Source organism: Scyliorhinus canicula, chromosome 19 (genome assembly GCF_902713615.1).
Source record: "Scyliorhinus canicula chromosome 19, sScyCan1.1, whole genome shotgun sequence".
Lineage (NCBI taxonomy): Eukaryota > Metazoa > Chordata > Chondrichthyes > Carcharhiniformes > Scyliorhinidae > Scyliorhinus > Scyliorhinus canicula.
The window spans coordinates 22,580,933-22,725,111 of record NC_052164.1 but is presented as its reverse complement, the minus strand read 5'-3'; the positions used below and the strand labels follow the sequence as shown (position 1 = coordinate 22,725,111).

Here is a 144,179-nt window from a genome sequence, read left to right as displayed (position 1 = left end):
GCAGCAGATGCAAGGGAACAACACCACCAGTAAGTTCCCCTCCAAGCCATATACCATCCTGACTTACAGATGAACAAATTAGGAGCAGGAGTAGGTCATTCGGCCCTTTGAACTTGCTCCGCCATTCAATAAGATCATGGCTGGTCTGATTGAGACCTCAATTCCACTTTCCCTCCTACCCCCATACCTTTTGACACCCTTGTCAATCAAGAATCTATTTAACTCGGCCTTAAAAATGTTCAATGATCGTACCTCCACCACTGTCTGGGGAAGATAATTCTACAGATTTATTTCTCCTCATCTCTGTTTTAAATGAGAGATTCCTTATTTTAAAATTATGTCCCCTATAGTTCTAGGGCAGAATTCTCCTTCCCACTCGCCCCGTTTTCTGGCGCGATGCTCTCCCACCGGCAGCTTGATTCTCTGTTAACCACAGTTGTCAATGGGGTCTCCCATTGTGGCCACCCCTACGCCATCGGGAAACCCGCGGGCATGGATGTGTTGCCGGAGAAGCGGAGAATCCCGCCGATGGAGAATCCCGCAGCTAGTTCAACTGTAAGAGGCAGCATCTTGTCAGCATCCACGCTGTCAAGTCCCCTCGATAAGATCACCACTCATTCGTCTAAATTCCAGTGGATACAGATCCAACCTGTCCTCATAAGATACCCCAGTCCAAGAATCAGTCACATGAATCTTCTATGACTGCTTCTAATGCAATTAAGTCCTTTCTTAAGTAAGAAGACCAAAACTGCACATAGAACTATGTAATCTCACTAATATCCTACACAATTGTACAAAATCATGTTCCATTCCTCTTGGGATAAATTACAACATTTAATTTGCCTTTCTAATCACTTGGAACTGTATCACTGTTCCTCTTCTGTCATTGGATCAAAATCCTGGAGCTCTTCCTGAAAGCACTGTGGGTGTATCTATACCATATGGACTGCAGCTGTTCTTGAAGGCTGCTCACACCACCATCCCAAGGGCAATTAGGGATGGGCAACAAATACTGGCCGAGCCAGCAAATCCAGTGAAATAATTTTAAAAGAACAATTTCTCGCCCTGTGTTTGCCTGCATGTCCCAGAATCTTGAAATTCAATCTATAAGCGTCCACAGGGTTGTCACTACTCTTTTCTTTCAGCTTAGCTCGGGAAGAAAAAAAACACTGCGCCAGTCCTCAAAGGCAAAGTTCCCAAGTATGTTGGCACTCATTAAGTAGAAGCTGGCTCTGGCAAGTTTGCAGTATGGAAGATGGACGAATACCGAAGCAGTTTTTGTATGGCAGTGAAAGCCAGAGTTAGAAGACCAACAGGCTGCCGAGACCTCCTGACATGAAGGCCCAAAACGTTGGCTCTTTCACCTGAGAGACACCACCCGATGACAGAGCGGGAAATGGTGCCATCACTTGTTAGGTGGCATGTGCTACCGTGATGATCATTGGCTGCAGCAGCTTGGCAACAGGTGCCAACAGCCAACAACAACACCTGATAACCAATTCATATGCAGCACTTATGACAGAACCACGGTATGGTATCTTCCCCCATCAGCAAAAGCACACCATATGAAGCAACTCCCTCCCCAACAGCTTTTCTGTCTGTGTAACATCTTTCTGAATGGATGGAAGGATGGTGATATAGAAAACCCTATCCAAAAATCACTTCATCCAAAGAAAACCTTAAAGCTGACATTTTAAAGCTGCAATATTCCTTTTCTTCAAACATCAGTTGTAGTAAAGCCGGTGTTGACTCACTACCAAATGCACCTCAAACTGGGGATAAAAAGTGGAAGCTTAGTTCCTCACGAGGTAGTCCATTCATGAATTGAACCACCAAGGTTGCCCCTCAATCTTTTTAATCTCTGTTTGTCAGCAAGATGTCAAAAGGAACCATTAAAAAAATATATATATTTTATTCCAAACTTATTCAAATAGTTACAAAACGTAAACAGTCCAGGGAACATATTCTCCACCACACAATTACACAGTTTATCCACATTTTTCCCCATTTTCACCCCGCCCCGCGACGAACAACTCATCAAACATTGCCATGAACATCCCCCAACTTGTTTCAAGAACTCCCCAATCCGTATTTAATCTTTTCCAAACGGAGAAAGTCATATAAGTCTCCCAGTCAGGCCGCCATGCCCGGCAGCATTGCCGACCGCCATTCAGCAAAATCCTTTGTTGGGCGACCAGAGAGGCGAAGGCCACGACATTGGCCTTCCTCCCCTCCATTGGCTCCGGCTTCTCCGATATCCCAAATATCGCCACCAAAGGGTACAGCCTAATCTGCTCCCCCATGACCATCGTTAGTACCGTGAACACGCCCTCCCAGTATCAAAAGCGACAAATTTACATGTTACTGGTGTGCAAGGACCCCAACAACAGAGGCCTTAAGTGTTCCAGTACCTATCACTTGACAAAAGATCTTCCAACTTTAGAATTCTTTGAAATGCTTACACTTCCAATAATAGCATCGAATTGGCGCTCACAAAAACAAATCCTACAACAAAAATGACTGAAATATTAAGCATACAGTTTGGATCTTTGGTTCTCCAACAGAAATGGCAGCAATGAAGAAATGCTGTCAGCTAAAATTAAGTTTGATTAAAAAAAAACACAATAGACAAGCGTGCATATATCGACAACAACAACTTTCATTGATATAGCACCTCTGACATGACAAAATGTCCCATGGTGCGTCACAGGACGGTTATAAAAGAAAACCACATTTGGCTGATTTTCAATCTAATATCCAGGTGCCTGATCAAAGGGAGATTTTAAGCAAGCAGCTTGGGAGAATTGACTTAAGGCAAAAGCAGCGTAGTAGCTACCAGTAAAGCAGTCACACAACTTCATGATTCACCGTGCTGGTCACGCATTCAATGTACATTAATGGATTTGGAGGTCTTTACAATTCGTGGGAGGCAGAGCGATCAAGTAAAAGGAGCCCTCAGGATCAGGTGAGTGCAGGCAAAGGGCATTAAAAATCTGAAGTACTCTCCGCAAAATGGCTGTGGACACTCGGTCAATTAAAATTTTCAGGACGTGAGATTGACAGATCTGTATGTGCGACAAGGGACTGGATTAAAAATAGAGAATACAGCAAATACTCAACAGCATCCGTGGAGAGAGTTAACCTTTCCGATGCCTTTTTGTCAGAGCCCGTCAAGAGGTAAATAGAGTTGAGGTACAAATACCCATTATCTAATTAAATGCTGAAAGGGGGAGGGTTTCAGGTGGGGGGATTGCAGAGTGGTGCAGAATAACCCAATATTTCCATTGTTGTGATTCCCAACGTGTCTTTGGTCTACGTGGATGGTAATGTTACACAGATACAAGATAAAATGACTGATTAAGTAAAAGATTAGAGTTCTAAAACACAGCATGCATCGACAGAACGCATTATTGTGATTTATCACATCTAACTTATCAAATCTCTCAGCAGCTGTACTCCAGTAGCTGGAATGGCACATTGGATTTAATCAAAAGTCCTCAGGTGACACATTGAATGTTAACAGTGTAGTCTCCCATAACAATTGGTAATGGAATGTTGACCTCAGCCTTAACCCTCAGGTAGGGAGCTTCATGTGAAATATGTGAGACTCGTACTGAGCAGGGCACAAAATCCAACTAAATAGCCGACATACTGGCCCCACGTTTATCCAGGGAAGCAGGCATATTTTAATGGTATTGCCGAACTAAACACAATAGAGTAATATCCATAGCTTTACAACAGTCACTTTCACACATACACACGGGGGCATCACAACACCCATCAATTAAATTCAAATGAGATCTCATTGAACCTATTTGGTAAAACCTGGCTGACATTATAGAATAATGAAATTTATATGAGGAAGCACCTGATGCTGAATGGAATAAACGGGGTCAATTTACAGAGCCTTGATCAGCGAACATTCAAAAAATACATATGCTCTTGTATTTCAGCTTCGCACATTAAGCTGCTTTAATACTAAGAACGATCCACACCTCCAGCACAATGGGTTTCCAGTGAACAACTCTTTCAGACTTCAATGCAACCAGTGCTGGAACTGTCAGAAATGTCCAGACAAACAAACAGGAAAACCCTTTTTGACTAATCAGGTTGTACGCCAATTTATCTTCAGTTTGCAGCAGAGTTTGTGATTCCCATTTGTTGAAAGCTTGGGATATCTTATAAGGTGCTTTATAAATGCAACTTGTTGAGGAACAGCTAGTGCCAGCAGAAGTTGCATATAGTACGCAATCGGTCAGTAAGCCAATCGGGCAGTAGCGAGGCCAGCGGTGGGCCTTCCCCTGGAATCAAGACCCAAGACCTGGATGGGGTTTACTCACTGGGGGCTGCAAGTCTCTGATTGGCCAACAGCTCTTGTGTTGAGCCATGGCTGCTGCCGGAAGGACAGGTACTGGAGTCCCAGGATTGCAGAGAATCATAGGCCACAGGCAAGTTATGGTAAGGTAATGGCATTAATCTCAGACTGTTTTCTCGGCTCTCTTGGAGAACGTGTAGAAAGTACGTTCTCCATATTCTTCAGTTAAACCGGTTTGCTGTGGAAAGTTGGGCAATGGATGTTCTCTTCTTCTTGCTTTTCTTTGTGCAACCCCTTTTTGACCTTGAGGTATTATCTGCTCCCCACTAAAGGAATACGACTCTGTCAGTTTATCCAGATATTAGTCCAGCTGTAGCAGATCTGATATGTTCCAATTCAGAAAGATCCTTATCTGGCAAAAGTATCTGTTACTTAAGCACACTTAAGTGATTCCTGTACCTGGGATGGGGTGTTGTGCTATTCCAGTGTCATATTTCTGAATGGGTCAGATGGAGTAACAGAAACATGAAGATTATTTGTTGCCACAAAGTGAAAAGGTATGGAGGTGCCCACAATCTGGATCCTTGTAAAACACAATGAGAATGTTATTAAGAAATGTTGCTCGCACAATCAAACATTGTGACCTGCTCAAAGCCCACAAAACACTCTGCTGACATCACTACACACCACATGACACTAAAACCACCAGGAATGTATGACTAGATTCAAAACATCCCTCCCCCTTTACTTCAGTAGTGCAACAATTTGATGCACTATCAATTGTACTAAAGACTCGAATGGGTACAAAAGAGGCTTTATTACAGTTAGATGTTTGTCCTCCGACTGCAGTTGGTAGAATGGCTGATCAGAACTCATGCATATTTATATGGCTCCTAGTGGGCGGAGTTAGTCGGCAGGGGCTACCAGCGAACCTGTAGTACAGGAACTACTGTACATCCCCTAATACAGGCACACACACAATTGCACAGTGGATCACCACATTCACCCCCTGTTAAAAATGAGTCCGGCGGGGGTGGCGTGGAACTATATACAGAATTGTGAATTATTTACAGAGGGGAGGGAAAAAAATGTGCCCACCTTGTAATCCGGTGCCCGTCAGAGGTTAAGTCTGTCTGGTGGTCTGACGGTTCGCTGGGAGCGACATAACAGTGGTGGCAATGTCTGTACAGGTGATGGCGGTGTCAACGGCGTCGGTGCTGGCGGTGTTGGTGCTGGCGGTGTTGGTGCTGGCCAGTAGCTGGATGACTCCAGGAGCGTGCCGAAATCTTCCTCGTCCTCTAGCGTGGGCAGGGGAAGGAGGGATGGACCTGGTGGGGCTGGTGCTGGGAGCGTGGGTGGCGCGTGGGTGTGGAGGTGAGTGGGAGTGGCACCCGAGGGAGCCAGGTCCCTGAGCGAGACCGTATCCTGGCGGCCGTCGGGGAACTCCACGTATGCATACTGGGGGTTCGCGTGGAGCAGGCATACCCTGTCCACCAAGGGGTCCGTCCGCCTTGTAGAGTCGGACATGCCTACGCAGTAGAACCGGTCCTGGAGCTACGAGCCAAGTCGGGAGCAACACCCCGGATGTGGACTTCCTAGGGAAGGTAAAGACACGTTCATGGGGTGTGTTATTCGTGGCAGTGCACAGCAGCGACCGGATGGAGTGCAGTGCATCCGGGGACCTGCTGCCAGCGAGCGGCTGGGAGGTTTCTGGACCGTAGGGCCAGCTGGACAGTCCTCCATACCGTCCCGTTCTCCCTCTCTACCTGCCCATTTCCCCGGGGATTGTAACTGGTCGTCCTGCTGGAGGCGATACCCCTGCTGAGCAGGAAATGACGCAGCTCATCGCTCATGAATGAGGATCCCCTGTCACTGTGGATGTAGTCCCGGAAACCGAACAGAGTGAATATGGAGTCGAGGGCCTTGATGACGGTGGCAGACGTCATTTCCGGACATGGGATGGCGAATGGGAACCTGGAGAATTCATCAACCACACTAAGGATATATGTGTTGCGGTCGGTGGAGGGGAGGGGCCCTTTGAAATCCACACTGAGGCGTTCAAAGGGGTGGGACGCTTTCACCAGGCGCGCACGGTCTGGCTGGTAGAAGTGCGGCTTGCACTCCGCACAGACCTGGCAGTCTACATTTTTAAAAAATCATTTTATTCTCCTCATTTTCATCAATAAACAACCAAAGAAAAGACAAACAAAAACAAATACAATAACAATCCCCCCCCCCCCCCCGCCACACACACACACAAACCGCACCACGCTCAATATACAGACCAAAACATCCACCCGTACATTCCAGGTAAAAAACACAAATTAACAATCAATCTGTAAACCGTGTAATCAAATACAACAATACCGCCGACCACCCCCCCCCCCACTTACTACCCTCCCCCCTAATGTTCAATGGCAACCAATTCCCAGAAGTGCATAATAAACAGGCCCCATGAATTGTGAAACCCTCCCTTCATCACCTTTAGCCAAAACTTCACCTTCCTGAGAGTCAAAGAAATTCAAGTAGTCCCCCCCGCCCCCCCAGCCAAGCAGTGTCACAGGGTGGAGAAGCTAACCTCTACCTAACAGGACCCGCCTCTGGGCAATCAGCGAGGCAAAGGTTAACAGCATCTGCCTCGTACCTGCCTTTCCGTCCGAGCCGGTCCAACCCTCCCCCGGAAAAGGCTTCGAGCGGTCCTGGTTCCAAGTTCACGAGCACTACCCCCGAGATGACCGTGAAAAACCTCCCTCCAACAAACCCCTCACATTCTACATAATTATCCTAATCGGGGGTCTCTCACCCCCCTCGCACCTCCTTTTCCTCCTTTCCCCCCTTCTTCCCCCCTTCTCCTTTCTCTCCCTCCGTCCCCTTCCCCTCCCTTCATCCATCCCCCTTCTCCCCCCCCCATCTTCTCCCATTCCCCCTCCCCCCCTCTCCCTCCTTCCCCTGTCTCTCTCCCCCGACCCTCTCCCACTCTCACTTCCCGCCCCCCTCCACCCAATCGCATCTCTTACCATGTCCAAATAGGCAACTTCAACTCATTTAACGCATATAACATGCAGTGAAAGATAGAGCTACATACACTCCTCCACCCGCCGCCCCCCGACTCTCAGTCCAAAACCAATCCTCAGTCCCATTTCTCACTTCTGCCCCAGTCCTTCACAAACGTCTCCGCTGCTTCCACCACCTCGAAATAAACTTTGGAGTTGTAGGTCACCCTCAACTTAGCTGGATACAGGGCAGCATGGTGGCACAGTGGGTTAACTCTGCTGCCTCACGGAGCCGAGGTCCCAGGTTCGATCCCAGCTCTGGGTCACTTTCCGTGTGGAGTTTGCACATTCTCCCCGTGTTTGCATGGGTTTCACCCCCACAACCCAAAGATGTGCAGGGTAGGTGGATTGACCACGCTAAATTGCCCCTTAATTGGTAAAAGTGAATTGGGTACTCTAAATTTATTTTTAAAAACTTAGCTGGATACACTATGTCAAACCGCACCCTACTGTTATACAGTGCCTTCTTCACTCGGCCAAATGCCACCCGCTTCCTCGTCCACTCCACAGTAAAGTCCTGGTATGTACGTATATCAGCTCCAGCCCACTGCACCTCCCGCTTCTGCTTTGCCCAACACAGGACCTTCTCCTTCACGCGGTACCTATGGAAACAAATAATCACTGCTCTTGGCTCATTCACCTTTGGTTTAGGCCTCCACGCCCCAAGAGCCTGGTCCAGTTTGCACCGAGAGGGATTTTCCCCCTGCCCCAACAGCTACGTCAACATCTTGGCAAAATACTCCGTCAGCCTTGGTCCCTCCACCCCTTCGGGCAGGTCCACGATCCTCAGATTTTGCCGCCTAGATCTGTTTTCCAGATCCTCCACTTTAGCTCGCAGACCCTTGTTGGCCTCCACCACCCTCTGCAGCTCCTCACATATCGAGGCGAGTTGGCCACTGTGTTGCGACAAGGCCTCTTCCACTCCCTTCAGTTTCTCACCCTGCTCCCTCCCCTCGGCCTGCGTCCTCAACGCCGCTGCCTTCACTGAGGCAATCTCCTCCTCCGCCAGCACCTTCAATGCTACCATCATCTCCTTCCTCATCACTTCCATGTGCTTTGCGAACTGTCTTTCAAGTTCCACAACCATCACCTCGGTCATCTTTTCTCCCGTGAACAGTGCGGCCCCACCCAACGACCCAGCCTCCGCCATCCTTCTAGTTGCCGAGCCGACCCTTCCACTCGACGGTGAACCTTCATTCGCCCCCTTCTTCATGGGAGCTTTCCTTTTGGGTTTTGGACATCTTTCTCCCTTACAAAACAAAAGATTGCCCCTGGGACCGGGCGTTAAATTAAGCCTCGAGCAGGAGCCATCCAATGTGCGACCTCCTCCTATATGCTGCCACCGGACATCCCGCAACAATAATCATTTATACAACAAATCCACTATATATTATTTCTATAAATATATACAGCTCAATAAGACAGTCTCTATGGTGAATGTCTATTCCATTTTGGTGGAATTACACATTCTTGAACTTGGCTACTTGAGACCTCGGAAGTGTCCTCATTCCTTTCTGTGATTCCTTCAGGGGCTTGGTCAGCACAGTGGGCTAATCAGCTGGCTTGTAATGCAGAACAATGCCAGCAGCGCGGGTTCAATTCCCATACTGGCCTCCCCGAACAGGTAACGAAATGTGGCGACTAGGGGCTTTTCACAGTAACTTCTTTGAAGCCTCCGTGTGACAATAAGCAATTATTATTATTATTGATGGTACTTCTTGGGACGTTATTTCAGTCTCTTCAGGCATTAAAAGGTCCTCAGAAACCGAATCTAAATTCATATGTACTAGAACATAGAACATACAGTGCAGAAGGAGGCCATTCGGCCCATCGAGTCTGCACCGACCCACTTAAGCCCTCACTTCCACCCTGTTCCCATAACCCAATAACCCCTCATAACCTTTTTGGTCACTAAGGGCAATTTATCTTGGCCAATCCACCTAACCTGCAAATCTTTCGGCTGTGGGAGGAAACCGGAGCACCCGGAGGAAACCCACGCAGACACGGAGAGAATGTGCAGACTCCGCACAACAGTGACCCAGCGGGGAATCGAACCTGGGACACTGGTACGGTGAAGCCACAGTGCTATCCACTTGTGCTACCGTGCTGCCCTACCATCGAAGAGTAGCAGTCCCTGGACCACGGGGTCAAATAATAAATGGCTGGAGAAACTCCAGGTTTAGCCGTCGTGCTGTTTCAGAAAGAATTGACACTCTTGCTTACATGTCTGATCTAAAATTAATCCTGTGGCCATTAACCATAATATCTGTGCCCCAAAAGTTCTAATTGGGGCTCGATGTAACTAAAAGAAAATAGAGTCTGTTCTGGGCAGGATTGGTGGGGTTGTTCCCGGCACTCGTCGCACTGGGAAGGACCCCGCTATCTAATGGCATTCTGTTTGTTTTTAGTGCCCATGCGGGGAACGCCCCCCCTGAGGCTGCACTTAGCATCATTTCCTGCACTGAGGAGCTCCGTGCAGGAAGAGATCGAGTGCCATTTATAAATGGTGCCCTGATCCCTCGGCCCCCTCCCCCCAATGCAACCCTCGAACCCCCAACTCACCTATAAGGGGTGATCGAGACCGCGCACCCCACCTCACACAAGCAAGTTTCCGCCTGTGGAGGCAAAATGCCAGTCTGGCATCTTGGCACTGCCAGCCTGGCACCCTGTAGGTGCCCCTAATAGCCTGGCAGTGCCATCTAGGCACCCTGGCAATGCCAAGGAGCCCAGGTGGCACCAGCAGTACCAGGGTGCCACCTTACTCGGAGCCCAACCAACTGGGACTTCTGATTGCCTGGGACCTCCCCCCGCCCTCACCCCCACCCCCAGGTGCCGTTTCGCCTGGTCCCCATTTGTGGCGACCAGTCCTGAGCACCAGTGGGCTGGGGTCTCCTCAGCAAGGCCGATAGATGCCAGGTGGCCATTAGATCCGGTGCGAGCATGGCTAAGGGGATTCTTAAACTCACTTAGCCATGCGAGGTGGGGTCCTGCCTATTGTGGGCGGGACCCAGATCGCGATGTCTCACGAGGTCTGGTTAGATCTTGTGAGGCAACATGGCCATCGGTAATCCTGGGGCGAGGCCTTTCCCGGGATCTACCAGCCATGTTGCGCCCCATTTCCAGAGGGATGCGGCTGGTAGATCGCGGCCTTGGACTGTGAACCTTCCCCTAGAAAGATATTAATGTTCATAGAATCAAAGAATTTATAGTGCAGAAGGAGTACCATTCGACCCATCGGCCTTTGGAAAGAGCACCCCACCCAAGCCCACACCTCCATCCTATCGCCATAACCAAGTAACCAACCTAACTTTTTTGGACACTAGGGGCAGTTTAGCATGGCCAATTCACCTAACCTGCACATCTTCGGACTGTGGGAGGAAACTGGAGCACCCGGAGGAAACCCACGCAGACACAGGGAGAACGTGCAGACTCTGCACAGACAGTGACCCATTCCGGGAATTGAACCTGGAACCCTGGAGCTGTGAAGCAACTGTGCTAACTGTGCCCATGGGGACAGTATAGACACCTATCTATTTGGTAGGTTTAGTGCTGCCCCAATCATCATCATGGATAGTCCCAGGCCATGTTTAACATATATACTGCTGTAAAGAAGGTGTCCAGGAAGTTTTAAACATTTATTGACTATATAAAGCCATGTATAGGGAAAGATAAGCTCAACGTTCCTTCCTGAACCATCTCTCTCTGAGCTGTGATCACATGTGATCTGACATCACTGATGGCGTGTTAGTTATTAACACAATAGCTGTTAAACATTTATACTACACACTGCAGCCTCCCGGCGGCCAGGTCCCAAGTTCAATCCCGGCTCTGGGTCACTGTCCCGTGTAGAGTTTGCACATTCTCACCATGTTTGCGTGGGTTTCACCCCCCACAACCCAAAGATGTGCAGGCTAGGTGGATTGGCCACGCTAAATTGCCCCTTAATTGGAAAAATGAATTGGGTACTCTAATTTTAAAAATAGTGGGCAGTAAGGTTAGGGGTGGTTTCACCACCATTTCTGATCTCCAGCCCTTCAATCAGGCACTGACTGCCTTTGATCGAAGGGACCCCGCCATCGTGCACGTTAGCCGTCGTGACGCTTGGCGCGCGGACTTAGCGACGGTCGCTAAGGCCGCGATGCCGTGCTTCACAGGGCCCCGCTGCTAGCCCCGCCCGGGGGGGAGAATCGGGTCCCGGGAGGGGGCGCAGAGGCTGCCGTGAAACACGGCCAGTTTCACGGCAGCCTTTACGACTCGCCGCATTTGCGGAGAATCGCGCCCATAGAATTTACAGTGCAGAAGGAGGCCATTCGGCCCATCGAGTCTGCACCAGCTCTTGGAAAGAGCACCCTACCCACACCTCCACCCTATCCCTATAACCCAGTAACCCCACCCAACACTAAGGGCAATTTAGGACACTGAGGGCAATTTAGCATGGCCAATCCACCTAACCTGCACTCCTTTGGACTGTGGGAGGAAACCGGAGTACCCAGAGGAAGCACACGCACACACGGGACTGTGACCCAAGCCGGGAATTGAACCTGGGACCCTGGAACTGTGAAGTAATTGTGCTAACCGCTATGCTACCGTGCTGCTCATTCCTGTTGCCGTTCCATCTTATATATTATTTCTCAATCATTTTTTCATTATTGACCATCTGGCTAGTTTGCTGTCTCATATTGGAAAAACCTCCACCTATTTTCCATCATAAAGTTAATGTGAAGAATCTTGGCTGCAATCTATACATCCCAGAGTAAATTGTAAAAATAATTCAGCCACGGATGGTGAATTTTATTTGGATAGACACTGACACAAAGCATAATTCCTCATGCCATAGCAGAAAAAATAAAAATGCTAATTTGCTCACAAGCATTAAAGGAAGGATACGTGCACTGATTTGTCTTCAGGCATTCAATTTACGTTCATTTTCTCGTCAGTGTATTTCTTCTGCAAGTATTGGTTGAGGAGAAATCAAGGGACTCTGATAGTCTTTGAACTTTGTGATGTGGTTCAAATGCGATTAAACTGTGGCACGATGAGTTGAATTGAGCCCACTGAGCAGTTTTATCTGCACTAGTGGACGTGCGTAAGTCTTAGCAGCATTTTGACATGCTTGTTGTTGGTTTAAATGTCATCATTTATTGAATTAATTGATGCAACAGGGTATTTGGACTTGCAATTATTAACACCAAGAACTGACACAGGGGCAAGATTGTAATAATAATGATTTCTGTCAGTGTCGCAAGTAGTCTTACATTAACACTGCATTGGTTACTGTGAAAGTTCCCCAGTCGCCACACTATGGCGCCTGTTCGGGTACACTGAGGGAGAATTCAGAATGTCCAATTCACCTAACAAACACGTCTTTCGGGACTGTGGGAAGAAACTGGAGCACCCGGAGGAAGCCCACGCAGACACTGGGAGAATGTGCAGACTCTGCACAGACAGTGACGCAAGCCAGAAATCGAACCCGGGTCACTGGTGTGCTGTGAAGCAACAGTGCTAACCACTGTGCTACCAAGCCTCTCCATTGAGTCCATTGTTCCATGTTGCAAGGCCATCTGATGATGCTGTCTGTCTTAATATTACATACAAATAGCTGAAGTCCAACGGTACATGTGCTGTTGAGTACTCAGTTCCTGGGCAGAAAGTTGGACGAGATTCTGCGTCCGTTCACACTGCAGCCGATGCGGGGTGGATGTACAATGGAGAATCCTGGCCAATGTGTTTGAGCCACACAAATATCTCTAATTTGAATCTTCTTGCCTTTTGTGAGAGGATCTGTGTTTGATTACCAATGCAGCCATTTGGGGAGGGATAAGCTGAAATACAAGTTTATTAGCCCACAGTCCACCCCATCTGTGATCAAACACAGTGCCGGAAAATAATTACCTGATACTTGAAGATACAGCCCAAAGAAGAACACGAGTGATGGGTTTTGAGATCTTGAGCTCCTGTGTTCTCTATACTCTTTGTGCTGAAAGGCAAGCCCAAGGTAGGAAACTTGTCAACTGGATTGTCATTCCGGTGAACTCATGTCATTTCATCAAGGAGTACGGGGAGAGCTTGAGAAGATGGTATTTAGGTAGATGATCAGCCTTGAATAATGGAGCACGCTTGAAGGGTCGAATGGCCTAATCCTACTCCTATTTTTTTAATGTTTCTATTTCAGCACTGATTAAGCACACGTTTACTTTGCTGAGCTGCCTATACTTTCACTCTTAAAATGTTCTTCAAACGAAAAACATTTATTTTTAAGAACTGTAGTTTGTCTGAAGAAATGTCCAAGTGGTGTGTGATTTTCCCGTTGATCGAGGAGCGTAATGTCAGTGATGTGACTGGAAAATATTGGGCGGGATTCTCCGTTGGCTGACGGCGAAATTGTGAAACGCGATTGGGCAGAGAATAGGATCCGATGCCAAAATCGCGGCAGGCGCTGATTTAGACACCAAATTGCAATTCACCATCACCTCGACAGCGGCGTCAATGCAGTCCGGAAGGCATGTACAGTAAATGCCGTTGGCCTATTATTAGTGGGACTGACCCAGTATTCTCCGGGGCCTCCGTGATTCTCCGTCTCCAATGGCCCGAGTTCCCCTTGGCACGGTTCATTTGTGCTTTTAAAAATCGTGAAACCAGCGTTATGGCTGCTGAGGAAGAAAGCAGGTACGGAAAGTATCCAACATCGCCACAGTTTGCAGATAGTTGTGCCGCTGGCCGGGGGAGGGTCTTCTGCCAGGGCCCAGGGAAGTAGTGGGGGTGGTGTGGTGAATTATAAACCTAGTAATTCACACTGTGTTCTATTATATGTATTGTGTCCTTGTGGGCTCTGTATACGAGCTGTTGCGCGGCTCTGCCCATAGGGGGAGATGAGGAGTTTGTACTGAGATCCACCCTTGGCTCCGCCCATGGCACCTCCCACTAACCGGAAGTATAAAGCTCTGCAATCGTGAGCCTGCTGCCAGTTCATCTCATCGCAGGCAGGCTCTGTTGTAAAATTATTAAAACCACTGCTCACTTCCAATCAGGTGTCTTGTGAATTGATGGTCACATCAGGTGGGGTGAGTGGCCAGGAGGTGGGCTGTTGGGTCAGGGTGGACGGGCACGGAACATCGTTGCCACAGCTGGCATGGTAGCCATGCAGCTGTGCATGCCGCTGACAGCCCATTGTGAAATTAGGGCCACAGGTCGTATGGGTGTTACCCCAGGCCACCCCCACCTAGGTGTCCTCTGGTCCCAGCCAACCCATCAGCTATATGAGTGCGCTCCTGCACAACCAGTGCCATCTTGTTAGTTGGGATGATTGTGTATGGAGATTGTAATGTGTATGTGTGGCTGCAGCTTGTCTGGTGCCCGAATATCAATCACAGACCCCGTGAAACCCGCACCATTTTTGATTTGGATTTGTTTATTGTCATGTGTACCGAGGTACTGTGAAAACTATTTTTATGCGAGCAGATCAACAGATCATTAAGTACACGGAAAGAAAAGGAAATTAAAAAAAATACATAATAGAGCAACACAAGGTACACAATGAAACTAGATAACACAGGCATCGGGTGAAGCATACAGGGGTGTAGTGTTAATGAGGTCAGTCCATAAGAGGGTCATTTAGGAGTCTGGTAACAGTGGGAAAGAAGCTTTTTTTGAGTCTGTTTGCGTGTATTCTCAGACTTTTGTATCTCCTGCCTGATGGACGTTTTTCATCGGAAATCGATTGTGTGCCACATGGTGCTAGTGCTAGCCCCTCCACAGTTGCTGAATCAGTCCAGGTTCGTCGCCAGTCCACGTTCGACACCAGTTTTTCTGTCGTGAATGTCCATGAATTCTGCCCCGGCATCAACACTTAGTTTCAGAAACGGGGAATCTCGCCCCTTTTCTCCAATATGGCCTGATATTCCTGGACTGGCTATTCATTATTAACAATCTCTGAGGAGCAAAGTTTTAAAATAAATATCTAACATTTGGTGCGTGACAATGATTCCCAGACCTTTTCCAAATGTAACCCCAGTTTAATGTCCCAGACTTCATCTGACCCCCTCCGATTAAAATTAGTGGGGGAGGGGGTTGGTTTGTGGTAGTTGATTGGCTGAGGGAGAGATGGGTGTGGGTGGGTAGGTGTTTACAGAGTTCTTGAGCTGAGGGGAGGATTTGTTGAGTCAGTTGGCAGGGAGGGGTAGAGTTTTTGAGGGGGTGGGGCACAGAGGGGGTGGGGGTTAAGAGTTGTTCAGCTGGGGTGGGAGTGGAATATTTGTTGACTGGGTGGGTTTAAAACTTTTTTTAAACGAAGATCTATCTTTAACTAGGCTTGTTGCTGCAATCGGGCATCAGGGAACACACGATGAAGCCACGCCCACCAACAGAAAGAAAGCACACACATTTAAAGGGGCCTCACAGTTGTCACAATGTGATCTGGACTCCACAGCCGCCATTATAAATCTGTATAAATCTGAGCTAGTTACAGTGCAGACTTTGTTTGCACTGAGTGCTGAATTTGGGTGCATTTGAGTGCTATAGTGAGAGTTTGGTGACTGAGGGATATTAAGGGTATATTTTTAATTTTTATCTAAAGTCTAGTCTTTTCTTTTATTTAGTTAATTAACTTTAAAGTTGCTGTTTGGTTGAGAAGAAGGTGTATTTTCAATCAGCTTTAAACAAAGGTTCAACTTGTAACTACTTGCAGCTGGAGCTTGTTAATTAGTTAATTGGATTAGGCCGGTTTTCAGAGGCTAGAGTCACAGTATAAATCTGAGCTAGTCACAGTGCAGACTTTGTTTGCACTGAGTGCTGAATTTGGGTGCATTTGAGTGCTATAGTGAGTGTTTGGTGACTGAGGGAGTGTGGTGAGGAGGGAGGAAGGTGCTCCTTTTCATTTCATTTCCTACATTTCCTCAAAGAGGGTGAAGGGAGCCGGGAGTTTACAGAGAGTGCAGCTGACTGGGAGCAGAGTCAGAGGGCGGAGTTCCAGTTAGTCCACAGTGCAGCTGTATTCTGTAAAGTAAGATGTGGGTGGTGAGGGATACCACCGGTGTCTCCGCTGACTATACCTGCGGGAAGTGCACCCAACTCCAGCTCCTCAGAGACCGTGTTAGGGCGTTGGTGGAAACCACGTTCCTATGTTTTGGTCCTCTCCAAAGCTGGAGGATTACTGGAAGGAGGTGTTTGGAGTAATCTCCAAAGTGGTGGACGTGAAACTGGTCCCGGGCCCTTGGGAGGCCATATTCGGGATTTCGGACCAGCTGGGGTTGGAAACGGGCGCAGAGGCAAATGTTGTAGCCTTCGCCTTGTTAATCGCCCGAAAGCAGATCCTGTTAGGGTGGAGATGAACCTGTGCCCTGGTGTGGCGGGGGGGGACCTGCTGGAATTCTTGACCCTTGAAAACGTCAAATTTGAACTGCGAGGAAGGATGGACGGGTTCTACAATGCATGGGCATTATTCATTATGCACATTGAATATTAGGGGGGGGGGGGGGTGCTGGGAGGATTGGGGGGAGAGGGTCTGTCGGTGTTAATGGTGACAATGGGTGATTCCTGATTCCTTTTTGTCATTTGTTTATGTCTTTTTTTATAATAATTTTTCAAAAACATATCAAAAACATAAAATAACAACACGAAAACCATATTAACAACAACAACAAGAAAAAACACAATAACCCCCAAAGCCAAACCCCCCCCCAGTAACTACAAAAAGAAGAAATAGATAAGCACCCGGCATATTCAATAACAACATATACACATTTCTCCCTTCCCCCGCACCAACCCCCCCCCCCCCCCCCCCCCCACCTCTCCCTCCCTCCCTCCCCCACAGAGGTTGGGCAAACGCCAGCCCCCCCCCCCCCCCCCCATCCCTGCCCCGCTCCAAAACACCCTTCTCACCCTCGGAGTCCCATGCGCCCATACAAATCCTGTAATACTCCTGTTGACCCTCCTAAAAAAGGCCTTTGGGATAAGGATGGGGAGGCAGTGGAACAGGAACAAAAACCTCGGGAGCACCCTCAACTTGACGGGCTGCACCCTGCCCGCCAGCGACAGTGGCAACATGTCCCATCTTTTAAACTCCTCCTCCATTTTCTCCACCAGCCTAGTGAGGTTAAGTTTGTGAAGGCCCCCCCCCCCCTCCCCCGCTCCTAGCCACCTGGACTCCCAGGTACCGAAACTCCTCCCTGCCCTTTTCAGCAGGAGCCTACCAATCCTCTCCTCTTGATCCCCCGGGTGCACGACGAAGAGCTCACTCTTACCCAGGTTGAGCTTGTACCCAGAAAAGCCCCCAAATTCCCTAAGGATCTCCAACACCTCCGGAATTCCCCCCACTGGGTCCGCCACATATAGCAACAAGTCATCTGCGTATAATGACACTCTGTGCTCCTCCCCACCCCGCACCAGGCCGCTCCAATTCCTCGACTCCCTCAACGCCATGGGCAGGGGCTCAATTGCCAACGCAAAGAGCAAGGGGTACAGGGGACACCCCTGTCTCATCCCCTGGTACAAACAAAAGTACTCCGATCTCCTCCTATTCGTGGCTACGCTCGCCATCGGGGCCTCATATAACAGCCTCACCCAACTGACAAACCCCTCCCCAAACCCAAATCTTTCCAGCACCTCCCACAAGTACCCCCACTCAACCCTATCAAAGGCCTTCTCCGCGTCTATTTCTACCACTATCTCCGCCTCCCCTTCTACTGCCAGCATCATGATAACATTCAGAAGCCTACGTATATTGGTGTTCAGCTGCCTCCCCTTCACAAACCCCGTCTGGTCCTCATGAATAACCCCCGGCACACAGTCCTCTATCCTTGTGGCCAAGATCTTCGCCAACAGCTTGGCATCCACATTTAACAACGAGATCGGCCTATATGATCCACATTGCAGGGGGTCCATGTCCCGTTTAAGGATCAAGGAAATCAGCGCCCGTGACATAGTCGGGAGCAAAGCCCCTCCCTCCCTTGCCTCGTTAAAGGTCCTAACCAACAGGGGGCCCAACAGGTCTAAATACATTTTGTAAAATTCGACCGGAAACCCATCCGGCCCCAGTGCCTTCCCCGACTGCATGCTGCCTATCCCTTTGACCAGCTCCTCCAGCTCAATCGGCGCCCCCAGCCCCTCCACCTGTCCCTCCTCCAGCTTCAGAAATCTCAGCCTGTCCAAAAAGCGCCCCATCCCCCCCCCCCCCCCCCCCCCCCCCCACCGGGGGCTCGGACCGGTACAATTCCCCATAAAAGTCCCTGAAGACCCCATTAATGTCCACCCCCCTTCGCACCACATTGCCTCCCCTATCCGTCACTCCACCAATCTCCCTGGCTGCGTCGCACTTACAAAGCTGATGCGCTAGCATCCTACTCGCCTTCTCCCCATATTCGTACACCGCTCCCTGTGCCTTCCTCCACTGAGCTTCCGCCTTTCCGGTGGTCAGCAAGTCGAACTTGGCCTGAAGGTTAAATCGCTCCCTCAACAGTCCCTCCTCCGGAGCCGCCACGTATCTCTTGTCCATCCTCACCATCTCCCCCACCAACCTCTCCCTCTCTCTTTGATCTCCCCTCTCAATATGGGCTCGGATGGAAATCAACTCACCTCTAATCACCGCCTTCAATGCCCCCCAAACCGTCCCCACCCGGACCTCCCCATTAACATTGGCCTCTAAGTACCTCTTGATACACCCCCGAACCCGCCCGCCCACCTTCTCATCCGCCAGCAGCCCCACCTCCAGGCGCCAGAGCGGGCGCTGGTCCCTCTCCTCCCCCAGCTGAAGGTCTACCCAGTGCAGGGCATGGTCCGAAATGACTATGGCCAAATACTCGACATCCTCCACCCTCGAAATCAGCCCCCTGCTCAGGACAAAAAATTCGATCCGGGAATAGGCTTGATGCACGTGGGAAAAAAATGAATACTCCCTGGCCCTCGGCCTCCCAAACCTCCAAGGATCCACCACTCCCATCTGGTCCATAAACCCCCTCAACACCTTAGCCGCCGCGGGCCTCCTGCCCGTCCTGGACATGGATCGATCCAATGGGGGATCCAGCACCGTGTTAAAGACCCCCCCCCCATTCCAAGCCCCCCGTCTCTAGATCCGGAATGCGGCCCAACATGCGCCGCATAAAACCCGCATCGTCCCAATTTGGGGCATAGACATTCACCAGCACCACCCGCTCCCCTTGCAACTTGCCGCTCACCATCACATACCTCCCTCCACTGTCAGCCACCACCTTTGACGCCTCAAACGACACCCTTTTTCCCACCAGAATCGCCACCCCCCTGATTTTTTGCATCCAGCCCCGAATGAAACACCTGGACTACCCAGCCTTTCCTCAGTCTAACCTGGTCCGCCACCTTCAGGTGAGTCTCCTGGAGCATAGCCACGTCCGCCTTCAGCCCCTTCAGGTGCATAAACACCCGGGCCCGTTTGGCCGGCCCATTCAGCCCCCTCACATTCCAAGTTATCAGCCGGATCAGAGGGCTCCCTGCCCCCCTCCCCTGCCAACTAGCCATAACCCGTCCCCTGCCCGCCCCAGGCCAGCGCCCCCCGCTCGGCCCGTTCCCCACGACGGCAAACCCCCACCCCGGCCCCCCCTGCATACTCCAGCTCCTTCCTGGCCATTTCAGCAGCAATCCGGTACCCCCGCCCCCCCCCCCCCCCCCCAGGCTAGGACCCTTCCCAGCCGCGTTACTCCCTCCGTAGCACTCCCGTGAGCAAGCTAACTTCTGCTGACCCCGGCAGCTCCCGCCACACCTCTGACCCCTCCCAACGTGGGGCTACTCCTCCTCCCCCAGACCCATCAGCAGACCCTCCTCCTCCCCCTCCCGCTCTTGCGCGGGGAAAAAAGCCCGCGCTTCTCAGCTCCGACCCCGCCCCCATCCACCCTCAGCGCGGGAAACAGAAGAAAAGCCCGCGCTTTCCCTCTGCCCGACCCCGCCCCCACAAAAAAGACAGCACCCCACCCGCCCCAAAAACAACACACAACCAGCTTAAAACAGCATGAAACAGCATAAAACAGAGACCCTTCCCATCAAAAGTTAGCTCAGTTATTTACAAACCTCCGACCCTCAGTCAGAGTCCAACTTCTCGGCCCGCACAAAGGCCCACGCCTCCTCCGGGGACTCAAAATAAAAGTGCCGGTCCTTGTAGGTGACCCACAGACGCGCCGGCTGTAACATGCCAAACTTCACACTCTTTCTGTGGAGCACTGCCTTCATCTGGTTGTACCCGGCCCTCCGCTTGGCCACCTCCGCACTCCAGTCCTGGTAGATCCACACTACCGGGTTCTCCCACTTGCTGCTCCGCTCCTTCTTGGCCCACCTAAGCACGCACTCTCGGTCAACGAACCGGTGGAACCGCACCAGCACCGCCCGTGGCGGCTCATTCGGCTTGGGCCTCCTGGCCAGTATTCTGGGGGCCCCCTCCAGCTCCAGGGGCCCCTGGAAGGACCCAGCTCCCATCAGCGAGTTCAACAAAACAACCACATAAGCCCCCAGGTCTGACCCCTCCAGCCCCTCCGTGAGGCCCAGGATCCGCAAATCTTTCCGCCAAGACCGGTTCTCCATCTCCTCGAACCGTTCCTGCCACTTCTTGTGGAGCGCCTCGTGCATCTCCACCTTTACCGCGAGGGCCGCGGCCTCATCCTCTCTTTCGGAGGCTTGTTGTCGGAGCTCCCGGATCTCCACCCCCTGGGCTGTCTGCGTCGCCAGCAGCTTGTCCGTATTCGCCTTCAGCGAGTCCAGCAGCTCCACTTTTAGCTCCTGAAAACAGCGCTGGAGAGTCTCCTGCTGCACCTGCGCCCACTGCCTCCATTCCTCGAGGCCTCAGCCGGCCGCCATCTTGATTCTCTTCCCCCGGCTTTTTCTTAGGCGCTGCCACCGCTATTCTGCTGGCCCCGCTCCTGGTCAAGACCATAGACCACTGGGGATCCGCTGCAGACACCTTCCCACGTCGGGAACCGTCGAGCAAGTACCGCTGGGGGCCCATAAAGAGCCCAAAAGTCCGTTTCTGGCGGGAGCTGCCGAACGTGCGGCTTAGCTCCACATAGCCGCAACCGGAAGTCCGTCATTTGTTTATGTTAACACGCAGGCTAATGTCTGTGGTTTGGTGGGAGGATGGGATCTTCGTTATTGATATGGTGATTGACATTACATTCGTTATTGATTATTGTTTGTTGTTGGGTGTAAGTTTGGGAGAAAATGTGAAAAAGGAGGAGAAAAAAAATTAAAAAAAAAAGAAATAGCAAGTAGAGGAATTCATCACAAACTCAGTAAATGAAGGCAAAGATCATCATCATAATGTTGAGGCTAATGTGCACTAACTCTTGCTTCAGAAAAGCATTGGGCCAGATATTGCTGCTGGAGAGGGGGGAGGAGGAGGGTCCACCCTTCATTCCAATGCATTTCGAAATACTCCATTTTATGTGAAGCGCTGATTGAAGTACCTGTGGGATGTGATAATATTTTTCCCTACAAAGTGCATGGCGCCAGATTTTGATGGGAGCGGAAAATCTGTGGCAATGCCCTGGTGTTGTCAATCCACCTGGCGTGGCCAGGAGTCTCCTGCAATCGCATCAATCTCCCGGTTTCCAAAGAAAGCCTTCAGGGAGATTTTGAAACAATATTTCAGTGACGCCAAGGTGAGTTGGGTCAGTTTGGTCTGCAAGCACCAATCACCCTCTAAACCAGGAAGGAAGTTCCCACCACGGCAGTTAGGAAATGCAGTCTCTCTGTCCCTACATGGCAGAGAGCAGGGAACTGGGTGGAGAGCAGAATACAGCTCCCACAGCACACTGCTGCGGCCTGGGGGGAGGATGGTGGTGGTGGTGGTGGGGAGGGGGGTGGCGGCACAGGTGACACGCCAGAGGTTGAGGTAGAGGGTGAAAGTAGCGGCTGAATACAGCTGCGGGATAGGGTAAATAGAAGCTCAGTTGAGATTGAGGTTTTCTTATATTCTATCATAATGTACACCAGTATATCATGGTGCAGACACATACTGAGGGACATACACTAGGACCAATCAACATGCACAAACACCGCAGCCAATCACCAGTTAGAACACACACACTATAAAGGCAGAGGGCATCACTTTTCCCATTCATTCTGGATGCTGCCTCTCAGAAGCACAAGAGCTCATCAAGTTTAGTACAGACTCACACCGCGTGCTGAGAGATTCAACTGGTTCGGACAGGCACAGGTCTCTAGTTAAACTAGCATCGTTTAAACCCACAGTTCTCGTATGTCTATTATTTTATAAGTAGTTAATAAAATAGAGTTGAACCTTCTTCAGTGTTGGCGGCATATGTTGGCTTCACAAGTCTACACTGCCCAACACTTCATATTCATTAACTCTTTCCACACTTATTTCAGATTGACAGGAGATCTCTCAGGGTATCAGAGGCCCCCAGGTGCTTGCCCTCTGAGCAGTGTGGCACCCTGGCACTGCTGGTGCCACCCTGGAACCTTGGAACTGCCACACTAATAGTGCCACCTGTAAGCCAGCCTGATATTGCCAAGGTGGTACTGCCAGTTGGCAGGGGTACTGCCAGGCTGGCAGGACCAAGATGCCAAGCTGGCATTTTCCCTGTGATGTGGATCAGGCCTGGGGATGTTCTGCGCAGGTGAGTTGGGGCTTTGGGAGAGATCGAGGGTCACGTCGGGGGATTGAGAGATCTCCTTCTGCACTGACTAGTTCCGGCAAGCGGAGCTCCTCAGTGCAGAATGGGACTAAATGAGGCCTCTTTGTGACATTCTCCGTTGAGGCCCTGCATCTACCCTATTGGGCGTTCAATAACGTGGTGTTTCCCGGTGCTCCATGCTCTGGGAAACACTCGGCTAATCGTGCTCGCTACGGGACTCTGTCCCCATTCGGGTAGATCGTGCCCTTAATTGTTCCCTCTATGAGCCAGAGAGATTAATTGGCAGTGCTTTAGTTTTCATGTTGATAAAAGATTGCTTTGTTATTATTTTTACTGGTTGTGCCTTGCTAGTGAGAATGATTGCCTTCCATGAATCTAAACATGGCTGCGAAGGCTGATTCGCGCTCTGCAGTCCTTATGGCACGTCGGGCATATGTTGGTATGTGGGATGTCTGGTCTTGTGTGGACACGATTACTTGTACTCCTGGTTGCCAGACTTACATTTCTGACATGAGCTTAATGGGCAATTAATCTGCAAATTTTGCAAGCTCTTAAAAATAATGTTGAGGCTAAGAGTGTGATACAGTGTGCAAAGTGATTGTGAGACATGCCTGCTTTGGGAGATAGCAAGTACTGTTCCTCTTCCGACCACTGAAAATAGCAACGGACAAATTCATAGAGCAGGCTCACCTAAGGGAATTAATTCCTTACCCTTTTCTAATGTTTGCTGCCAACACAATGCAGCAGAATTGCTAGCTGATTCCCAGAGCATTTCCCAAGTTTTTGAAGCGGGTGCCTGGATAGTAAGCATCGTTGTGCTTTTCAACTGCAAGGGCATCACTGCCAAACCTAATCCTGTCCTTTCCCACACTTCAGCAGGCACCGGATAGCAGTCGCGAACAGGAACCTTGGTCACTTTTTTTTCTCTCTCTCTCTCTTTACTCTCCAGCTAAATTTAGTGCCTGTTCTGCCACCTGGCAGATATCAGGTAACTTAGTGCAGGCCAAGATCAAATGCCTTTTATGTATCTCCATTCCCGAATAGGGGCTGACCAAGCGAGGCATATGGTAGAGTTCATTAGTAACACTCAATCACTGGGTTACGAACCTTGATTCCAAGGGATGATTCCAAAACCAGACGGTACATCAGTGCTCTGGGGTTTTAGACAGCAAACGCAGTGTAAGGTGGAGTGAATCTAATTCTCCTGTAGCCATCTTGAGTGAAAACCTTCTTCTTGCAGGCCCATGCCGTGATGTTGCGGTAATAAGGGAGGCCCTGCAGTTGTACACTTACCCTACCTGATGTTGTGGAGTGTGGCAGAAGACTGAAGAAATGCAGAATGGATTACCAGCTTCTCACACTGTGGAGTTCGTATTTTTTTTTCCTTTTAACGTTTTTCAATGTTAGGAGCGAATTCAAAAACCCATTTGGAGATATCAAGCGAATAAAACTAACGATTGTATTTTTTTTAAAATCCAAAATATTGAATTAGAATGCTACCATATTAATGCATGACATTGTGGTGATTTATATATGCACTGAATGGCAACAAGACATTACTGTTGCGTTATTGCCATATAAATTCTAATCCCATGGCCCTGCTGCAGCTGTTCAGAGCTGACTGCTTGCATTTGGCCAACGTTAAACTATTTCAGTTGCTCAAATAGGTACACGTGTAATCAGTCGTGACAGAGTTTAGGTCTCATTTGCCTCCAGTGGTAAATGCAGCAAACAGCAATGCTTTCCACAATTATCACATTCTCAGCAACGTATGTTTACGCAGCACCTTTTCGTGAATAGCATATACCAAAGTGCATCGCAGAAGCAAGATTGGCTCTAAGACACACAGGAGATAGGAGGACAGGTGGGACATAAGCTTGGCCAAAGAAGTAGGTTAACAGTGATTGAAACAGATTCAACCGAGGCCTTTGAAGAGCATTGAATAATTACCTGAAGGGAGGAAATGTCCAAGCGTACAGGACAAAGGCAGGCAAGTGGCCCCAGCTAAGTTGTACACACAGGAAGTCGCCATGGGCAGGACAAGCTGAATGACCTCCTCTGTGCTGTAACCTTTCTTATGTTTCTCTGAGCTTCTTAAATGAAGAGAGGAAGGTGGAGAGAGAAGTATAGGGTGCGAATTTTCCAGAGCTTGGGGCTTAGTCAGCTAAAAGCATAGCCACCAGTATTGGAATGATTAAAATCATGGATGTGCAAAAGGCCACCGTTTCAAGAGTGCAAGAAACAACTGTGTTCAGCACACAAAAATAAAACTGGTGCTTTTATTTTGTGCAGAGGGAGCTGGTGCAAGTCTCATTCAGAACTTACTAGGCTACTTGTTGGACAGAATTAATGCCCTCCCTGTGACATGACGGGTGGCATCGATTGGGCAGGGCGGTGGCGAGTGGGGAATCTGCTGCCTTCCTGCTCCATTACCAATTAAGGCCCTTAAATGGGAAATCAATGCCCACTTAAGGCCCTCATCTCACCGCTGCTGGTATCACCCAACGGCAGGCAGGGGAGTCGCTTTGATGGAATCTTGAAAAGTAAAGCCCAGCCAGGTTGCTTACGAACCTCTGGGGGGGGGGGGGTGGGGGGGGGGGGGGGGCTGGGGACTTCATTCAAAGGCACTCATGGAGCCTGTGGAGGGACCTGGTGTTGGGAAGGAGGAGGCCTGCTGGGATCCATCGCCCTGCCCTTGCTGCCAACTCCCTACACCCACGACCCTTACCCCTCAACCTCCATCCCGCCTTTGCTCACGTGGTGGGTCCTGCGGAAACCTGGGCCTGGAGGTAGTGTAGTACTGTAGCAACCACCACCTCCCTGATGGCAATGACTGAGCAATGAGGAGTTGCCAGGCTCTACCCCGCCAGTGCTTGATTTTGTGAGGGCGTGCCACATTAAATGAGGCAGTAGTGGACATGGCAATAGGGCAGCCCAGCAGCCTGGATAGTTCCCTTTTCACACAGCAACATATTTGTTCAGAGTCATTAAGAACTGGGAGGTTCTGAAGAAAATTAACTTTATTCGTATTGAAAGTTCCACATCATAAATTCATTGTGTTGGAAGATACTCTTGATTTATATTCCAGAAAAGAACAGGCCGACCTCAGTATGTCAAACCGCATTATCTATTTTGTTATTTCATCCCTCCCAGCCTCCACACTAGCACAGAGTGTCCCCTTTGTTCTTTTTTCCACCCTCACACTCCACTCTTTTTCTTCTTTCTTTTTTAAAATAATTATAATTGAAAAATGTTGTATTTATATAACAACAACGAACAGCAATAAATACCAACAATAACAATAACAGTCATAAACATTCGCCCAATCATATTAACAACAAATTAAATTAACACAATATTAAGTTAAATAACCATAGAAAAAATAAAGAACGACCCCCCCCCCTCCCCCGGGTTGCTGCTGCTATTGACCAAGATACCTATCTTTGAGTCAGAAAGTCCAGAAAAGGCTGCCACCCTTTATCAGACCCTTGCACTGATCCTCTCAGGGCAAATTTGACCCTCTCCAATTTTATAAATCCCAACCATGTCACTGATCCAGGTTCCACACTTGGGGGCCTCGCATCCTTCCACTGCAGCAAGATCCTCCGCCGGGCTACTAGGGACGCAAAGGCCAAAACACCGGCCCTCTTTTGCCTCCTGCACTCCCGGCTCCACCGCAACTCCAAAAATTGCGAGTCCCCAACCTGGTTTGACCCTGGATCCAACCACCCTTGACACCGTCCTCGCCACCCCCTTCCAGAATTCTTCCAGTGCCGGGCATGCCCAGAACATATGGGCATTGATTCGCTGGACTCCCGAACACCTGGTGCACCTGTCCTCACCCCCAAAGAACCTACTCATCCGAGTCACAGACATATGGGCCCGATGCAGCACCTTAAATTGGATGAGACTAAGCCTCGCACATGACGAGGAAGAGTTAACCCTCTCCAAGGCATCCGCCCAAGTCCCATCCTCTATCTGCTCCCCTAGTTCCCCCCTCCATTTAGCCTAAGCTCCTCCCTGACGACTCCTCCACCTCCTGCATTACCTTATGTCAGACACCTTCCCCTCTCTGACCCACACCCCCGAAAGCACTCTGTCCATCGTCCCCCGCCGAGGGCAGCAAAGGAAAATTCCTCCACCTGTCGCCTAGCCAAACGCCTTTACCTGCAAGTATCTGAACATGTCCCTTGGGGGAGCCCAATTTATCTTCCAATTCCCCCAGGCCCGCAAAACCTCCCGCAATAAACAGATCCCTCAATTTACTGATGCCCACCCTATACACCCCCCTAAATCCCCCCATCAGTGTTCCCCAGGATGAACCGATGATTTCCACCTAATGGAGCCTCCATCGAGCCCCCTGTTTCCCCCCCCGTGCCATCTCCACTGTCCCCAGATTCTTAGGGTCGCCGTCACCGCCGGGCTCGTGGTATGCCTCTTGGGAGAGAGCGGCATTACCAAGGACACCCAGGCTCGTACCTCTACAAGACGCCATCTCCATTCTTTTCCGCCCCCCCCCCCCCCATCACCCATTTACGCACCATTGACACATTGGCCGCCCAATAGTACCCCAAAAGGTTGGGCAGCGCCAGCCCGCCTCTATTCCTCCCTCGCTCCAGGAAAACCCTCTTCACTCTCGGAGTCCCGTGCGCCCACACAAAGCTCAAAATACTGCTAGTCACCCTCCTAAAGAAGGCCCTGGGGACGAAGATGGGCAAGCCACTGAAAGAGGAACAAAAACCTCGGAAGCACCCGTCATTTTGACGGACTGCACCCTCCCCACCAACGACAATGGCAAACATGTCCCACCTTTTGAACTCCTCCTCATCTGATCCACAAGCCTGGTGAAATTACGTTTGTGAAGAGTCCCCCAGTCCCTGGCCACCTGCACCCCCAGGTACCTAAAACTCTCCCCTGCCCTCTTAAGCGGGAGCCTACCAATTCCCTCCTCCTGGTCCCAGGGTGCACCACAAACACCTCACTCTTGCCTAGATTTAGTTTATAGCCTGAAAAGGTCCCAAACTCAACTAGCAGCTCCATCACCCCCGGCATCCCTCCCACTGGGTCCGCAACATACAGTAGCAGGTCATCGGCATACAACGACACCCTATATTCCTCCCCACCCCGCACCAACCCCTCCACCTTGCTGAATCCCTCAACACCATCGCAACGGTTCGATTGCCAATGCAAACAACAAGGGGGACAGGGGGCAACCCTGCCTCGTCCCTCGGTAAAGCCGGAAGTATCTCCGACCTCTCCCATTCGTGGCCACACACGCCATCGGGGCCTCATACAGTAGCCTCACCCATCTAATAAACCCTTCACCAAATCCAAACCTCCCAACACCTCCCATAAGTACCCCCACTCCACTCTATCGAAGGCCTTCTCCGCATCCAGCGCCACCACTATCTCAGCCTCCCCCTCAATCGCCGGCACCATGATGACATTCAACAACCTCCGCACATTCGTGTTCAGCTGCCTTCCCTTAACAAAACCTGTCTGGTCTTCGTGTACAATCCCTGGCACACAGTCCTCTATCCTGGTGGCCAGGATCTTTGCCAGCACCTTGGCATCCACATTAAGGAGAGACATGGGCCTGTACGAACCACACTGCTGGGGTCCTTGTCCCTCTTTAAGATTAAAGAAATCAGCGCCCGCGACATCACTATTTCCTAATAGATCTACTTTAGCTGCTCTTTAACAGGTGCAATATATATTTGTGCTACATTTCAGGCCGATTTCTATTAAGACACAGCAAAACCCTATCACTTTCCGAGACTGAAAGTAGATAAAATATTTCAGCCATTTGCTTGCAGGATAACTGACTGGGCCTTGATCTATATTACTGAATGAAAGGCTTCGACATTTTTATGATGCATTCAAGACATTAAAGCAATATGCATTGTACTGTGCACCATTGAATTCCAGACATGAACAAGGCCGGATGTAATTTTCCACCATATATATCTGTAAATTGTTTATTTTGCGCCAATCAGCTTTTGATGGTGACCACCGATTTAAGAAGAAATCTTTGAACTGAAATGCTGGCTTGTACTGATTTACTAAATCCTGAGCTTAGATTCAGTCAGATCTGCCATCTATGAAGATTTTAACAACACTATAAATTCTCCAGCAAGCTCAGTGCTGAATTCAGCTTGGGATCTTAGTGCAATTGCAAGGGAATTAATATTAATATGGAAAGATGTGCTGAGGAGCAGTAAGATTCAGATTCAGCGCTGGCGAATGAATCCCTGCATTTCCAAGTTCCACACTCCTGAGAGAAGGATTTTCTCTTGTGCTCGAGCAGGTGATTACCAGCCACGCTGGCTGAGGTCGAAAAGTAATTTGGCAATCTTCAAGAGGGCATCCTTTGCAAATGTGAATTGCTGCCGTATAAATAACTCTGAATATGTTGCACACGGGGAGACATCATCGTCACTTGACTTCAATCCTACTTGAACAAAACAAATGTCACCAGTTCATGACAAAGCCCAAACAATGTGCTCAAGAGTAAGTTACAGATTATAGAGTGCGTTACCAAGGACAAAGCCCTGGTGACTGAGACAAATAAGGGGGCGGGGGGGGGGGGGGGGGGGGGAGATGTGCTCTCTAATAACACAGTGGCAATAGTGCCATGTTTTATTTATCAGTGGGATAAATGTTTGCCGCCCAGTAATAACAGCTGATTAGGTAGTGCCCCCCCCCCCATTGTCTATCCCTTTGCAGAAATACCTACAAACCAGAGGGGTCTTACCTGCCCAAACAAAGGTAGATACCAACTTACTGACCCTACCAAAGAAAGCCTTTGAAAGAAAGACTGGGAGACACTCGAATAAAAACAAAAACCTTGGGAGAATATTCATCTTATCGGTTTGTACTGCCCCGCCAAGGTCACAGGAAGGGCATTACACATCTTCAAATCAGCCTTCACCCCATCCACCAGACTGGCCAAATTAAGTTTATGGAACGAGGCCCAATCATGGGCCTCCCGAATTCCCAGGGATTGAAAACTAGTCCTGGCCAGACAAAACGGTAGCCTCCCCCAGATCCACTCCCCTCCACAGGGTTGGGGGGGGGGAGTTCACCGGAATAACTTCACTCTTGCCCAGGTTTAGCTTGTACCCCGAAAAGGAGCCAAACTTCCCGAGCACCTCCATTATCTCCCCCACATTGGAAAGTGGGTCCGTAATTTATAGCAGCAAATTGTCCACGTATAAGGAAACTCTATGTTTCCTCCCTCCACGTTCTATCCCCATCCAACTGGTAGACGACCTCAGCACAATGGTTAGCGGCTCGATCGCTGAGGTAAACAACAGAGATAGTGGGCACCCCTGCCGTGTACCCCTGTTCAGTTGAATGTACTTCGTGCTCAGAGCATTAGTACGGACATTCGCAGTGGGGGCCCTATACAAAAGCTTCATCCAAAATATAAATTTTGGCCCAAAGCCAAACCATCCCAAAATCGTGAAGAAGTACCCCCACTCAACCCTGGCGAATGCTTTCTCTGTGGTCACTGAGGACGGCGAGAACACCACATTCAACAATCTCCAAATGTTGGCCGACAACTGCCGGCCCTTAACAGATCCTGTCTGCTCCCCGGAGAACACCCCCGGCAGGCAGGGCTCCAAACAAGTCGCCAACAGCTTAGCCAACAATTTAGCGTCACAGAAATAGGTCGGTATAAACCAACATTCCGTGGGATCCTTGTCCTTTTTCAGAATCAAGGTAGGCGATAATAGCATCAGCGAGGCTGGTAACACCCCCAGGACAGAGAATCATTGAACATATCCCACAGAAGTAGGACCAACAGACCAGCAAACTGTAAAATTCAAAGGGAACCCATCCCGACACGGTCCCACCTGCATTAAACAAATACAATTCAGGATCTCCGCCTGTCCGAACGGTGCCTCCAGCTCCTGCCTTCTCTCCTGTTCCACCTCCGGGTCAGTCAACCTATCCAAAAATTGTAAAGTTATCAAATCCCTCCCCGGATGCTCCGCTTGATATAGCCCACGGTTAAAGGCCTCAAATACCTCGTTAACCTTCTCTGGGCAGGAACTATCTTGCCACCCGAGTCCCTGAGCTGAACTATCTCCCAGGAGTCAACCTTCCGCCTCAGCTGATGAGCTAACAGACAGCTGGCCTTCTCCCCGTACTCGTAAGACATCCCCCTCGAGTGACACAGCTGTCTCACCGCTTTTGCTATGGCTTCAATTGTTTAAGTTTGGTTTTCTGGGACATGGAATGCATGAGCTGACTAGGTTTGACAATGCTGTCAATATGCCTTTTGTCTCTTACAGTTCCTCATCTGCAGGCCCAGACTTGTGAGCAGGTTGCCTCAGGCAAGTAGGATATAGATAGGTATCCGTGTACCACCTCAAGAGGGACCACTATCAAAAATTACACTGTTGTTTCAAGAGTTAATTGGTTGCACATTTTGTTCATATTAGCATGTCCCAGTTGAAATCGATGCACATTGCACTTAGAAACAAGTTAATTGTATTAACCCCAAGGTAAAAGGTCCACTATTTACAGGTAGCAGAACTATTAAAACTAGAGCAATGTTTCTATTGCCTGACCATGAGGTTTATTAAGTGACTTTGAGTCTATGTTTTATACACCCATAAGTAATTGTGAAGACATCCTTTATCCACATCTTCCAACTGTTATATTGGGTGGAATTTTCCCATATTTTTTCAGCGTTTCAGCTGTCACTGAAAGGCAGTGTGTAGCTCTCCAGCTTCACAGCCAGCTTTTTAGTCCAGATTTCGAGTCTCTCTGGCATTGTGGGCAGGGCTGGGCCTGATAGAGCCAGCGGCCTGATCAGCAGAGAAAGTAAACTCGCACAGCCACCCCATTCCCCCAATCCCCCCCTAGCATTTGGGCTCTCTCACCCCCAACTCATCCCCAACACCACAAGCATCAACATTGATGACTCCTCCCCCAATGGTGCTCACCAGAGTGGCCACCCTGGAACTGCCTGGGTGGAAAATCGGATAATGCGATCTTGCCAGCGAGAATCATGTTTTCCAATTATCGGACTTCCGGTGAAGGCGGGCGGGAGGCAGCCACACAACGGAGGGCTCCCGTTCGGGAACGGCATTTTCGGGGCTTTAAGCCCGGTCCCAGTAGAAGAAGATGGCGAAAATCAGCACGAAAACGGCCGTTAAAAAAACAGCCGAAGGTCCGTCGGGGTGTGGAGAGGTCACCACGGGGTCACCAAGGAAAAAGGAGGCTGGAGCACCAGGGGAGGCCGCATTGCCTACGGCTGAAGAAATAACCAAGGTGATGGCTGCAGAATTCGAAGGCAGTTTAGAAAACACTTGGAGGCGGTGAGGAAGGAGATAAGGGAAGTTTTGAGTGTGCTGGTGGAGGAGGCGATTTCCCCGGTGACAACGGCGGTGGCGAGTGCAGTGGCGGAGGTGCGGGCGCAAGGGGAGGCGCTGAAGGAAGTGGAGGAGACATTATTGCAGCACGATGATCAACTTACCTCGATGGGGAAGGTGATGGAGATTAACAAGGATCTGCGAGGAAAAATGGAAGACATGGAAAACAGATCCAGGTGACAGAATTTGAGGATTGTGGGGTTGCCCGAAGGTGTTGAAGGGCCGAGGCCGACTGAGAATTTTGCCGCTATGCTGGCGAAACTATTGGGGGAGGGGGTGGATCCCTCCCGATATGAACTGGATCGGGCTCATCGGTTGTGGAGGCCTGTACCAAAGGCGAGTGAGCCGCCAAGGGTAGTGACTCTGTGCTTCCGTAGGTAGAAGGTCCTGTGCTGGGCCAAGCAGAAGCGGGTGGTGCAGAGGGCTGGAGCTGGTATACGTGTGGACTTTACGGTGGAGCTGGCGAGGAGGCGGGCTGATTTCAACCGGGTGAAAAGGGCGCTGTACATTAGCAAGGGGCAGTGCGGCATTGTATATACAGCGAAGCTGAGGGTGACTTACAAGATCAAGGACTTTTATTTTGAAACGGCGGAAGCAACGGAGGAATTTGCGAAGGCAGAAGGACTGTGGCAGAACTGAGAAATTGAGAAATGGCCATGTACCGATGTAACCTCAGGACTGTATTTTCTTCTTGTTTGTTTCACTGCGTGCGGGTTTATGGGCTAAAGGAGCCAATGTTGTATGTATTTGGACAAGGGAAGTGATGGGACTTGCACTCGAAGTGAGGGCTCTTTGGGGTGTAGGTGGATATGCGGGGTTTGTGTGCTAAAAGGGGATTTCTCGGCTTTCCTAGGGCCGGGCAAGGGGGAAAGGGACTCGGGTGGGGGGAGGGACTGCGGCCATTGGAGCCTGGCAGAACAGGGTCCGAGTGGTCTAGCCGGGGTGGAAAGTTGGGGGGAAGGAACCAAGGTGTTTTACAAGAGGCAGTGGACGGGAGGAGTTGGAGGGGGGGGGAGGGTTTACAACTCTTGGGTATCACATACGGTACTCTTTCAGAGGTTGGACGGCGCTGAGTGTGGGCGGGGGTGGGGGGGGGGGGGGGCAGGGCGGAGTGGACTCTATGGTGACCATGTGTAATCCCGGACTCCTTTTTCTTGTTCTCCTTTGTTTTTTGTTTCCACCGTGGGAGGGTTTGTTTTATTGGATGCATATATTGACAGGTGGGCCGTTGTTTGGGGTGGGGGGAGGATGGGATCGTTGTTATTGTTAAGGGGATTGATTTTGTATTTGTTACCGTTTACTGTTTGTGGGTGGGGTGTAAATTTTGAAGGAAAATGTGAAAATGGAGAATAAAACATTTTTTAAAAAATGTTTTCCGATTATCGTGGGACTTTCCGCCTGCATCACCATTCTCGCCTACGTCAACGCAGGCTGAAAATCGCCGCCATACAGTTTGTGTCACATACAATAAGCATCTTAAATTGCTGTTTTTGCTCTTTCTGTTGATTAACATTATTTCTTACTAAAACTGATTTGTAGTGTTCAACCCAAGTCATGTGATGTTTATTTATCATGAGATAAAGAGACCTGGAGTTAATGTTGCGTACTCAATGGTAAAAATTCAAACATATGCATGGCCGGGATCCTCCCTTCTGGGGACCAAGTCCCCACACTGGCAGGAAAACCGGCGCCAACGACTCCGGTGCCAACCGCCCCCCAAGGTGAGGAATTCTTACCTGTCTAGGGGGCTAGGTGGATGCCGGTGGGGTTGGCGGCGCTCCAGCCGGTGGCGAAGGGCCGTCGCGAGTTTGTGCATGCGCGGAACCCACCAGTGTGATTCCGCGCATGCGTGGACCGGCCGGCGTATTCTCGTGCATACGCGGGGGGGGGGGGTTCTCTTCTCCGCGACGGCCACCAGGCAATATGGCGGTGCCCTACAGAGACCGGCATGGAAGGAAGAAGTGCCCCCGCGGAACAAGCCCGCCCGCAGATTGGTGGGCCCCGATCGCAGGCCAGGCCACCGTGGGGGGCCTCCCGGGTCGAATCCACATGCGTCCCCCCAGAGGACTGCCCCCGCCGACTTACCTGCCAGGTCCCACCGTGTGGGACCATACATAACCCACGCCAGCGGAGGAGACATGTGGGAGCATCGGTCTGGTCCCCAATCTGCAATAATCTCCAGTTTGCCCCGGGAAGTATAGATGGGGGATTCCGGATATGGCGGAGAGCAGGGATTGAGAGGATGGGGATATGTTTATAGAGGGGAGCTTTCCCGAGTATGAGGGCGCTGGAGGAGAAGTTTGGGTTGGCGAGTGGAAACAAATTCAGGTATCTGCAGGTGCGGGACATCCTACGTAAACAGGTGTCAACCTTCCCGCTCCTATCCCTAAGGGGGATTCAGGACAGGGTAGTTTCCAGAGGGTGGGTAGGAGAAGGGAGCGTCTCTGACATTTACAAGGATCTTATGGGGTCAGAGGAGACTCAGACCGAGGAGCAAGTGGGAGGAGAAGCTGGGAGGAGAGATAGAGGATGGTCTATGGGCAGACGCTTTGAGTAGAGTCAATGGGTCCGCAACATGTGCCAGGCTCAGCCTGATACAATTTAAGGTCGTTCACTGGGTTCACATGACAGTGGGCCGGATGAGCAGATTCTTTGGGGTGGAAAACAGGTGTGCAAAATGTGCGGGACGACCAGCGAGCCATGTCCACATGTTCTGGACATGTCCGAAGCTTAGGGGATTTTGGCAGGGGTTTGCAGATGTCATGTCCACGGTGTTAAAAACAAGGGTGGCACCGAGTCCAGAGGTGCAGATTTTCAGGGTGTTGGAAGACCCGGGAATCCAGGAGGGGAAAGAGGCAGACGTTCTGGTCTTTGCTTCCCTGGTAGCCCGGAGACAGATACTATTAGCTTGGAGGGACTCAAAGCCCCCAAAGTCGGAGACCTGGCTATCCGACATGGCTAGCTTTCTCTGTTTGGAGACAATCAAGTTCACCTTGAGAGGGTCACTGTTGAGGTTCGCCTGGAGGTGGCAACCATTCGTCGACTTCTCCGCGGAAAATTAATCGTCAGCCAGAAGGGGGGAGGGGGTTAGTTTAGCTTTGAGTAGGGGATTAATAAAGGTGGGACCTGTAAGGAAGGGAGACGGCTTTTGCACTATGTTTATAGTTTCATGTACTTTGTTTATTTTGTTGTTGTTACAATACTAAAAATACCTCAATAAAATGTTTATTAAAAAAACCCATTGCAGATTGAGTATATTTAATGAATTTGTAGGGATCCCTGTCAAGAGTGGATTCCCTTATTTTCTCAAGAAGCCACAATGAATATTGTGAATGGGATCATCTGATTTGCATCTGAATCCTCTGATCAATAAGCTTAAGTTGCACCTGTAACATTAGAAAAAGTCGTGCTCTCTGTTCATTATTAATTTTCACGGCTCTGTGGGAGTTAGCACATTCTCCCCATGCCTGCATGTGTCTCAGTCCCCACAGCCCAAAGATGTGCAGGGTAGATGGATTGGCCATGCTAAAATTGCCCCTTAATTGGAAAGCAAAAAACATTCATTTTCACTGCAATCCTCTCGTTAAGGTCGGTAAAAGGGCAGCTGATCCACTGATTAGAGTGAAGGGCAATATTTCAATGGTGCAGACTGGCATTTGGGAAAAGTAACGCTATTGCTTAATACTCCACCATCAAACATATTAGCCCTCCATGGGGAGTGAATGAGTACATTTGCACTGTTCTGGCTTTCACCTGGCAACCAGAAGCAAAATGGCGGAGTCCTAAAACCTAAGCACCTAATTGGAGAAATACGATGCAGAAATAGAACTTGGGTAGAAAATAAAATGACGATTAAAACTGGAAATATTCAAGAATGAGAATGGAGGGAATGTATAAAAGAAAAACTGTAATTAGAATGTTTAACATTTGTTAGCCTTGATTGCAAATGTTTTGAATGTTTTTGGAGTTAGGATGAATAATAATAAAAGCTACTCCTGCCATTTAATAAACTTGAGTGATACTAGTACTAATTTAAGATGATCCAACTCTAGCTGAAAATTGCTAGCCTAAGTAAATGGTTATCTCTCAGGACTTTCTGACAGGGTAAGGGTTAAATCCAAATTGCAACGTTTAAAGCTTACTTTGAAAATGCCTAATCTCCTGCAGAATGTTCCCTGAGTTGAGGCAGATTAGAGCTACCTTTTTACATTTTGATGTGGTTATTGCGCCCATCGTCAGTATCAGACTTAATGGGCGGGATTCTGTGATCCTGAGGCTAAGGGTAGACGCCGTCGGAAAGGCCGTCGCGTTTCTCGACAGCGTCAACAGGGCCTCAGGATCAGCAATTCTGGCCCCTACAGGGGGTGAGCACGGCACTGAAGCAGTTCACGCCACTCCAGCTGCTGATTCCGGCGTCAACTGGGCACCGCCGGGTCCACGCATGCGCAGTGGAACCTGCGCCAACGTGCACAGGGGCTGGTTTAGCTCACTGAGCTAAATCGCTGGCTTGCCGAGCAGGCCAGCAGCACGGTTCGATTCCCGTACCAGCCTCCCCGGACAGGCGCTTTTCACAGTAACTTCATTGAAGCCCACTCGTGACAATAAGCGATTTTCATTTTCATTTTTTTCACATGCATAGTGGCTTCCTTCAATGCGCCGGCCGCGACGCAACATGGCGCAGGAGTTAATTAGAGTTAGTTAGAGTTAACTGTGGAGTTAATTAGATTCCAGGGGCGAAATTCTCCGACCCCCAGCAGGGTCGGAGAATTGCCTGGGGCCGCCTAAAATCCCGCCCCCGCCGTGGCAGAGATTCTCCGCCACCCGGGAGGTGGCGGCGGCAGGAATCTCGCCACTCCGACCGGAGAGGCCCCTGCGGTGATTCTCCGGCCCGGATGGCCCAAGTCCCGCCGCTGGGAGGCCTCTCTCGCCGCCGAGGTTTGAACCACCTCTGGAACGGCGGGATCAGCGGCGCGAGCGGGCCCCCGGAGTCCTGGGGGGGCGGGGGGCGATCGAACCCCGGGGGGTGCCCCCACGGTGGCCTGGCCCGCGATCGGGGCCCCCCGCTCAGACTCCGGGCCAGTGCCCTGGCGGCACTCTTTCTCCTTCCGCGGCCGCCATGGCGGAAGCGGAAGAGAACCCCACATCGCGCATGCCGCTGACGTCACTGCCGGCGCATGCGCCGACCAGCGAAAGCCTTTCGGCCAGCCCCGCTGCCAGGGGCGCCGGTTTTTGGCGCCAGTCTTCTGGCTCCGGCGCGGGGCTGGCCCCCAAAGGTGGGGAGAATTCCCCACCTTTGGAGAGGCGCGACCCCTGAGTGGTTGGCGCCACTCCCCTACTCCGGGACCCTCCGTCATGCCGGGTAGGGGAGAATGCCGTCCCTGGTTTGTAAGAAGATGCAAATACTGGGAAGAGCCAAGGTGTAAGGCATTTTGCAGTAAAGCAGTGTTAGTTGATGATGTGAGCAGAAGTCAAGCATCTCAACTCAGTTAAAAGATAGGTCTGTAGGTCGATTAGCCGTTTCTTTCCAAGCAGTTCAAAAGAGTGCGGTTAGTAAGTGAGCTGAAACAACTGAAGCAATTTCTGAAGAAATACAGCCAGAGTTTCTGCATGGTTCTGACAGGATTCAGGTCTTTTCGTTAAAGCAGTGTCAAAAGAACATCTCTGTAAAACTGGTATTCCTGAGTGCTAACTGTATTGAACAGTGGATTGAGACCTGAGTTTTGTTTTGTTGCTCTCATGGCACTTGCAGACAGGCAAAGTCAATACTTACATTTTTGAAGCAGTTTTTTTTCTGTTAGGGACATTCATTCAGAACCCTTCTTCAAAGCCTGCCTCGGTGGCAACTTTCATGACTTCTCTTGGTCGATTTCCAAAATCTTCCGCTGTACCTGTTCAAAACAAGATTCTTTGTCTAAGCTCCGCACAACCCCTCAAACAAAGGTTTCCTGGGGTTTCTAGGCTTGAACCTATCATCATTATCTTGGCTGTTTGATTGCCCACTCCCGTTTATACAAAAGAACAGAGCTATGCTGTTGATATGCAACTAACCTCCCAGTGACGGACAAAGTGGCCATCAGACTCTGTAGTGGGCTAATGGCTGGTTAATTAGGAGTGTCCTGAAGGACAATGGATCTGGGGCGTCCTGTGTATTCCCACTAACTTGCTTAAGTTTGACTGGCACAATGTAACTTGGTCAGGTGTGGGCGTATGCCTCTAAATCCGTGCCAGCAGGGTTTTTTTTTAACCCCTCAGTCTTTTTAGCCCCTGAATTGCCTGTTACATCCTGGATCTCATTTCTGGACCCAAGTTCCCAATATCTCCCTCGCGTAACAAACTTCAAATCAATGAATCAACTAAAGCTAACGGATGAAGGAGGATACATTTTCAGTGACTTGGCAAGTTTTCCCAGCAGTGGATTTGAATAATATGTATTAATGTCATCCCCAATTTCCAGCATAGTTCATTCACTGATACATCTAAGGTACTTGGTAATAAAACAGTACCTCCGCTTTGATAGTTTGATGAACATGTTCCTGGAGTTTAAACCATAAAAGGTTGTTTCCTAATTAAACAAGACAACTTCAATCATTGAAAGACCACTTGAGTACATAAGAATGCTTCCACAAAAACATGAACACTAAAGGAACCATCTTTCCTCTTATGTGAGGTAAAGTGCGTTGCTATCAAACACCCTTCATATGGGCAAGCAGTATTATATAGCCAAATGTAACAAGCAATTGTAATGGTCCCCTGCTAGAGCTAAGAATAAAACACTTTTCTCAAAAGTCATTAAAATATAAAAGAAGGTACTTTGGTGTGTATATATTTGAAGATGAATGAGCTAAAAGCTATGCGTTTGGGGATTATTTCAATAGTTAGCAACTTGAGTGCTTCAAAGGTGAATGAAGGTCAAGGCTGACTAGTCTGAAACATTAAATACTTTCTCACATACGAATGCAATATTGAGACAGGAATTAGTGTTTGAGACTTGAGTGTAAACAAAATCATGTTAGTGGAAGTGCCTCATTTAATGAGTAAAACAGCAAGATATACCCAATCCAATAATTGAAGTGCCTATTTTCCAGCACGCTGGTCTGGAACACTAGGTTTCATTAACCTGACTGTGCATAAAAACCACAAACTGTGATTGTGGAAGATTCATTTTGCCAAAGCAATTCTTAATGAGACTGTTAAATACAATTAAGTGCCAGTTGAGGCCAATAAAAACTGCTTGGTCCAGGTGGCTGAGGGAGGTTGTCAATTATATTTTCTGCCAAATCCCTTCAGGAGTAAGTATGGTTTCAAGCTATTGATTGTAGCTTTCATTATTCCGACTACATGGAAAGAACAATGAATGTCATAATGTGCTGCCTTAACTGTTTTACGGTTGTACATCACCGCCGTGAAAACAAATGGCAAACCCTTCCCAATCTTCACTCCAGATCTTCCTCTCCAAACCTTTCTGTTCCCCCTTTAAGATGATGTGGAGATGCCGGCATTGGACTGGGGTGAGCAGTCAGAAGTCTTACAACACCAGGTTAAAGTCCAACATGTTTGTTTCAAACACTATCTTTTGGAGCACATTCACCTGAGGAAGGAGCAGTGCTCCGAAAGCTAGTGTTTGAAACAAACATGTTGGACTTTAGCCTGGTGTTGTAAGACTTCTTACCCTTTAAGATGAACCTACTTCTTTTGACCACGTTTTTGATCATTTATTCTAATATCTCCTTGTATGGACCATTGTCATATTGTCTTCAGACATTTTAACCATGATAAATGTGCTATATAATTCCAAGTTGTTATGGCTTTATTTCTGATTGCTAGGGTGTTAATATTGAGGGGGAAAAATATTTATATTTGCATTTCAACTTCCTTTCTTAGGGTCACCGCATGCAGAGTCAGCACTTGCTAATTGTGCACCCATACTTCAAAATGCCGGGCCAGATTCTCCGACAAGCACAGAGGATCTGTGGTGTTTTACGTGCAAAAGAATCGGCGCCGCAACCTCACCGATGCTACGACCGGTATGGGGCTAGCAGCCGCGCCACATAAAGCTCCCGGCCTCCATAAAATAAACGTCTGGAGAATGGCTGGGTCTGTGGCCGCGCACCACGGCGTAAAACATGGCGTCGGCTGTGTACAGACCCAACCCGCCAGATAGTGCCCCCCTGGCCATTCCCTACCGGTCTCCCCCCCCACCCCATGCGGAAGACCCCCCCCCCCCCCCCCCCCCCCCCGACCAGCAGCAACGGGTTCCCGCACGGCTGAGACTGAGTGAACCGCGGCGTCATGAACTCGGCCCATCGGGAGCGGAGCAGCGGGGGAGGGCCTTCAGCTGATGCGCTGAGGCTGTCCCAATGGCACGTGTTGCCGCTGTTTCAGAGCGGGCGGAGCGTACGAAACCTGCGTCAAACAGGCGCCATCCCTGATTTCGCCTTGAAAAGGGAGTCTCCGCGTTGGGAAATGGAGAATCACGCCCGTCCTCTCGGTTTAACCCTAAATCAGTGAAGAAATAGCAAAAGAAATCCAAATCCACAAATAAGTCATGAACATTCATTGCAAAGTCTTGAAGAATGTAATACCTCTACTCATAAAGCACAAGATGCAAAGCCCACGTTGATGCGTGTTCTGTAAATGCCCAGGCTCGTCCATATTTTGACACCATATTCAGTGTCTCCACCGTATTGCTATAAAACTAGCTCTTCACTCTTGCGACACACTGGGATATTCTATTCAGACTGAACTGAACTGAATATTCTATTCAGACTGAACATTCATCTCCTGCAGCTTTAGCTGGCGCCCCACGTACACTTTGCGATGCAGCCTTCGACAGTTTTCCTTAATTTGGGAAGCACAAATTGCAACATTGAAGTTAATCATTTTTTTCCTCAATTTACTTGAGGTGTGCTTTGCTTTTAAGGAAAGATATTTGGGGTGTGAAGCTTGCAACATTGGTCTGAATTTCACGCCAGGGGATTTTAGGTGAGAGGTGGGGGTGGGGAGCGTGTGAAATTGAAGGAATGGGATCCCTTTTGGGTTCCCGCACGCCCCGCCCATGCAGCCGTTTGACGCTCATTCGGGCGTGAAGTGGCTGCCGGGTGTTCCCCGCCGACCCTTTGGAAGGCAGGAGGGGAAAAGCTATCTAGAAAATTCAGGCCATTATTATCTAAGATGGATTTGATTTACTGTTTTATATTTTTTTTTTATAAATGTTTTTTATTGAGTTTTCATATTTTATATATGACAAATTACAAATTATTAGAGAGAAAAAAAGAAAACACAAAAATTTAACATGAATATTTACAGGTAAGCATCTTCATAACAACAATTGTGGCCGCCCCCTTTAGCCAGCATACATATTTTACATTCCCCAATATGGCCGAGGCACATGTTTATAGGCATTTATTTATAGTTTGGTTTTGGGCCTTAGCTTGCCATCAAACCCCCATAACGAGCCCCCCCCCCTCACCCCCCCCCCCCCACCTTCCCCCGATTCCCGTCCATTTTCCCCCGATTCTTGGCCACCCGACTATTCTTCCTCTTGTACGTTGGTCGGACAGCCAGTCCGCAGCTCTGGGCAGTGCTGCTGACCACCAGCCAAACAGGATTCTACGGCGGGCGATCAGGGAGGCAAAGGCAAGGGCGTCCGCCCTCCTCCCCAGGAATAGATCTGGCTGGTCTGAAACCCCGAAGACCGCCACTTTCGGGCATGGCTCCACCCTCACTCCCACCACTTTGGACATAGCCTCGAAGAAGGCTGTCCAGTACTCCACAAGTCTGGGGCAAGACCAGAACATGTGGGCGTGGTTGGCCGGGCCTCTCTGGCACCGCTCACATTTGTCCTCCACCTCCGGGAAGAACCTACTCATACGAGTTACTGTTAAGTGGGCTCTATGTACCACTTTTAGTTGCGTCAGGCTGAGCCTTGCGCACGTGGAGGTGGAGTTGACCCTATGCAGTGCTTCGCTCCAGAGTCCCCACCCTATCTCCATCCCCAGGTCGTCCTCCCATTTCCTTCTTGTTGCGTCCAGTACGGTGTCGTCCCTATCTACCAGTCGGTCATACATGTCACAACAGTTCCCTTTCTCTAGGATACTTGCGTCCAGTAGGTCTTCCAGTAGTGTCTGTCGTGGCGGTTGTGGGTACGTCCTTGTCTCCTTTCGTAGGAAGTTTTTGAGCTGCAGGTACCGTAGCTCGTTCCCCCCAGCTAGCTGAAATTTCTCTGTCAGTTCATCCAGTGTTGCGATCCTGTCGTCCGTGTACTGTTTTATATTTCATGAAATCATAGAATTTAAAGTGCAGAAGGAAGCCATTCGGCCCATCAAGTCTGCACCAGCCTTGGAAAGAACACTCTACTTAAGCCCACACCTCCACCCTAGCCCCGTTACCCAATTTGATGGAGTTAATTATTTATTTGTTTTGCAATTAGAAAAAAGCTTTTAAATATTAGTTCCAATCATGTTTGTTGCTTTTAAGGATATGTGTGACAGGAGTAAAATCAGGACGTGAGAATTTCCTGTTATACAGCATTAAGATCTGTCAGTGCTTTTCACTGTTGCCGAGGCTCCTATTCCAGGTTTTCCAGTTTTTCCCATGTACAATTCTATGTTGATTTGCTTTTGACCGATGGGATATTCAATGTGAAATGTAATCCGTTATACATAGGGATTAGGAGCAGAAGTAGGCAATTCAGCCCTTCAAACCTACTCCGCCATTCAATCAGATCATGGCTGATGCCTTCCTGGACTCAAATCCACCTCCCTGCCTATTCCCTGCCTCCAATTAACCCTCAGAAATGTATCTATCTCCTTCTTGAAACCATTTAATGACTCAGATTCCACCGCACTATGGGGCAGCAAGTTCCACAAATTCACCATCCTCTGCGAGTTGTTCCTCCTCATCTCAGTTTTAAATCTACCACCTCTCAACCTATAGCTGTGACCTCTCGTTCTAGATTGCACCACATGGGAAACATTTGGCCTACATTTACTTCATCAATCCCTCTTAGTATTGTTATGGGCCAGGGTTTAGAGAACCCCAAAGTGTATCATGGAGTTCACTTTACCCACAACTTTGAATAGATTGTGGTATGGGGAGCACACGGCCCACTCTACAGGTGTGGTCCAGCAGAAATCGAAAAAGCATTTTTAAAAACAAAACAACGTTTATTCTATAAACTCAAGTTAACCTTTTTAAAACATACAGTGAACATCTTAGCAACCATCAATTCAAAAACAACCCCAAAGAGTACAACACTAAGTAATGCTTAATAACTTCCCAAACAACATCCAGAAGACAAAGAAACACCGTTTAACAGAAACACATTAGGTTTACATTCACTACTGAGAACATTTATAATTCTGAATTCACCAAATGATCAAGAGATAGTGTTTTCATGGCAGAGAGATCAACAGTACACCTGCTCTGCCTGGCTTCAGCTCCAACACTGAAAATGAAACTAAAACATACCCTGCAGCAAACAGCCTAAAACAAAAGTAAAAAGCTGACAGACAGCCCAGCTCCACCCACACTCTGATATCACTGCAGTAATCTGAGCAGCCAAACATTTCTTAAAGCGACATTCTCATGACAGTATTTTAAGTACCTCGATCAGATCCCCTCTCACCTTTCGGAACTCCAATGAATCTAAGGCCAAACTGTTCAATCTCTCCTCATACGTCAACCCTTTCATTCCCAGAATCTATGAACCTCTGACTAATTGTAAGGTAAGGCAAAGCTCCCATAGTGCCAGATGACCACAGGTTGCTATCCCCTTTGAGGGGGGAGAGCTGACTGGTGGTGATTTAACCTGAGGATCAGGCGAGGGGCAAGGTCGAGGTGGGGCTTTCATGAATAACCTCAGCCGGTACGGGAATTGAACCCATGTTGCCGGCCTTGCTCTGCATCGCAGAACTAGCTGCCTAGCCAACTGAACTAAACTGGCTGGAGTATCCCCAATTTTCACCAATCTCTTGACTGCCGTGACTTCAGCTATTTACTCCGTTAAACTCTGCAATTCACTCCCAAAACTTCTCAGCTCTCTCTTCTATTAAAATGACTATTTATAACACGTGTCAGCATTTTATCATCTGTTCAGTCATCTTCTGTGGCTTGGTATCAGAAATTGATCACGCTCCAGTGCAATTCCACTGTTTTAAATGAGTATTACGGTTTTATAGGATTGTTGGTAGATCTACATTTTACACAGGGACCATTTGGCCTCTTTGGTCCTCGTCATCATACTTCATACCATCCTCGCCTATCCCCATATCACTGTATTCTTTTCCATTTCATACGTTTAACCAGCTTTATGCTGGTTTAGCAAACTGGGCTAAATCGCTGGCTTTTAAAGCAGACCAAGGCAGGCCAGCAGAACGGTTCGATTCCCGTACCAGCCTCCCCGAACAGGCGCCGGAATGCGGCGACTAGGGGCTTTTCACAGTAACTTCATTGAAGCCTACCCGTGACAATAAGCGATTTTCATTTTCATGCATCTCTGCTATTCTGCCACAGTCTAACTAAACTGGGTAAAGCAGTTATACTCAAGTAATCTTTGAAAAGAAGCAAGTTTCTCTCTGAACTTTTGCAATGACTTCAGATGCCGAGGAAATGATTTACTTCTCCACACATGCTGGCATTTCATTGAACAGAACACCGTTATTACTGTATCCACTTGTTAAAAGTTTGAATTGGTTCTTCTACTCATTAAATGATCCTTTTAATTTTTGGGGGGAAAATTATTTTCAGCAGCACAAAATCGGCTTCTAGATTAATGTCATAACAAAAATACTTTTGAGTGCAATGTTCTTATCTTATTTTTGGGATGCTGGTAAAATTACATTTATTGCCCATCCCACGACACAATGAGTCACTCAGTCCTTCTGTTACTGGTGTTATTTCCCATGCTGTACCCTTGAGAATTGAATTTCAGATTATGAGACTGACGCGCTGCCTACTGCCCGACTCCTGTGTATCAGTGACACACAAGAGCTCTATATATGTTCCATCAACATGTCTCCCCTCCATCATTTGGACTCAATAGGACCATCAACAAATGTTAGTGACCTTCTTGAAGCCAGGCCCACAAGCATTCAAGCAAAACTCCTGCAACATTGCCTTGAATTATCGTCTCCCCCGTGAGCTCATTTTATCAACTCTCAAATGGCCAACATTCCAGGGAAGGACGAAACCACTTCCAATACACTCTGAAACTCTCCCTGAAGTGTTGAGGCATTGACATTAATGAGCGGAAGACGCTTACCAATTGTTCAGGAAGGTAACAACTTGTCGATCAATGCTTTTCGTTCCAACGCCTCCGTGATGAGCAGCAGCAGCAAAGACCATCCATAGAATCCCTAGTGTAGAAGGTCAGTCGGCATTTTCCCCGTATCTGCGTGCGTCTCACTCCCACAACCTGAAAGATATACAGGGTAGGTGCATTGGCAATGCTAACTTGCCCCTTAATTGGAATTTTTTTTTTAAAAGGTTGATCGGTCCATCGAGTCTGCACCAACCTTTCAAAAGATTACCCTACCTAGGCCCACCACCTCTATCTCCGTAACCCCCACCTCACCTTTAGACACCAAGAGGCAATTTAGCACGGCCGATCCACCTAACCTGCACATCTTTGTCAACAAATCCTATACTCTGGGTCCCACTACCTCGTTGGACGTTCATGTGCCCAAAGATCTGCGGGCTGAGAATCGGCCTGCTCAGTCACATGAAGACCGATAGCAGATCCTACATCGACATTGTCCTCAAATCGAGGGACAGACAGCAAAGATGCAATTATTTTCCCACCAGCCCTTGAGGAAGGTGGCTATAATGACTCCTAAGGAAACTTGTCATAATGAAGGTGAATTTAATTACATACATGAAAGTTCATACTTTACAAAGCATCTCACTCCCAGTGCAGACCCTGCTGGGAGGATAGGTCTGATTGGGCCTGCTTTTATCCCCGGCCTCCGACCCCTACCTAGGAAGCTCGTATTCCAAGTCCCACAGGGAGATCAGTCATTGTTTCCCCATGGACCTCATGGGAGTTATGACAGTGGCCCTGAGTTGTTCTTGGACCTCATTAATAGCTGGATTAAAAGTAGTTTTGCAAATTCTGTTGCAAATTGACTACTTGACACCAGAATTGATTGTTCTTCTATCCGTTAGTTTCACTGTCAGAAGAGTTACCAACAACATGGGCAGAATTCTCCGCCGGAGGATTCTCCATTTTGCCGGCGCCCGGGGGTTTCCCGACGGCGTGTGGCTGCCCCACAATGGGAAACACCATTGACCGGCCAGCGTAACAGAGAATCCCGCCGGCGGTCAAGGGAGAAATGAGGCGCGGCGGGGCAGAGAATCCAGCCCATGGTCTACAAATGTTTAGTTGCCAGGAAAAGAAAATGCATATCAACATGTTTTTCATATTTTTTTCTCAAGTTTATTCATGACATAAAATTGCTTGGACAGTATCCAAGAAATCAAGAGGAAACATTGTGGTAAGTGAACACATTTTCACACATGGTGATGAAAAGAAAATGAAACCCATGCCCAACGGTAAATACCTAAGTTATGGTTGTAAAAACAAAAATTGAATCCTCCTACTTAAAGGACTCCAAAACCGGCACAGGTTGGCTGCCATTTGTAGGGGAAATTCCAGCCAGTCAAGTTTGTCCCTTGGAAAGTTAGTTGTAGTGAGATCACGGCCTGATCAAGAGGAAGTCAGTTCGAAAAGGAGTTTTGACTTGAATTTGTAGACTGTACAAAATAACAAGGCTTTAAGCATCACCATAATGGAAGAAATAATACAGTATCCACATTATTCCATCTGTATCCATTTTCACATAATCAGTTCTGCAGCAAAAAGTCTGTCATTTGTTTTCTGAATCGTTAGAAACAATACGAAGGATTTAACCCGTTATAACTTTTTGACCCTTTTAGGTTTTAAGCAACAGACATTCAAGGGTTAATTCCTCTGGTCCCAGACTTGGTAAATCTCTAACCTGCAGGTTAACCACTTAAGTTCAGTACATTTGCAAATATAAACTGCACAATGCATTGGTCCAGGGAGTCAAAATACTTTTTATTAATTCAACATATGCTATATACAAAGCAATGGGCTATGACTCAACTGAACTCTCGTTCCCCCCCCCCCCCCCCATAGTCCTGATCATGACCTTTCCATTACAAACGTTCTGGCTACCACATAGTTCCTAAAAAGCAATGCAAACAATCTTGACGAGCATCCACTAATTTGATGTTATTTGAAAAAAAATGAGATTGTTTTCCAGGGCAGACATATGAAAAGTTTTATTTCAAAATTTTTTTGCAAGGAATATACCATCATTAACTATCTAACGCCACTACAGCTTGCCATTTTGGGCAGGTTATCGAATCCTAGACGTTTGCAGCACAGGAGGTCATGTAGCCCATTGCCGTATCTGTGCTAGCCCTCTGAAGGAACAATTCATCGAGTGCCACATCCTTGCCTTCTATCCGGAGTTTGGTACAGTTTTCTCTCCCTTCCAAAAGGACCTTTCGTTGACTTCCTCCTCCGTGCTCAAGATGTTGAGCATCGGAATCACTGGTCCAGCTCAAACCAGTTAACTTGACTCACAGCAACGATCAAACGTGGCTGGTCTTTCTACTCTCCGAAACTCACTTCGCAACCAATGTGGGCAGCAGCATCGCTAGAAATACAAGTATTTCATTTATAAACTATCTTTCCACATTCAATAAAATATCTGTGTACAGTCACCACATACACAGTGGCATCGTCCAATATCACTGAACTTACACAGGAAATTTCTCGAAAAGCTTCAGTGGGAATTTTTATATTAAAAGAAGTATCCACGACCTTTATAGGGACAATGCTAATATGATTTGCTCTTCAGCCAGGACTCTGAAAAATTAAAAGGAAGTCACACTGAAATACTGGTGAAGAAAAAAAAAAAAGCTGCGAGCATCATTACATCTCCGCTGGAAGCTTTTGGGAGTGGAGCATTGCTGTAACATCTTTCTGAAGTCTCGGCTCCACCATTATTAACCGACCGACTGCTTTGACATTGTTTGCAGTAGGGTCCACAGGCTTTTCAATATACTGCTCCCCCCGTCCCCAACCCTGCAAACCCAGAGGCTCTTTTCAGCGCTGGGTAGGGGGAGAAATTAATTTCAATGGCGCTATAATACTCCTTCTGTTACCTTTTGATAACTGGAGCAAGGAGCTGAATGGCGGAAAAAGCCATCATTGCCGCCTGCAAGCCCGACACTACTTTTCCCGCCCAAAGTCGGCCTCGGCAGATATCGGAGAAAAATCAGCCCAGTGTTTCAGCAATCTTTCCTCCCAAGGATAATCCCACAGTGGAACAAGTGCTACCAAAGGAAATAGTCACAGCCCCCCATCACTAGAAATCTTCCAAAGACCCACCCCCCAGTCTAGAAAGTGCCCCAGGGAAATTCAGTCTCCCTATATTTTCATGTCGGACTGTGGGAAGGCACGGTTAGGGCTAAAAGCACTCTATTTGAATAACTGCCATGTAACAGGGATGTGCCTGCTTGCTGCCTTGTTTCTATACATCGTATATCCTTCAGGTATTCTTCATCTAAACCATTGAAATGGGCTAACGTTATTCATTTTCCTCGGAGTGTCGATACCCCAGAAGCCCCGGCATTTCGGTTCGATCTGTTTCCCTTTTGTGGAAGAAAATATCAATGATCCCAATTGCTAACGTTTATGCCATCCAAGGGCTTCAGGTGTCTCACGGTCTCAGACTTGCCGCTTTGGTTGCGTTTTGCTGCTGTGTGCAGGCTCCATTTTCAGGGTTTAAAAAAAAAAGGTCTGTCAGCTGCAGGTTCTGACACGGCGGTAACCAAACATAAACGTCCCCGTCACTCTTAGGATTGCCACGTGGCACTCAGATTAATAAGCATAATGCTCCATTAATGATAACACATTGTGCCTCAACCACGATCATTCAAAACTAAAACCCGAACATTTAGAAATCAAAACACTGGAAAAGTTTCTTCAGTTGCAACGATTCATTTCTGGCTGTGTTTCAAATGTTAAAAAGTTTCATTTACATAGCACCATTCATAACCTCCAAAGTGCTTTATGTTCGCTGAAGTACTTTTCACTTATGGTTCACGGCTGTATTAGATGGAACTGATTTCACTATTGTACACCTATGATAGCTTGTAGTCACATTACTTCTCCCTACTATTTCTGCATAGTTAGTGTTAATTTTAAATAGAGATTAGCCTCCTTTTAGTTCAACGCAGAGGGTCCTCTTGTTCATTCGTGGCTACGGACCTCAATATCCTGGCACATCACTGAAATAAGGATGGGCAAGTGCTTCATAGGTGGACGTCCTTCGGACTGGACTGAAGTGCAGGCATTTCTGAAAAAAATAAAGCGGATTAATGTGGCCCATTTGGAATAAAAAGCGCATAATCGGATGAAATTAGCAAACAGTGAGCCAGGGCTAAATGTTAACAATCACTTTCCTCCCATCTTTTGATGTAGAGAACACTTCAGTGATAAAAGCAATAAAATCTAATGTGGTTTGGGAACAATTGCAGCTGAATGGAAGGGAAAGCTTATCCTGCTCTCCATGTCTGCCAAGCAAATTGTCTTTGTGTTGTAGCCACTGTTGTTGTAGAAGCAGCCACTACTCGCAGACAGCAGAATCACGCAAACTGGGATAAATCACTAGGTAATTTGTTTTGGTGCTCCTGGCTGGGTGATACTTGTCGTTTAGCACACCAGGGGACCTACCCTGCTTCAAATTGTGCTCTGGAACCTTTTATGCCCACCTCCTCTTAAACGTCTCATTCCAGCGAAATCAGGTCAAACGAGAAGCATTCCGTCTGCGTTGGCTTGCCGAAATGGAAATAATCTACAGATGGGTCTTTGGAAGATTTCTAGTGATGGGGGGGGGGGGGGCTGTGACTATTTCCTTTGGTAGCACTTGTTCCACTGTGGGATTATACTTGGGAGGAAAGATTGCTGAAACACTGGGCTGATTTTTCTCCGATATCTGCCGAGGCCGACTTTGGGCGGGAAAAGTAGTGTCGGGCTTGCAGGCGGCAATGATGGCTTTTCCCGCCGTATAGTCAGGAACGTAGAGGGAAGATGTTGCAGGCACGGGCTTTCACGGTGCATTGCCGGCGGGCGGTATCTAATTCACCCGCCCCGCCATCAAATCGGCGTCTCAATGATCTGAGCGCCATTTTTAAAGGCCGCCAGGTTCACAGAGCAAACCTGTAAACCCTTTCCACCCAGGTGCACCACCTGGCAACCTTGGCATCAAACGTGTATTGCCCTGGAACCCCCTGTCATTACCCTTGCTTGACCCTCTCCCCCCTGAACACTGCACTCATCTCTGAGCTCTCCTGGGAGTACTGCTCGCCGGGTGTACACCTTCTGAGCCCAGACATGCTTCACGCCGCTCTGACACCACACTGTCAGAGATGGATTTTTCTTTTGGCGTGGTTCCAGCATATGGGCCCCGATAATCTTGTAAATTCTTACAATGAGGCTCCTGACCTTGCACAGCGGGAAGCGTAGCCTCCGCTAATAGGGGGAGGGGACAATCACTTACTGATTTTATGTCAATGTGAAACACGCCTTTGACTTTCTCGCTCTCGCCAACGAACCCGCCTGACACGAACAGGAGCGGAAATTCCCAGTCTCGGTACAAAATAGCCTTTGTAGATTGTGTAAATGTCTACCTCATGTTCTGTCATTGCCAGAGGGCAGCCGGTACTTATTTCTGTCAATTCCCACCTGTCCATTCCATATTTTATGAAACATTGTTAGTCTATTTCTTCTCTCTTTTGCTGTAGTGATGCCCATTCCAAATCTTACACCAGACTGATGCGTACAGAATTGCGCAAGGTGTCTTTGGATCGCTTCAAACTTAATTAGTGCTCAAAAAAGAAACATGCGATCAAAACTTTTGATCCTGCATTCATCAGGACAGATTTGCAAGAGTACCAACTGCAAAAGGGGCAACAAGGGTCCAAGGCCCTGAAAAGATCCTGTAAAAGTACCCAGTCTACCTCAGGTTACCCTGGAAGGGTAAGGTATTTCAAAGGTTTGAGCAACCGGTGAAGCTAGCCATATTCTCCACAAACGAGATGCTGCTGTCAAGCTAAAAAGATGTTCTGCCTATCACACCAATTAGTAATATGGTATATGAATTTCAATGCCTGTGTGATGCCTGGTATGTAGATCGTGTGTCCCAATGACTGTTGCATCATATCAAACAGCACATCCCTTCAATTGTTTGAAACAGGCAAAGTACTGACTATTACCCAACCAGCCCATGCTTGCAAAACCCAAAACACATTGTGCATCATCCGATGTGATTCAGGATTGAACAGCACTTGCTAAACAATTCTGATTGTGCTAAGGATTACACGGGCAACCATTTTTAGAATTTCTAACACACTTGCAGTGTGGCTTACTTAATAATAACAATAATCTTTATTATTGTCATAGGTTGGCTTACATTAACACTGCAATGAAGTTACTGTGAAAATCCCCTCGCCACCACACTCCGGTGCCTGTTCGGGTACATTGAGGGAGAATTCAGAATGTCCAATTCACCTAATAAGCACATTTTTCAGGACTTGTGGGAGGAAACCCGAGCACCCAGAGGAAGCCCACGCAGACACGGGGAGAACGTGCAGACTCTACACAGACAGTGACCCAAACCGGGTCCCTGGTGCTGTGAAGCAACAGTGCTAACCACTGTGCTGCTATACTGTGCTATGTGTGCTAGAAGCTATATTTATTCATATACGGAGCCCTGTCTTTTGATGACTGAAAGGGCATACACACACATTGTGTTTTTTTCAACAAAACCAAGGCCATTCCCTGGCTCATTCCTCATGACAATATTTTGATCAATCAGAATTGACCTGTCTGATTTGAACTGAAACAAAAGCTTGGCAGTTAACTGTTCCTTGGTGCATTCTCCATGACAATGCCTTGACTAATTTAGAGTCCACGAGCGAACCAGTGAGAACTCTCTTTTCATACAGTATACTTTGTTGTTCCCTAAACAATTGGTATTTTGTGAATCAGTCCTGATGAGTGCAAAACGAAAAGCTTCAACAGCATGTCTCAGCAATACTCAAATTCTGTCACCACCAAACAAATGTCAATGTTACTGATATCTCTTGCATGCTCCAGAATTGGACGAACAAATATTGGATTTTAAGTCACATTTTCAGATTTCGCCTCAGAAATTCAAGAACTTTGTTAGCTTAGCTTGTTATCTGCTTAAATGTTGGATAAAATTTGGATGATACATATTTATCCATGGTTTCTGGTTTTTCAGCTTGTCCCATATTTCTCGACTGCCAAAGAAATGAAATTAGTAAAGTAACAATTACTGACATTCGGGAAATGTTTTCTTAATCCTTCCTTCTCAGCTTTTCTTTCTCATGATGATTTCCCTCCCTCAGTACCCCGTACTCTGAGGTTTAAGTAAAGCAGATGCCATGCTTGATGGATCAAGCTTCAAGGAAAATTGGAAATTTTCAGCAACGGAACTAACCCCCTCACAACATTCCAGAATACATTCGACCTAGATTATGTGCTCAGGCCCCAGAGTACAGTTTAATCCATGACCTTTGTTATTTTGATTCAGAGGCAAGGTCGACTCAACATGATGGGTAATCAAATTTGCCAAGTCCCCTCTGTTTGACCGAGGCCATGGGATCCAGTTCCAGAATGCGTAGGATTGGTCATGATTGAATGATATAGATTTTAATATTATGGCTGTTAGTTGCCTTCAGGCTTTCTTTGTTGTTAGGGAACTTTACCACTGATTAAGTGGTTACTAGGAGTCCACAATGGTACAAATTGTACAGTACTTGTGAGAAGAGGCATTCAATGGGCTTTTTATTTTGTTCAGTACCTGACTGTTATTAAGTAAGATTTGGGAGCTGAAACTTTGTGCTGAAATTAATGTTCCAACAGAAGGTACTGTATTAATCCCTACAATAAAGATCGTGCTTATTAATCTTTGGAAAAGCCTCAGATCTTATAGCAGCAAGAGGCTTCGAAAGTGAGGCTTTCGCATTATTTTCAAAACTTGGGCCAACTCAGTGACTTGAGGCTTCTGGCAAGATGGTTAAGAAACATAAAAGTTGATACTTATGACAACTTAAAAAATACAAGTCCCTTTAAGAGTAAACAAGGGCAAGCTTCAGGGTGAGTTGAGAGCAGGTGATGTTCATTGAAGACTGTATGTAAGAGCTGGGTTCCCCCCCTCCCCAGTTTACAGGGGCGGGGGGGGGGGGGGGGGGGGGATTTGCTTCTGGACAGGGTAAGGATTCCAGAAGGGAAGAGAGGCTGCTGGTGTTTGTACAGAATTATATCACTCTAAAACAGGTGTCCATTTTGCATGTGGAAATCCAGATTGAACAAGAAATGGTCCCAACCCACTTGGTTCAATAGCACAGCCCTGAATCTCAATTAAATCTTATGTACGTTAGAAATACATAAGCAAATGTCGATTATGTTTATCCTATCTGCTTCTACTTTTACATTTTAAGATTTTATCTTTAGTAATTAATTATTTAAGTTCATATTTAATAGCAATAATAATCTTTATTGTCACAAGTAGGCTTACATTAACACTAAGAAGTCTTACAACACCAGGTTAAAGTCCAACAGGTTTATTTGGAATCACTAGCTTTCGGAGCACTGCTCCTTCCTCAGGTGACTCACCTGATGAAGGAGCAGTGCTCCGAAAGCCAGTGATTATAAACAAACATGTTGGACTTTAAGCTTGTGTTGTAAGACTTCTTACTGTACCCACCCCAGTCCAACGCCCTCATCTTCACACCATGGCCACATTAACACTGCAATGAAGTTACTGCGAAAAGCCACAAGTCGCCACATTCTGGCACCTGTTTGGGTACACGGAGGGAGAATTCACAATGTCATGATTTCCTCTGCGACGGTTAAGCTGTGGCTGCAGGACCACAACCTGATTATTCTGTCTGTGCTCCCGATTCCAAGCTACTTTTCTGGTGTCAGATTTATTTTAATATGTTTGGTTGCACCATCAAAATTAGAAATGGTGTATTTTTAAGGGAAAGGGAGGTTCTCTTCTGGAATGGGGGGGGGGGGGGGGGGGGGGCTGGTGGCGGCGGAATCTCATGGGGAGATATGTACTTGCCTCAAGGGGAAGGAGAAGATGATAAAGTGGACCTTCGTCGCCTGTAGCAGTGAGGCCTGGAGGTCTGGCTTCAGGACAACAAAGAGAACATTTGTGGTGGCTTTTTTGGCAAAGATCTGAAGCAGCCGGGGCAGCGAGAGAGAGAGAGAGAGAGGGAGCATAATATAATGATGGGCAACCTCAGCCAGTGAGTGGGCCGCATGAGTGACCCTCCTTCATCTCAGTGGGCCGTAAGATGGAAATTGAGCTTGTTCACTAACCACGTGTGAATAAGACTTAATACGTTTAATACACGCGAAATGTTTTCATAACAAGTTATAGAAAGTGCTTAATCATTGATATATTAATAGAGCTGCCATCAGCTTCAAACAGTAAAAACAAAAGAAAGATTTACACTTTGGACGCAGAGGGGGCGCACGGCTCTCACAGTCAATGCCGTGAGCAGTCAGCACACACCTCACTTCACTTGCTCCCGATTTTACGTGCAAATGGCTTCAGTTGCACGAATAGGGGAAAAATTACGTGGATGGAGATCGGCAGAAATTGGCAACCCTGCGCGTGTGCAACAGTCATAATATCCCCTGGGCCGCACTCGGAACCCAGATGGGCCGCAAGGTGACGCACCCCTGACCCATACTGCATCACCTCGCCGAGGGTAGCACTCACTTTGCGTGGTCAGCATTTAAATTTCTTCCAGGCACTTGCAATATTTTTAGCGTCCTTTTCTTGCCATGGCACACGTGATGGGATCATGGGCGCTCCCATCATTTGCCCACCACAGGACGTGCCCACCTATATTTGGAATTAAAAATGGAGAAAGGGCCAGGTTTTCTGATCAGCAGCCAGTGCATGCACAATGGTGGAAGTGCGAAACACCTGACATCACTCGTTTTGGGGGGGGGGGGGGGGGGGGGGGAGGGGGGTGGAGGGGGGGGTGGAGCGGAGCGGGTGCCGGTGGTAAGGAGCCGATGGGATGGTTCCCTTTCCTATTTGCTTTGCCCCCCCCCCCTCCTCCTCCGGCCCACTGGGATTTTAACCAGGCAGCCAATTCTGCCCTAATTGTGTCCTAATTTACTGCAGTTCATTATTGTAACTATTTTGGTGATTTACAATTCTGGTGCAGATCAGTTACGGAGAAACGACCCGAAAGCTGAAATGTTGCAGTACATTTCTTTTTTTCTCCTCTGTAAGAGGACCCGGCTCGTTATGCAGCTCGGCGATGCCCTCCGGTGGCTCGCCTGGATGCTGCAGCATCTGATCACCCTTGCAGGCAGCCTGGGGAGACTCAACCATTTTGACGGTCTGGCTCTGGGACCAGTATCGCCTCCAAAACAAAAAAAAACGTTTCGGGCTCTCCTCCGGCGCGAACCACTTATGAAATCCAAATGGACTCTGACACCAGCTGAACACTAAACTCATAGTTTCCCCTCCAAATGTGAACAAGTTATAAAAAAGGGAAATGGTGTCTCCATCTCCCAGTTAAAGGGCCCTAAAGAAGCTAAATACCAAAAAAACAACTATGAGGAACTGAGGTCTGCTCAAAGTGTGACATTTAAAAAGCACCATGTTGTATTATTAACTGTTTGAACAACTGGAGTTTGGCAGGGGCGGGGGGTTAGACCAAAATGAAAGAAATGGAGACAGTTTGGGAGATCAATGATGACATGTTTGGTGGTAAAGATGGGTTTTGAGGTTTTTACGGGTGAAAAAAGAGGCGGTGGTTTAAAGAGGGGCTCCAAGTGTCGGATCAAGAGGCTGTGCCACTAAAAGTGAGGCAAAACATGCCAAGTGCTCTCTTTGTGACGTGTGTCTGTGTCAGTATCAAATCTAATGTGATTTCTGAGTGCTGACCCTGACTGAAGAGAGGCAGCAGCTTGGTGAATGACCCCCCAAGGAGCTCCTGCGACGGGAGTGGTCCGTTCACCCTTATTGCAAGGGTTATGCAAAGCAAGGAGGATGAATGAAAGACCAGAGATGAAATGCCAAAGAGTGCAGAAGGGCAAGTTAATGAGGCATGTGCAGGTAGCGCAGGATAAGGGTGCTTAGGATTTAACGTAAATCTTAAGTATTTGAAATGCAGGCCTGATTGGGAGAGTGGTCAAGCCACACTATGGGGAGGTTGGGAGTTCAAGGGTGGCTGGGGTTAACATGTTTGGGAAACTTCTGGACACAGCCCCAGAGTGGAGCCTCAGCAGCCAATCTGTGCCCACCCGCCCCCCAATGCAAACTGTTCAAAGGCCCTTTCTAAATTCACGACCAAATGAACCACACATCAAAGTGCAATTGGTTATTAACAGCGTATAATACAAAGCTATCCTTATGTAGGCAGAGGACCTTGAGGGAATGCTGAGGGGCAGGAACCTGCTCAGATTGGCACCATCCGGGACACACACATGCCCCGCTCACAAGGTCAGCGCGGAGCTAGAGAGCGAGGAAGACCGGTCAGGCAGTCAGCCTCGGTCATGGTGCCAGCAGCTTCACCGCCACCTCATAACCCTTGTAACAAGAGCGAACGGACCACTCCCGTCGCAGGAGCTGCTTGGGGGGTCATTCACCAAGCTGCTGCCTCTCTTCAGTCAGGGTCAGCACTCAGACATCACATTAGATTTGATACTGACACAGACACACGTCACAAAGAGAGCACTTGGCAATGGGATACTGACGGACTCCACAGGAAAGAAAATAAAGGTTTGGAACTTCGCTATGAACATTATTTTGCTGAAAATTACCTGCTCGTGCCACATTTCTGCACTTTCAGGATCATTATACAGTGTGGACATGATGTGATCAGGGTCGAGTGACTTGATGTCGAGCCTAATTGAGCTTTAATTGTTCATTTCAATATGAAAGGCAGGCTGCTAATTTCAGCACCCACCTGATTCCTCCCCCCCACCATATTATAGGAATGAGTCGACCCCATTTTACATGCCCCATCCACTGAGATAACACACTTGCCGGGGGCACATAAAAATCAGCCCAAAGTGAACGTAGGCCTGTGGGAGAGGGGGAGCGGATAGAAATCCTATCTGCACAATAAACAAAGGAAGAGAATACGTACTATTCCCCAACCCCCCCCTGTGCTCACTGATCTACGCTGCCTCCTGATCCAGCAAGGTTTTTAAATTCTCATCCTAGTTTCCAAATCTCTCCCTGGTTCCCTCCTATCTTTACAAATATCGCTTCCAGCCTCACACCTCTGATTTTTACGCTCATCAATTCTGGCCTCTTGAGCAACCCCAGTTTTAATCGTTCCATCGTTGCCGATCTGGTTGCCGAGGACCCAAGCTCTGGAATTTTCTCCTTACACTGCTCCGCCTCTAACCTCGCTTTCTTGCTTCACGATGCCCTTTAAAACCTAGCTCTTTGACCAAACCTTTTGTCATCTGACCTCTTAACATCTCCTTGTGTGGCTTGGTGCCAGAATTTGCTTGCCAATGCTCCAGCAATAGCGCCTTTGGACATTTCATTATGTTACAGGCATGAGATAAATATACGGTGTTGTTATTTAAACGGAACACTGAATTGTCGGACAGGCGAACTCACAAGTAGAAGGTCTTTTCCTAATGAATCAATCTGAGGCAGTAAATTTTCAATGTGCTTCAGTGGCCTGGCAGTAAAGGAGCTGTAGGGCAGTGGAGAATCAGTGGGCCATTCCTCTTCATCAGGAAGACCGAGCGTACTGAAAAGATAAGGCTAAGGTTAATCCAACTACCAGCAGCTCATTAAACACTGAATGCCTTTTAATGATGTGTTTAGTGAGCGTCCCCTTTCAGTACGAGAAGCTCTCTAAATCATCATGTCGACTGCAGCCAATGGCTTTCCTCCTCGCACATTCATTTCCATGTCCACCGCTCCCTGGGTTTAGTCAGCTGGATGCTCAGACGAATGCAGAATCGTGCAATGACCTTTACTTAATTCATTACGAATAACTTGATTTAAATTACAGCTTTAGTTGATGTGAGTGGCAGCAGAACATGGGCCGGAATCTAGATCCACATGTTGCTTTCTTGGCCCCTGTCAGAAATTCTGGCGATTCTGGTGTTGGGTGGATGGGATGCGGCATCGCACGTGATAATGTGGCGTAATTGGGGAAAAAGACATTTATCCTGTTTTCCTCTTATTGCTGCACCAACTGTAAAATTTGTATCTTTAAAAGAACTACCTCTAACAATGCAGCTGTTAAACACTCACTTAACATCTAACATATCAGTGTTCGCTGGCCAGCATTTTCAATATTCATTCACGGGGTGCGAGTATCACTGGCAATTTCAGCTTTCATTCTCCTCCGAAAAGGTGAGCTGCCTTATTGAATCACTTTAGTACTCGTGTGGCAGGGACAACCCCAGTGCTGTTACACTGGGAAGTGCAGGATTTTGATCCAGCAACAGTGAAGCAACGATGATAATAGTTTCAAGTCAGGATAGGTGTGGCTTTGGAGGGGAACTTGCAGGTGTTTTTTTAAATTCAGTCAAGGGATGTGAGCTTCACTGACTTGGCCACTGCCCATCCTTAACTTCCCTTGAGAAGGTGGTGGTCAGCCTTCATGAACCACTGCAATCCATGTGGTGTAGGTACAACCACAGTGCTGTTCGGGAAGGAATTCCAGGAATTTGACCGAGTGACAATGAAGGAATGGCGATATATTTCCCAGTCAGGATGTTGAGTGGCTTGGTGGGGAACTGCCAGGTGGTTGTGTTCCCCACGTGTGTACTGTCCTTGTCCTTCTAGATGGAAGCGGTCATGGGTTTGCAAGGTGCTATCAAAGGAGCCCTGCTGAGTTCCTGTGGTGCATCTTGTAGATGGTACACACTGCTGCTACTGTGTGTTAGTGGTTGAGGGAGTGAGATTTTGTGGACGGGGTGCCAATGAAGTGGGTTGCTTTGTCCTGGATGGTGTTGAGCTTCTTGAGTGTTGGAGCTGAACTCATCCAGGCATAGTGGTGAGCACAAATGCTTCACAGCTCCAGGGTCCCAGGTTCGATCCTGGCTTGGGTCACTGTCTGTGTGGAGTCTGCACGTTCTCTTTGTGCCTGCGTGGGTTTCCTCCGGGTGCTCCGGTTTCCTCCCACACTCCAAAGATGTGCAGGTTAGGTGAATTGGCCATGATAAATGACCCTTAGGGTCCAAATAGCCCTTAGTGTTGGGTGGGGTTTATGGGTTATGGGGGTAGGGTGGAGGCATGGCAGGGGTGGGCAAACTATATGCGCCAAAGGTCTTTATGCGGCCCACCAAGATCAAGTCATTAAAAAAAAATTTTTTTTTAATTTGTTTTTTAAATTTTAAGGTTAATGGGGGGGCTGTTGGGTTACTGGTATAGGGTGGATTCGTTGACTTGAGTAGGGTGATCATTGCTCGGCACATGTGTTTCATGTGAAGTTTCTACTTTAAAATATTAATTAATAAAAATTATTTATTTTTTTCTTTAAAAACCTTTTATTTTGGCTATTTTAAATATTAATTATTTTACTTAATATACTATGCGGCCCTTTAAAATTGTGAATTTCTGAATGTGGCCCTTGCACGGAAAAGTTTGCCCACCCCTGAGGTATGGGCTTGGGTAGGGTGCTCTTTCCAAGAGCCGGTGCAGACTCGATGGGATGAATGGCCTCCTTCTGCACTGTAAATTCTATGTAAATCTATGTAAACCCCTGACTTGTGCCCTGTAGATGGTGGACAGGTTTCGGGAAGTCAGGAGATGAGTTACTCGCTGCAGGAGTCGCAGCCTCTGACCTGCTCTTGTGGCCACAGTGTTTATGCCACTAGTTCAGTTCAGTTTCTAGTCAATGGTAACCCCCAGGATGTTGATAGTGAAGGATTCAGTGATGGTAATGCCATTGAATGTCAAGGAACGATGGCTTGATTCTCTCTTATTGGAGATGGTCATTGCCTGGCACTTGTGTGGCACGAATGTAACTTGCCATTTGTCAGCCCAAGCTTGGATATTGTCCCGGTCTTGCTGCTTATGCACGTGGACTGCTTCAATATCTGAGGAGAATGGTGCTGAACAATTTGCAATCAACAGCGACATCCCCACTTCTGACCTTATGATGGAAGGAAAGGGCTGGATCATCCAGTCCCCCAGCCGTGGGTTTCTCGGAGGCGGGATTCTCTGCTCCCGTCGCTGTCAGTGGGAATTTCCCATTGGAGCCACCGCCAGGAAACCCGCGGGACGGGGAGCACTGCTAGCACCAGTGAGCGGCCGGAGAATTCCGGCCATTGATGAAGCAGCTGGACCTAGGACACTGCCCTGAGAAACTCCTTCAGTGATGCCCTGGATCTGAGATAGAACATAGAACAGTACAGCACAGAACAGGCCCTTCGGCCCTCGATGTTGTGCTGAGCAATGATCACCCTACTCAAACCCACGTATCCACCCTATACCCATAATCCAACAACCCCTCCCTTAACCTTACTTTTTAGGACACTACGGGCAATTTAGCATGGCCAATCCACCTAGCCCGCACATCTTTGGACTGTGGGTGGACTGACCTCCAACCACAACCATCTTCCTGTTCACAATGCATCTGCTACCCTTCTTCCTCGAGATGGCAGGGGTTACAGGTGCTGTCGAAGGAGCCTTGGTAAGTTACTGCAGTGCATTTTGGAGATGGTACACACGGCTGCCACAGTGTTCCAGCGGCGGGTGCAGTGAATGTAGTAGACGGTGGTGTGGGGGGCAGCACATCACAGTGAATGGTTAAATCTCATGAAGGAAAACAGGGAGATGAGATGCTGCTGAGATAACAAGGATAAACTGGAGGATCTTCAGCATCTCCATTAAGAAAAGTTAACATTTTGGGCTTAGAATTTGCGTCAGATCATATAATGAAATGCTTTGTCCAATGAGACAGATTTACTCTATCATTGTAGTCAAATAGGACAGGAGTAGGCGATTTGGCCCATCAAACGGCAGCACGGTAGCATGGTGGTTAGCATAAATGCTTCACAGCTCCAGGGTCCCAGGTTCGATTCCCAGCTGGGTCACTGTCTGTGTGGAGTCTGCACGTCCTCCCCGTGTGTGCGTGGGTTTCCTCCGGGTGCTCCGGTTTCCTCCCACAGTCCAAAGATGTGCGGGTTAGGTGGATTGGCCATGCTAAATTGCCCGTAGTGTCCTAAAAAGTAAGGTTAAAGGGGGGGGGGGGGGTTGTTGGGTTACTGGTATAGGGTGGATACGTGGGTTTGAGTAGGGTGATCATTGCTCGGCACAACATCGAGGGCCGAAGGGCCTGTTCTGTGCTGTACTGTTCTATGTTCTAAACCTGGGTTGGCTCTTTTGAAGAGTGGTCCAAATTAGTCCCAAACCTCGGTTTATGCTGCATAGAATTTGCAGTGCAGGAGGCCATTCGGCCCATCGAGTCTGCACCGGCTCTTGGAAAGAGCTCCCTACCCAAGCCCACACCTCCACCCTATCCCCGTAACCCCACCCAACACTAAGGGCAACGTGAAAAATCTTGTGAATTAGTTGTGAGGGTTGCTGCTGGTTAACTGCAAGCCTCGCTGTCAAAATTTAATAACTGCGGAATGGCCAGGGAAATGGTAAAACGCCACCAATAATTAATTTGTCAGCAGTTGTAACTTAAAAGCCCTGCATTCTAAACCAGATGGATCATTCACACTAAAAGGATTTGACAAAGAGACTCGAAACGTTAGCTCCAAACTCGAAACGTTAGCTCCCTTCTCTCTCCACAGGTGATACCGGACCTGCTGAGATTTTGCAGCATTTTCTAATTTTGTTTCAGATACCAGCATCCGCAGTTCATTTGCTTTTATCTTCATGGATCACTCACCATCTGTGTGCCAGGCATGATACTTACTCAAATATTTTTTGAAGCTGATCAATATCTGAAATTCCACAAAGAAAGGGTCTGAAATTTAAAAAAGAAAGATGGTCAAACGATGTGAGATCCATTCACTATTATTTCGACTTCAACCCCTGGAGACATTAAACCACATCTTTCTTTGAATCTCAACATCATCAAATCCCTGAATGAGAATCGAGCTCTCGCTGCTCCACGTGGTGTCAATCATTCGCTGCACTCCATGTAATGTAATTTCTACCAACTGGGCTTTATCTTTCAGTGTTATTCACCCCCTTTCACTCTCCCGACAGTTAATCTTTTTCAAGCATTGGACGCTTAGCTTGAGAGAAATATTGGACAGATTTGATTTGCACTCACTGCCGTTGTGTTAACCTTTTGTTCAGAGCAGGGCTTTACAAACTCTGTGAGGCAGTGGTCAGAAGCTCATTTTCTTCAATCAGAAACTTTGGCTGGCTTTAATCTAGTTTTTAAAACAAACTGCCCATAAAGTGGAGCCCAGGTGAGAATAGTTTGACAGCAGTTCACAATGTATTGCTCAAATTCAAATTTCACACAATCCTTCCAAAAAACAAACTATAGATGTCTTGACCCAACAGTATACTCTCGCCATTGCAGAATTTGCTACATATGGCAGACAATGAAGTTACATGAAGGTTATACTGGAGCACAGAATGGGGTTACGATGGGGCACAAACCCGGTTACATGATAAGAGTTAGAGAGAGATTATGGCAGGGAATTTTCCGGACCTCTCCATGACGTGTTTTCTGGCAACGGAGGCAACTGGCCGCCGGTGGGATCTTCCCGCCCCGCCAATGTTTACGGGTTTTTGCGTGACTCGCCCATCCCGCCGCTGGGGGCACCTGCCATTGGGGGGAAGGGGGGGGGGTGTCTCCTTCAGTGAGAGCGGAAGATCCTACTGGTGAGAACACTGGAAAACCCCGCCCAATAGTGTGGCAAATGATGGGGTTACGAAAAGAGCTATGTAGTGTTCAGTGAGACTAGATATGGCAGCGAACAGTGCTGCATAAGATTATGGAATGGACGGCAACAGGATTATATACGGTTAAATTAATGGGCTAAAAATGATTACAGAATGAGAAAAATAGGGGTGCATTTGTTACAGAAAGTGGAGTTAGGTAGGCATTTAGGATACAGTAAAGAATGGTGTCATCCTATGACAGCAAACAGATTATCTACGACAGAATGGGATTAGAATGTGTTGTACTATGACAGCAGGTGGGATTACACTGGGCTACAATATGGTAACAAACAATTCCACCATGTGAACGGATCTTCCCCAGCACAGAGCAAGAATTCAGGAATCACAGAATTGTCATGGTGCAGCAGGAGGCCAATTGGCCCATCGTGTCTGCCCTGACTTTCCAAATGAGCATCATGACTTAGTGTCATTCCCCTGCCTTGCCCCCAGACTCCTGCACATTGTTTCCATTCAAGTAATCATCTAACAGCCTCCGGAATGTCTCGACTGAACTTGCCTCCACCACACTTCCAGGCGGTGCATTCCAGACCGGAATCACTCGCTGTGTGAAAAAGCTTTTCCTCACGTCACATTTGCTTCTTTTGCAAATCACTTTAAACCTGTACCCTCTGTTCTTGATCCTTTTACGAGCGGGAACAGTTTCTCCCGGTCTACACTATCCAGTCCCCTCATGAGCTTTAACATTTCTATCAAACATCAACGACAATAATAGACCACTATTTTTACGTAGCTTGGAATACTGTACGAATCAATAACAGCCAGGTTCATTTTAAAAGCACCAAATTATTAATGGGAATATTCATGGGCACCAAGTTACAACTAAATCCCTACATTTATGATCAGTTAGCTGCTTGGTATCTTACTGGAGTTGAAGTATTTCAGCGAATATGCAGCCAACGCTCCAAATGTCAACAGCTGCCGTGTATCTTGAATACAAAAGGACTTCTGGTGCTCGGTACCAGAGCGTAACGACCTAAATAAGAGACAGGTTAGTTCAAAAGATCCACCTTCAAAACAGGTTCCCTGCTGTTGTACAAACACTGCTAATAATGGAGATGGGTAGAGGAGGGGGAACTCAGCTTATGATACATATTCAAGCTGTTCAGAAGAAGAGGGATAGGGGGGGTTCCATCTCTATAACACTGAAGGCAAACTTAAGCAGTGGGACTAAATCAAACATTCTCATTCCTGAGAGTCCAACTAGAGATTTTATTCGTTGTTGGGGCAGCAAGGGAACTAACTTCAAGGGATAAAATTTTAAACGGTGTTTTAATAAAAGGAAGTAAATTGTCACTAATATTCTGCTTTACCATTGAATTCTTACAAAACAAGTAAATGTATTTATGGTTACTTTTACTTCATTGTCACCCCTGAAGACCCACCGGAGCCTTTCAACTCTCCACGATGTCAAACTCTGCTGTAAATCTGTTTCTTGTGACCCCATTACACAATCCAGTGTACGGTGCAAAAGAACCTACGGCAGGAGGTACCAGGAAATAAGAGGCAGGTTTCTCCAATAATGGGGCTAAGTGTTGATTGCGACGTAAACGCCGGAGCGTCATTTGGCTGCTAGGAGCAGCGATCCTGCGCCGCACAGGAGGCCAGCACGGCACTGGAGTGCTTCATGCAGCTTCAGCTGCCAATACGGGCGGCACTGGTGCGCGTGGGTCGCTGTCTCCGCGCCGGCCCCCACGCAACATGGTGGAAACCTACAGGGGCCGGCGCAGATGAACATAGCCCCCCCCCCCAGAATAGCCCACCCGCTGATCGATAGGCCCCGATCGTGGACCTGGCCACCGTGGAGGCTCTCCCCGGAGTCGGATCCCCCCCCCCCCCCCCCCAACCAGGATGGCCCCCGCAGACAGGAACGGCGAGGTCCCGCCAGGTAGGACCACACGGGAACGATGCCGGCGGGACTCGGCGGACATTCGGCCCATCGAGCGCGGCGAATCGCAGCCCCAGACCGTCGCCATGGCGACTACGTCATTGCCGTTCGGCAGCCCGGCGTCGGAGAGATGTTGTGGGATTCGCGTCCTCGCCCCGGTGATTCTCCGACCTGGCACGGGATCAGAAGGTTCCTCAGACTGAATGCAATGTCAAGTTCTGGACACCAGTTCAAACATAGTGACATCCTTGTCAATCTCTGTTTTACCTTTTAGCCAATTATCGACAATATATTGAAATTGTGATGTGTGCTGCACAGCTGCCCCCGCAAGAGAAGCTGAGTTAACCTGAAGTGCTGGTCTATAACAGTTCTCCACAATCCTTGCCAATGTGACCTTTATTGAGTGGGGTGGGGGGGGGGGGGGGGGGGGGGGTATAGTGTAGCCACGCTGGCCACGCAAAATGGACACTGAGCCAAACTAAAATGGAAGGCTGCTGAGAAACAGACAGTTCAGCCAGAACAGCAGTCTGCAAAGAGCAGTTTGCATTCTGCAGTAGCAGAAACCAGTTTGGGCTCAGGTGAAGAGACCTTAGCTAGGTGCAAATGGCAAAACGCTTTGCATGCTAATGAGGCCATCAGACTTGAACACCCACACAATAGATACATTTGGTTCTGAATGGACACATTCCAATCAAGACCCAGACATCGAGGCACCAGAAACCTCCGAACAAAAGGACATAAGAAACGCCCCCTCCATCACGGAGACCCCCTCGCATTGGGGAATTAATCCAGTATCGATAAGAAATTGATCCAATAGGTAGAGCCCGCCCGAGAAGAGGGAAGGACAACGGAACCCCTATAAAAGATAGGGACCTCGTGTTGTCCGGTCTGTTAAACCTGTGCTCCGGCCCCGACTGACACCTGGTATCCTGACTCCAGCCGTTGAGCACCAGCCGCCGAAACCGTAAGTTCAACGCTCGCTACGCGATCCAAGCCCGCTAGACTCCCAAGTGCCAGAACGCTTGCTGAAGGCTGCAGACAAAACCAGGACGAAGGCCTCGTTCTCTGACCTTGCCTGTTCCTGTTAGATAAGTATTCTGTTTGCTTTTGTTTAGTGGTAGCTTAGTCTCTTAGTGTGTGCATGAGTATTTATTATTAACTGTATAATAAATATTGATCGTTTGAACTTGACTAATCGGTGTATCGTCTTTATTACTTTGAATTTGACCTTGGAATACTTGTGACGTTGCCTATACGGCAGCTGGCGACTCCAGAGCTAAATAATTACATAGAACAGAGCCTAGCAGTGTTAAGCACACGTCGAACTCGGAGGCGTGTTAATACACTCCAATAAACGCGTTTTACGCCCATAGTAAAACGTGCAACATTTAGTGGCGACTCCGGTGGGACCCTGTTGTAAGTGGAAACACCACAGTGTCCAGGACCCTGAAATTTGAATTAGAACTCCAAATTGCAGAGAAAGAAAGAGATCACAAGTATTCAAGGTGTTCAAAATAATAAGCGAAATTCGGAAGTGTGTTTAGTGCATGCGTACTAACAGGGCTGTAAGGTAAAACTGAAAGCTTTTTGTTGCGACAAACTTTCGGTAGTTTTGTGATCGGAAAATAGCGTAAGCCGTACCCTTTTTACGAAACACCACCCCAGCAACCCCCTGTTCCAAATTATAAAAAGAGAGTCAGAGAAAATGGCCATGCAGGCAATGGAACGTCTGATGGATCCAGCAAAGTTTGTGGTCGCAGCGACCAGCAGCAGTAGCAGAGTAGGCCAGTGTCCCACGTGGGAGCTGGAACTCCGCAAATATTTACAAGGAAAGGGATGGCCCCTTTGGAAAGAGTTTTGTGCAAATGAGGAGACAGGTCCCGGAAGTATAGGTCATACTTGGTGGGAGAACCTCTCTCAAATACACAAAAAGAGTTTAAGTAAAGCACGCAAGCCGATGGCGATTGTGTCCTGCTTGGCACAGTTGCGAGGCGCAGAGGAGGTCATCAGGACGCTCCGGGCAGATTTAGAGGAAAGGAACCGAATGAGTAAGGTCGATGTCAGGGACATCGAGAAAGAAAACCTGGAATTAAAAGGGAAGTTGGCAGAGAAGGGTAGAGAGGTGGATGATGCCAAGAGGGCTCACCAGTCTTGTCTAGCTCATCTGAACAGTTCCCAGACCCAGTATGAGAAAGCCTATCAGGACGTGCAACGTGCCGTTCTGATAAGACAGGAATCGGAAAAGCAGGTGGAGGCATTGCAGAGGAAATGTTCCGATCTCAAAGCAGCTTTGAGAGCACTCCACGCTGCAACGACCGAACAAAGACAAAGCACAGTTGACCACGCGAAATGCAGGAAACAGATTGCGGAACTGCAATCTCTGCTTTCGGTGCAGAATGGCTTCCAAAGCACCTTTGGAGCTCAGTTAGATGGGGAAAACGCCCCAGATTGGCAGGAATTAAGCGAGACAGCGCAGCGTTATGTTCAGGGAACATGTGCGCCCGCAGCTCAGCAGAAACGACAGGCACCCCAACCCCCCACAGCTCAGATCATAACCGCACCCATGAATCCCGTAACCACACAGAGGAAAGCCGAATCAGAAGGCGCCCCAGACATAACTTACACCACCCCTTTAACAGTAACCCAGCTAAGGGACGCTTGTGAAAAGATCACTCCGTTCCTCCCCACCGCAGACCCCCACCAGTTCTTCGCGAAAGTTAAACAGCAGGCTACCATGTACGGCCTGGATGAGAGAGAGCAGGTTAAGCTCACCGTGCTGAGCTTAGACCAGAGTGTAGTGGCAGCCCTCCCCGACCCACAGAACGTGGCAGGAGGCAGCCTAGAGGAGATGCACACTGCCATTTTAGATGCCATCGGGTACAATAGAGGTGACCCCGTAGAAGGCTTGAATAAGTGCAGGCAGAAGAGATCCGAACACCCCACAGCATTCGCAGGAAGGCTGTGGATTCACTTCAGCGCAGTTTTCGGACAGCTAGATAGAGCGCATTTAACCCGCGAAAACATGGTTAAATGGACGCGCACAATTATCTCACACGCAACAGAAGCAGGACAGAGCGCTTGCAATAGTTACGACCCCTCAGAGGAGGCCCATAACGAAAAATGGGTCCTCAAAAGATTGTCCCGCGCTTGGGAGCAATCGCTTCAGGCAAAAGGAAAGGTTAGATCCCCAGAAGAGGCTCAGGCTGCTGCAGACATCCAAGCAGTCAGAGAGCACCAGAAGCCCGCATGGGTAAATGAAGGCAAGAGCAGCCCTCAACAGAAAGGACAGGAATGCTATAACTGTGGACAGTTAGGGCATTGGGCAAAAGAGTGTAATGCACCCCAGCGATCTCAGAGAGGCCAGCAGACAGGCACTCTGAACCGCAACAAGGCAAAACCCATCCACAATGTAGCAGTACAGTCAGGACCCACCAATGTGGACGAGACGAACTGACGGTGTTCGGGCTCCCCCACTTGGGTCTGTGACACACTATGGGACTCATCAGGGAGGCCCGTAGTCACGGCAAAGGTCAAAGGGAAGCCCATAGAGTTACTGTGGGACACAGGAGGATCCCGCACCACCATTAACTCCACAACCACGGCACACTCAGACACGTGGCCGACCACCTCCACCATCACACTTAGCGGGTTCACCGGACACTCGCAGCAGGGACATATCACAGCACCCGTAGCGATCCAGCTAGGGAACATTAGCACAAGGCACCCCGTAGTTTTAGTAAATCTTCCCCGGACAGCAGAGCACATCCTGGGGATAGATTTTATGAACGCCCACAGCTTGTCGTTCGACCCAGTGAACCAGTGTGTCTGGCGAATGGCGAGATCAGACAGAGCACCAGCCACCCTCACAGTAGGAGACTACGCTAATCGGATTAGCGCAGTGGGAGAGTACTCATTCGACCTGACTACGCTCCACACCGACAGACAAATTAAGGCCCTACTGAACAAACACAGGACAGCATTTGCAAGTCACCGTCATGACTGTGGCAGAATGACTGGACAAGTTCATGTTACCGGACAGGACCCCCGACCGCAAAAGCAGTATAGATTTCCCCTCGAGGCAGAGGTGGAAATAGAAAAAGTTATAGGCAGCTTGTTGGACCAAGGTGTACTGAGAACGGTAGCCTCCACCAACAATGCCCCTATTTGGCCAGTGAGGAAGCCCGATGGATCATGGCGTCTGACCATCGATTATCGGGAACTCAACAAAGTAACCCCCGCAGTAGCCCCAACGGTAGCTACTAGTCCCGAGACCATGCTCAAGCAGGGTCTCAACGCCAAGTACTTCACGGTATTGGACATCAGTAATGGATTCTGGTCAATACCATTGGCAAAAGCGTGCCAATACAAATTCGCATTCACTTTTAAAACACAGCAGTACACGTGGACATGCCTCCCACAAGGATTCCACAATTCACCCTCCATTTTCCACCGACAGCTGGCAAGTGGATTAGGAAAATTTTCCCGACCCGAATGTCTGGTACAGTATGTAGACGACCTACTACTGCAGACGGACACAAAGGCAGAGCACATTTCGCTTCTGGCCGAACTCCTGGAACTCTTAACTGAAATTGGCTGTAAAGTTAACCCGAAAAAGGCCCAAATATTGGAAAGTAAAGTGATGTATTTGGGATCAGTCATCACGCACGGCAAACGCGAGATCGAATTCAAAAGAATTGATTCGATCGTCAAATTGCCCCTTCCCCAGAATGTATCAGCCCTCCGGTCGTTTTTAGGACTGGTTGGCTATTGTCGGAACCACATCGACGGATTCGCGACAAAAGCCGCCCCACTTTCAGACCTCCTTAAGAAAGGAGCCCCCTGGGAATGGCTTCCGCAGCATACAGGCGCTGTGGAAGAGTTGAAACGAGCCCTTAGTGCAGCACCCGCGCTGCTAGTCCCCGACCAACTTTCACCGTACGCAATAGAGGTAGCGAGCACCGATCTGACCCTCTCGGCCGTGTTGCTTCAAGAACGGCACGAGCAGCTAAGACCAGTGGCTTATGCCTCCCGACTGTTAGACCCGGTAGAACAAGGATTTTCAGCCTGTGAGAGGCACCTCCTTGCTGTCTTCTGGGCAGTGCAGTATTTCTCATACATCACCGGACTCAACCCCATTACTATTCTGACCGAACACACACCCACACAGCTACTACTAGACGGTCGACTGAAGGACGGTTCAGTTAGCCAGATTAGGGCAGCTAGGTGGACCCTACTTTTACAAGGACGGGACATTACTGTAAAACGGACACGCACACACACATACTTAGCAGACAACCTCCAATACCCAGGACAGCCCCATGACTGTGAAATTGTAGCTCCCCTGCATAACACAGGACCCTTTTTAGCCACAACACCCCCCAGGAAGATAGGGAACCCGAAACAAAGCCCCCAGCCCACAGACACGTGTGGACCCTTGAGGATTTATGTAGACGGTTCCTCCACAGTTTTAAATGGTGAGCGTATCACAGGATGCGGCATCTATGTAGAGGACGCGCAGGGGCGCGCTCTCGAAGAGATAGCTCTTAAGTTACCAGGTCACTTAGGCGCGCAGGCAGCAGAGCTAGCAGCCATAGCGTACATAGTGGACCTCCCCGATTCTTTCCCCAGCCCAGCAGACATATATTCAGACAGCTTATATGTCTGTAACAGTTTAACCGATTTTCTGCCCCTGTGGAGGACACGAGGTTTTGTCTCCGCAGACGGAAAACCCCTTCCATCAGCCCCCTTACTCCAGCATATCCTAGAGAAAGCGAAGGACAGGACCTTCGGCATTATAAAAGTTCGCAGCCACCATAGGTCATCACCCCCTGGGAATGTAAAAGCCGACGCGTTGGCTAAGGCAGGTTCCAGGAGAGGACACTTATGGACCCCCCCAGCTAGCGCACCAGCTAGCGCCCCTGTGAGCGCAGTCCAAGTCTCACAGACTGATATTAAAGATCTCGTGGCAGCACAAAAACAGGACGGAGACCTCAGGGAGGTTTTCAAGGGAAACTTTGTGCCTGCTTACGAGCACTTTAAACACGCACTGACCACACATGAGGGTGTGATCATTAAGGACCAACTTTATGTGGTCCCACAGCAGGACAGGAATCAGATGATTGCCTTGTTCCATGACGGACACGGGCATCAGGGAATTGATGCAACAACGAGGCACCTCAGGCAACTCTGTTGGTGGCCTAATCTCAGGAATGATGTAACGCACTACATAGAGAATTGCCTGATTTGTGCTCAGAATAACCCGGAGCGGTATTCTAAGAAGGCACAACTTCGGCATACTCGCCCAGTTAACGGCCCTTGGACAAACCTCCAGATCGACTTTATAGGTCCATTGCCCCCTTGCAGGAATGGCTATAAATACGTTCTGGTGGTGATAGATACCTTTACCAAGTGGGTAGAGGCATTTCCCTCACGAACAAATACAGCAAAGACAGCTGCAAAGATCCTGACCCACCACATCTTCACGAGATGGGGTTTACCCCGAAGTATCGATTCGGACCAGGGATCTCACTTTACAGGACGGGTCATGAGGAACGTCCTGACAATATTCGGAATCAAACAGAACTTCCACATTGCGTATCATCCACAGTCCAGCGGGATTGTGGAGCGCATGAATCGGACCCTAAAAACTACCCTTAGGAAAATGGTTCAAGAGAATAATTCCACATGGGATTCAGTGCTCCCATTTGCACTCATGTTCATAAGGAACACTGTCTCCACATCGACAGGATACACACCACATACACTCATGACCGGACGCCCTATGAAAGGTACAGAATTCCTTTTAGGACTGGACATGACAAGCCCCGAAGTGACGGCCCTCACACATGAAAAGGCAGTTAAAGATCTAGTTGAGACTGTGAGGTCTGCACAGCTCGCAGCCGCAGTCCAGCTAGGGAAACGCCGACAGCAACGGACTGCCTGTTTCAATAAGACCGTACACACCACAGAATTCCAGGTTGGGCAACAGGTAATGTTATCTGTTTATAACCCCAGCAGTTTTTTGGCTCCAAAATATTCCGGTCCCTACTCAATTTCGGACAAAATTAGCCCCTCCGTTTACAGGATAAAGTATCCTAATGGGAAGACCGCGTGGTTCCATATAAACCAGTTAAAGGCATATGGAACACAGGCCAACCATGCTCACCATGTCCTGCTGGATGCAGCAGAACACTTCACCCCGCCCACCAGAGACACTTTTCCACCATCCCCCTCACAGACCAGTTCATCCACGGACTCGCCCACGACTCCGCCCACAGACCACTACAGACCACGCCCCGACACGCCCACAAGCTGCCACAGCAGAGACAGTAGGACAGACACTGACTCTGAAGACAGCGACAGCACACAGCCATACAGTCCACACTGCACCAACTACGACCCCGACTCCAGTGACCCCATGGAAGTCACTTACCTTAAAAACCCAGAACCACCACCCGACCCCGACTACCCCGACAACACACTCGACGCCACACAATGGCACAGGGACAATTCCTACAGACTTGTCCGCAATAATGAAAGTGACCCCCGGTCACACAACTCCAAAATAGCATGCCTGATCCACACAAGGGTGTGGGATCCGGGAGAGCAGGACGACACGGTGTCTGACTCCCGACACGGCAACCCCTTTGTGACCCTGTTCACAGAGGCAGAATCAAAGTGAGGTGTCCAGATGATGTAAGATAGGAATCGTTTGAGGGAAACGATGTCCTTTCTGATGGAACCTGCACGTATGTTTGTCTTCGTTTCATGTTTGTTTGTTTTCAGGAATGTACATTGTTCAGCTGGAGGATGGACATCTTCTTTTCAGCTGAAAAGATTGTGACCACCTCACATACACGTTAGCTTGTCTGCCGAAACTTTTGAGAACTTCGGTTTGATTGGAGATCCTTTCCAAAGTTGTAAGGCCACACGCCAAATAGTTTATCTGCAGATATCTCTGAGAACTTCAGTGATGTCCTCAGTTGGAGCATCTTGGCTCCCTTGGTTTTTTAGGTGCCCCTCTATTCGGCGAAATAGAGGCTGCAAGTCATGGTCAACACATTCGTACCCGTTTCTTTCCAGGTTACTCAGGCAGTGGACAAACGGCACTGAGGACCCGCCCTGTCTGAGAACCAACCCTTGGTCAGCCAAGCTCGGGTATGGCACAGCACGCCCTACCCGGGGATCCCATCCAACTCGTACCCGTAGCGGCCCATACGCAACTCATTCGGATGTTTCTTTCCAAGTTTGTTTTCATTTTAGGTTAGGTAGCCCTTCGGCCGCCATCCCACATGCTATTTACATCCGGAAACATTCGGATGGTAAATCAGCAAAGCCTGCGAGACGGCTCGCAGAAGGAAGGATTGTTAGGTGTATGCTGGTCTTTAAATTCGCTTTTTGAAAAAAAAATGAGGGGAGTCACAGGGTGTGACTTAGCCAGTCATTTTTAAGGGTCAATTGGGATTTGAAAGACAGATGCACTAACAAGTAAAGGTCTTAAACTGTGTATTGACAGATACTGTGCTTGATCCCAAAGGTTTCAAAGGACGAGACAGAGGTCGAAGCCAGGATTGTCAATACCGGAGGAAGAAGGAAGAAAAAGAGGAAGAACAGCAAAATGATGGAAGCCCACTTATTACTATTTAATGTCATATGTATATGTGTGGAAACAAGACACGTTTCCCCCACAACCCCCACCGTAAATGTTAGTACAACAAACCCCCAGTGCTCAGCTCTGATCAGCGAGGTTCAGACCTGGTGTACTAAATTCATGACGTGGTACTCCATGTCCTACATAATCGAATCACTGTTGGTGATCGCGATCCTCACCATCCTAGTGCAGACCCTCAGGTTGAGGAAATGGAAGAGGAGAGCCTCTCGTTCCAGCACCTCACCCATCTATAGAGTGCAATCCCCCATCTTCGGATTCCACCAAACCCCTCAACCCCTCACTGATTACAACACTCTGTAAATAAAATTCAGCCATGTATTATATTGTTCCATACTCGACTGCCGAGTTGGGAAGTGTGATGTTGTGGTGTGAATGGTTAAGGTTTAGAGTGATTAAATGTTTAAGTTAAGGTTAAGGTTAATAGTGATAGGTAGAGGTTCCCAATTGTAGTAATGCATGTCCCTTTGACATAGGGCCAAGTAGAAATGTTAGTTAAATTTTTTTTTCTCTTCTTCCCATAGTTTAGAACAGAGTAGAACAGGAACTGGCAAGAGGTCAGAACACAAGGAGGCAAAGTACATAGGTGATCCTTCACAATAGTATGATTGTGAGGATCACAAGGAGGGAATGTAGCCACGCTGGCCACGCAAAATGGACACTGAGCCAAACTAAAATGGAAGGCTGCTGAGAAACAGACAGTTCAGCCAGAACAGCAGTCTGCAAAGAGCAGTTTGCATTCTGCAGTAGCAGAAACCAGTTTGGGCTCAGGTGAAGAGACCTTAGCTAGGTGCAAATGGCAAAACGCTTTGCATGCTAATGAGGCCATCAGACTTGAACACCCACACAATAGATACATTTGGTTCTGAATGGACACATTCCAATCAAGACCCAGACATCGAGGCACCAGAAACCTCCGAACAAAAGGACATAAGAAACGCCCCCTCCATCACGGAGACCCCCTCGCATTGGGGAATTAATCCAGTATCGATAAGAAATTGATCCAATAGGTAGAGCCCGCCCGAGAAGAGGGAAGGACAACGGAACCCCTATAAAAGATAGGGACCTCGTGTTGTCCGGTCTGTTAAACCTGTGCTCCGGCCCCGACTGACACCTGGTATCCTGACTCCAGCCGTTGAGCACCAGCCGCCGAAACCGTAAGTTCAACGCTCGCTACGCGATCCAAGCCCGCTAGACTCCCAAGTGCCAGAACGCTTGCTGAAGGCTGCAGACAAAACCAGGACGAAGGCCTCGTTCTCTGACCTTGCCTGTTCCTGTTAGATAAGTATTCTGTTTGCTTATGTTTAGTGGTAGCTTAGTCTCTTAGTGTGTGCATGAGTATTTATTATTAACTGTATAATAAATATTGATCGTTTGAACTTGACTAATCGGTGTATCGTCTTTATTACTTTGAATTTGACCTTGGAATACTTGTGACGTTGCCTATACGGCAGCTGGCGACTCCAGAGCTAAATAATTACATAGAACAGAGCCTAGCAGTGTTAAGCACACGTCGAACTCGGAGGCGTGTTAATACACTCCAATAAACGCGTTTTACGCCCATAGTAAAACGTGCAACAATAGACAGAGACCAATCCCCGTCCAAACCAAACACCACCCTGACTTGTAACTGTATCAGTCCCTTCTGCCTTCCAACTTAATTAAATGATTGAAAACGAGTTCTTTTCCAGTCAGCTGAGCACCCAGTGGCCTTTGTGATCTAAGAAAGAACAAAGAAAAATTACAGCACAGGAACAGGCCCTTCAGCCCTCCAAGCCTGCGCCGATCCAGATCTTCTATCTAACACTGTCGCAAAGAACAAAGAAAAAATCTCTGGAGTATAACTTCCAGGGTGTGGAACTAACAGGAAATAAAGAACCTCAAGGCAGCTCCAAGCACTGTGCCCCAAACAGTCTAACTGATCATTAATGCACAATGTCTATTAATAAGGCTTGTCAATATTAATGAGCACGAGAAACTGGCTAACACTGCACCCTGGCAAGGAGTTTCTTTTGCTTCGACTAGGATTGTTGCACCTCCTCAAGATACGATTCTGCTTGTTTAATGAAGTGGGTTTCACTAATCAGGAAGTATGGGCAGCAGGGTGGCACACAGGTTAGCACTGCTGCCTCATAGCGCCAGGGACCCGGGTTCAATTCCGACCTCTGATGACTGTCTTTCTGGAGTTTCTCCCCGTGTCTGCGTGGGTTTCCTCCGGGTGCTCTGGTTTCCTCCCAGTCCAAAAATGTGCAGGTCAGGTGGATTGGCCATGCTCAATTGCCCCTTAGTGTCCAACGATTAGATGGGGTTACAGGGTTGCAGGGTTGGGGGTGCTCTTTCAGAGGATCAGTACAGACTCGATGGGCCAAATGGCTTCTGCACTGTAGCGATTTTTTAATTAAGTGGGCCGGTCGCCATGGTTCCCACTGTGACAAACTGCATTATGTCCAATATGTCCATTTCATGGATTGAAGATGGCTGTCAATCTTGAACCTTTATGATTGTAAAAGTCCTGCCTACGTGAGCTCCTGCCTACCTGAAAGGCCAAGGGACCACCACTGTGACAGCACATAAATTACAGCAATACACTTTTAAGAACTTACCACAGGGGTCAGTGCCATGTTGAAGCTGTACACTCGGGCCAGACCGAAGTCAGCGAGCTTCACCTGGCCGCTGTTTGAAACCAGGATGTTTTGTGGCTTCAAATCTCGATGCACCACACGGTTTGAATGGAGAAAATCCAAGCCTCTAAATAGTTGTACCATTATGTCCTAAATATATAATGATAAAACGGTTAAAGACAGAACTATAAAGTGAGGTTGTTTGAAAGAAAGTTACTGTACAGCTTCACCGCATTTACTGGACAGAACATTGCTACATTGTCACACATCGGTACAGGTGCGGTGTCGCTAATTATGCGCCGTTTGGAATTCGGGATGGCAAGAGTTAAATACTTCAATGGGAAACAAGAACCCAAAATCCAAAATTATTTTGCCCTTCCCGTTGATGGGATCTCTGGTCCTGACAATGGCAACACCCCCATATCCCCTGGACACGGGCTCCCTGGCGGTGGAGAGTGCAAGCAACGGGAAAAGCCATTGACGGCGGCAGGGCCTCCACAAATACCTCACGGGGTGGGTGGTGGAAAACACCACCGCCTGTCTATTTGTGGAGTTCAGTCACGGCCACCATCCCAATCTGATCTCATGACGTCAGCTGCACATTACTAGGTGCTTGTCACGTACCTTGCCTGAAATAGAGTTCCAGACTACCCAGCTTCTCTCCCAGGGACCAGCTATTTTCCACTGATCTTTCATCCACATCTAACGTGAGAAAGTGTGGGTCATGCCACATGAGAAAATGTAACTTCTTAATATAGAATTATAGAATGGTGATAGCACAGAAGGAGGTCTTTCAACACTTTAGGCACGATTTACTGACCACCCCGCGGAGTGTTTTTTGCCGGCGGAGGCGGTCCGCCAGCGGGATCTACTGACCCCGCCGTTGTCAACGGGATTTCCCGTTGACAGCACCCCTCGTCACCCGGAGGCCAGTGTGACGATGTGGGACCGGAATTTCCCGCCGATGTGAAGAGCCGGTAAAAACCGCTCAATGTGTCTGCATTGACCCTTTGATGGAGAAATCCACCCAGTGCCACATACCCTTGTTCTCCCTGTCCATCCTTCCTCTTCAGAGAAATGTCCAATTAAATGCCTCGATTGATCCTGCCTCCACATTATTCTGAGGGGGCGCATTCCAGATCCGAACTACTCGCTGCGTGAAAAAGTGTTTCCTCATGTCGCTGATGTTTCTTTTGTCATTTGCCTTCAATCTGTGCCCTCTGGTACTCGATACTTCCACCAATGGGAATGGTTTCTTCCAATCTGCTCGGTTGCTCATGATTTGAATATCCCTATCAAATCTCCTTTAATCTTCTCCTTCCAAGGAAAATGGTCCCAACGCCTGCAATCTATCTTCTTAACTGAAGTTCCTCATCCCAGGAACCATTCTTGTGAATCTCTTCTGCACCTTTACTAATGCCTTCACGGTTTACTAAAGAATAATCCCAGTGGATGCAATACTCCAATCCAAGGTTCAACCAGTGTTTTAAACAAAGTTAACTCCCTTGCTCTTCTATCCTATGCCCCTATTGAGAAAGCCTCGGGTGCCATATCCTTTATTCACCCTGCTCCGAATTCATCCTGTCACCCTCAATGATTTATGTACATGTACACCCATGTCCTTCTGCTCTCATGTTCTCTTTAGAGTTGTCCCCATTACTTTATATTCTTTCTCCGTGATCTTTCCATTGAGTCACTACAGTGCACAAGGATGCCATCAACCCATGCACCAACCCTCTAATAGAGGACGTTACATAGGACCAAGCTCCCGCCCTATCCCCACGACCCCACCTGACCTACAGATCTTTGGACACTTGAGGGGCAATTTAACATGGCCAATCCACCTAACCTGCACATCTTTGGACTGTGGGAGGAAACCAGAGCACCCGGAGGAAACCCATGCAGACACATGGAGAATGTGCAAACTGAACACAAATAGTCACCCAAGGCCAGAATTGAAACCGGGTCCCTGACACTGTGAGGCAGCAGTGCAACCACGGTACCACCGTGCTGCCCTATCTTTCCAATGAAATGAATCACCACACTTCTTTTGCCCATTCCACCAAGCTGGGTTTTTGAAGTTCTGCACTATCGCTCTCGTGGTTCACTACACTTCCATGTTTTGTTTTGTTTTCAAATTTTGAAATTGTGCTCCAAGGTCCAGGTCATTAATGTATTTCAGGAAGAACAAGAGTCTTAAAACTGATCCCTGGGCAACTCCACTATATATCCTCCTCCAGTGTTGAAAAGATAACCATTAACCACTGCTCTGTTTCCTCCCACTCAACCAATTTCATATCTGTGTTCCGACGACCCTTCTTTTTATTCCATTAGATCTAAATTTTCTCAGAAGTCTGTTGTGCAGCACTTTATCTAATGCCTTTTGAAAATGTGAGTACAGTACATCCACTGGTTTTCCTTTATCCACAGCATATGTTCTTCAAAGAACTCCAATAAATTGATTCATCCTGATTTCCCTTTCACAAAGCCACAAACCGAAGCCTGGCTACCGTGAACTTTTCAGAGCATGGACTTGATCGTTTCAAAATGGCACCGTCAGCTACAGCAGGACTGGGGTAGGCCTTGGCACTGATTAAACCTCCTTCCACCGGGGTACCATCCTCCAGTCTGCACACAGTGATTGGTTTTACCAAGATGAGCTGTGGTAGGCTTCCATTGTGCTGCTCATTCGCACGCCAGGCGTGAAACTGAGAGTGACAAATCGCCAGGCAACAAAGGGAAGGTAGCCCTTTTCAGATCCTGAAGGGATAATCTTCACAGCCACACGCACGCCGGCTACACCAAGCGTTTCAGAAAAATTCTAAAGATATTTGGTGCCATCTGCCTTTGTTCCACCGAAACATTCCAAATTTGAAGAGCTCTCCAGCTCTGGTACTAAGTGTCAGTAACCTGCCGAAAGTTGTTCTTCAATTTATGTGACCGCACATCTCCCAGGGATGTCTGGAAGGCAGTCAGACAGGCAGTCTGGAGGGCCTCATCATTATATCAACAGTGAAGGCTCTGCAGCACCTGAACCGAGGCTTCAGGCCACCTCGCAGTACGCCGTGGCGTTGTCCGATGGCACCCCCTGGGAAGTGAATAGGGTACAGCCCTTCAAACATCTCCTGACGGACACGTCAGTCGAGGCCTGCCTTCCGAACAGGCTTCCTGTGACTGGACTGCAGCCTCACCCTGTCTGCTTCACTCTTTGGGGCTCCTATCTCTGGTCCTCACCCTCTGCTCCCTGCAGCAACCCCAGATAATAATCATAATAATAATCTTTACTGTCACAAGTAGGTTCACTGCAATGAAGTTACTGTGACACAGACGGGAACGTGCAGACTCCACACAGACAGTGATCCAAGCCGGGAATCGAACCTGGGTCCCTGGCGCTGTGAAGCAACCGTGTTAACCACTGTGCTACCGTGCTGGACAACTGATCTGCACTGACCTCAGTCAGCTGCTAGTGCACCTAAACATCTGGGAACCATGAGCCCATCACTCCCCCAACCTCCCCTTACATCCCTTCCTTCACAAGTACAGTCAGGAGGGAAACACACATTTGGGAGTTGGGTGAGTGGCCAACTTTGCAGATGGAGGTCTGTTTGGTTGCAGTTTGCTGGGCGTACGTACATTACATTTTTGCAGAGAACTCGCACAAATTCCGCGATCTTTCAAGTCATGTAGATTTGTTGGGCCTAAGGGGCAGCACGGTAGCATGGTGGTTAGCATAAATGCTTCACAGCTCCAGGGTCCCAGGTTCGATTCCCGGCTGGGTCACTGTCTGTGCGGAGTCTGCACATCCTCCCCGTGTGTGCGTGGGTTTCCTTCGGGTGCTCCGGTTTCCTCCCACAGTCCAAAGATGTGCGGGTTAGGTGGATTGGCCATGCTAAATTGCCCGTAGTGTCCTAAAAAAAAAAGTAAGGTTAAGGGAGGGGGGGGGGGTTGTTGGGTTACGGGTATAGGGTGGATACGTGGGTTTGAGTAGGGTGATCATAGCTCGGCACAACATCGAGGGCCGAAGGGCCTGTTCTGTGCTGTACTGTTCTATCTGTCTACTCACAAAACGTGGAGGACAAAACCCTTGTGCTAATAAGTGCACTGGAAAGTCAGCACACTCAATAATCAAATTATGAGCAATAATCCACAATCACCTGTGACTGACACATTCAGAAAGATCGGCGGGGCGGGGGGGGGGGGGGAGAGAGAGAGAGAGAGATTCTCTGTCCCGCCGCACCCATCTTCCGGTGCGATGCGCCCCCGCCGGCAGGGGAATCCTCCATCCTGGCAGCCGGCCAATGGGGTTTCCAATTATGGGCACCCCCACGCCTTCAGGAAATCCGCGGGCGTGACTGCGCTGCCGGCGAAGCGGAGGATCCTGCCGACGAAGAATCCACCCCTGATCTCCTCCAAATTGGGGTCAGTTAAACCTGGGAAGGCATTTGAAGGTTTTCTTTCCTTGAACAATAATCAGCCCTTCCAATCATTCCTCACTGCCTTCCAACATATATTAGAGCTCAAGGACAAAACTGTTCCAAAGTGTATTATACCCAGGCCTACCTTCACTTTATTATGAGGAAGCCCTGGCTTGTGAACTTTCGTCAAAAAAGTTGATAAATCTTGCTCAATGAGTTCAAACACAAGTGTCAATTTCATTAGTTGATCTGTCTGAGATCCAAGATCTACATTAAATAACCTGAAAGACAAGAGGAAAATGTCTTCACTGCAGCAACGTTCAATTTTGTCAAATTCTGTTTGATAACACTCTTTGAAAGGCCTTATTATGTCAAAGGTGCATCAAATACAAGTTGTCACTGTGAAGAAACAGACCAAAGTTAGGAAAGTGCCTGATTTTGGAAATGAGTGGCCCAAATTCTGGAGGGGGTTCCAGAATCTTGACCCATCGACAGTGAAGGCGATATATTTCTAAGTCGGGGTGGTGAGTGGCTTAGAGGGGAATGACCAAAAGTAGAATTCAGATGACAAACACAGGCCATTTTGCCTGAACTGTTTATGCTGCACACGAGCTTCCTCCCACTCTTATTTCTAACTCTATCAGCAAACCCTTTATTGCGTTAACCCACATGTGCTTATCTAGCTTCTGCTTAACATTCTGTTCAGTGTTCAACAGAGCCTGTGATCTTCTGATGACCTGCTGAAACCAGGGTCATGCAGGGTGAATTGTAACCATCATCGCCAAAACCGTCAAACCAAATGAATGGGATGGTATCACTCAAGCCTCATACAACGGAATGATCTGCTTTGACTTGGTTTAACTGATTCTGTTATAACTGGGTCAAGTGCTGCCAAAGACCAACAGCAGTTATTCTGAACTGTTAAAATGCACCCATGTAAACGTTTTCCCATTTTTTTGGATCAGATGGCAGAAAAACCACTGACGTAGGGTGTTTATTCATAAACTGCCGATTACTGGCAACAGGCGCAGGGTAACACTTCAAGTTTAAGAAGGAATAATGTCATCCATTTCCTTTTAGATAGCAAAACTTTGTTTCCTGTGACTGCAATGAGTTCAAGTCGAGGAGGTTAATATGTCTCCCTGAGAATCCATGAAACTTGTCTATTAGTACAAAGTTTGCAAAACATGTTCGCAATGAAAGGGGCGAAGGAGTGGGCGGAGAAACTTGGCAGGCCACTGCATTCTTTCACGAATCTGGGTGGGACCCTGTGCTTAGGAAAGACCAAAATTGGGCGGCACAGTGCGCAGTGGTTAGCACTGCTGCCTCACAGCGCCAAGGATCCGAGTTCAATCGCGGCATTGGGTCATTGTCCATGTTGGGTTTGCACATTCTCCCCGTGTCTGCGTGGGGCTCACCTCACAACCCAAAAGATATGCAGGGTAGGTGGATTGGCCATGCTAAATTGGAAAAAAAATTGTGTACTCTAAATTTATTTTTAAAAACGGCCCAAATCATGAGGATTTAAAACAAGAATAGATGATTCACGCTGCTTGAAATGGAGGGAGGATCTCCTGGAGAACCTTCACTGTGAAAGACAGTTCTCAGGCTCAGGGCCCCCAAAGGAAAAGAATGGAAGTAAACAACTGGGAGCAAAGAATTATTCTGAACTGGTTCTGGGAGAATGGAGTGTCCACTTCCAGGAAAGAGTGAAGTATAATCAGGAATGGGAGTTTTGGAAAGGGGAAAGTTTTGTTTTGTAGTTTAAGGTATAAGTTTCCGGAAAAAAATGTTTTAATCTATGTTCTTTCTCGTTTGTTTGTTTCAGTAAAAGTCATAAAGCTTGCAGAAAAAAAAAACTTGTTCACGATGAATGGAATAGGCTGTAGTAATTTGAAACGGTTTATGATAATGTCATACTCTGGACTAAGTAAATACAATAGCAACTTGATGAACTGGATAACTAGCAGTACTCTGCAGAACAAGTACATCATTGGGCTTCATCTGGTAACACTTGAAAATGAGTAACTAGTGGAGAACTGACATTTTAACACTGTCAGTGATTGGTAGCTGAATAATCATTGTGCGGAGGTGTGGCGGTACAGGTGTGGATCCACAGTTTATGACTGAAACTCAGGTTGACCATTCCATCGGGATGAACAAAAATATGGAAGAACTGCTACTTTCAAGCCATTGTTGCATAACCTCTGTCAATGCTTTGAAGACAAACAGTGGATTAGTCCAGAGAGCAGATCAATTTTCCCCCTTGCTGGGCTGGACATTGCATGAAAGATTAAGTGAGGGGTAAGAGCTGAGGTCTCAAATTTTAGCGATTTTTCAGCAAAACGAATAGGTTTCTATAATTTCAGGAGAGATCCTCCCCTTCAATTCTAAAATAAAAATCCAGACAACGAACTTGGGTTTTCAAATCATGAACTTTTCCACATACTATTAAACTCATATGCAAATCAGAGGCAAAGGATGGAATTTTACAGCACCCCCCCCCCCCCCCCCGGCCGTTCCAGTCCCGGCAAAGTCAAAGGACATTTAAGCACCGCATTTTTTAGCCCTGACCCCACCGCGACATGGCCATAAAATCCCACCCATATTTACTACTGTGATGTTGGTTTCTTTGAAGATGTTTATCCTTTTACGAATCCATGGCCCTCATCCTTCTTCAAAGATTGAGTTGCACTTGTCTCTGCTAAATTATATGCAGGAAACATTACAAATGTGGGCGGCAGAGTGGTTAAGCATTGCTGCCTCACAGCACCAGATACCCGGGTTCGATTCCAGCCGTCACTGTCTGTATGGAGTTTGTACGTTCTCCCCGTCTCTGCGTGGGTTTCCTCCGGGTGCTCCAGTTTCCTCCCACAGTCCAAAAAGATGCGCAGGTTAGGTGGATTGACCATTCTAAATTGCCCCTCAGTGGCCAGGGATGTGCAGGTTAGGTTACGGGATAGGGCGGATTGGGCAAGGTGCGCTTCTCGGTAGGCTGCTCTTTTGGATGGTTGGTGCAGACTCGATGGGCCTAATGGCCTCCTTCTGCACTGTTAAGGATTCTATAAATCAGTTGAAGGCCCTCTCCTCTCTTCTCAAAAATAACTCCAGATGGGTTGACAACAGACATGCTAAATTGCCCTTAGTGTCCAAAAAGGTTAGGGGGCGGTTACTGGGATGGGGTGGAGGTTTGGGCTTAAGTCGGGTGCTCTTAGGGGCGGCACGGTGGTGCAGTGGTTAGCACTGCTGCTCACAGCGCCGAGGACCCGGGTTCAATCCCGGCCCTAGCTCACCGTCCATATGGAGTTTACACATTATCTCTTTGGCTACGTGGGTCTCAACCCCAGAACCCAAAAAGATGTGCAGGGTAGGCGGATTGGACATGCTAAATTGCCCCTTAATTGGAAAAAATAATTGGGCACTCTAAATTTATTTTTAAAAAAATAATAGGGTGCTCTTTCCAAGGGCCGGTGCAGACTCGATGGGCCAATGGCCTCCTTCTGCACTGTAAATTATATCCTATATTCTAGTGTATGGCTGATCTCAAGCTTGCTTGCCCAATCTCACTGATCAAAAACTCTGAATAAAGGATAAACACTTTGGTGGGGGGGGGGGGGAATACACAGGAGCAAAACCTCATCGGATTGAATGCATGAGTAACCTCACCTGATGACATTTGGATGGTCAAAGACTTCTAACTGTTTTAACCAGGCCACCTCCCGAATTACTATGAAAGGGATGCCTTCTTGTGTTCTGGGAATCTCAATTCTTTTCAGTGCCACAAACCTCCCATTATTTTCCAGGTCTCTTGCTTTGTACACTTTTCCATAAGCTCCTTCTCCAATCTCGGCTATCAGCTCGTATCGCACAGGATGACTAGTCTCCATTCTGACCGGTAATCAGTCCCAAGACTGAACAGCACCACCTGGTGTTAACAAATGTTGTTAGCAGCAAAATCCTGACAAATATGTACTTTCATGTCAAACTCTGAAAATGGTATGAACGACATTGAAATATTAGTGATATCAGATTATCTATATTTTATATAAACATTGTCTCAAGATATTGTTTTTTATTTCATAGCTGTGCCTGTATTACACAGGCAATTACCAACCACATTCTAGCAGCCAAACGGTGTTATGTCTATTTTACTAAGAAAATGAACTGGGGAATTTTGTGGACATTTGGACAATATCCCTTTGACCTTCCTCCTTATTTTATTCAAAGAAATCAAGAGAGGAGGCGAGTCAGGATATGTACAATTCCTATAAAAGAAATATAATCTCTACATATAATTAGGGGCAGCAGGGTAGCATGGTGGTTAGCATAAATGCTTCACAGCTCCAGGGTCCCAGGTTCGATTCCCGGCTGGGTCACTGTGTGGAGTCTGCACGTCCTCCCCGTGTGTGCGTGGGTTTCCTCCGGGTGCTCCGGTTTCCTCCCACAGTCCAAAGATGTGCGGGTTAGGTGGATTGGCCATGCTAAATTGCCCGTAGTGTCCTAATAAATGTAAGGTTAAGGGGGGGGTTGTTGGGTTACGGGTATAGGGTGGATACGTGGGTTTGAGTAGGGTGATCATGGCTTGGCACAACATTGAGGGCCGAAGGGCCTGTTCTGTGCTGTACTGTTCTATGTTCTATAAAGGGTTAATTGAGAAAACATTTCCAAGTATGGGAGACAGTGAGATCCTTCAAATTTATTTTTCATTCTTCCCAAAAATCAATAGGGGCGATTCTCTGGCCCGTTTGTGCCCGGCGTAAATCCCTGTAGGTGAGAATAGCGGGAGAGCCGCGAAATGGGATTTGCAGTGGACGCCGAACAGCGCGCGATGGTCCCGGCCCGCGCAGCTGATGTAATCTGGTTCACGCTCTCGCTGGGCCAGAGCCAGATTAGCATGTTTAAATCATAATGCTGGGGTTGTTTGAAGCCGGACTATCTAAGGAAGGATGTGCTGGCCTTGGAAAGGGTCCAGAGGAGGTTCACAAGAATAATCCCTGGAATGAAGAGCTTGTCGTATGAGGAACGGATGGGGACTCTGGGTCTGTACTCGTTGGAGTTTGGAAGGATGAGGGGGGTCCTTCTTGAAACTTACAGGATTCTGCGAGGCCTGGATAGAGTGGACGTGGAGAGGATGTTTCCACTTGTAGGAAAAACTAGAACCAGAGGACACCATCTCAGACTAAAGGGACAATCCTTTAGGACAGAGAAGAGGGGGAATTTCTTCAGCCAGAGGTTGGTGACTCTGTGGAACACTTTGCCGCAGAAGGCTGTGGAGGCCAAATCACTGAGTGTCTTTAAGACAGAGATAGATAGGTTCTTGATTAATAAGGGGATCAGGGGTTATGGGGAGAAGGCAAGAGAATGGGGATGACAAAAATATCAGCCATGATTGAATGGCGGATCAGATTTGATGGGCCGAGTGGTCTAATTCTGCTATGTCTTGTGGTCTTATGACTCCTGGTGCTCTCCCACCTGCCGGCGCAGCGCGAGGCTGGCGGGAATCACTACTGGTCTCCACCACTGGGGACCAGACATGATGGCCATGCCGGGGAGAGGCTCTGAGGACATTGTAGCCCCCCGAGGTGGTCGGGGGCATGTCAGGGCAGTGCCATAGTGCCAATCTGGTACTGCTAGGTTGGTACTGCCAGGGTATCAGAGGTCAGTACTGCCAAGGGGCAGAGCCTGAAAGGGGGCATGGTGGGGGGTGCTGAAAGGAGGAGCATTATGGGATGGGCATGGGAGGGGAATCTGGTGACCCCATAGCGGGGTGTCACTCACCTAGGGATGGGGTGGGAGGAGGGGCGGAGACAGCTGATGCCGGCGATTAGGGAGCCCTGGTGCTCGTGAGAAGGTGGGGGGAGCAGAGAGGCTGAAAGGAAACCCTTCGGAGGTCCCCAAAGCCAGTGATCTTTGGGGATTGGAGTTGCTGCCTGCAAGGATGGTGGTGGTGATGGGGGGGGGGGGGGTGGTGTGAATGAAGCCCCGATATCAGTGAAGATGGTTTGGGGGGGGGGGGGGGAAGAGAGACAATGAAGCCCAATGCCGGTGGTGGGGCCTTTACAGAGGGCCCTGATCGCTGTGAATCGGTGATTAATTGGTACACTGAAAGTTGCGCAATAGTGGATTTTGGCCTGGCCTTCCATGCCTGCGGACATGTCTTTTAGAATCCGCAGGGGTAGTACATTGGCACTTGCTTTTGTTTACAGCTCCTTGGTGCATGCGGAAGGCCACACTTTCCACATGCCTTGCGAGTGTCACGTGAGAGTACCCTTTAAGAAATGGGTGTTTAACAAATGTACCTTTAAGAAATGGAGCTGCTCCTGGAATGATGTCACAGTGTGGGTGGAGCTGAGCTCTACTTCTGCTGTTTTTAGTTTCAGTTTGAGAAAGCTTGGGTGTGTGTGTTTTTCAGTGAGCTTAATCTGAAGTTAAAAGTAAGCTGCACTGCTGTGATCTCTGCCATCAAAAGACTATCTATGGATCATTTGGGTGAACTCAGAATTGTAAAAAGGTCTCAGTATTGAATATAAATCTAATGTGCTCCTGTTTGAAGGTTTGTTAAGTCTTTTGGATGTTAAAAGGACAACATACAGGTTATGTAGTGTTGTATTCTTTGCGGGGTGTATTTGAATTAATGGTTGCTAAAATGTTCACTGTTTTAAAAAGGTTAACTTGAGTTCATAGAATAAACATTGTTTTGTTTTAAAAACCACTGGTCCATTTTCTGCTGTACCATACCTGTAGAGTGAGCCGTGTGCTCCCCATACCACAATCTATTAAAAGTTGTGGGTCAGGTGAACTCCATGGTACACTTTGGGATTCTCTAAACCCTGACCCATAGCTCAAGGTTTAGGTGTTCTACTAAGTGCGTTACAACAATTGGGATTATATTTTGGACCTGTAAGTTTCGGTGACCGGCGAGGGTTGTTTCTTACTTGCATCCATCTTTGTGTAGCTCTTCGACGGGAGATGGATCGCACCGACAGAGAATTCTGCTGCATAGCTTTGTACAGTGTTGAAACATTTAAATCCGGGTGGTAGGTCAGCTGCATCCCAATTCAAACTGTGGAATTTTGTGGACATTTGGACAATATCCCTCTGACTTTCCTTCTTGTTTTATTCATTTATTGTTCAGCAACCCCAAAGCCACAAGTTTTAATCTCTGGTCCAATGTTACGATGGTTTAGTGCGTGTTTTTTGGTCTCGCTGTTCACTCGGTCCACATCCTGGTCACACATTTCCTGACTGATGTATCCCGGTCTTAGTCCCTTTAAACATTGTCCCACTCACACTTGTCAGCTCTTTATTTGATCACCGTGTCTTCCAAACTTTTCTGTACCGTCCACCATGCTGTGATTTAAACACTCTCTGACATTGCAGCTTCAGTACTGTCTGGCCAAAGCTTTGACCATCGTCTCGTACCATGTTGCATGATCTAAGGCAGTTCGGCATGTTATACCCGCACGTAATCTTGCTGCCACGCTGTTTGACCAACGCTGAACACAATGTCATGTTTTGAAAATATTTAGACACCGATCATTCTTTGTACGTTCATTTATTTAGTCCAGGCACATGTGAACATAAATACATGGACAGAAATCGTGAAGGTATCACCAGCAGAGCTGTGTGTGCGGTGTTCTGCTCACATGCCCCAAGGGAACCAAGACTAGATCACATGATGTGCATTTGGCGCTGGTGTTGAAGACAAGAACCAATATGCTGAACTAATGTTTTTTTCTTTCCGAGTCAACAATATCATGGAGAACGAGTGCCAGACAGTCATACTATTGACGACCTGTGGATCGCATACATTCGGGGTGATCTGGAGTCTCACATACCCGGTGACACCGGATGTGCAATCATTCGACCAGCTTGTGACACTTGTGGCGCATCACGTCAATCCAACCCCGTCGATAATTGTTTAAAGATATCGGTTTAATACGGCGGAGAGGTCCTTCCGAGGGTCCATCACAGAGTTTGTATCTCGGCGAAGGAATATAGCTGAGTATTGAGAGTATGGAACTATTTTGTCCGATACGCTCGGCAATCGCTTGGTCTGTAATATCAATAATATGGAAACTCAGAAAAAGCTTTTGAGCGAAGTCTCCCTAACTTTTCAGCAGGTATTACAGATTTCCCTATTCCAAGAAAGCACGGAACGTGGCATCCAAGAGTTACCAGGGATGGAGGTGAACATCTTGGGGCATCGCTCCTAACGTGATATCCCTGCAACCTGGACCGAACGCCGCTGCGATTCTGGACAAAGAGCCAGCCGCCAAGATGTGCAATGCCACCCGACATGGCTGATGGCGATTCTGGCCCATGTGTGGACGTCGGCCCAAGCGTCCCCGCAGCCAGCAGGAGCGCCAAAGCTCCAGCTGCCCCGGCCAAGGTATCTGTTAACCCTGGGGCTGGGCCTTGCATCCGAATGACCCAGAAGAGACAGAGGATGACATGCAGTGAACTGTTTGGCAGCTATTCACCCTATTCATGTTCCGAGGCAAGTGAATGGTCACATGTTCCAAATGGAGCTGGATAGACGAGCGGCCTTTTCTGTGGTGGCACAGAACACTTCTTTATTAGGAAACATTTTATTGAGGCATTTATAATTTTAACATTCTAAGTGCGCAGAACACTTTGATATGATCAAACAATGAGTGCATACTTTGTCTTTGGCTGACACAGTGGCTCGTTTGGCCAGTTATACAGGGCAACAACTAAATATCATGGGGTCCACCCTCAGTCTGGTGCGTTATGGGTGCCAATCGGTGCGTTTCCCCCTCATTGCTGTGCAAGGAAGCGGTCCTAGCCTGTTGGGTCACGAGTGGCTATACCAACTGCAGTTGGATTGGCAATATATCCTCCAAGTGGGATCTGCCGTTCTGTGTGCGGTGCAGAGCAAATTCCTGGAGGTTTTACAGCCTGGTTTGGGTACCATTAAAGGGGCTGTGGCCAAAATCCAGATGGACCTCGGATGCCCAGCTCCGATATTTTCGTGCTCACCCAGTTCCCTATGCTATAGTGGAGAAGGTAGAGTCCGAACGTTGGCATTTAGAAAGAGTAGGCATCATTCGGCCTGTGTGCTTTGCTGATGGAGCGGTGGCCCAGGTAGTGAACATCTGTTACCCTTTACCACACAGCGAGGATTTGTAATATTGGCTGGTGGCATTCACAAAATTGGACTTGAGCAACACTTATCTACAGCTGTAGCTCGATAAATCCTCCCGGAAGTACGTCACAATTAATACGCACAAGGGACTCTATGAGTATTACCCGGCCCCCATCCAGAATATCGTCAGCGTGCGCAGTGTTCCAGCACGTCATAGCAAACATCCTGCATGGTTTGCCACACGCTGCGGTTTACTTGGATAGTGTGTTAGGGGCCACAGAACAAAAACACTTATAGAATTTTGAGGCAGAGGCGAAGTGGTTTTCCGAATATGGGATCCACCTGCGCTACGCAAAGTGCGTGTATAACACAAAAGTAGTGGTGTATTTCGGATATCGGGCGGACAGTGACAGCCTGCACCCAGTCGCCGAGAAGGTGCGAGCGATCAAAATGGCCCCCGCTCCACGAGACGCGATGGAACTTCACACTTTTCATGTACAAGTTCATTACAAGGGGCGATTTATTCAAAATTTGTCTCCCGTCCTAGCCTCCCCCTCCAATTGAAGAAACACCAGCCTTGGGTTTGTAGCCAAGCCCAGGATGTGGCATTTAAAAAGGTGAAGCAGTGATTGTCCTCTTCGGGAGTGGTGACACATGACACTTCCAAACCATTGTGCGTCACGTGCGATGCTTCGTTGAACGGCATTGGGGCGTTCTGTCGCATTAGATAAGCGACTGCCATGACCATTTTTGTCTTCCGGACGCTGGCTGCAGCCGAGAGAAAATATGCCCAGCTCGAAAAAGATGGTCTGGCGGTCATATTGGGTGTACGGCAGTTTTCATCAATCGGTCTCTGGCTGCCATTTTGTACTGTCACAGATCACAAGCCATATTTAGGCCTCATCCGTGAAGGTAAGGTGATCCGCCAATATTGCCTGCGAGGATCCAGCACTGGGCTTTGTTATTGGCTGATTACAAATACTCTTTCAAGCACCAACAAGGGACCCAGATTGCACATGCTGATGTGCTGAGCTGTCTTCTCCTGCAGATCGACTCTGCAAACAACCCCATGGCAGACAAAGTAATTGCTGTCCTGAATATCTCTGACTTCTTGCCCATCACTGCCTCGTGCGTTTGTGACTGGACGCAAACCAACCCTGTACTTGCCAAGGTGCGACATCTGGTGCTATATGTGCGTAGCAACGACAACTACCAGGCGAGGTGAAGGCTTTCCCCTCCAAATTGTCAGAACTGACTTGGAACACGGTATCCTCCAGTGGGGCACGAGGGTTGTTGTCCCAAGGGGGGGCCAGAAAATCGTGTTGAAGAACCTTCACCATGGACATCCCAGAGTGTCCAAAATGAAGATGCTGACGGGATGCTAGGTCTGGTGGCCGGGTTTGGACATGGATATCGAGAGGTTGGCCCAGCAGTGCTCCATCTGTCAAGTGCGGCAGAAGCTGTCCACCTCGGCAACCCTGCTCCCTTGGGAGTAGCCGGGGAGCCCATTGGGCCCACGTACACATGGATTCCTCAGTTCCCTCTTGGGTTCAACGTTTTTCATCCTGGTGGATATCCACTCAAAGTGCCTGAAGTTCCACCAAATGGCGTTGATCACCTCCTGGGTGATTATGCATTTCTTTTTCTTCCCACGGGATCCCGGAGGTCCTCGTGACCGATAAAAGGGCCTCTTTCATAAACGAAGAATTTACCGCTTTCACAAGCGAAGAATTTGCCGCTTTCGCGAAATGCAATAGAATTTGCCATGTCCGCACTGCCCCATATCATCTGCCTTCAAATGGTTTGGAAGAGGGTCGTGCAGACGGATGCACAGTGGCTCAAGAAACAGACGTCTGGCTCGGTGGGCACAAGACTGGCAAGATTTGTACTCTCGTCCAGGACCACGCTGACGCAGTAACTGGGGTAGCACCCGCTGAGATGTTAAAGGGTCATATACGTTTGATTCTACCGGATATTGGTGCAAAGGTGCGCCCTAACCAAAATTTACAAAGGTGATTCCCAGTTCGACGTCGGCCTCTTCGATGCTTTGCACCTAGCAACGCAGTGTTTGTTTGTAACTTCAATGATGGTCCTCACTGGTTCACTGCGATTGTTGTCTGTCAGACGGGGCCAGTCAGGTCTAGGAGCAACTAATGAGACGACACCTGGATCGCATTCGCTCACAGAGAGTTGCTCCCTTGTGAAGTACCTCGGACGAAACCGGTCATCGGCTCCATTGCTGAAACAGCCTGCTGTGACGCCTCCAGTCTCTCCTGATGCTGACATGCCTGACGTTGTGTCTTCCGACTCTAAAATGGAGACGCAGACCACTGACGTCTAGGACATAGGACTTTACAGTGAAAAAAGAGGCCATTCGGCCTATCGAGTCTGCACCAGCCCAGGGAAAGATTGCCCTACTTAAGCCCGCACCTTCACTTTATGCCCATAACCCAGTAACACCATCTAACCTCTTTTGGACACTAAGGGCAATTTAGCATGGCCGGTCCACCTGACCTGCACATCTTTGGACCGTGGGAGGAAACCGGAGCACCCGGAGGAAACCCACGCAGACAAGGGGAGAACGTGCAGATCCGCACAGACAGTGACCCAAGCCGGGAATCGAACCTGGGACCCTGGAGCTGTGAAGCAACTGTGCTAATCACTGTGCTACCATGCTACCCAAGGGTGGCGATCTGTAGTTCAGGTGCCTCTTGACAATCATCCGCTACGAAGTTCCTGCTACAGATGACATTCACCGGAAAGGTATACGCCAGCTGATCTGTCGCATCTTCTCCATGATGACTTACCGGAGCTGTAGAGACTTCGACATCCTCTGCCTGCTCCTCCTCGTCTCATCGGCCATCGACTTTTTGCGGGGGGAGAGAGAGAGAGGGAGTGGCGGAGGTGTAATATCCCGCACGGATCTACAGGATGGGAATGTTTGTCTCCTCTGTACTCCTTGCGGAATACCAGCTCCCTTGTTAGGGGGAGGGTATCTGAATTAACCTATGTGTACAAGTTTGGCCAGTAAGGCACCGACAGAGAGGGATCTACCGGGTAGTGTACATATCGTTTTTGTAAATAAAACTTTGTTTCTTATTTTGCTTGGTGTGGACTCCCCGTGTCCGTATTTCTTTTATTCCTTTATCAGAGTGGACAGGGGCATACCCCTAATCCAGCTCTTTACCTGCTCCAAAAAACAATTCAAACTGAATCCAATTCATTGTCTCTACAAGAGAGACAAACCAGATCCAGGCATTACACCTAACCTCATGCTCATCTTAGCCAAAAGGCCGAGAAACTATAATCTCCGTGTCCTTATTAAAACTCCTTTACTCTTCCTCTTATCGAGGTACACCAATGGGAATGGGGAACCTACTGGAGCCCCTCTGAAGGGGACAAGAGGTTAAATGGCAACCCCTTGTCAAACAGCAGAGAAAGGCAAGTGGTAGAAAAGCAAAAATCACCCAGTTTTAATAGCAACAGGAAGTGACCAAAATGTCTGTTTTAACTTATTTCATGGTATTATCAAGCAAACATGTTACCACTGGCCCAAATGAGACAGATGAAGGAACATCAGGCAGAATGAAGAGGGCACGAATTAGGTATGATGGATTCCTGCTCCCAATCTTCAATTACTGGCCCAAAGCTGGGCAAGATAGACAGAAATCTCCGCCTGTAATTGAAATCCAGGCCTATCTGCGGAAGGAATTGCTGGTTACCTCTTTCTATCATCCAATAGTAATGATTTGTTGAATGACCGTGCTGATCAGGTAACGTGAGCAGATCCTCCATGCAACGGACAACAAAATAATTGAGGATCTAATTTATTTTAACTGATGGTTCACGGTGTACAATTGCAGGACTTTGTCACGCTGTCTAACCAAGAATCGATGGAGGGGAATGATTGAGAAAACCATAGGCCCTTATTATGTAGGAGCAGAAATAGGCCATTTGGCCCATCATAACGAACTGAGTGGTGGTGGATGGCACATATTCAGCCTGGAGCCCAGTTACCAGTGGCATACCGCAGGGATCAGTTCTGGGTCCTCTGCTGTTTGTGATTTTCATTAATGACTTGGATGAGGGAGTTGAAGGGTGGGTCAGTAAATTTGCAGACAATACGAAGATTGGTGGAGTTCTGGATAGTGCGGAGGGCTGTTGTCAGCTGCAAAGAGACAAATATAGGATGCAGAGCTGGGCTGCGAAGTGGCAGATGGGGTTTAACCCTGAAAAGTGTGAGGTTGTCCATTTTGGAAGGACAAATATGAATGCGGAACATCGGGTTAACGGTAGGGTTCTTGGCAATGTGGAGGAGCGGAGAGATCTTGGGTTCGATGTTCATAGGTCTTTGAAAGTTGCCACTCAAGTCGGTAGAGCTATGAAGAAGGTCTATGGTGTGCTAGCGTTCATTAGCAGAGGGATTGAATTTAAGAGCCGTGAGATGGTGATGCAGCTGTACAAAACCTTGGTAAGGCCACATTTGGAGAACTGTCTGCAGTTCTGGTCGCCTCATTTTAGGAAGGATGTGGAAGCTTTGGAAAAGGTGCAAAGGAGATTTACCAGGATATTGCCTGGAATGGAGAGTAGGTCTTGCGAGGAAAGGTTGAGGGTGCTCGGCCTTTTCTCATTAGAACGGAGAACAATGAGGGGCGACTTGATAGAGGTTTATAAGATGATCAGGGGAATAGATAGAGCAGAGTTACAGACTTTTTCCCTGGGTGGAACAAACCATTACAAGGGGACATAAATTTTAGGTGAATGGTAGAAGATAGAGGGGGGATGTCAGAGGTAGGTTCTTTACCCAGAGAGTAGTGGGGGCATGGAATGCACTGCCTGTGGAAGTAGTTGAGTCGGAAACATTAGGGACCTTCAAGTGGATTACGGTAGAATGATGGGGTGTAGATTAATTTGTTCTTAGTCCAAGACAAAAGTTTGGCACAACATCGTGGGCCAAAGGGCCTGCTCTGTGCTGTATTTTTCTATGTCTGCTCTGTCATTTATTGAGATCATGACAGATCTGATATTAATCCTCAACTCCATTTTCCCCACCCTTATCCCAATAACCCTCGATTTCCCACACAGCAATAGCCACATTCACCTCAAGGACAGCATGTGGGGAAACTTTTAACAAAGACCTGAAAAAAGTTACAATTTCAAGCCAGTCTCCTCAAGGGCTGATTTCCATTGGAAATGCCCAGCAGCCTCGAGTACCCTATACTTACTTAATCCTGTTCAAAGAATGAAAATGTAGTAAAAACAAATTGAAATTCAGCATAATAGATTTCAATCAGTTTTCTGACCAGGAATACCCAAAGGATGAAAAGTTTCCCTGGGACATTGAGGTGTGAGTGCAGAGAAAAAAGCCATAATCCTCTCGTTCAAAATGAATTTAGAGTACCTAATTTTCTGAAGGGGCAATTTAGTGTGGCCGATTCACCTACTCTGCTCGTCTTTTTGGGTAGTGTGGTCGAGACCCACCCAGACACGGAGAATGTGTAAACTCCATACGAACATCGACCCCGGGCCAGGATCGAACCAGGGTCCTCAGCACCATGAGCCAGCAGTGCTAACCATTGCGCAACTGTGCTGCCCCTCCTCTCTTCAATCTTACTTCCTGTCCAGATTGTGGCAGGGTGATTTATGCCCACCGCTAGTGGTTCTCAAATCTGTCTAAATTAGACTGTGTCCTTGATCAACAAGCATTGCCAGATTACATCCTGGGGAAGACCACTAAAAGAGACAGGAAATCTGCTGGTGGGGGATGGGTGAAAAACTGATCAAGTGAAAGTGACAGTGGAACATGACTGTCTGCAAGTTGTTCAAATGTTAAAAGATTCTGCTTTTGCCCATTGGCCAAATGTGGTAGTATGACTAGGGGTATTACAGTACCTTGGAAGTGACCTGCTATTGGTGCAGAGGACTCGCTGCCCATTGGCCCGGGTAAGTCATGTGCCACTCAGCCAATTGGCTGAGGTAGGTAGCTCCGCCTACAAGGTGGGTTATAAGAACCCGTGCTTCCCGGCAGTCGGCCTTTCTTCTGTACGTCTGCTGCCGGGCACACATCTTGTGCATTAAAGCCTATTGTTTGGATCTCATCTACGTTTCGTGTCCATTGATTGTGCATCACCAAGTACAATTGATTGGGGGGGGGGGGGGGAAAAGAGAACAGGTAGCATCTGGTTAGCACAGTTGCTTCACAGCACCAGGGTCCCAGGTTCGATTCCCGGCTTGGTTCACCGTCTGTGCGGATCTACACCATCTCCGTGTCTGCGTGGGTTTCCTCCGGGTGCTTCGGTTTCTTCCCACAAGCCCCGAAAGACGTACTGTTAGGCAATTTGGACATTCTGAATTCTCCCTCCATGTACTTGAACAAGTGCTGAAATGTGGCGACTAGGGGCTTTTCAGAGCAAGTCTACTTGTGACAATAAAGATTATTATGAACCACATCAGCACACCTCTTGTCCACTGTTGCTAAGATGTACTGGCTCAGAACAGTCAGATCTCTTCATGCCATGAAGGAAGGAGAAAGAGAAAATCATGCACATAATATCCTTTCAGGGGAATAACAGAGAAGCCCATCTTGCAAATTACCTGTATCCCTTTCTCCCTACTATGCGGTCTGTCTGCACCTGCAGCTTTGGTTATTGAAAACCATCATCAAAACCATTATAAAATTCACAGCTCCAAAAATGTCAACTTTAATTCCTAACAAACTGCAACCAAAAAAAAGAAACGGTCTCTCCAAGCGTGGAGCAATTATTCCAGCTGCCGTTGCAAACCAGTTGCAAAAGGACAATAACGGTAGAGGGGAGTGTTGTTAATTAATGCACCATCTCGGATTTGCAAAAAAATTCAATGAGGGTCATGAGACCATACTTTTAAAAACAAATCAAAATGCAATCTGGATCCACCCCACAAATTCAGAAATGTGGTCTTCAACATTCTTGCAGCTCCTGCCCTACATCTAAAAATCTGCAAATATTACCACCCCCCCCCCCCCCAAACCAACCAAATTCCGATCTGTGCCAACTTTGCGGATTGTTACTCTGCTACACGTTGCAATGGTTTCCCTCTTACTTAAAATCAAAAATCAAGGCTCATCTTTCAAACAGAATGGCATCATTCAGTCTGAAAGTTTGCAGGTGTAAATAAAAAGATCGAGCCACTCCGATCAATGTTTTAAGGGTTAAGGAGTGATCGCGACCCACAAGAGGTCACTGGCGGATCCAGCCCCACTGCGTCAACAAATCCTTCCAGTACAGCCAAATCTACTGGGAAACAGCTCTGTGCGTTCAAGTAATTTTAAACGCAACGTCTCGAGTTTGCAAAAATAAATGCATCAAGAGAAACGAAACGTCATTTCAAACCCAGCCAAAAAGTACAATCCGCACTCCCCTCCCCCAGGTAAAACATTAGGAACGAAAACCAACCCCCGAAGATGTCCTTTGCAGAATGGTCAAGTCTCCGCTGTGTCCTCGATGCAATCTCGTCTTCAGTCAACTTGGGTTACCCTCCCCAGCGACTCCACCCACCCATTGCACGTGTTCCCCCCCCCCCCCCCCCCAACCCAAAAAAAATGGGCATTTGTTATTTTTTAAGCGAATTGTGAATGAGGCAGTCATAGCAAAGTACTTGATTGCCAGTAAAATTGGTTGGGAGGAGTTTTCAGAGAGAGCAACTGATGCGGTAGAATTTTTTGTCAAACATCATAGCATAGGGATTAAACTTTATAATGGTGACGCTTTCGATGATGGTATGCAAAACTCCACAATGGGTGTTGCATTTACAGGTTTTAAATTGTTTACATTTCTGACTTTAGGTTCAATCACATGGCATGTACAGTATCAGAGAGGTATGGGTGCACAGGAGATTTACCAGAATGTTGCCTGGGTTGGAGAGTTTTAGCTATGAAGAAAATGAAAATCGCTTATTGTCACGAGTAGGCTTCAATGAAGTTACTGTGAAAAGCCCCTAGTCGCCACATTCCGGCGCCTGTCCGGGGAGGCTGGTACGGGAATCGAACCGTGCTGCTGGCCTGCTTGGTGTGCTTTTAAAAGCCAGCGATTTCCAGCAGACTGGATTGTTTTCCTTTGGGAGGAAATGGAGTGGGGGGGGGGGGGGAAGGAACATAATTAACATGTATAAAAATAATGAGGAGCATAAACTATTTGGATTTATTAGAACTTCTAATCTCATTAAATGCCTCAAGGCAGGGAGGTTCATGCAAAGATAATTAGGGCAGATGATCAAATACTCGGGTCAAAGGAGTAGGAGGTGGAGTGGCTTAAAGGAGGAAAAAGAGTCAGATGGAGAGTTTTAGGGAGGAATTTCCCGAGTTTAGGGCCTTGGCAGCTGAATTTTCAGCAACCAACAGGAGAGTGATCAAACCCAGAGATGGTCACGAGGCCGGAGTCACAAATATCGCAGGAGGGATCGAGAGCCTGGAGGAGAGGGGTGGCATAGCAGCACACAGTGGTTAGTTAGCACTGCTGCCTCACATCGTTAGGGACCCTGGTTGAATTCCAGCATTGGGTGACTGTATGGAGTTTGCACACGTGCAGGTTTGGTGGATTGGCTATACTAAATTGCCCCTTAGTGTCTAAAAGGTTAGGTGGGGATAGGGTGGGCCTAAGTAGGGTGCTCTTTTCAGAGGTCAGTGCAGACCCGATGGGATGAATAGCCTCCTTCTGCACTGCAGGGATTCTATGATACCGCGAGCAATGCAGCGAACACATGGTTAGTGGATAAATGAAACTTGAAAGTTAGGACACTGGAAGAGTTTTGGATGCACTCCCAAGTTTATGGAGTGGGAGAAAGACCTGGGGCAGGATTCTCGTCCACCAGCCACAGTAAACCCTCACTGGTAGCAGAATTCTCAGCTCCTGGCATCTGCCAATGGGATTTCCCATTGTGGCCACCCCACTGGGAAACCCACAGGGGTGGGTGCGCTGCCTGCGCCATGGAGAATCCAGCTGGCAGAGAATCCAGCCCTTGGTGTGCATTACACTCAGTTTATCCACGTCAATTAATTCCTGAGTAAAGGTTAGCACAGCATCAGCAAAAAAAGGAGTGGAAATCAGTATTCTAGAATGGTTAGAGGTTAGTCGTGGGGTCAAAAATGACAAGGATGTGACCAGCTGGTTCAGCCTCAGTCCATGGTGGCTACTCCATTTCACAATCAGAATTTAGACTACCAAAGCAAAACTGTTGCAAATGGAGTGTACACGTTAGTTTTAGTTGTCACTGTATGCAAATAGCAGTTTTGCAGCACAGACAGTATACATGTGTAAATGGGGCCTGAATAAAAATCCATGGTGAGAGTGAAGTACATTCTGCTCGAATATGGAGTGAATCACACCTCAACAACTATTCTGCATTAATCTACAAGATTAGCGTCCAGGTGAAGTCAAAACTGCTCTATACCAAATGGAAACTTGCAGAGTAAAAGGACTCCTGGAAACAGCAAAAAGTAGCCTGTTTTGCAGCATTTAATGTTTCAATAATGAGGAAAATTCAAGAACAGTTTGCTAGGAGTGACATTTTTGCATCACTTACAATTTGGTCCTTTCGAACCCTTTAACTTTTTGCATCAGCAACATTGCAGTGAAGATCACATTTTGGATTTCCTCTTCCATCCAGGGCAGTTTTAAATTCTGATTAAAAAAACAAGTCACACATTTTCCCCTGTTTCCCCCCCCCCCACCCAAACAGCCTGTGGGCATTTTCAGCCTTTGTTCCAATTTTCTGTTGCATAGCCCACCGCTGTATTCGCCCTCTTCAACTCCATGTGTGGAAGTAGTGCTCGGCCCAAGCACAAATTCAACACTTAGCATACCATTGTGTAAAAATATCACAAGTTAATTCTTCAAATTAATTTTCTGATCAATTTATTTATTTATTTGTGAATCATAGCATTTGATTAACAAGCCTAAATTGAAAATTTGATTCTAACACCGAGAGCACAACGGTGGCAGGTTGGATTAAAAAAAGGTCCATTGTGTACACATTGCTAATAGAACCAATGCAAGTGATCAAGCTCTAGTGTTATTAGACTACTGAAAAATCATTTTTACATCAGCTCTAGATTGAGTGGTAGAATGATGGGTCCAGCAACAAGCGTGTCTAACACTTTACCTTGCATTGAGATCCAATTTCTAATCACAAAACCAATGAGATTAAAACTTCAACAGCTCACACTTAAGCTTGCTTCTCAGCTTTCATTTTTTTAATGTTCTTCTGAAGGCTCTGAATGTCCATGTACAGATTGCGGTGAAGAACTGCTGACGCACAAATAAGGCTCCCTTGGATGGCTCCCATAAATCCACAGATAAAGACGTCCTGACCTGGAATGGTATGGGCAAGAGGCAGAGGAAAGAATTACACGATTGGAATGACCTCTTCCCATTTCTATATTTACAGTCAAGCTTTGTATGGAGATGGCAAAAGTTCATTTACTCAGCAGATGCGGAAACATTTGGCCCTTTATGTTTTTTTAAAAAAAAGTAACCTCAGGGTGGGGACTTCCATTAGTATTTGTTGTCCCTAAAATAGAGTGATCAATTCAATAGGTAGTTAAATGTTGACCATATTGCTGCTGATCTGAAGTCACATGTAGGCTTTCTGGATCAGTATAGCAGATTTCCTTTCCTAAAAGGGTACATGAAAAATGAAATGAAAAATCGCTTATTGTCACGAGTAGGCTTCAATGAAGTTACTGTGAAAAGCCCCTAGTCGGCACATTCCGGCGCCTGTCCGGGGAGGATGGTACGGGAATCGAACCGTGCGGTTGGCCTGCTTTAAAAGCCAGCAATTTAGCTCAGTGAGCTACATGTGAACCATCCAACACGGTCACCATTAGGGATATATTCTTTTGTATTCCATATTTTCACTTATTGGCCGAATTTAAGTTCTCCAGCTGCGGGAGGAGATTTAAACTCATGGTTATGTCTCAGTTCTTGAGGATAGCAGGTACTCCACCAACAAACTTCAGACTGTACTGGAGAATAGTTTCTTCAAGCTGATTTACAGTTTGAACTCAGCAGCCTATTTAGCTGGACTAGGATACCTTACTATTTGCAGTTCAAAACAGTTTAGGTTAACATGATTTCACCTTGTAATTAATAAGGCTTAAGTTACAAATTGTACTGCACATAAAAAATATTAGGGCTGTTGTTAAGAACATCTTTAAGTGCTAAAATACTGTAATGTAGCTTTAAGAAGGAACATGTCTTCTAGCCAGGACACATTTGGGCTCCAATGAGTCTAGCATTGGAAGTAAACAGAAACTGCAACCAGGAATGACAGAAGAATGATCTCAAGATGGGTCTCTGATAAAAAGGATAGGAGGAAACCGGAGACACTTTGCATTGGTCAAAAATGGTAAATATTACATGCAAGTTAAAGGTAGATTGTTCTGGCAAGCACAAACACATTTCACATTGGTCAGGAATTGCAAATATGTAGTTAGAAAGTATTGATTGTGATGACACAGATGCACATACTTAGGCTGGATGTTGCAAAGAACACCTGCAAAAATAATAGGGAAACGTCACTAGGACTTTTGCACTTGCCAGGGGATAGCATTCGTCTCACGACACTTGCTGGGGACATTTGTCAGAAGTTTGTTTGCAAGTTAGCACTTCCTTGCAATAATGTAAGTCAATGGGTAATTACCAGAAGTTGGGGATTGCTGATTGAGCCTACAGGAAACTAAAATTGTCACAAATTGGGAATTGCTATAATAATCCAGATTAGTATTAGGGCTGCTACTACCAGGAGGGAAGGAAAGAGAGAAAGAGACAGAGAAAGACAAGGATCCACTAGAGTCAAAGAACTGAATTTTGCAGCCTTTCCTTCCAGCGTGATCGTCCAGTCCCGCCGATGGCAATGACCCTGGCACAGATCCTGAATTGAGTTAAACGGTTATCTATTTGCCAAAATGGTGAGGTAGGAAATTTTGAAATTAATACATTTTAACTATTTGTACCCAATATATTCCTCAGCATAATTTCAACGCCACAGCGATTTTGCAAATATATTAAAAATTCACCAACTTAAATTCAATGATAATTTGGGATCCTGCTAAAATTACAGCAAACTGGTTACAAGTTCTTTAAATATTGCCACAAACTCCAGTTTACTACCTTCCTATTTAACGGTTGGCTGCAAATCACGGTTTACAGCTGCCACATGTTGGGCACAATCCTCTGGAAAGATTTCCCAAGAGTGGTAGTGGTGAGCAGGAACTGCTCACTACTACCAGCAAGTGGCTGGCAAAGCTATTCAATGTTAATTGGTCCACATAACCTGGCTCTATGCGGCAAATGAAGGTTCACCAGCCCCCATCCCACCCAACTAACAAGGTCAAACAGCACTTAAACAACCTTCAAGATGGCCAATGACCTACTGGGCAGCATAGAATTTACAGTGTAGAAGGAGGCCATTCAGTCCATCGGATCTGCACCGGCCCTTACAAAGAGCACCATAACAAAGCCCACACATCCACCATATCCCCGCAACCCAGTAACCCCCACTTAAATTTTTTTATTTTACACCAAGGGCAATTTATCATGGCCAATCCACCTAACCCGCACATCTTTGGACTGTGGGAGGGAACCGGAGCACCCGGAGGAAACCCACGCAGATACGGGGAGAATGTGCAGATTCCGCACAGACAGACTTCACACAGACAGTGACCCAAGCCTGGAATAGAATCGGAGACCCTGGAGCTGTGAGCAACTGTGCTAACCGTGCTGCCCCCACTATTCTACCATGCTGCTGCATAGGAGAGTTGAACCCCACCACCAGATTCACGTTTTTCAAAACGGAGTACAAATCGGCACCAGCGTGAGCACATGTTGGGAAAGCCACTGAATGACAGAGGCTGTTGGATGTGGGGTGGCTCCTGTTAATTGTTTGGAAATAGGCTTAAGTGGTGATAATTGATTTCACGCCATGCTACGGCAGGATTCCCAATTTCACCTGTGGGAGAGAGCAGATTGCATCGCAAACTGGTTCTCTGCGCGATTCTAGTTCTCAGCCTCTCCTGCTATTCACCGGCCTCATTGCGCTGAAGTGAGAGCGCAACAAGGCCGAGAATCGCACCCTTTATCATCAGTTGAAGTTACTAAATGGCAATAGCAAAGATCCCTTTTCACTCCATTGTGGTTGAGGTTTAATTTTTCTTTAAAGACCATGGTTTACTGTAATCACTGATCCTCCTCACTCCTGCCAGAAGTCCTCACCTTCCACTTCAGACCAATTGCTCCTGACCAGTGAACCCTCCAGCAGTCAAATATCTCAATTAATTATCCTACTGCTGACAATTTAAGGAGAGCTATATTATCAATTCAAAAAAAAAAGAAAAAGCCGGTCCCCGTTTTGGATTCCAAATAATTTGTATTGTTTGATTTAGGATTACATACCTGTTAAATAAAGGTTCTCGACTGGCGTTTTTGCTCGAAAGGAGGCAATAGTTTCTGGTGCAAAACGGGACACGTCATGACTGACGCCGTACATTTCCCCACGTGAAGAAGCCAAGTAGAACTGATTTGTAAGAGGAGTTCCAACCCTAATGTATTCCATCTGGAGGACACAAATAAATTAGCCAAAAGGAAACAAAAAGTGGAAATGACTTTTTGCACAATTTACAAGCAGATGTACATTTGCAAGAAACACCCAAACCAGGGAAACCGCCTGCCTGTGATGCCAATCTACAATGTAGCTTTGGACTCTTGCAGCATAATGAACCACAGCACGGTGGTTAGCACTGCTGCCTCACAGCGCCAGAGACCCAAGTTCAATGCCGGCCTTGGGTGACTGTTGGGAGTTTGCATGGCTTTCTTCCGGGTACTCCGTTTTCCTCCCACAGTCCAAAGGATGTCTGGTTGGGTGGATTGGAGATAATAAAATTGCCCCTTGGGTGACCATGGGGGTGTACAGGTTAGGTGGGGTTACGGGAATAGGACCTAAATTGGCTTAGGTGGGGTGTTTTTTTTGGAGGGTCGGTGAAGACTAGATGGGACGCATGGCCACCTTCTGCACTGTAGGGATTACCTATGAAGACTCTACCTGGGGTTTCTAATTACAGACGTGGCAAACATACCCTGTCTTTAAATTGTGGAAAATACTCGGTAACTTGGTCAGTTAATCTTCTAGCAATGCCCAGTTTTAAATTTTCATAGTCTTCTCCTCTCTTTTTCACGCGTTCATCCTTCCATTCTTCAAACCACTCATAGCGTGTGAATGTCATAATTACCATAGTAGACTTCCCTGCATAGCAAGAATTAAAATTACCATTCAGTTACAAAATACAAATCTCAGTAGTTTCAACGGATTGTCATTTTTAAAAAAAAGATAGCCATGGTGATGATCTCGTTTATGCTATGCTCTTGAATGCTCGAGGCCCCAAGTGTTGCTGCCTTGGGCCTAAAATCTTTCACTGGGTTGGAGAAGTTACTATTGTATTATTTTCCAAAGTTGTGTTCATGGTAATTTTCTGTTAAGAGTATAAAATCTGGCATTTATTTTAAAATAGCAAGGAATATACTCTTGGCTCTAAGTTTCTCTGTATTATCCTCTGATTTCCCTGCAAAAGTATCGACTTTACCTGGGATGGGTTTCCATGATTGTCATTCACTCTCTAGATACCTTAACTAAGTGGTTGTTATTCTTCTGTAAGCTTCAATGTGGCAGCCAATCATGGTAATAGTACAGCTGAGCCTACCTTGTTCTGGGCATAGTCCTCAAGTGCACACTTTCCAATGTAGGCCCATAGAAAAACAGATAAATATAGAAACCAAGAGCAACAGTACACTATTTGGTCCTTCAAGCCTGCTCCACCATTCAATATCATGATTGATCCTCAATCTCAAAAGCCATATACCTGTTTTTTTCCCCCCATATCCCTTGATGTAATAAAAATAAAAAACCGTTGCCTTCTTGAATATATTGCGACTTGCCTCCACAGCCTCCTATGGTAGATAATTCCATAGGTTCACTACCCTTTTTGAGTGAAGAAATCTTTCTTCAGCTCAGTCCTAAATGGTCTACCCAGAACCCTAATGAAGGTTAGCACAAGAGGACATTGGATCTTCTGGTCTACATTGGCTCCATTGGTTTTACTAAATGAGCTACTGAGGAGGTGAAAAAAAAAAAGAGATTGCAATGAATTAAAATTTTAGATACAAGTCTGCTGCTGTTTACCTGCATATCTATCATCCCAAGTTGGGTCCTTAGCCGATGGAAAGGAGACAAACATTACAGGACACCCTTCAGTGACATCATATTTGCTGAGTGTGAAGTATTTATCGAACCTTAAATAACGACAAGAAAGTGTTAGAAAGCAACTAATAACCTTGTATTTAAATATAAAAGCAAGATCCTTGGTATTTCCTTCTTTCCATTTAATCAAATCATCAGGACATTTCAAAGCACAGGTCATGAAGCTTCTGGATTCCTCCAATGGGTTTTTCCATAGGGTAGAATGAAGGAAATGAACAGGTTAGGGATATAGGAACAAGAGTAACCAATTCAGCCATCCTTCAAAATAGATCATGGCTCTGCACCGGGCCCATATGTCCGGGGTCTAGGATGAGTAGGTTCTTTGGGGGCGAAGACAGGTGTGATAGGTGTTCGGGGTGTCCAGCGAATCATGCCCATATGTTCTGGGCATGCCCGGCACTGGAGGAGTTCTGGAAGGGGGTGGCGAGGATGGTGTCGAGGGTGGTAGGATCCAGGGTCAAGCCAGGCTGGGGACTCGATTTTTGGGGTTGCAGTGGAGCCGGGAGTGCAGGAGGCGAGAGAGCCCGGTGTTTTGGCCTTGCGTCCCTAGTAGCCCGGCGGAGGATCTTGCTACAGTGGAAGGATGCGAGACCTCCAAGCGTGGAGACCTAGATCAATGACATGGCGGAATTTATTAAGCTGGAGAAGGTCAAATTCGCCCAGAGAGGATCGGTACAAGGGTTCTTTGGGCGGTGGCAACCTTTCCTCGACTTTCTGGCTCAGCGATAGGGTACTGGGTCATCAGCAGCAACCGGGGGGGGGGGGGGGGGGGGGGGGGAGGAGGCGTTGACTATGTTTATTTAATTTTAATTTATTTTTAAGTTCTCTTGTTTACTGGGTTTGGGGGGGGGGTGGGTTACATGTGTTGCTACGGTCTTGGGGGTGTTATACTTTTGTTTTATTGTTGCTCGTTATTGTTTGTTATATTTTCTGTAAAAAATTTCAATAAAAATTATTTTTTTTTAAAAATAGATCATGGCTGATCGCCACATCAACTCCCTTTACCTGCCTTTGTTTTATGTCCCTTGATACCCCTACATATGAAAAATCAGTCTGGAGAGCTTCCGTTCACCTCTTATGTATCCACAGCCTTTAGGGCAGTGATGGGCAACTTGGGCCAGCAGGTGGCCCTCCTGCATCTCAGTGGGCTGCAAGATTGAAATTGGGCTTGTTCACGAACCATGATCTTGAATAACACCCAATATTTCATAAAGTTATAGAAAATAAATTGATTGGACACAAGAGTGCACGGCTCTCACTGTCAATGTTGTGAACAATAAGCACGCACCTCACTTCACGTGCGTATTGCCAGTCATACAGGTTGGAAAAAAATTATGCGGATGGAAACCAGAGGAATGTGCCAACCCTGCACTTGGGCAATGGTCAACGAAATGTCTCATGGGCTGCACGCAGAGCCCAGATGGGGTTTCAAGTGGCTCCCTGGGCTACAGGTTGCCCAGCACTGTTTGTGGGATGGAGTTCCACATTCCAGAAGTTGTAGGTCTGCACTGCCCTTGCAGATTATGCCTGATTTCCCACTGTCAACATCCAAGGAAAATAAACCTCCATATGTTGCCGTTTGCTTCTGGCTTTCAAAAGATTGCAGGTTGTGCTGCACACCAGTCTGCAATGCAGGACCCAACTAAGTAATGGACAATGATTTTTTTTTTTTTTTTTAAAGTTGATTACGTGAGAATGTATGTGGTGGATGGGGCGCTGGTGAGACGAAAAAAAAACCAATTGATTAGTTTGACAGGAACCAACAGTGATACACTTGTGACAAAACTTCAGTACTATTTGTTTGCAGCAGTAAAGGCGTTATCTGCAATGGAGGGAGGTTTTCATAGAATCCCACAGAAGGTGGCCATTCTGTCCACAGGATGCCATTCAGCCCATCAGAGTCTGCACCAATCCACTCTGCCCTATACTCATAACCCCCACCTAACCTGCACATCCCTGGACACCAGGGACGATATACCATGGCCAAACCTCCTCCGAGCCTGCTCACCTTGGCTTGGAAAATGTTCACGATTTTTCATTTCAAACCAAGTTTTTTTTTTAAAAACCGTGAGACTAGAAAGCAAGTCTTCAAAAAAAGTTTGCATTGTTCTGGGAGCTTCAATTGAAAAAAAAGTCAGGCATGGAGGAAAGCAAAACATCAACCAAGGATTCACTTTGAACCCATTTCTTGCTGACTGGCAAGCCGACCAGAGAAAAGTTGTGTGTGAAAGTGAGCATGCATTCCAGATTTTAGTAAAATCCCGGATTTTAGTAAAATCATTGATCAGTTTTCGCAATTGCTTCCAATTGTAGGTGCATGCCTGCCCTTACTAGACTCTGGTAAGTCACCTTATTGAATTGCTATAGTCTGTGTGGTGCAGTGTTGCTGTGTAGGCAGTTTGGGATTTTGCCCCAGCAATAGTGAAGAAACAGTGATATACTTCCAAGTCAGAATACTCCAGGTTAGGTGATTGGCCATGATCAGTGTGTGGGTTACGGGGACAGGGCAAAGGAGTGGATCTAGATCAGATGCACTTTCAGAGGGTCAGTGCAGGCCAAGTGGCCTCCTTCTGCACTGTATAGAGATTCCATGGATACAATGTTCGACCTGGAGGAATTTGCACGTGGTGGCATTGCCATTCTCTCGATGCCCTGGTTCTTCTAGGTGCATGATTCCTCAGGTTTGGAAAGTAAAGATCATAGATGAAAGAAGCATTAGTGGGGGGCGGGGGGTGGAATTCAATTACAACAACTAGAGATACACCTGGCAGCAGGTGCAAGAGAGCAGGTGCAATATTCTGGAGTCCTACAGTCATGTTAGTTTACAAAGTCAAATGCAATCAAATAATAGTGGGTTCTCTAGCACTGGCTGTTAAGTAACCAAGTTTAAAGCACTGCATTGACTTACAGCTCATCAAGGTTGTTCTCACGAAAGAACCAATAATTTGATGCTTTCAATCCCAACTCTTCATTTGAACCATTTAAACCAACAAATACGCTGAATCCTCCCATTCCATGTTGCACCATGTTCAGCTGAGCCTGGATCGCTGTGGGGTCAACAGAATGATCAGTAACCATCATAATCCATTCAGAATTGAAGATGTTATTTTCATGCTCCTGAACATCAGCATAATCTCAGCATAAGCAAGAACTTCTATGATTTTCAGACTAAGATTATTCTGGTGTCCTGGTGACTAGCTAAATAATCCTTTGTTTTTAAATTTAATTTAGAGTACCCAATTAAGGGATAATTTAGCATGGCCTCCAGTGATGGAGGTCTCCCCAGTGCGTGACCCTCTCCCCCGCAAATGGTGTCAATCCAGATTCTTTTCCATTGATGCCATGCCTAGTTCCCAAAACAAAAAAGAGGCAGGGAATAGTGAGGAAATCCCAGCAGCTGCTGCCGTCCCCCAATTAGGGTGCTTCGGGGTCGGATGGAACCAGAGGGGGTTCATTCCACAAAGCACCCTGAAGCCAATTTAGTCTTCAGGCACCTCTGCCACCATCCTGGACCCATTTCCGGAGTTATTTTCAGAGCCTTCCAGTGATCAGGCGACAGGACAGAGCAGGCATCTGCACCACTGCCTCCCGCTGGCACAGGGCCCTGGGAGGAGCCCGAGACGATCCTGCCTGTCAATGATGCCGGTAGCTGGATCAATGCAGCCCCTAGGTTGGTTGGTGGGCCTGGTGTCGCCCGCTGCACTCTGGTGGTGGAGAATTCAGGCCCAGAGGCCCAGTGTCGAGAGCACAGGGTGCATGAGGCGCTCTGCAGCAGGGTGCAGTCTCACTCGTGCCTGGCACGGTGTTGCCACTTACCCCCTCTGGGGGATTCCCGGAATCTGGCACACAAGGTTCTTGTATTTTTCTGCCTCCGTAGATAGTTCAGGCAGTGCCCTATTGCCCCCCCCCCCTCCCCTCTCCCCCAACATCCCGATTCCCTCCCTCCCCACCATCCCCCTTCCTTTCCCTTCTGTTAGTACAGAGGCGAGGGTATCTGGCCTCTCCAGAACAAAGTTTGGTGCTTGTACCATTTGGTTTTTTTTTAAAGAAAGGTGTTGTGAACTGTTTTAATAATCAGAGTATCCACACCCCCCTCCCCGTACATTGGTACTGAGGGGAGGGTACCCGGTTTCTCCAACACAAAATTAGTGTTTGTACTGTTTGGCCTTGTATATATTTTTAACTGTTTTAATAAAAAGATATGGTCAATCCATCCACCCTGCACATCCTTTGGGTTGTGGGGCCAAGACCCACGCAGACAATGGGGAAAATGTGCAAACTGCACACTGACTGTGACCCGGGATCGAACCAAGGTCCTCGGTGCCATGAAGCAGCAGTGCTAACCACTGCACCACCCTCAAATTAGCCTGCACCGTTTAAGCACTGTACGCTCAAATAGTACTCTTCTGATTCCCGTACGAGCCTCCCTGGACAGGCGCCGGAATGTGGCGACTAGGGGCTTTTCACATTAACTTCATTGAAGCCTACTAGTGACAATAAGCGATTTTCATTTCATTTTTTATAAAGACGGATTTGGAAATAGGTTTCAAACAGAAAACTTTAGACATGAAAGCTACCATCAGCCTCCTTCACTACAATCAGTTTGTTATATTCAAAATAGAGATGAATTTTCCACTAGACTGCATTTCTTTCAACATGCTCCTTCAGCTCACCAAGATAACAGAGCAATTCCAACGATGGCGGCAATTGAGGTTTGCAAATCAGGACTGCCGGTGTTGAGCAGTGTAAAGTCCAGCATACAACAACAGATCACAAAGTGGACATCAACATGCCAGTTTCCCCACAATATAGTATGTGAACGAGCACCACTTTTAAAATAAATTAATTTCCAATTAAGCTTGTAAACATGCCATTTAACCCAAACATTTATCACAATGTGGTTGAGATGGACAAGCAGCAAGAGTGGGGTGTCTACCTTTTTACCAGATGTGAAGGGGGAGGGGCATATAATTTATGGGATTCACTGTGCACATTGGGGGCACCCACCACCCAAGATACTGTCCCCTTTGTGCCTGCCTGCAAAGCCACCCACCACACTCCCTAGGATGCCCAATCACTCCCCATCTAAAGATGCTCAGACTTAGTGGAGTTGGGGACCCATTGCTCTCGTCACGCTGTGCTTGCACTGCCTGCTGGGGCTGGTAAGACTGCTAGAGGGTACTGCCTGGATAGGCTCCTCACAGGAAATGATTGCTGCAGGTGGTCCTTTTTTTTTTTAAAAAAAGAAACAAAAAACTGGTCGTTTTGTGATAACGTTTTCCAATCTCGCTCCAATATGCAGAATTGCCTAAATATGGTCCTGCCCACAACGGATGGAATTTACATTGCACGTCTTGCTGGATGTTGAGGCGTTGGGAGCCCAGTGGATCCCAGAAGCGGGCTCGCCCGGCTTGGAATTGGCCATGCTGCACCACAGTGAGCTGATTCTCCGGCTCAGTGTGGCTGTTGGATTGCACCATAAAGTGCATGGAATTGCGGATATAGTGTCTCGAGATGGACAGAAAACAAAACGTTGGAATAAACGGGTCTTTTTCCTATTGGCAGACAGTGACTAGCAGAGTACCGCAGGGGTCGGTGCTCGGACCCCCACGTTATACATAAAATGATTTGGATGAGGGAACTAAATGCAAGTTGCAGATGATACATAGTTGGGTGGGAGGGTGAGCTGAGAGGAGGATGCAGAGATGCTTCAGCGGGGATTTGGACAGGATGGGTGGGCGGGCATATGTAGTATATGGTGGATAAACGCGAGGTTCTCTGTTTGGGACGCAAAAATGGGAAGGCAGATTATTTGAATGGATGTAAATTGAGAGAGAGGTGGATACTCAGACCGGTGTTCTCGTGCAGCAGCCGCTGAAAGTAAGCACGCAGGTACAGCAAGTAGTAAAGAAGGCAAATAGCATGTTGGCCTTCAAAACAAGTGGTTGGAGTATAGGAATAGGAATGCTTAACTGAAATTGTATAGGGCATTGGTGAGGTCACACCTGGAGTATTGTGTGCAGTTTTGGTGCTGTGGTAGTCACCACTGATGTATATATTGTATATAGAGGATGCTGTTATAGGTGCTTTACGGTAAGGCCCCTATATTACAGGTACAGGATGGACGGAAGGAGTCAGTTAGGATTATATTAATTAGAGCGAGGGGAGAATCTCATAGAAACTTATAAAATTCTGACAGGATTAGGAGGGTAGATTTGGAAAGAATGTTCCTGATGGTGGGGCGAGTCTAGGAGTCATAAAATAAAGGGGTAAACCTTTTAGGATAGAGTTGAGGAGAAATTTCTTCACCCAGAATGGTGAATCGATTGAATTCGCTACCTCTGGAATTCGCCACCACAAAAATAAAAGTGAAGGCCAAAACAGTGTAATTTCAGGAAGGGATTAGATAATAGCATCCTGGGGCTGAAGGGATATGGGGAGGGAAGAAAAGAAAAAGTGGCTAGATTAGGGTATTGATCTTGATGATCAGTCATACTCTTAAATGAATGGCAGATGATAGGGCAGCACGGTGGTACAGTGGAAGCACTGCAGTCTCACGGCGCCGAGGTCCCAGGTTCGATCCCGGCTTTGGGTCACTGTCCGTGTGGAGTTTGCACATTCTCCCCGTGTTTGCGTGGGTTTCACCCCCACAACCCAAAGATGTGCAGAGTAGGTGGATTGGCCATGCTAAAATTGCCCCTTAATTGGAAAAAATTAATTGGGTACTCTTAAATTTAAAAATGAATGGCAGATGATGCTCGAGGGGCCGAATGGCCTCCTCCTGCTTCTATTTTCTATGTATGTTTCTATGTAATAATTCTGTGAAGCTTGTGACGCCAAGGCACAGGGATCGGTTGACCAAAAAGCTTGGTAAAAGATGTTTTTTTGAGAGCGTCTTAAAGGAAGAAATCAAAGCAAGAGCTGTTGAGGAAGATATTCTAGAGGTTGGGATCTAGGCCACCAAAGACATGAACACCAATGGTTCAGCAATTAAAATTGAGGGTGGACAAGAGGCTAGAATTAGTGGAGTGCAGATATCACAGAAGGTTGTGGGGTTGGAGAAGATTAGAGCTACGAAGGGCAGTGGCAATAGAGGGACTTAGCACTGTGAATGAGAATTTTAAAAATCAAGATATTGTCAACAAGCACAATGATGATAATGGAATGGGAATGTGCAATAAAATACTAGCAGCAGATGCAATCAACTTAATCTTTTGATTTAGAAACATAGAATCTCTACAGTGCAGGAGACCATTCAGCCCATCGGGTCTGCACCAACCTCCAAAGAGCACCCTATCCCCATAACCCCACCTAACCTAGAATCAGTGGAGGCTATTCAGCCCATCGGGTCTGCACCAACCTCCAAAGAGCACCCTATCCATCCCCATAACCCCACCTAACCTGGACACGAAGGGGCAATTTTATCATGGCCAATTCACCTAACCAGCACATCTCTGGACTATAGGAGGAAACCGGAGCGCCCGGAGGAAACCCACACAGACCTGGGGAGAAAGTCCAGAGACCATTACCCAAGGCTGGAATTGAACCCAAGTCCCTGAAGCTGAGGAAGCATTGCGAACCACTGTGCCCACCGTGACTAACTGTACATGTATATTGCTGTTTCAGTCAAACAGTTCATGGGCCAGAAAATAATGTGCAACTTAACACAGATATACCTAAAAGGGAGAACTGAGACACAACCGCGAGTTACATGTAGGTTTTATTTGTTTGTGCTCTTTATATTCTGTCAAACGAAAGAAGTATCCAATAGTCACACACCTGGTTTACTTTGAAGTTCACAAGGCAGCAATTTTTCATAGGTATTAAATATTCCAGCATCAGATATCACCACAGGAGCAAACAGGTTTATTTCTTCCTCACCCTTCTTCACAGTCACACCTAGTGAGAAAGTGGAAAGTAGCAACAATTAAACCAAATAAATTTTTACTGTCACCCAACGCTTGAACCAATGAAATCACACTTACCACATGCCTGACTATCTTGATTTATTAATATACGTTGGACAGGTGCCCGCATAAGAACATCGCCTCCACTTTTCTTAATAACTGGGATTATGTGAAAGGCAATCTCACTAGCCCCACCCATTGGGTACCATGCACCTCTTTGGTAATGTTGGATTATTAAAGCATTCATCAGAAAGCTGGCATCTTTAGGCATGACTCCTGGAGAAAGAAAACATATTTGAAACAAAACAACAGCACAAAATGGAGGATAACAACGGACGTACCGAATTCAAATTCTAAATAAAGACTGCTGCATCCAAAAATACAAACTATCGACTCAAATGCATGTTTTACCAAGGTTTTAAATCAAGCTGTCATGTTGACAATTTAGAAAAAGGGCCATTTACAAAGTACAAATGAGGTCTCAACATCAATATAACACTGAGCAGTGACACAATGAATAAATTCAAAATAGGGTGGTCACATTGTCAATTGCATGTTCAGTTATTGACAGCAGAAGGATGTCAAAAAGTAATATTTAAATTAATTCTTTAAAAAAAATTTAAGAGTACCCAACATTTTTTTCCCCCCAAGGGGCGATTTAGTGTGGCTCATCCACCTAACCTGTACATCATTGGGTTGTGGGGGTGAGACCCAGGCAAATACGGGGAGAATATGCAAACTCCACAGAGTGACCTGGGGCCGGGTCCTCGGTGCCGTGAGGCAGCAGTACTAACCATTGAGCAACCGTGCCACCCAATATTTAAATACATGAATGTAAATGTCATGCCTCTTAAAATGAATTTGTTACCTGGAGATAGTTCTATGAAGATGAATATATTCTTTATTTTATATTAAAGCAGAAATGAAACAATATTTTTGTTATGGCTATCGTCACCAGCCCCGCAGAGATCATGGGGTGGGGACCATTCGGTTCCCCGGTGACTGCTACGGAGCACAAACATCCTCTTAATAAACAGGGCGGGGCTTTCCCCTTAATGAAGAGCCCACAGAGTATAAAAGCCTTGGTCTGAGTGCCGGAGTGGGGTAGTTAATTTACGTATAAATAAACCTTTGTTTTTGCACCCTATCCTCGTTCCATGCGATCACTGTGCAGAATCTACAGTTACAAAAGGTAATGATCAGGGGTGGCACGGTGGTACAGTGGTTAGCACTGCAGCCTATGGCACTGAGGACCCAGGTTTCATCCCGGTCCTGGGTCACCGTCCATGTGGAGATTGGTTTCATGGGTTTCAACCCCGCAACTCAAGGATGTGCAGGGTAGTGGATTGGCCACGCTAAATTGCCCCTTTGATTTGAAAAAAAAAATTGGGTACTCAAAATGTGTTTTAAAAAAGTAATAATCAGGCAGCACGGTAGCATTGTCAGGCAGCACAATCGCTTCACAGCTCCAGGGTCCCAGGTTCGATTCCGGCTTGGGTCACTGTCTGTGAGTAGTCTGCACATCCTCCCAGTGTGTGCGTGGGTTTCCCCTGGGTGCTCCGGTTTCCTCCCACAGTCCAAAGATGTGGTTAGGTGGATTGGCCATGCTAAATTGCCCTCAAGTGTCCAAAATTGCCCTTGGGTGTTGGGTGGGGGTGTTGACCTTGGGTAGGGTGCTCTTTCCAAGAGCCAGTGCAAACTCAATGGGCCGAATGGCCTCCTTCTGCACTGTAAATTCTATGATAAGCGAGACTCGGGCGAACTAGAAATTCTCAGCGAGTTCAGATTGAGCCATCACTTATAGTAGATTAATTTAAGTGAAGTTTGAAGCGGCAGAGAGGAAATAATTTATGAAATGGTCAAACTAAATTATGTCGAAAGTCTACTCATAAATTTGGTGAACTAGAAATTCTCAGCGAGTTCAGATTGAGCCATCACTTATAGTAGATTAATTTAAGTGAAGTTTGAAGCGGCAGAGAGGAAATAATTTATGAAATGGTCAAACTAAATTGTCGAAAGTCTATTCATAAATACTAAATTATGAAAGAGTGTAGGCAGGATTATGTATTTATATTAACATAAGAGAATAAAAACTAGGAGTAGGGTCCCTCGAGCTTGTTCGGTCATTGAGCAAGATATGGCTGATCTCTTACCTCAGCTAAACCTTCCAACATTATTACCATATCCATTAATTATTGAAAGTTTGTCAGGAATCCAAGTTAGGACCAACCAATCCTAAATATATGTGCATGTCTAGTTGAGAATTAAACTATAAAAGGGAATGGTTTAAGGTACCTGCACGTCCGGGATTTTGCGAAGGGGGAGGCACAGTCTTTTCCTGAGCTGCTGCCCAGAGGGTTGCAGGATAAGATACTAATGAAGGAGGAAATTGGGGAAGGAAGGTGCTAGAGGACTAGAGGGAGCTGTTGGATTGGGAGGGGGCCCAGTGGGGGATAAAGCACAAATGGGAGGAGCTGGGAGAGAAGGTGGGGGCAAGGATATAGACCGAGGCCTTGCGGAGGGGGAATGCGTCCTTGTTGTGCATGAGGCTAAGCCTCATTTCAGTTTAAAGTGGTCTATAGGGTACATATTATGGTAGCGCAGACAAGCAGGTTCTTGAGAGCGGGTAGAGGATAGTTGTGGGTGGTGTGCGAGGAGGCCCGTCCGTGTTTATGAAGCTGAAGGGGTTCTGGCAGGCATTTGTGGATGTAATCTTCTGGCGCTGGGGGTGAAGGTGGCTGAGTCCAGAGATAGCAATATTTGGGGGGCCAGAAGAACAGGGGCTGAGAGAGGCTGACATTTTGGCCCCAATAGCCCAGAGACAGATCTTGCTTGGATATAGGCAGTTGCCAAAAAGGCAGGGTTGTGAGAGAGTGACCTGGTAGAAAAGGTAAGAGAAGGTCAAGTCTATCCTGAGGGAGTCAGCTGATGGGTTCACTTGGGAGGTGGAAACAGTTCATTGACTTCTCTAAGGAGGATGGAGGAGTCAGTAAAAAAAAAAGAGGGACAGTCTTTCATGTTGGGATTTTTTTTCTGCTGGTTTGTTTTCTAAAAATGCATTTTTTTTTTTAAAAAGAGAATTAAATTATAAGTAGCATGAGACCCGAGCTAGCCCAAATTTCTTTAAACATTGTGTTTGCAGCATTTGAGCAACTTGGCAGATAGTAAGGGACCGCATTTCACAACTGAGGCAGTGGGGTCGAGTTGGGAGATCTCCAGACAGGGCAGACTCACCTCAGCTGAAAATGGCCCCATTAGGCCCGATTTCTGTTCCATGAAGGCAAGTGCAGAATCAGGTCAGGCACCTGAAGTTTGGAAGCAAATCCTTGGCAGCCAAGAGGGCCGAGGGGAGCTGGTTAGAAGGACCTCCTCAGTTCTCAGACTTTGTTCCTCCTGTTTTAGACACAGATAGACCCTCTGACCTCAGCCACTTCACCCTTGCATGTCAAGCCACAGCCATTTTGCCCTCACATGCCACCTTCATGCAAACTCATACCTTCCACCCACGCCACATGCCACTTCCAAATCAACTTGCCCCCACACGTGCCTATGCATCCTCATGCCATGTCCATAGTCACTCAGCCAGAAAGAGCCATATGAAGATTTAAAACATAAACGTCTAATGATTGAATGAAATTCGTATTTATACTTAAAGGTGAAAACAGAATCCCATTCAAGAGATTCATTCAAAACTTTTAAGCCTCTCCCAAAACTATCTTCTAGTCTTTGGCACATGAAAGACAGATGGGGCATGATTCTCCGGAAATATTTCTGGCGTGGGTTAGCAAGCAGGAATTGCCATGGGCTTCCCGGCAACGCAATTAACTCCACGTTAGTTGGTCCACTTAATGAAGCCTCATAGGCTTCTCGCCACAAATGAAACCTCGCCAGCTGATCGACCCCCCCCCCAGGCTAACAAGGTAGAGCAGCACTTAGCCAACCCCAGCCAGCACACCAGGGAGACGAGCCTCAAGATTCAGGGAAGGCACCCAGATGCAGTGGAGGCCAGGAGGGACATCCTGTTCCCCGGAGGGCGAGCCATGAAGCAGCCAGTGTTGCCTGAGACAAGGTGGCAGCAACTGTGAGCTTGGGGAGTGTGACCAGGAGGACTGGCCCGCAGTGCCAAAAAAAGGTCAGTGACCTACACCAGACAGCACAAGTGAGGAGACACACCCCCACCCCTCCAATCCTCCCTCCACCTTCAATCCCCCTACCCCAACCCTCCCTTTACACACCCATTCCCACCACTGAACCACACAAGTGGCTAACGGCACCCTCTGTCGCCTCAGGAAAAGCTCCCCCATAATAGTTGGGAGGACCCAGACTAGCAGAGGCGAGGCGGACTTCCTTACCTCCTTCAAGGAGCTTGCCCTGGAGGTGACCGAGGACAGGGCAGTCACCCATGCAGAGGCTGGCGGACACCGCAGGGGTGAGGAACCACAGAGGTGAGAAACCGATCAAATGAGAGTCATTATTGCCTTACTGACTGACCCATCCCTCACACTGGCCACGTGTCCATTTTCCCCACAGGTCCTCCAGCCTCCCACAAGACCACCTCAGAGGAGAGCTCAGAGGATGCAACCCTTAGTCATGGCACAGCTGTCATCACTCTCTACCAGCGCAGAAACACACAGCTCATGGGACAGGCTTCTGGGGCACAATCTGATGAGCACCACATTGCTGCTGCTGAGGTGGAGGAGGAAGCCTCAGAGAGACAGCAGTTGGCTGCTGGATCCCAGGACCCAGCAGGGTCCCAGCCTGATGCAGAGCCAGTGGTACCTGGAGCTGATGGGGAATAACCGTGACATTCAGGGGGAGATGTCAGTGTCACACCAACAGATCCATAGCCACTTGGAGTTGTCCCAGAGGCTATGGGCGCAGGTGGTGTTGTTGGCAATGCATGGCACAGAGGCCAAAACTGCTAGGGTGGCAACCACAAAGGAAAGCTTAGTGCACAAAATCAGCACCCTTAGTGAAAGTGTCCCAAGGTGTCACGCATTTGGTCACGGCCACGGGTCTCAGCAGAATGTCCAGCTCTCTGGGGGATGTCACTCAGTCGCAGGCTGGCCTTGATAATGTTCGACACAATGGTGTGGACCATGGGGAACCGACAAGGCTGGCAGAGCCAGATGTGGGGGCAGCCAGGGCTCGAACCAGCTGTCCCTCCATCCCAAGGTGAACCCCAGGGCCCTATGGCCACTGACCAGGAGGGGGTGCCGTTTGCTAACCCAGACCAATCCCACGGAGTGGTGATGGTGGCCACCAGCTCTCCCGAGTTCCACCCTTGATGAGGCCGCATACCAAAGTCAGCACACGGACAGGGTAGCACGGCTGTGGATGTGCCATCGATGAGTGCAGAAGGAAATGAAATGAAAATGTTGCACACAGGGGCATCGAAGATCACGGGAGGTGGTAAGCAGCTGCTGCCTCCACCTCTCGTGCATTCTGGGGAAATACCTAGATGTACTGGTAGAGCTAGGAGGGCCAAGCACATTGAGGATCACTAAGGACACCCTTGGGAGAGTGGGGAATTTTAAAAACTCATTAAGCACCCTTGTGCACAACCATTACGACGCCTGTACCTTTCTTCTGCAATGCGGTCCTACCTCCGATCCCTTGGCGCATCTCTCCAGGCAGCCCCCTCACTCTCCATGGCACCCACTCAGCTGTGTCCCATCCCATGGGTGTTCAGATGTTGGCTGATGGATTTGTGGTGCTGCCTCCCAGTGTTCAGGGACCAAGGTGTGATTGGGATGCTAGGCAATGACTCACCTGCTACATGGCCCGTCCACCCAATAGAATCCACTTGGAATGTGTGCAGTGCTCACCTTTTTCCCCATTAGCAATAACCTTCAGCTGCACTGCCGGAGGCCTCGACAGCCATTGGGTGGGGTTTATTGGTGGTCATCGTTTCTGAAATAACGGTTGTAAACGATCCAGGGGTTGGCATGGTGATGCCACAAGTGGTTTCCCCACTGAGGTGGCAAGCCCAGCACCCCAAGGCTCTCTGCCAGTGAGCAAAAATGGCTACGCACCTCCCCACAGAAGCCCTTCCGCCAATTTCACATTTTGAAAAAGGACTACTAATTGCTGCCAGCGTGAGCACTTGATGGGGAGGCTGATGAATGCCAGGAGGCTGTTGGATATGGGGTGGCTCTTGTTAATTGTATGGAAATAGTGGTGATAATTGGTTTCTTGCCATGCTACAGAGATCCTGATTTTGCCTACGGGAGCTAGCCGGTTGGCACCTGGCATGGCTCACGTTTTTGGCCTCTCCTGCTATTCACCAGCCTCATTTCACTTCAAGCAACAAGGCCAGGACTTGTGCCCAGCATCCTTTCATAGTTTAATTGACAGTTTAAAAATGTTGTCTTTCAGAAGCCAGAGATAATTGTAGCTTCTGAAACTCAGCCAAGTGTTCACAATGATGCAATAGCCCTTGGGGAAATATCAATTAAGACCTCTTAACAAAATTGCAGAAGCTGATGGCATTATATCTGTAAAACTACCTCCAGGTGGCCTTCCAACCAAAGCAGTCAAGTAGAGGGATTTTAAACTCCCACTGACAGCTTAAGCCCGTTTCTCATGTTTAAAGAGCAAGGGATTTAAAAAGTCGAGATCAGGGCATTTAAATAGATTGGATCTGTCCTGCCCTTCAGGAGCGTTTGCGTCGATTCCATCAATTTGTGACTACACACAAAGGGTTAAGCCCATTACAACAGCCAAAATGGACCCAGCACCAAGTTCAAATTGCCTTCACGAGTTTGGGTTTCCCATCTGGGAATGGCATCCTGCCCCATTTCCCCACTGGCAAAAATTCCATCTGTTGCCAATGAGGGCAGGTCATCTGCTTTCAGGTCCCACACGTCATTTTTTTTTTCTTTTTAAAAAGCCTGTAGATCTTTCCTGACCTGTGAAAATGCCCACGTGTCAGTTCCCAAAATATTCATTTCATGGCAGCGGTGTTAAAATCTAGTTTTTGCCCCAAATAATCGCTGGGTTTCCAATGGTTAATTCTTCAAAAGAACTTTGTTCCAGTTAACTTTATTTTTTCCAATAAATGGCACGGTTTCAAAAGTCAGCGGTCTTTTAGTGGCTGCTAGAGCCGGCCGCGAACCCCTCCCCATAGCCCTGAGCAAAAGGTATAGGTTTCATAGGTGGTGAAGCAAGTAAAGTGGTCATAGTCACAGGCTGCATTCCCCTTTGGAGGGGGAGAGCTGACTAGTAGTGGTTTAACCTGAAGATCACTGCACCTCAGGTGAGGGGCAAGGTGGAGGTGGTAGGGCCTTCATGAATAACCTCAAATCAGTACACAATTGAACCTGCACCACTGGCCTTGCTCTGCATCACAATCCAGCTCTCCAGGAAATGGAGTTAAACCACCCCCCAGTATCATGGCGATCAAGCCCAAATCTGGAGGAATTATTTAGTTAATCAGAAGCTAAAATGCAGGCAATGTCTGTGGATTGGCCACACTAAATTGCCTGTTAATTGGGGGGGGGGGGGGGAGGGGGGGGGGGGAGAGGGAATTGGATACTTAATTCATTAAAAAAAAGGAAGTGGCTCACTAACCAAGGTTATTGCCCAAATTTTTGATCCAAGTGATGTCAAGTCCAATTAACAGCTTCCACAATTCTTTAACCTTGCGCACATTAAATGAAAAGGTATAGATGGGAACATTTTCAAAATGTATTACAATAGATAATTAGTAGCCAAACAAATTTAAATTTAAGAAAATAAATCACAGCGGCCGTGATTTATTTACACCTCGACACATTCCAATCCAAGGTGAATGCAGTATCTATGAGTCATTAGCACAGTGACAGTGAACTATGTTCATACTGTGAATAATAATTTATCAGAATTTTAATGAGTTCAAAGGATTCGTAAGGCAGAGATAACCAAACGGAAGGTGTTCTGCCTGCTGAAGATAAACTTCAACGCCTAAACGAAAGACATTGAGAGTTGGCAATCAACTGCTTTCTCATTTGTTTACTCAGCACATGTAGCTGGGTGATGACGCATGGTGTGAAAACGTATCTTCGGGGGCAAGATGGGATCACCCATTTATCGCGAAGATACAGAAAGCAGCCCATTAAGCAACACTTCATGGCAAGATGACCTCCCCGCCACCCCAAAATATGCATTCATCACCCTTTCATCCACACATCCTGAAATAAATCGGTCTAATTCATGGAAATGGAAAATGCTCACTTTACTCGGCTTTGTTTGCAATTAATTTTCAGAGCAAATCATGTGCAATATTCCAAGAGAAAAAAAAAGAGACAAAAGATAGAATTTCTAGCAGAAATGTAATTTAAAATTATTGGGAGATTTTAAATATTCCAACACATTAGTTCCAAATGTGCGCAAAAATGCTAAATTCAGCTATCCCTGGTTTGGTGCAGAGCTGAACATAAAAAGCTAATAGTGATTTTATTTCAGCAGCTAGTACATTAAATTGTTTTTTTTTTATATAAAGAGCAAAATGCCAAAGTAGTGCAAAAGATTCAGGGTGTGATTTTCCCACTGCGTTGCACCTGCTGCTGATCTCATTACACCCCACATGGGAGTCACCCTTGATAATCATATTTAAAATGAGCCAGGTCAGGATTTCAAAAAGAGAGCAGGAAACACTGCCAAACTCATTTTTACAGTGGCGGCTCACCTCAACTGCACACAGGTCGTGAAGAGGCACCTTTGAAGGATGTTAGCAGCTTTATTATGATGACTGTTTTTGGTTTCAAGTTTGGAGGCCGTATAAATTGCTGCTGCCCTTGTGTAATTGCATGTGGTTATTTCACCGTCGGAAGTCATATGCTTGCTATTGTATTGTTGCTGTTTCTGGTTTAATGCAGCCCAGTTTGCTTTCGAGGCCTGCAGCAAGGAAAGGGAGGGACTTGGCACCATGTGGATGTGGATACCGGCTCCCAGTGGCTGTCACGATAATCGCAGCCCTGAACATCAATACCTCAGGATCATTCCAGGGCTCGAGCAGAGACTTCCCAACCAACAGCCCACAAGTGCATCCATTTGTCCAGGCAGCTAACTATATAGATTTTGGGTAGCACGGTGGCGCAGTGGGTTAGCCCTGCTGCCTCACAGTGCAGAGGTCCCAGGTTCAATACCGGCTCTGGGTCACAGTCCGTGTGGAGTTTGCACATTCTCCCGTGTTTGCGTGGGTTTCGCCCCACAACCTAAAAGATGTACAGGGTAGGTGGATTGGTCACGCTAAATTTCCCCTTATTGGAAAAAATGAATTGGATATACAAAATTTGACTTGGATCACGCCCAATAGGATGCTCGGCAGCAGGATTCTCCACCATCACTGGGTTGCCCCAGGTCCAGGGGCCAATAGATGGCACACAGGTCACCTTACACGCACCAGGGCATCAGGGACTGCCCTTCATCAACAGGAAAGGGTTCCACTCCGGAACATCCAACTTGTGCGCGACTACCACATGAAGATCATGAATCTGCACGACAGTTACATCCTGGGGGCAGTCAGAGATCCCCGACATCTTCAGAGGGCACCCTAGATGACCGGTTGGCTCTTGGGAGGATAAGGGGTACCCGCAGAAAACCTGGCTAATGATGCCAGTGCGGGGGCCAAAGACGAATGTGGAAACCCAATAACAAAGGTCCTTGTGGCCACCCGGGCGGTCATTGAGCATTAATCTGCTCAAACTGCGGTTCTGATCGATGGTGATGCATTGGTGCACTGCAGTACACCCCTCGGGAGGGTTGCCTGCTTTGTGGTGGTCTATTGTACCCTCCACAGCAGCAGGGTGACGTGCTGGAAGTGGAGGAACATGCGGCCAACTCCGAAGGGGAAGCGTTGGACAGAGGTGCTGGAGGACGAGCCCAAGGAGGAATTGCAGTACCAGCTGGAGGATAGAAGACAGGCAGTAGCGGCGAGGGTCCCACGCTCTAGTCTGACTCCATCTGTCTGGTAAGTGCACGCTCACGGCCATCACTTGTACATGGTACGGCCTGGGGGGGGGCGGGGGGCTGTGATACGGGGCTGGAGGCCAGTCCACATTGCAGAATAATATGCCAGAGACTTCACGTCATGCAAATTGTGAACCCAACTGCCCTTAGCCCCGATGGTGCCACCCCCCCTCCATTCTCTTCCCCCCCCCTCCCCAATCTCCACCCCAGTGCCCTGAGTGATCCCCCAAGTGCTTAACCCTCCACAATCTGCCATTACATCTAGGCGTGTCCCCAGGATGCACTCAGCAGAGGAGCCAGCCTACTGCTTACTGCGTCCAATGGCCTTTGATACCTCTGGTGGGTAACCTCTGGGGGCTGGCCCCAGAAGACCCTGGTCCACTTGCCAGCAGCACATGCCCTGCCATGCCACCATGTTCCAAATGCCGACTCAGACTTGTAGTTGGCTGGGGGAGGAGACTCGTGGGAGCTGATGGAGCCCCCCCACCCCATAGGTAGGCTCCAGGTTGGCATCCAGTGCTCCCTACCCCCGGTCGGTGCCCAGAGGGTCTCCCTGGAACAGAGGGGCAGCAGGATGGAGCTCTGGATGCCCCTGCATCATTTGGCTCTGCCAGCCCTGGCAGCTCCCGTACACCTGCACCATGGTGTCAATGCCCTCAGTGGGCCATGCTCTGCAGTGCCTTGCCAATGTCCACTTGCGTCTGGGACATAGTCCTCAGCTGTGTTGCGTCTCAACACTACTCACCTTAGTGGGACATACTCTCCAGCGCCACGACAAGCTCTACCTGATGGTGGGGCATATCCCCCAGCGATGATGAACATGCTCTGCAGCGCCTCCACCGACACGTCGCTCAGCGACTCAGACATGCTGCCGAGGTGCTCAGCCACGGCCGTCACTGACTGAGCAATGTCTTGGACACCTCCACGTATGGTGCTGACGTTGCGTTACAGGCTCAGTTTGCCTTGGTTCCCGCAGCCTTTGAGACCCCTCAATTCGATTATGGACCTGCTGGAGTGTTGCTGACATTCCCCTCTGAATCTTACGGCTGCACCCTATCGACTGATAGGCACGAGTGGACTGGGGGCCGCGGTGCGAGGCACATGGTCATCGGGGGGTGGGGGGTGGAGGTAAACAGACAGGACTAGTGCCAGGGCTCAGATGCAATTCACCCATGCGGCCCAGTGGAGGTCATTTACTTCTTCCGGCAGTGGGTGGCGGTCCTCCTAGGTCACAACCCTGCGCGGAGGGCCACTTCCTCCCATCGGCACTGGCCGTCCTGTTGCTGACCCTCCGAGCCCCTTGGGGGGGGGGGGGGGGGGTAACGTTCCAGTGCATCCAACTGTCTGGCCAGGTTGAATCTTGGAGCTGGTCTGCGCAGTGGCATGGCGGCGTGTGGAATCGATTTAAGTGCTGTTCGCTCTCGTTAGCGGGGAGCTGTGAAATCAGCCGGCGGTACAGTTATTTGCTGTGTGAAGCCCGTGGGGCCTTGTTAAGTGGGCCAATTAACATTAAGACACCGTTGATGGCCTGGTCAGGTTGGCTGTCAGGAAACACCTGGCATTTCCTGCTTGCTACCACAAAAAACAATTTGGTTAGATTGTATTCTTAGTTTTCTTACTTACTCCCATTAGTCAAAAGCATTGCACACTGACATAATGAAAGCAAATTTGGTTAGATCATGCCCTTACTTACTGCATTAGTCAAAAGCATTGTACACAACATAATGAAAGCATATTACCATAATCCCCACAGGTGTAACACATGACTGCTCGAAGGTCTTTATTTTCAGTCAGCTTGTTGACCACATCAGAGAGTGGGGTAGATGCCAGCTTGAAAACTGAGGAGACCCAATGGATGATGCCCGTCTTTATGAGGAATCTGGCCAGTTGAAGAGGGATCATTTTCATAATTGCCAACAATGGTACCTTTTTGGTGGTCTTCTAGAATAAAACAGAAAACATGCTTCAGAAGTACAGAAAGAGCAAAAAAGTCTTCTGCACATGTAACGCAAAAAAAAAAAGAGGAAGTCCACAATTGTTCCCATCTGCTTGCAGATCTTTTTAAATCATTGGTTTCAGGAAGCTGGGCTTTTCCACGTTACTGATATTGGGCGACTCGTGTAGACTACAAGTTGAATCCAGCCCATCCTTTTTAGATGAAAGCCTATTTCATTTTGAAAAGATCCGACATGAAAAGGGGAACATATAAACTGAGTAAGGGGCTGAGGATAGACCCTTGGAGGTATCAGATGGCAGGACACGAGAACCTGGGAATATGCTGGCTAAATCCTGAAAGGAGGTAGAATCTGCAGTGACTATCCCATCAAAAAGTGATACAATAGGGTAGATTAGAGCCGACGGAGAGGAGGTGAGCATGGCCACGCTCTCAAACTCTGCATGAAGGAGGTCGTTGCTAACTATGGCCACAGCCGAAACCGGACTGAAGGGATTTATACATGGAATTTTGACTGATGGAGCTGGGGGAGGGGAAGAATGCATCCAAAGACTTTTGAAAGGAAATGAAGATTAGAGATGGCACAATTTTTTTTGAAGGGGGGGGGGGGGGGGGGGGAAACATATGCCAATATTGATCATTTGAATGTGTGTGGGATACTACCAGAGGAAGGGAATCAATTAACAAAGAACAAATTCAAAACAATCCTATGAACCCCAGCAGAATTTAAACAATTTTTAAAATATATAATTTAGAGCACCCAATTCATTTTTTCTCCAATTAAGGGGCAATTTAGCGTGGCCAATCCACCTAACCTGCACATCTTTGGGTTGTGGGAGCGAAACCCACACACACAGGGAGAATGCGCAAATTCCACACGGGCAGTGACCCAGGACCCGGATCGAACCTGGGACCTCAGCGCCGTGAGGCAGCCGTGCTAACCCATTGCATCACCGCACTGCCCAAATTTAAACAATTGATAACTTCCAAGGAACCTGCTAACCACATTCTTGAACAAATCAGAGACTGCACTATGGTTGAATGGAGGGGCCTGGTCACTCCTTTGGAACCAGTTCAAAATTCTGACAGATTCCATCAACATATCAAGATAGGATGGAATGGAATATGATCTGATAGCATTTTAATCCAGGAACGTAATACGAAGTGTTAAACAAATGTGTTGACCTAAACAAAAAGTTACACTTTCCTGCCAGAGGCAAAAATGAAGCATCATTTCAAAGAGGCTACAATTAAAATGATAACTTAATTCAAGCTCTACTCCAAGTTGAACTGGTCCTAATTATTGCTTACTGAGCTCAGGAGCACAGAGCTACACTTGGATTATTGTAGAGGAGCTGCAAGAACATTATTCCGTTGGACAAGTTTAGGTATTGGCAGAGTGATGGCAGCAATGTAGTGACAGTGCGGTGATGGAGTCGTCAATTGAGGCATTCAAAAAGGGAATTGAGTCACGACCTGAAAAAGGAAAAGAATTGCAGGGAAGTGGCATTAAATTCATTGCTTCTCCAAAGAGCTAGCACAGATGCAATGGGCTGAATGGCTTCCTTCGGTGCTGTAACCATTCTATGATTCTAAAATATTAACCGTTGCATTTATCTGCATTGTAACACCAGGGCGAGCATTTCTTGCAGAGGCAAAGGTGCATTAGTATTAGGAGTTAATGTTGTATCTACTGCATGCTCCCTCCTAAAGGTACACCTGAAAATGAAGACCAGGATAGTGTGACAAAGAGGGGATAATGCCAATGAGAAAGTAGCAGCTGTACCAGCAGTAATAATTGGTTCCGAGGACAAATCCAGATGCCTTCAAAAGGAATGCACCAGGTACAACAGCTCCTAATGGAATAAACCATACCTGCCAAAGAACTGAATTGGGTACTGTATTTTATAAACAAAAACTATCCAGCAAGCTAGTTGGGTTGTGTAGGAACTTGGTCCACAAAGCCTCAACAATTTGAGCAGCTCACTGCCTGGAACTTTTCAAACCTTTGCCCTCCATAACATTTGTACCATGTAGCTTTGCCAATGGTCTTCAGAGTTTTTAAAGTAACCTTTTAAAAAAAAAAAAAAAAAATCACTGGTCGCAAGTAGTGTGGCTCATCACTGCTCTGGAATCACTCCTTATCCCTTTTTGAAATAAAATTCACTGGAGATTGGTACCTTTCGTCTTTGACTTTTGCTTTGTTTTGGGAGGCGGGGGGGGGTGGAAGAAAGAAAAAAAAAAAGAAGAGACGTTCTTGGACTTGTCTCTCGGTGTGTTCAGCAGAGTGGCTGCATGTGGAGGAGCTCCAAGCTCCCATCGGGGATTAAAACCTATAAAACAGATTTGTTTGCTTGGCCTCCCACTGCACAGAGATGCTGAATAGGCGTTGGGCCAGACACCAAGAGAAGAAAGAAACAACTTTAAAGTCGGAGGGCTTAAAGAGCACGGAGAGGATTGTTTTTTGGTTTTATAAATGTTTTTTTTTTCCATTTTTGGAGCTCAAGGGAAGGGCACCAAACCGATTTGAAACCAGTAGAGGCTTCCGTGGCAGCAATGTGCTGAGCAGACACAAGCAGGTGGCTCTCCTCCCAAACAAACCCAAAAGAGGCAATCTATTGGGAATTTCGACTTAAAAAGCCCACCAAAAAGGCACGTAAAAGGAATATGCCTGGTAATAATAATAAATGGGGGCGGGTGGGGGAAGATGCAAGGAGCAGCAGCGAAGGAAAAGGGCACGAACTGCGAGGGCGCAGGCAGGCGGTCCCACAAGGCGGGCCGGAGGCTCAGGGGAACCAGGAAGGGGGAAAAGCTGACAAACTGAACAACAGAGCAGGTACAGGATGCAGTGATGCTGGGCAAGCTAGTGGAGAGGGAGGGCTTTCCACATGCCCCAGAAATGGACAGGGCACTCGGGTCGCTTCGACCCAGGCCCAAAGCCATGGAGCAGCCCAGAGTGATTATGGCGAAGCTGCACCGGTTCCAGCAACGGGAGAAAATCTTAAGGTGGGCCCCCTCAGATGAAATCATGCATGCGGGAAGGGAAGATGACAAGGGTGTACACGACATTGGGGCGGACCTGGCAAAAAGGAGGGCCGAGTTCAACAGAGCAAAATCAGCACTCTTACAAAAGTGGGGTGCAATTTGGGATGTTATTCCCAGCCAGACTCTGGGTAACATTCAAGAAAAAGAATTTCAACACCCCAACGGAGGCCGACGAGTTTGTTAAATCGAACAAAATTGAGGAACAGCCACAACAACAATGAAAGCCACCGGGGCAGGGAAAAAAAGAGAATCGGAACAAACAGCGGAAAACCAGCGCCGGCCCTAGGGTTGCTGGCGCCCCGGGCAAGCTGAACTTCGGCGCCCTTCGGGGGGGGGTCGGGTCGGGTGGGGTCGAGTCGGGGCGGGGGCAGTCGGGTCGGGTCGACATTGATCCTGAGCTGCTGCGACCTGTCTGGTAGTGGTACATGAATTTTAGTTGCTGTATCTATGCTCTGGATATATATTAACATTACCTGTCTAATATTTTTCGCTAAAGGAGCACGGACGAATTCAAGACTCTGAAATTGTAGCTTCTATGTCTGTGGCCATCCGCCATGTTTGTGCGGGGCGGCCTGGGGGAGGGCGGCCACGGCGCATGCGCTGGTTGGCACCGGCCCAACTGCGCATGCGCGTGACCAGAGTCTTTTACGCGGCGCCGGGTCTCTGACGCCGGTCACGCACTCCTTGATGGCGCCCCCTAGCACATGGCGCCCCGGGCTGCCGGTACCTTGAGCCGGCCCTGCGGAGAACAGACCACAAACGGAGACAATAATATCAAGCACTGTACACAATTAGTTTTTCGTTTTACGCGGGACTGTGCTGCCTTGTTTTCAAGTTAGTCTCTTTCCTCTATGTGATGAGGGGGGAGCAGAGCAAGGAAAGTGAGGGCGAGATAAGCAGACAGGAGGGAGAGATAAGGGGTGGAAGGAGGGAGGTAAAGCATGGCAATTTCTGGGAGACAGTCTAATTATGCAGTTTGTGTGTGGGGGAGGCGGGGGGGGCAAGAACTTGAGAATTCCCAAACTGGCACTGCAAAGAAAGAAAATCAAAGGGGGCTTGGCTTTACTAAACCTACAATACTACCACTGGGCAGCAACGGCAGAAAGAATGACGGGGTGGGTACAAGAACCCAGCACAGATTGGGTACAAATGGAGGAGGCCTTCTGCAAAGGAACGACCCTCCGGGCCCTGGCTACAGCAGCACTCCCATCCCCCGAACAAGATACACAACGAGTTCTCGACGCTGAGAACGTGGACCCAACTGAGACAACACTTCGGGCTAACTAAATGTCCCCCATCTGCAGCAATCCCCTCAGCCATGCTAGATACCACCTTCCAAAAGATGGAGGCAGGACAGGGACATACTGATGGTCAGGGATTTTTTTTATGTAGGGCACAGACGGGTGACACTAGACGAAACAATGAGGAAGTGGAAACTAGCAAAATGACAGGAAATGAGACACATCCAAATAAATCACTTCCTCCACAAAGAGACAGTAGGGTATCCCGGGGCCCCAGAAACCACACAACTAGAGGACCTGATAGGGACAAGGGGGGGGGGGGGGGGGGGGGAAGAACACCAGAACTCGAATTATCAGATTCTTCCGGAGGTGCAGGATAAATGTGAACGGTGCCAGAGGGGCTCAGCCAACTACACCCACATGTTCTGGGCTTTGCCAAGGCACTATCCAAGGTTGTTTTGGGGGGGGGGGGGGGGGGGGGGGGAAGAGAGAGAGAAGAGATTTGAAGCCATGCCCAATAGTGGCAATCTTTGGGGTATTGGAGCAGCCAGAACTACCCATGGGGAAGGGGGCTAATGCCCTCACTTTCCTAATTGGAGAATCTCACTTCCCTAATTGGAGAATACTGCTCGGCTGGCAATCAGCAGCACCACCCACAGCTCCAGACTGGCTCGCTGACCTTGTAGAATTTCTCCACCTGGAGAAGATCTAGTACGCCATCAGAGGATCAGTGGAAGGCTTCCTGGATACTTGGGGGCAATTTGTCAGCCTGTTCGAGGTCAGCAAGAAGTTAGTTAAGAATAAAAACCAAGATAGATGAGGAACCAAAGGACTGCGCAACCCAGGGAGGTGGGGGGGGAGAAAGGAAGGGGGGGGCTTCCCCCCCCCCCCCCCAAAATAAAAAGCAAACACAGCTGAAGCCAAGGGACCATAGATCGATCTGTAGACGGCAAAATATAGGGTCAATTAAATGAAAGACAAAATGAACCTCTGTACAATAAAGTAAATTAACACGGGTACTGAAAAATGTGATAAAATCACAGATGCTCCCGCCACCAGCCAACTGCAAAGACATCTGCGACAGCAGAGTGGGTCAGGTGCACACATCAACTGTTCCTGCCTTTCCCGTCAGCGGCAGGTCAGGTGCACGCGTCAACTGTTCCTGCCTTTCCCGTCAGCGGCAGGAGTTAGTGCATATTAAGTAATTATACCCATCAAGATCCAGTTTAGGTTCAGGACACAAGTCACAACAATGTTCTGCGAATTTCAATAAATCATTTAAAAAATGGACTACCTCCAACATGAGGGTATATTTCACCACACTGTCCTCCCATTTATTTAGATCAAGGGCAGCATTCTCTTGTTTCCCAGCCGCGTGATTCTCAACGACGTGCCGTTCACTGGCAGTGGGATTCTATACTCCTGCCGTTCGTCATTTGGATTTTCCCCACTGAAGCCACCCCATGCTGCCAGGAAACCCACCAACGGAGGTGCACTGTCAATGGGAAAAGTGAATAATTGCTGGAGAATTCCAGCCCACATCTCTCATGGCTGTGACATAATCCTAACATTTTTCTCTGTACAATGCGGTCCATTTATTAGAAAATTATTCATATTGTGCAGAGTTAGTGTACAAAAATGGACAAAGCTTCCAATTAAACCATTACTTTGTCTAGTAAATACAGCTGGCAATAGGGCAGATGCAATTTAATGGAGATAGGAGTGAACGGATGTATTTTTTGGTAGGAAGAACAGGAGGCACAATATAATAAAGGCACAATTCTAAAATGGGGAAACCCAAAATTATGTTAGCCAGAACATGGGAGAACATAGGAGAAGCTCCTTTGTTCTTGTTAAAATAGTGCTAAATGTCTACTTTGTGCAACAGACATGAGAACAAAAGCACTGGTTATCCTACCAATTGGCAAATTGTGTCACATTCCAGGCACTGAACTTTAGGAAGGATGAGGGCACCAGGGATGGCAGATGAGACTTGCGCAAATGGTTCCAGGGGTGAAGGACCTCTTTACCAAAGAGGTGTTCAAAACCTTAAGTTATCTAGTCAGAGCAGAGAGGGGGAAGCTGTCCCCATTGATAAAAGGGTTGGGAACCAAAAGAGCACAGATTTAAAGTGACTGGCAAAATAACTAAAAGTGAGAGAGGTTACAATCTAGAATGCATAGCCTGAAGGGTGGTGGGGCAGATTAAATATTAAAGCTTTCAAAAGGAAATTAAATATTCATTTAAAGGGATTAAAGGGAAAAAAGGGATTGTAGCGCTTGGGAAAACAGCCGGGAGTGAACTTGCTAAATCACACTGGAGGGTCAGAATGGACTTGATGGACTGAATAGCCTCCCTCTGTGCCCAATCATTCTAAACACTTCAAAGTGAATCCAGTTCATATATGTTTTTCAAAACTCACCTTTACAAGCTCCAGGAATTTATCAATAGCTTCCGTTTCCTCTGGAAACTGCTTCTTCAAACAATCTTGATAATTTTGTTTCCCACTACAGAGACGATATGTCCGCCGGGTCTGATGGTCTCCCAGAATTACATGGTCAAAAACCTCATCCATTTTTGCCCATTCCATTTGGCCATCTGTAATCTGGTCTACAATTGTACGCAGGAAGGATTGTTCGTGGAGTTCCCCGATGTAATGAATTCCTGAAATAGTGCACAGTGGACCCATCAAGTGGTTAATTCTCTAAAGACGACCGATTTGTGGTCATATAGAGATCACAAAGCACACTTCTCTGCTTTCACAGCTAAGAGTGCAGCAGCTCAGTTGTCAAGGTATCTGTGCTCTGCTAATTCAGAGATTGAGCATCTGCAATATTAACCATATCTACCACTGGTGGTCAAATCGTTAGCTGCCTGGGTCCTAAACTCTGGAATTACCTCATTGAATCTCTCCACCTCCTCTTTTAAGATGCCCCGATAAACTGCCTCGTTGATCAAGCTCTCGTCATTTGCCCTAACATCACTTTGGTGTGTCATGGTGTCAATCTTTTGTCCAATAATCCTTTATGCTTTCAAAAAGGTGTTCTGTAACTAGATCCTGGTAAGTGTGCGAGTGCATTCCTGACAGACTAACCAATAATTTTACCCTCCTGCCCTTTGGAGCAGTACATTGCCCCTCTTATCTTCTCACGTTCGGGGTGCATTTCTGGGGAGAAACACACCAGTTTTCAGTCAGAACATGACATTTGCTTAAAGGAAAACTCTGCCCAATTTCTCTTTCATCAGACTGTAACCAATGGTAGAAGACATGCTATAGAATGCAAGCTTAGTTTAACAAATTGCACAGTCATGACAATTGGCTCAATTCCCACCTCTGAACATGAGCAGCTGTTACCTTAGGTCAGTGCTAAGGAAGCACCCAAATGTTACTTCCGGTTGCGGCCATGTCCAACTAGGTCGTGCACACGGCAGCTCGAGCCGGGATCGGACATTTGGGCCCTTCAACGGAGCGGTAGCGGCAGTTTGGTGGTGATTCCTGGCGTGGCAGGAGGTGACCAGGAGTGGGGCCGTCAAGAGAGCGATTGCAGGGAAGTGAGCTGAACGGGGTCTGGGATGACAAAATGGCAGCTGGCGCGGACCAAGCAGCATGGGCCCAGTGGCCAAGAGAGCAGCAAGAGTACCTGCAAAGCTGCTTCGCAGAGCTGAAGACAGAGATGCTGGCCCCTATGAAGGCCTCCATGGAAAGGATGGTGGAGGTTCAGAAGGTACAGGAGCAGGCGATCAAAGAGATGGAGAGAAAGGTATCTGACATTGAGGATGAGATCCTAGGCCTGGCAGTCAGGGCGGCGGCACATGAGGCCCTGCACAAGAGATGGCAGGAAAGACTGGATGACCTCGATAGGTCTAGGAGTCAAACCTACGGATTCTGGGCCTCCCTGAAGGTGTGGAGGGGGCGGACGCGAGCACGAATGTGACTTCAATGCTGGGGACAATGCTGGTGACGCTGATGGGCGCGGGGACATTCCTTGGAACTGGATGGGGCACAGAGTCCTCGCGAGGAAGCCTAGGGCAAACAAACCAAAGGGTGTTGGTGATAAGGTTCACAGACAGGGAGCGTGTCTTGTGCTGGGCATAGAAGGAATGGAGCAGTAAGTGGGAGAACAGAGATTCGGATATACCAGGACCTGGGAGCTGAATTGGCGAAGAGGCGTGCGGGATTCAACCGGGCTAAGGCGTTCCTCCACAACACAGGAGGAGAAGTTCGGGCTGCTGCATCCAGCGAGGCTCTGAATAACATACCAGGACAGGCACCACTATTTTGATACGCCGGACGAGGCTTGGACATTTAAGCAGCTTTGCTGACTGAGGGGGGGGGGGGGGGGCACAACCCCCCCGTCCAGGCTGATCATGTGGAATGAGAGAGAGGTCGGAACTGGTCGTTCAAGAGGGCCCACGTATTCTCGCACTTAAAAGGCATACGTGGCCATGCTACAGGAGACGCACTTAAAACTCGCTGACCAAACAAGGATAAGGAGGGGATGGGTGTGTTCCATTCGGGGCTAGACTTGAAAAACTTTGTGGCGCACAAACTTCGCAGGGGGGAGATCGAGGGAATTAGGGACAAGGAAGGAAACACGGTCTTGGGCCCCGAGAAGATCAACAAAGTCTTAAGGAGTTTTATTGTGTACTGTAAGAGTCAGGGATGAAGCAATTTATGGACCAATTGAGGTTCCCAAGGGAGGACAAGGAGCTGGTGGAGGGACTGGGGGCCCCAATGGAGTTGGAGGAGATAGTTAAGGGCCTAGAAAGTATGCAGTTGGGCAAGGCCCCGGGTCCAGACGGCTTCCCTGCAGAATTCTACAAGAAATTCTTGGAGCTGCTGAGCCCACTCCTGCTAAGAACCTTTAACGAGGCAAAGGAGGGAGGACCCCCCACCAGGAGATGTCACAGGCTTGCAGCTCGCTCATTTTGAAGAGAGAGAAGGATCTGCTTCAATGTGGGTCCTACAGGCCAATATCGCTCCGGAAATGTGGATGCCAAACTGCTGGCTAAAATTCTGACTACTAGAATAGAGGACTGTGTCCCAGGAGTGATTGATGAGGATCAGACAGGTTTCGTCAAGGGCAGGCAATTGAACACAAATGTGAGGAAGCTCCTAAACATTATGATGCCCTCAGAAGGAGGGGACGCAGAAGTAGTGGCTGCAATGGATGCAGAGAAAGCCTTTGACCGGGTGGAATAGGAGTACCTGTGGGAAGCGTTAGGTAGGTTTGGATTTGGTGAGGGATTCATAGAGTGGGTCAAGCTACTGTATCAAGCCCCCGTAGCAAGTGAATCCATGAACCGGCTGAGGTCGGAGTATTTTAGGCTGCACCGAGGGACAAGGCAGGGGTGCCCCCTATCGTCGCTACTATTCACCCTGGCAATTGAGCCGTTGGCCATAGCACTGAGGACTTAACTGGAGTGGGCTAGTCTGGGGACAGGAGGAGCACCGGGTTTCGCTCAACAAAGACAACCTGCTATTGTATATCTCGGATCCAATAGAGGGGATGGGAGAGGTCATGCGGATCCCAAGGACTTTGGGAGCTTCTCAGGGTACAAGTTGAACATGGGGGAAAAAGTGAGCTGTTTGTAACCCATGCTAGGGGTCAGGAGGAGAGACAGCGAGCTCCCAGCTCAAGATGGTGGAGGAGCTTTTGTTACCTAGGTATATAGGTGGCTAGGAAATGGGATGCCCTACACAGGCTCAATCTATCTCGGCTTGCAGAGCAGATGGAGGGAGACTTTAAAAAGGTGAGACATGCTCCCGCTTTCACTGGCGGGAAAGGTGCAGACAGTGAAAATGACGGTCCTCCCCAGATTCCCGTTCGTTTTCCAGTGTCTTCCCATCTTCATCCTCAGATCCTTCAAGCGGGTGAACAGGATGATCACGGGATTTGTGTGGGCAAACAAGATCCCGCGAGTTAAAAGACTGTTTTTGGAGCACAGTCGGGTGGAGGGAGGGCTGGCACTTCCGAACTTCTGTAGCTACTACTGGGCGGCTAATGTAGCCATGATTAGGAAATGGGTAAGGGAGGTGGGGTCGGCTACAGGTGGCGTCATGCAAATGCACCAGCCTAGGGACACTAGTAACTGCACCGCTGCCGTTCACGCCGGCCGATACACCACAAGCCCAGTGGTGATGGCGGTGCTGAGGGTCTGGGGACAGTGGATAAGGGGGCCTCAGTTTGGACCCTGATATGGAACAATCATAGATTTGATCTGGGCAAGATGGGGGGGGGGGGGGGGGGTTCAAAGCTGGCACATGATAAAGATGGGGGACCTGCTCATAGATGGGACTTTCCCTAGCTTGAAGGCGCTGGAGGAGAAATTCAGCCTGCCCCATGGAAACGCCTTCAGATACCTCCAAGTCTGCGACTTTCTCAAAAACAGGTGGGGACATTTCCGTTGCTACCCCCTCGTAGGATACAGGACAGAGTGATGTCTGGTGTCTGGGTAGGAGAGGGGAAGGTGTCAGACATCTACCAAGAACTGCAGGAGGCGGAGGAAGCCCCAGTGGAGGAACTGAAGGGCAAGTGGGAGGAGGAGCTGTACAAGGGCCTGTGGCTGATGCCCGAGGCTGGGTAAATTCCTCCTCATCATGTGCCAGGCTCAGCTCAATTCAGTTTAAGGTGGGACATTGGGCACACACAACGATGGCGAGAATGAGTAAGTTCTTTGGAGCGGAGGACAGCTGTGCGCGATGTTCACGGAACCATGTCCATATGTTTTGGGCATGCCTGGCACTTAAAGAATTCTGGCAGGGCTTTGCGAGGGCCATGTCCAGGATTCTGGACACGCGGGTGAAGCGGAGTCCAACAATAGCGATCTTTGGGGTGTCAGAGGATCTGGGAGTGCAGGAAGCGAAAGAGGCCGAGGTTTTGGCCTTTGCCTCCCTGGTAGCCCGGAGACGGATCTTGTTAATGTGGAGAGACTCAAAACCCCCGAGTGCGGAGACCTGGGTTAGTGACATGGCTGGGTTCCTCAGCCTGAAGCAAATAAAGTTTGCCTCGAGGGTCCTCGCTGGGGTTCGTACAATTTACACAGTGCAGAAGGAGGCCATTCGGCATATCGAGTCTGCTCTTGGAAAGAGCACCATACCAAGGCCCACACCTCCACCCTATCCCCATAACCCAGTAACCCCATCCAACACTAAGGGCAATTTTGGAAACTAAGGGCAATTTAGCATGGCCAATCCACCTAAACCGCACATCTTTGGAGTGTGGGAGGAAACCGGAGCACCCGGAGAAAACTCACGCACACATGGGGAGAACGTGCAGATTCCGCACAGACAGTGACCCAAGGCGGGAATCGACCCTGGGACTGTGAAGCAATTGTACTAACCACAATGCTACTGTGCTGCCCGATGCTGAAGCAATGTGCTGAAGCAATTGCTGAATCCACCGTAGTGCTGAAGCAAAGGGGAGGGGCTTAGGTAAGGGAACTGTTTATTTACTGTATATTCTCTTTGTATAATGATAACAGCCACCTAGTTTTGTTAAATATTTTCCTTTTATTTTTCTGTTATTGGTTATGTAAAAATTCTGTTTAAAAAAAGCTTTAATAAAAACAATTTCTTTTAAAAATGGAAGTGCCTAAATGTCAAGGTGCCATTTGCTGCACGAGACCTCAAACTGTTTGCCTGTTCGAGTTACAGGTGAAAGCAAAAAGGTCTTTGAATAGTACCGGGAGAAATTTCTACTACTCTGCTTTTGGCCCCTTGCACAGCCCTGCTTTTAAACTCGTTCCACCATTGGTGGCTGCACCATCAATCGCCAAGATCTCAAACTCTGGAACATCCTCCCTATACCTCTCCACAATGCTTTCTTCCTTCTTCCTCGAGACATGCCTTAAAACCTACCTTCCTCGAGACATTCCTTAAAACCTACCTTTTTGATCAAGCTTTGGGCCATCTGAACTAATATCTTATGTGGCACGAGTTTCATACATTGTATAATGCCCCCGTGAATGTGGAAGGCTCAATGTAAATACAAGTTGTTGTTGCTAGTCTCAGGTCAGCATGCCTCCCTCAACAAACACCACCAAAAAAAAAAAATAAAGAGCCAGTCACATCAGTTTTTTTTTGGAAAGATCTTAACTGGAGATAACTAGCTGCTATAATATAATCTATCATTATTATTGTCACAAGTAGGCTTACATTAATACTGCAATGAAGTTACTGCGAAAATCCCCTAGCCATTCTGGCGCCTGTTTGGGTACACAGGGAGAATTCAGAATGTCCAATTCACCTAACAAGCATGTCTTTCAGGACTTGTAGGAGGAAACTGAAGCACCCGGAAGAACCCACGCAGACACGGGGAGAATGTTCAGACTCCGCACAGACACTGACCAAAGCCAGGAATCAAACCTGGGACCCTGGCGCTGTGTGCCCATATATTTGCCTCCGTGGCAGATCTTCAAAGTAATTCATTGTTGTTGTTGTTGTTCCCCTACTTAGTGGCTGTGCCCATAGTGAGGTTTCTCCCGTCACCAGGGGCTATGGCTTAAGAGGCACCACTCCACAACAAGTTCTCCTGCACTTGCCACCTGCCATGGGACTGCTGGAAGGATTATGCAAGTGGACACTTAACCCGTTGGCCCTGTTATGAATGCACCTCCCTTGATCATCAGGTCCTGGGGTGGGACTTGAATCTGGAGCTTCTAAATCAGAGGTAGGGAGACTATCCACTCTGCCACAAGACCTCCTGAAGTAATTCACTGGTTATAACATATTTTGAGACTATCCGAGAATATGACAGGGAGTCTTTATATGCATTCTACAATGAATAGTACTCTTTTCTTTACAATTAGTCTTTGAGAAAAATACTTTGACTTCTGGGTTGCCACATCACCAGGAACAGAAATGCACTCTGGAATTGCTCATATTGCTATGGCTGACGAACGCAGAATGAAAGAGAAAAGGCAATTTAAATAGGTTACACAAAACAAGCAAGAGAAAAGGCACTTTAAATATGTCACACAAAACAAGCACAAATTTAAATCCAAAATGTTCTTACCAACATCGAACTCAAAATCTTTTTTAACATACGTGTGACAACATCCTCCAGCCTGGTCATGCTGTTCCAGCACCAGGACACGTTTGCCAGCTTTTGCCAACAGTGCTGCAATGGACAGCCCTCCAATTCCACTGCCAATCACAATGGCATCAAGGTTTTCTGGCACCTTATTTGCAGTAAAGCCTGAAAATGTTAATCACAAAGACTTATTAAAACCAATGAAGACCACAGAAAAGGGTTAGGAGACATGTTCCCAAGTATCCAAGAGTCAAGACTCAGAGATTCTAAATTAAACTTTGAGCAGAGACAATACAGCAAATAATTTTTAAAATATTTTTCAATTTACAAAATACAAAATAAAAATAAACAAATTTACATACATAAAGCATAAAAACAGAAACATAAAACAGCCCCTCACAAAACCTAACCCACCCAGTCCACCTCGCCCCTTAACTACTAACAGTGACCAGCTCCTTCAAATAAACAAAAAGAAAAAAGGCTACCATCTTCAAAAGAACCCCTTGATTTTGCTCCTCTCATGGCGTACTTCACTTTCTTGAGGTATAGGAACTCCATCTGGTCCCCCAGTCACACCGACTAGGCAGAGTTGGAGACCTCCATACCAGCAGCACGCGCCTCTGGGCAATCAGGCGAAGACCAGTCCATCGGCCCCCATGCCCATCTGCAGCTCTACCGAGTCCGACACCACAAATATGGCCACTAAAGGACATCACTCCAGCTCAATGTTCAGAATCACCGAAATGGTGCTGAAGAAGGAGACCCAAAAAGCCACAAGTTTGGGACAGGACCAGAACAGGTGCATAATTTGCCGGACTTCCTGAACAGCACTCACAGGAGTCTTCCACTCCTACGACTCATTCTGGACTTGGGTCAGCCCCAAAACTATCTATAAATCCAGGCCTCGTGTACGACGACCTGGAGCTCACCCACATCATCTGATAGTGCCCCTTTCTTCAATCCTGCGAGTGAAAGAACTTCTCCATTCGAGACATTGGTGGCACCACAGGAATATCGAGAAAATCAATGTTGCAAACTTGGAGATATTGAACAAATTTGAACCCAAGAACCCAAGTTTTTCCAACAGTACCTCTAGACTGGCAAAACACCCCTTCAGGGACTAATTGTCCACTCCCTCTAGCCCAGGGGTGGGCAAACTACGGCCCCCATGCGGCTCGCCAAAGGTCTTTATGCGGCCCACCAAGATCAAGGCATTAAAAAAAAAATCTTTAAAAAATTTTTTTTTTTTTAAATTTTAAGGTTAATGGGGGGGGGGGGGGAGCTGTTACTGGTATAGGGTGGATACGTTGACTTGAGTAGGGTGATCATTGCTCGGCACAACATGTGTTTCATGTGAAATTTCTACTTTACAATATTAATTAATAAAAATGAATTGCTTTTTTTTCTTTAAACTGAGTTACTTTGTTTTTCAAATAAATGTGTTTCATGTAAAGTTTCTACTTTAAAATATTAATTAATAAAAATGAATTGCTTTTTTTTTTCTTTAAAAACCTTTTATTTTGGCTATTTTAAATATTAATTATTTTACTTAGTATACTATGCGGCCCTTTAAAATTGTGAATTTCTGAATGTGGCCCTTGCACGGAAAAGTTTGCCCACCCCTGCTCTAGCCCGTTCCCTTCCACCCTCCCCCGAACATAGCATCCAATCTCGCCAGCTCGAACAGATAGGAGCCAGGTTCAACACCAACTACAGGTTAAAATGTTGTCAAAATTGTTCCCACATTAATTATCTCCACATCTTCAAACAGGAAACACTGGATTTGTCAAATACTTGGTTAGTGAGAATCGGAGCGAGGCCGTCACCAATACCCCCTACTTGACCTCAATTCTTTCTGCACCCATGTAGCCCGCAGATCACTACACCAGCCCAACACATTCTCCGCATTAGCTGCCCAGTAATAAAATATCAGGCTCGGCAATGCCAGGCTGTCTGTCTATCTCTTTGAAGGGCTGCCCTATGAATCCTCGAGGTCTTGCCCACCCACATGAATGACGATATCAACTTCTCAACCCTCCCAAAAAAAATGATTTAAGGAAAACCGGCAGACACTGGAAAGAAAATCAAAAATAGTGGCAAAATGTTCATCTTGATTGACTGGACCCTGACCGTCAAGGAGTGGGGAAGGTTATCCCACCTTTGCAGATCAGTTGTGACTACCTACCAGAGTAGTATAATTCAGTTTATGAAGTCTCTCCCCACCAGAAAACACTCACTCTTCCAGATTAAATTTATATCTGGAAAAAGAGCCAAAGCACCAGAGCAGTGCCATTATATCACCCAGAGTGGGAGCCTGGTCCATCACTCAAAGTAAAAAGAGTCATCAGCATACAGGTAAGTGATGTTCAAAGGCTCTATCGCTGCTAATGCAACCAGAGCACCCCTGCTTGTTCAACACGGCAAATAATAAATGATTTTCCCAAACATTGATTGCTAGACAATGAGGTTGAAGATCCTTTGCAAAAGGTGGTGACCCGCACAGAGAAAAGCGAGAAGTGTGGTTCTCCTGCTCCCCTCTCCTGCTCATGGGCAACAACAATTTTTAAAACAATTATTTCACAGGATGCAGCTGACTTGCATGGATGAAGCAAATTTTTTTTTTTTTAAATTAAAGTGTGGAGACCCATTTCCAGGGCTACCTATTTTGGGAGTAAGCAGAAGGAAGGAAATCTGAGGTCCTCACCGGGCCTGGCCTCCACGTGACACCAAGGGTGAGATTCTCGATTGGGAGTCCATCCCACAACCAGTGCGAGTGAGGATGGAGAATGTGGAACATCATTCCCTGGCAGAGGGATTCTCTACTTCCGCTGCTTGCCAATGTGAATTCCTATTGGAGTCCCCCCACATTGTCAGGAAACCTGCAAGGGGGGGGGGGGGGGGGGGTGCACTGCCAGCAGGACCAGAGAATTCCACCTCCGGCAAACAGGGGCGGCATTCTCCCCTACCCGGCGTGACGGAGGGTCCCGGAGTAGGGAAGTGGCGCCAACCACTCAGGGGTCAGGCCTCCCCAAAGGTGGGGAATTCTCCCCACCTTTGGGGGCCAGCCCTGCGCCGGAGCGGTTGGCACCAGAAGACTGGCGCAAAAAGCCGGCGCCCCCAGCAGCGGGGCTGGCCGACCGAAAGGCTTTCACCGGTCGGCGCATGCGCCGGCAGTGAAGTCAGCGGCAGCTGGCCACTGATGTCACTGCCGGCGCATGCGCAATGTGGGGTTCTCTTCCGCTTCCGCCATGGCGGCCGCGAGAGGAGAAAGAGTGCCGCCAGGGCACTGGCCCGGAGTCTGAGCGGGGGGCCCCGATCACGGGCCAGGCCACCGTGGGGGCACCCCCTGGGGTTCGATCCCCCCCCGCAGGACCCCAGGGGCCCGCTCGCACCGCTGATCCCACCGTTACAGAGATGGTTCAAACCTCGGCGGCGGGAGAGGCCTCCCAGCGGCGGGACTTCGGCCCATCCGGGCCGGAGAATCACCGCAGGGGCCTCTCCGGTCGGAGTGGCGAGATTCCCACCACCGCCACTTCCTGGGTGGCGGAGAATCTCTGCCACGGCGGGGGGCAGGATTTTAGGCAGCCCCAGGCAATTCTCCGACCCTGCTGGGGGTCGGAGAATTACGTCCCAGATCTGTAGTAATGTGGTTGACTCTTAAAATGCCATCAGAAATGGCCTTGTAAGCTACACAGTTCAAGGTCAATTCAGGATCAGCACTAAATGTTGGCAGAGCCAGCAAGGCCCACATTCTGCAAACAAGAATTTTTTTCAAAACTTTTAATTTTGTTTTATAATCTAGAGTTTGTACTGTGCAAAATGATTTCATACTCAATTGCAGAATCTTTCCATGTTGTCATTTAAAAAAAAATTAGAGTATCCCATTATTTTTTCCCCAATTAAGGGGCAATTCCCCCACCCCCACCACTAATGAAAAAAAAAAGAAAATCGCTTATTGTCAATGAAGTTACTGTGAAAAGCCCCTCGTCGCCACATTCCGGCACCTGTCCAGGGAGGCTGGTACGGGAATCGAACCATACTGCTGGCATGCTTGGTCTGCTTTAAAAGCCAGCAATTTAGCTCAGTGAGCTAATTAAAGGCCAATTTAGCATGACCAATCCACCTATACCATGCACATCTTTATGTTGTGGGGGCAAGAGCCACACAGACACAGGGAGAACGTGCAAGTTCCCAAATTCCCAGGGCCAGGATCACACCAAGATCCTCAGCACCATGAGGCAGCAGCACTAACCACTGCTCCACCATGCCACCCCAGTATCATCATTTCATTGTGCCAGTCCACAAGTCACAGGAGCAGAAGCCGGCCATTCATCACATAGAGTCCACTCCACCGTTCAACGAGATCACGGCCAATCCCATAACCCTCGACCCGCTTACCCCATAACCCTCAAATTCCCTTGCTGACATAAAAAAAATAATCTATCTGAGCCTTGGACATACTGGAGGGCCCAGCCGAAGAATCCCACAGGTCCAACTGCCCTCCAGAGTGGAGTCATGGCACAACTGAACAGACCACAATGCCCAGCAGATTAGACAGGAACAGATACTATGAAGGAGCTCAGACTTGGATGGGAGTGGCAAGAGTTGGCTTTCCCTGGGAGGCTGCAGTAAACATTTACTAATGTTAGAACTTGAAGTAAACCTCTAGCTGGATGTCTGGGCTCATTATAAAACCCAGGAGAGAACGGGGGGGGGGGGGGGGGGGGTCAGGGTTCTAAACATTAGCTGGCAAGTGGAGTCTGGAAGTGGGGACGGGGGGGGGGGGGAAGAGAGGGGGTTCACTCGTGCAGCGCTGTGCCATACCTCTGTGGAGAACTCTCTTCCTCGCCTCTTGGTCGGTAACCAGAGGCCCGGGCGGCCTCCTGCAGTCCCCGGCAAACGGGTTTGGACTGCGGGACGGAGAGCGGACAGCCCAGCGGTAAAATCTCACTATGAAGTACACGGCCACCAGCAGCCCCACATACAGCCACATCTCCTTCCGACACGGCGCAGCTACTGGAGGACAGCGTTTAACTTCCTCCTCCCTTTAAAAGGAGCTCGAGGGCATTTAAAGGGGAAGCAACAGACTTCGGGGAACAGGTCGCAAGAGGAAAATATTGAACTTAAAAAGCTTTTTAAAAGCACACAAAATTGCCCACGAACAGAAGGTAGCACGTCCACATTGACCGCACGTTGTTTCAATTTCGGTCAAGTGTCTGAATCATTGGGGACCCAATGTGGAGCCAGACATCACTAATTGGCCTTTGCACTGGGAGGAACTGATCCGCGTTTATGGCACAAAATACGGGTTTTTCTGGTCAGGACATTGAGGAATGCAGGACCCATCTGCAGCACAGGAAAGTCTTTCTTCATTCACCCCCAAATGGTCAACATTTAATAATAATCTTTATTATTGGCACAGCGAGGCTTACATTAACGCTGTAAGAAGTCTTACAACACCAGGTTAAAGTCCAACAGGTTTGTTTCAAACACGAGCTTTCGGAGCACTGTTCCTTCCTCAGGCGCTCCGAAAGCTAGTGTTTGAAACAAACCTGTTGGACTTTAACCTGGTGTTGTAAGACTTCTTACTGTGCTCACCCCAGTCCAACCCCGGCATCTCCACATCATGGCTACATTAACACTGCAATGAAGTTACTGTGAAAATCCCCTCATCGCCACAGCCCGGCGCCT

General features: G+C 47.8%; 2 protein-coding genes across 3 annotated transcripts; both read right to left on the bottom strand.

Moving 5' to 3' along the window:
* Nucleotides 1-47,524: 47,524 nt before the first annotated feature.
* Nucleotides 47,525-97,585, bottom strand: LOC119953887 (cyclin-dependent kinase 6-like). 2 transcript variants are annotated; one of them, XM_038778514.1, is made up of 9 exons: nt 97,504-97,585; nt 84,628-84,886; nt 81,107-81,242; nt 76,529-76,696; nt 64,236-64,345; nt 62,366-62,416; nt 58,096-58,231; nt 49,665-49,752; nt 47,525-48,045 (listed from the first exon to the last, which is right to left on the bottom strand). In XM_038778514.1, the coding sequence occupies exons 2-8, from the start codon at nt 84,846-84,848 to the stop codon at nt 49,666-49,668; spliced, it is 909 nt and encodes a 302-aa protein (XP_038634442.1). In that variant the 5' UTR covers nt 84,849-84,886; nt 97,504-97,585; the 3' UTR covers nt 47,525-48,045; nt 49,665. The 2 variants fall into 2 exon arrangements, with proteins under 2 accessions (XP_038634442.1, XP_038634443.1); XM_038778515.1 differs by having other exon boundaries at nt 47,525-49,752; nt 84,748-84,886.
* Nucleotides 97,586-99,943: 2,358 nt separating this feature from the next.
* LOC119953885 (all-trans-retinol 13,14-reductase-like) lies at nt 99,944-143,481 on the bottom strand. Its single transcript, XM_038778509.1, has 11 exons — nt 143,313-143,481; nt 138,471-138,653; nt 131,876-132,117; nt 124,953-125,154; nt 113,341-113,538; nt 113,135-113,254; nt 108,264-108,402; nt 105,278-105,387; nt 104,178-104,344; nt 103,498-103,657; nt 99,944-100,416 (listed from the first exon to the last, which is right to left on the bottom strand). Exons 1-11 carry the CDS (start codon nt 143,479-143,481, stop codon nt 100,271-100,273), a joined length of 1,836 nt encoding a protein of 611 aa, XP_038634437.1. The 3' UTR covers nt 99,944-100,270.
* Between the last annotated feature and the right edge of the window lie 698 nt (nt 143,482-144,179).

What these genes read in the sequence shown, in the direction of transcription:
- LOC119953885 (XM_038778509.1), bottom strand. Translation starts at nt 143,481, where the DNA reads ATGTGGCTGTATGTGGGGCTGCTGGTGGCCGTGTACTTCATAGTGAGA. An exon ending in AGATTTTGAGTTCGATGTTG is followed by an intron (nt 132,118 to 138,470) that starts GTAAGAACATTT and finishes GCACTATTTCAG; the next exon opens with GAATTCATTACATCGGGGAA. An exon ending in TGAACTTCAAAGTAAACCAG is followed by an intron (nt 108,403 to 113,134) that starts GTGTGTGACTAT and finishes TTGACCCCACAG; the next exon opens with CGATCCAGGCTCAGCTGAAC.
- LOC119953887 (XM_038778514.1), bottom strand. Translation starts at nt 84,848, where the DNA reads ATGGAGACTAGTCATCCTGTGCGATACGAGCTGATAGCCGAGATTGGA. An exon ending in GACCATCCAAATGTCATCAG is followed by an intron (nt 81,243 to 84,627) that starts GTGAGGTTACTC and finishes CTTGTCTTTCAG; the next exon opens with GTTATTTAATGTAGATCTTG. An exon ending in GCTGAAATACTTCAACTCCA is followed by an intron (nt 62,417 to 64,235) that starts GTAAGATACCAA and finishes TTTAAATTTCAG; the next exon opens with ACCCTTTCTTTGTGGAATTT.